At 44.4% G+C, this 142,282-nt stretch overlaps 8 protein-coding genes, 1 non-coding gene and 1 pseudogene across 10 annotated transcripts; 1 reads left to right on the top strand and 9 right to left on the bottom strand.

The window, feature by feature from the left end:
- Window positions 1-300: 300 nt before the first annotated feature.
- LOC119909394 (NLR family CARD domain-containing protein 3-like) lies at window positions 301-3,945 on the bottom strand. Its single transcript, XM_038727596.1, has 4 exons — window positions 3,818-3,945; window positions 3,100-3,178; window positions 2,691-2,919; window positions 301-2,141 (listed from the first exon to the last, which is right to left on the bottom strand). The coding sequence occupies exons 1-4, from the start codon at window positions 3,865-3,867 to the stop codon at window positions 334-336; spliced, it is 2,166 nt and encodes a 721-aa protein (XP_038583524.1). The 5' UTR covers window positions 3,868-3,945; the 3' UTR covers window positions 301-333.
- Window positions 3,946-27,016: 23,071 nt separating this feature from the next.
- LOC119908581 lies at window positions 27,017-33,814 on the bottom strand. Its single transcript, XM_038726366.1, has 9 exons — window positions 33,702-33,814; window positions 33,493-33,656; window positions 33,188-33,300; window positions 32,616-32,762; window positions 32,363-32,468; window positions 30,943-31,047; window positions 30,056-30,221; window positions 28,000-28,046; window positions 27,017-27,799 (listed from the first exon to the last, which is right to left on the bottom strand). Exons 1-9 carry the CDS (start codon window positions 33,812-33,814, stop codon window positions 27,249-27,251), a joined length of 1,512 nt encoding a protein of 503 aa, XP_038582294.1. The 3' UTR covers window positions 27,017-27,248.
- Window positions 33,815-39,060: 5,246 nt separating this feature from the next.
- Window positions 39,061-44,605, bottom strand: lgals8a (galectin 8a). Of its 2 annotated transcripts, none has more exons than XM_038727642.1 (9): window positions 44,481-44,605; window positions 43,707-43,795; window positions 43,313-43,523; window positions 42,495-42,614; window positions 42,330-42,380; window positions 41,887-41,913; window positions 40,920-41,008; window positions 40,666-40,831; window positions 39,061-40,063 (listed from the first exon to the last, which is right to left on the bottom strand). In XM_038727642.1, the coding sequence occupies exons 1-9, from the start codon at window positions 44,517-44,519 to the stop codon at window positions 39,914-39,916; spliced, it is 942 nt and encodes a 313-aa protein (XP_038583570.1). In that variant the 5' UTR covers window positions 44,520-44,605; the 3' UTR covers window positions 39,061-39,913. The 2 variants fall into 2 exon arrangements, with proteins under 2 accessions (XP_038583570.1, XP_038583571.1); XM_038727643.1 differs by having other exon boundaries at window positions 41,887-41,910.
- Window positions 44,606-46,320: 1,715 nt separating this feature from the next.
- LOC119909413 (ribonucleoside-diphosphate reductase subunit M2) lies at window positions 46,321-50,245 on the bottom strand. The gene is made up of 10 exons (XM_038727637.1): window positions 50,041-50,245; window positions 49,783-49,851; window positions 48,875-49,018; window positions 48,677-48,793; window positions 48,244-48,377; window positions 48,009-48,103; window positions 47,775-47,908; window positions 47,588-47,692; window positions 47,396-47,509; window positions 46,321-46,861 (listed from the first exon to the last, which is right to left on the bottom strand). Exons 1-10 carry the CDS (start codon window positions 50,128-50,130, stop codon window positions 46,709-46,711), a joined length of 1,155 nt encoding a protein of 384 aa, XP_038583565.1. The 5' UTR covers window positions 50,131-50,245; the 3' UTR covers window positions 46,321-46,708.
- Window positions 47,036-47,174, bottom strand: LOC119909617. The gene has a single exon (XR_005445504.1). It is a non-coding gene; the product is annotated as a small nucleolar RNA SNORD94 (small nucleolar RNA).
- Window positions 50,246-55,668: 5,423 nt separating the features above from the next.
- Window positions 55,669-71,244, bottom strand: LOC119909454 (palmitoyltransferase ZDHHC14-like). Its single transcript, XM_038727720.1, is given in 10 exon segments — window positions 55,669-56,128; window positions 57,419-57,527; window positions 60,540-60,649; window positions 60,860-60,962; window positions 62,667-62,715; window positions 65,208-65,345; window positions 65,707-65,850; window positions 67,618-67,778; window positions 70,174-70,313; window positions 70,315-71,244. Coding segments are annotated over 10 exon segments (1,530 nt in total). The 5' UTR covers window positions 70,450-71,244; the 3' UTR covers window positions 55,669-55,687.
- A 1,121-nt stretch (window positions 71,245-72,365) lies between these two features.
- Window positions 72,366-75,536, top strand: tmem242 (transmembrane protein 242). The gene is made up of 4 exons (XM_038727714.1): window positions 72,366-72,489; window positions 73,265-73,365; window positions 74,457-74,594; window positions 74,760-75,536. The coding sequence occupies exons 1-4, from the start codon at window positions 72,405-72,407 to the stop codon at window positions 74,871-74,873; spliced, it is 438 nt and encodes a 145-aa protein (XP_038583642.1). The 5' UTR covers window positions 72,366-72,404; the 3' UTR covers window positions 74,874-75,536.
- Window positions 75,537-77,086: 1,550 nt separating this feature from the next.
- On the bottom strand, window positions 77,087-104,658 carry LOC119909364 (AT-rich interactive domain-containing protein 1B-like). The gene is given in 22 exon segments (XM_038727551.1): window positions 77,087-78,817; window positions 79,810-79,940; window positions 80,032-80,779; window positions 80,977-81,058; window positions 81,170-81,286; window positions 81,363-81,507; window positions 81,874-82,052; window positions 83,406-83,541; window positions 84,758-84,977; window positions 85,120-85,329; window positions 86,704-86,829; window positions 88,581-88,690; window positions 88,772-88,908; window positions 90,214-90,553; window positions 90,643-90,706; window positions 90,708-90,796; window positions 91,034-91,111; window positions 91,200-91,446; window positions 95,452-95,565; window positions 96,550-96,720; window positions 100,996-101,187; window positions 103,842-104,658. Coding segments are annotated over 22 exon segments (6,048 nt in total). The 5' UTR covers window positions 104,523-104,658.
- A 5,980-nt stretch (window positions 104,659-110,638) lies between these two features.
- LOC119908580 lies at window positions 110,639-112,459 on the bottom strand (annotated as a pseudogene).
- An 8,084-nt stretch (window positions 112,460-120,543) lies between these two features.
- LOC119909420 (interferon-induced protein 44-like) lies at window positions 120,544-127,977 on the bottom strand. The gene is made up of 8 exons (XM_038727648.1): window positions 127,838-127,977; window positions 127,528-127,575; window positions 127,380-127,413; window positions 126,986-127,181; window positions 124,032-124,178; window positions 123,737-123,908; window positions 123,445-123,545; window positions 120,544-122,853 (listed from the first exon to the last, which is right to left on the bottom strand). The coding sequence occupies exons 2-8, from the start codon at window positions 127,571-127,573 to the stop codon at window positions 122,674-122,676; spliced, it is 876 nt and encodes a 291-aa protein (XP_038583576.1). The 5' UTR covers window positions 127,574-127,575; window positions 127,838-127,977; the 3' UTR covers window positions 120,544-122,673.
- Window positions 127,978-142,282: the final 14,305 nt, after the last annotated feature.

Genomic DNA, 142,282 nt, shown 5'->3' with positions numbered 1-142,282 from the left:
ACCATTTTCACTAACATGAACCTAAAACCAGATGAGGAGGATTTAAAAGAAACAGCTTTAGACTGACCTGAGAGTTTCCAGTCTACAGTATGGACTCTCGAGTCCAGCAGACAGCAGCTTCACTCCTGAATCCTGCAGGATGTTGTTACTCAGGTCCAGCTCTCTCAGACTAGAAGACTTTGAGCTGAGAACTGAGGACAGAGCTTCACAGCTTCTCTCTGAGAGGTTACAGCCACTCAAACTGAAAAGGGATTAGCAATGGACACAAACTAAATAAATTTTTGGTCAAATAAAAAATTAAGCATTTTTGAAATTGCACATACATTTATCCACCTACAGAGCTTTGTTGGAGGCTTTGACCACTGGCAGCAGCCTCAGAAGAGCCTCCTCTGAAGCAGAGTATTTCTTCAGGTCAAATACGTTCAGATCTTTCTCTGATGACAGTAAGATGAAGACCAGAGCTGACCACTGAGCAGGAGAGAGTTTATCTGTGGAGAGACTTCCTGATCTCAGGTACCATCGAATCTCATTCACAATAGAACGGTCCTTCAGTTCATTCAGACAGTGGAAAAGATTGATGCTTCTCTCTGGAGACAGATTCTCACTGATCTTCTTCTTGATGTACTTGACTGTTTCCCGATTGGTCTTTGAGCTACTTCCTGTCTGTGTCAGCAGACCTCGTAGGACAGTCTGATTGGTCTGCAGTGAAAGACCCAGGAGGAAGCGGAGGAACAAGTCAAGTTGTCCATTTGGACTCTGTAAAGCCTTGTCAACAGCACTCTGGTAGAGATGTGTTAGTTTAGGTTTGTCTCTGAAGACTTTAGAACGACGGGAGGTTGATTTTTCTTCTGCCAGCAGATTGACACCAGAGTTGATGAAGGTCAGATGGACATGAAGAGCAGCCAGAAACTCCTGAACGCTCAGATGGACGAAGCAGAACACCTTGTCCTGGTACAGCCCTCTCTCCTCTTTAAAGATCTGTGTGAACACTCCTGAGTACACTGAGGCTGCTCTGATATCGATGCCACACTCTGTCAGGTCAGATTCATAGAAGATCAGGTTTCCTTTCTGCAGCTGCTCAAAGGCCAGTTTTCCCAGAGACTCAATCATCTTCCTGCTCTCTGGACTCCAGTGTGGATCTGTCTCAGCTCCTCCATCATACTTGATGTTCTTCAGTTTGGACTGAACCACCAGGAAGTGGATGTACATCTCAGTCAGGGTCTTGGGCAGCTCTCCTCCCTCTCTGGTCTTCAACACCTCCTCCAGAACTGTAGCAGTGATCCAGCAGAAGACTGGGATGTGGCACATGATGTGGAGGCTTTGTGATGTCTTGATGTGGGAGATGATTCTGCTGGCCTGCTCCTCATCTCTGAATCTCTTCATAAAGTACTCCTCTTTCTGTGGGTCAGTGAACCCTCTGACCTCTGTCACCATGTCAACACACTCAGGAGGGATCTGATTGGCTGCTGCAGGTCGTGTAGTTATCCAGAGGCGAGCAGAGGGAAGCAGGTTCCCCCTGATGAGGTTTGTCAGCAGCACATCCACTGAGGTGGACTCTGTAACATCAGTCAGGACCTCATTGTTGTGGAAGTCCAGAGGAAGTCGACACTCATCCTGACCGTCAAAGATGAACACAACCTGGAACTCTTCAAAGCTGCAGATTCCTGCTTCTTTGGTTTCAGGAAAGAAGTGATGAACAAGTTCCACCAAGCTGTACTTTTTCTCTTTCAGCACATTCAGCTCTCTGAAAGTGAATGGAAATGTGAACTGTATGTCCTGGTTGGCTTTGTCTTCAGCCCAGTCCAGAGTGAACTTCTGTGTTAAGACTGTTTTCCCAATGCCAGCCACTCCCTTTGTCATCACTGTTCTGATTGGTTCATCTCTTCCAGGTGAGGCTTTAAAGATGTCTTCTTGTCTGATGGTTGTTTCTGGTCTGTCTGGTTTCCTGGATGTTGTTTCAATCTGTCTGACCTCATGTTCATCATTGACCTCTGCAGTCCCTCCCTCTGTGATGTAGAGCTCTGTGTAGATCTGGTTCAGAAGGGTTGGGTTTCCTGCTTTAGCAATCCCCTCAAACACACACTGGAACTTCTTCTTCAGGTTACACTTGAGTTTACGTCGGCACACTGGAGCAGCAGTTCCTGAATGAAGAAACAAGAAATGTGAGTAATAAGTGGATGCTGCAGTAAATCTCCATCCATCCATCGTCAGCCGCTTCTCCTGCAGGGGGGCTGGAGCCAATCCCAGTTTACATCAGGCGAAAGGGTACACCCTGAACAGGTCGCCAGTCCATAGCAGGGCCACACATAGAGAAACAACCACTCACAGTCGCACCTAAGGACAATTCTTTAGGGACACCAATTAATCTAGCCTGCATGTCTTTGGACGGTGGGAGGAAGCCGGAGCAACCGGAGAGAACCCACGCAGATACGGGGAGAACATGCAAACTCCGCTACAGTAAATCTGATAAATGTAAACTTTAAGACATCAAGATGGTATTTATTTTCCTCCTCCATGAAATCTCTTCAGCTCATCAGCTGTGAACAGTTTCTGAGTTTCAGCCCAGAAGAATTCATAGATCTGATCCAAATGTGTGCATCATATTAACAGCAGAGTTTGAAATGGAAACTTCTCCCATGTTGCCTCTATTTCCTCTTTCCATCATGTTAAATCTGTTCAAATCCTCTTACTGCTCTGCAGACGCTCAGCCAGCTCCTCCTGCTTCATTCTCCTCAGGAAGTGCAGTGTGATCTTCAGAAATGCCTCTCTGCTGCTCCTCCTCTGCTCCTCCTCCTCACCGTCCAACACCTCCTCATCCTCCCTCTGAATCTCTAAGCATTCTGGGTAATCTGGACTCAGAACTCTCTGGAACTTCTTCACCTCGTTCTTCACAAACATGACAATGTTTTCCTGGAGCAGCTGGAACAGAAGAAAATGTAAAGTTGAACTGGTAGAAGTCAACATCAGATCATCTGTGACAGACAGAAAGCCTGCTGGTCTGCAGAGTGCAGCATGGAGACTGGATCAGAATGCTGCTTCACTATTTACTTTGTGGCTCCTGTAATTAGCAGTAGTAGCTGAGCTTGTACATTTACACACCATAAATATGGAGTCCAGGTCTGTTTGATGCTGCTGTGCAGACTGACCACTGGGAACCTCTGAGCTCTGCTGATCAACTCTGTGAAGAGCAGAAGCAGAACAGACTACTTAACTGCCTGATAAAGACATAATACCCATTGGATGACAGGAAATCCCTCCATTAAAATGTTTACCTAGGATAAGCTGATGGGTGTCATATGATCTGAATACAACAGGTTAATACATATACCCATCTCTCTTTTTAATCTGAACCCTGAACAATGTGTTCTGTTTGATGACGTGATCACATTGAGTGTATTTACCGAATCCTGTAGTAAGAAACTTAATCACAGCCCTCATAAAAGATGCAGGTTGGGCTGCTAACCCTTCCTGCGTGTTCTAATATAATGAGGAAACTCGTGTTTAAATGAGGAATAAAAATTATGACTTTATTCCCAGATTTTATTTTGTGATCTGAGATTTGTGAATGTGGATCCTGATTTAAAAAACTGCATGAAGGAGCTAATTTATCACTCCACTTTCAATGTTTACATGCTTACACATTCTCAAACCTGCATCCAGCTGTTTGTGGATTTTAACCGTGGTTTTGATATTTTGACTAAGATCTGCAAAATGTGAGACCAATTTGAAAAAAGGTGAAGAGTTAAGAACATGAAGTGATCACAACAAAGACACCAAACCTCATCTCAGGACAGACACAAACATTTGACATGCTGACCTTTGATCAGCAGAGTGGTGTCCACCTTTGAAGTCAACAGATCTGCCCATAGACCAGTCACTCTTGATGGACACACAGCTGGGTCCAGGTCCATGTCCAGGTCCATGTCCAGGTCCAGGTCCAGGTCCAGGAGAGTCTGGTCCCTGCTGCTGCTCTGGGCTTCAACACAACACACACAGAGCTTTGAGAGTGAATAATGATGGTGGAGTGATTTGAGTCCTGGACAGTTAGAGATCCTCATCTCACCTCTGAGCTTTGGTCTGGCTGTCATGTTCCCCACACAGAGTGCTTTTAGAGGGAGGGACTCCCTCCTCTCTGTCCTCACACTGATTCATAGCAGAGCCCACACCTTCACACAAACACAACAACATGCTGAGAGAGCTGCACTCATTCATTACAACAAGCTTTACATCTCAGGACACTTTAGTTCTCCTTCCTCTCAGTAACATGACACAAATATTCAGGCCCTAAACAGGATCTGAAAACCCTAAAATTAGTTGTATGGACCCTGTATGAATTGACCAAAAAGGATATGCACCTCGCCTGGAAAAGGGACACCAGGGCACCCTCCTGGAGCCACACCTGGGAGGAATGGTAATGGTAAAGGAAAGGTAATGGCATCTGGTAACGAGCACCCCAAAATGCGTTACACAGCCCCCAGATTCTGGTTCACTTGTTACCAGGGTAGGTTGCCATGGTAACTGATGCTGAACGGCTGCTGAGGAGGTTATGTTCCAGATAATCAGCTCTCTGGAAAATGACATCACCATCAGCAGGAGATCCCACAGACTGTTTTATAGGCTGCTTTATGTTTGTTGTGGTGATGCTGAGAAACCTATTGTAAAGCAATATCGTCCTACAGAGACTGACTGAAGGAGGCTGCTGAAGCTTTGTGGCCTACTAATTGTAGGTTTTTCAGATATGACAGTAAGACTACTCACCGCTTTGAAATGTGTTTTATTTGCTCCCAAGTCCATTTCGTACGTTACAATTTTTTTATGTGAGGCTGAATATTATGAGCATATAGTTTGGTCGGCCTATTGAAGTTTAGTGTTGAAGTTTAATATGAATGTGTTTCTTTTAGTTTAGTAACTATCTTGTATTATAGAGACTGGTCATGTAGTGCCCCACCTTTGGGGAAGTTTTCAGTAGTCTAAATGTTGAGATTCAGTCTTTGGACCACTACTTCAGCACATTTTATTAGCCTACTTTTTATGGCATGAATGGATTTTTATTTTTTTTATGAAGTTAATATGAACAATGTTTGGACCATTTTTGTGTGTTATATAAATTGATCTGATGTCTGAAGTGACGAGACATTCTTAAAAGTGAGTTGACCGCTTATTGAGTGCCTGAGGCTTTTAATGTGGAAACGCCGACACACAGTCAAGCTGAAAGAATGCTGTTTTCATACAGCTCATAAGAACAAATCAAATTAACGCATTATTATAGACTATAGCCTTCGTTTGTAAAATATGATGCTCTGCTGACAGTGGAGTAGTTCATGCCTGCGATCGGTAATTTCCAGTTTCTTTTATGTGACCTTGCTCACGGCTGGATTGGGAAACCCTGGGTTGATTTACCGAGTTGATAACCAGCTTCGTGGAAGCCTACGGCTTATCCCGACTGTTAAAAGAGTTAGTTAAGCCAGATAACTAAAATATATCGTGGGTATGTTGAACTCGCTACGTGGTAGCCAACAGGCCCCCGGTGTTGCGGCAAGTCCGACTGCAGGGCGGGTTAGGGTGGTAGGCTATCTTTACTCACACATTGCTCGTAAATCATTTCTGCAGTTCGTTGTTTCTATTTTAAAAAGTAAATGACTAAACTGGTCCAACTGTCGGTGTTTATTTTTAGGTGGCTTATGAAATTGGTAATATTGAATGCAGCTCTTTTAACGTGAGTAAACACAACCCGCAAATATTGGGCTTTAATCTGGTTTCCTACCGCGGGATGGACCCAAAATAAACACTTTGCTGTGGTTTAATTGTTATAAACGGATCAAAATGATGCCGAAATAACTACATAATGATGCTGATTTGTTTAACATATGAATTCATGCTTTGTCAGGTCTGTCAGCAAGATGACAAGAAAACTACTTTTAAAATGCTTCTTTTCTAAATGGAGTTCAGATCGATCAGGGCTGCGTTATTCTAGATTGTTTCATTGCCAAGTACAACAAAAGCCGGACTCAAGTAACGGTAACAGACAGATATTTTGTGAACTTACCAGAAAGTTCAGCTTCCTCTATTTCTTTTCTGCAAGCAGTCTCCTGTTTCTGTGGCTCTCTGCAGCAGACAGCTTGAGAAGCGCGAGCCAAGTTAAATACACTTTTTGATACCCAAGATCAAAATTACAAAGTTCATTTCATAAAAGTGGTTTAAAACAGGAAGAGAATATACATGCCTCGAATGTCCTCAAAAAGTCTAAAAATACATTTCTGATTCGTCTTTGGAGACGTGTCACGTACCATTTAGTCGCATTTTGCTTTGCTGTTTGTGACGGAAAACGCTGAAAACTGAAAGAGGGGGAGTTGATCTTCGTGTGAAAGTCTAACGTTTTCTCTAATAAATGGTCCAAACACACATATTCCTCTTTGGAGTCTTTGTCATTTAGCCCTTCAAAATGGTAAAATAGGGAAAGAAATGGATGAATGGATTTTCTTTTTTTGTCTCATGGTCATCGTTTTGTCCTTTTATGTAAATGGTCTAAGGGATATGTATAAACCAGATAAAAACGACGCTGAAGTTAGCTTCCGATTGGGCAGTTAAGGGGAAAGTTAAGGGTAAGTTAAGTGAAGGTAATTTACGTTGCTGTGCCACCGAATCTCCGTTTTTTGCACCTCTTACTGCTGTGAAAGCATTTTAGGCAAAGCCTTAACGCTGTCTGAAACACTTCTGAAAAACTTTATTTTATTTGTGAAAATGAAAAAATGGGTAATTTCACTGTTTTTTTCGCATGAAGACCACATTAGACCAGGTCCAGATCCAAAACCACTATACCTAGAGCTCTCAAATCTGGACTAGATTACTCCAGAGAGACTAAAGTTTCAGTCAAATATAGTTTCAGACTTGTGAAACCTTTATTCAATTTGTGAAAATACTTTAAAGGGCAATATCACTGCCGTTGTCACATGTAGACCACATTAGACCAGGTCCAGATCCAAAACCACTATAACTAGAGCTCTCAAGTCTGGACTAGATTGTCCCAGAGAGACTAAAATTTCAATCAAAACATAGATTCAGATTTGTGAAACTTTTTATTCAATTTGTGAAAATGCTTTAAAGAACGATTTATCTGCTTTTTTCACATGTAGACCACATTAAATCAGGTCCAGATCCGAAACCACTATACCTAGAGTTCTATTTCATATAGGCTTCACCCTCTAAGGCTATCGCTATTGGGTTTTCCCCTTGCAAGCACCACTGAGAATTTTAGTCTACGCCCACCCACAGTGTGGGCCTCTCCTACATCCGCACCTTATACACACAACGGTGAGAGCCAGCCTTCGGGTCAGCCGACCAGGGAGACCCCGTGTGTGTCATGAGTTGTAGTTTTTGCCATTTGTTTCTGGTGTCCTTCTGTTTTCCTGTTCTTCTTGTTTCCTTGTCCTTAGTGTTTATGTCTTGTCTGGTGTTCTAGCTCGTAGTCCTGTGTTGTTTTGATATTGGTTTGGTAGTCTACTTGTTATATTGTTTCTTAGTCACTGCCTTGCTCTTGTTCCTGCGTTTTAGTTCTTTGTCCTTGTTCCCAGTCCTGTACCTTAGTTCATGTTAAGTGTTCACTCTGGTCTGTTTTGTGTTCAGTAACCTGTGTTCCATCTGTTCCCCCAGTTGTCACTCTGCCTGCATGTCAGTCTCTCTATTCTAATGTGGAGCAACGTGTGCCCACGTTGCTCCACATTAGCTGCGGCTAATGACATCTAGCAACCAGTTTCCTTGCTGCTGGCTGACCCTCGTCGGTCAGAGCGGACCACTGGTAAGCTATGGGTCAAAAAAAAAGCTGTGTGAAATCTTGTTGCTCCTTTTGTGGAAGTTGTTGAATAAATGCTGTCTGTGTCTGTCTCAGTCGAACCAGCCACACCAAGCACACATTTCCCACACTGTGTGAGCCAGCTGCCGTTAGGCAAGTGGCTAATGTGCAGCTTGAAGCTCAAAGCAACAAGCAGTACACTCTGTTCATGATCAGAGGTCCCTTCACACACCCCTCCCCACAGAAACTGTATCAGCCCACGACAGCGGACATTCGCTTCGTGTGAACAGAACATATATACACCCGGTACAGATATTTTTCTGACGAAGAAATCTGACATTATACACGTTCCATGGGCAGGGTCTGGCTGCGAGCTCGTGCATAATCACGGCATCAATGGCACGGTCCTTCTGTGCGTCCAGGGGTTCCCTCCTGCATGGCGCCGTGTGTTGGCGCTCGTGACCCTCCCTTCCCCCGCCAGGTGCTAAGCTCTCCTGTTCGGTGGAACACGGAGATTGCTCCCTGCCAGGCGCCCCCACGGCTGACATCCCCGCCCTTTGAGGGGGCCCTTCCCCCATGGGTCGTGGTTGGGCACCCCCCAAACCATGACAGCGGCAAGGGCAGCAGAATGGCTTCCCATCAGGACCACCAGGGCACCTTATCAGCAGGTCCGACCGCTTTCAGAGACGGTACTTGGAGTGGCTCGCTTCCTGCTTGATGCACAGATGGATGGACAGCCTGATCCGCTGGGATCACAGGCTGCAGTTCGCCCCTGCGTCTGTACAGCTGCGGGGCCCCCTACCCAGTTTCCCAACTTACGCATGGGTAAAGTTAAAGTATTTTCACAAAAAGAATAAAGGTTTCACAAATCTGAAACTATGTTTGATTGAAACTTTAGCCTCTGTGGGACAATCTAGTCCAGATTTGAGAGCACCATGTATAGTGGTTTTGGATTTGGCCCTGGTCCAATGTGGTCTTCATGCGAAAAAAGCAGTGAAATTACCTATTTTTTCATTTTCACAAATAAAATAAAGTTTTTTCAAAACTAAAAAAGTGTTTCAGACAGCGTTAAGGCTTTGCCTAAAATGCATAACAGCTTTCACAGCAGTAAGAGGTGCAAAAAACATAGATTCGGTGGCACAGCAACGTAAGTTAACTTTCACTTAAATTCCGTTTCCCCTTAACTGCCGAATCGGAAGCTAACTTCAGCGTCGTCAGATAAAATAGGTAGGGTGAATTCAGGTATATGGGGACATCAGGTAATTTGGGACAGCATAAGAAAAAAAGTATTTTTCTTCTCCCCTGAAAAGTTCAAGTCAAAGTTATTGGTGCTAAGACCTTGCTGTGAATGCACATACCTAAAGTCACATGACATAGTTTATGCCTCATCACAAGGGGGTGTGGGGTCTGCATCAAACAGGAAGTTGATCCCAAAAAACAAGAGTTAACAGAAATTACATAGGCTTCAGCTTGATTTTGATATGAGGGTAAAACATTTTATGACAAATATAATGTACATTTAAATTATATACAAAACATGTATGGTGTCATATTGTACCAAAATACAAAATATTGTTTGGAAATTATGTTTACATTTTTAAAATTAGGACATTTTCTGGCTGTCCCAAATTACTACAAACGTGTTGTAATAATTTGGGACAGCATGTTTCAGGTATATTTGGACAGTGTTAAAAGGCTATTAAATTTAAATGTATCACTAGTGTGGATTCATAAAACCAGATATACAGAGGAACCTCATGTATGTCAACACAGAGATGTAACCTACAGGCAACTTTTAAGTAAAGTAAAATGCTATTGCTAATGATGCTAATCCCCCACATTGTCTCTAGAAGGCTCTTGGTCAAATTATTCTATTCCAGCAATCTTCTGACAATGGTAAACAATAAAGCAAATGTTTACTATGTGTAATGTGGCAGTGCTGTAACATATAATTATGTCTAATCAAGAAGCAATGCTGATGCATGCAGGTGTTTTGCTGCTCACTTTGTTTAATCTGTGGATTTATTATTATGATGAATTTAAGGTCTGTTGCAGAATAGAATGGCACCAAGAAACAGACAAAAAAATAAAATAAACATGTTTGACATGTTGGAGTCTTTAATGATTTTAACATTTTAATCAATAGTCTAGCCTGTTGACATTTGCTGATGTAATAATGAATTAAGCTATCACAACAAATGATAGGGTAATACATGATATCAGGTAACTTTAGACATATATTTATTTTATTTATGTTCAAGAAATAAGTTTAAAATACTTTTTGAAATATGTCAGTTGGGTTAATGGCTAGGTTATCCGCTAATAAAACTGTGGCCCACATTACCAAACATGTTCCTGAAAATGATTTTTGTGTCAACTACAACAAAGTATGGAGTTTGATTATGTGGGTACGAGATTCACATTGGAGGAGAAAAGGAGGGTTATTTTGGAATTGAAGCTGTTATGTACAATGAAGTGCATAGCTCCAGGGGATTTTAACACAACATTAAGTAGGTTAGATGTAGGGAAATATGTAGTGTTTAGATCATCAAGGAAAATGTCAGTAGAAATGATAGAGGAAGGGAAGTTAGTTGATATATGGAGGTATTATAATTCAGATAAAAGAGAGTATTCAAGAAGGGCGGTAAGGGAGGGAGAACTGAAGCAATCTAGAATAGACTTTTTATTGGTAAAAGATGACATTATTAGATATATAGATAATACTAGGTATCATTTTAATACTATTAGAGATCATGCAGCACTATTATTTAAGATAGAGAGAGGAGGAGAGAGGGGAGGAGGTCAGTGGATAATGAATGTTAGTATTATGGAAGATAAACAATATAATAAGCTGATACGGTAGTTATTAATAGATAGACTTGATTATATAAATAGCATTGTAGAAGATAGTATAGATTGGTGGGAAGGAATTAAAAAGGAGATTAAGATGTTGAGTATAAGATTAGCGAGGAAAAGGAACAGGGAAAGGAGGGAAAAAGAAAGGCAATAAGTAGTTAGAAGAGTGTGCTGGCGCCCACCCAACAGACTACGTTCCTAGGGGTAGTATGGGATTCAACAAAGATGCGGGCACAATTGTCTCCGGCACGTGTCGACACCATATTGGCTGCCGTGAAAGGGGTGAAGTTAGGCCACGCCATCACTATAAAACACTTTCAACGAGTGTTGGGTCTCCTGGCGGCTGCGGCGACTGCTGCACATGAGACCCCTGCAGTGGTGGCTAAGGACCAAGGGTTTTTCCCCGAGGGGAAATCCTTTCCGTCTGATTTGGGTTACGCGCAAGTGTCTTCGTTCTCTATCAGTTTGGAAGGAAACTTGGTTCCTGTCCCAGGGGCCCGTGCTGGGAGGGTCTTGTCGCTGGCTGGTCATTTCGACAGACGCCTCCCTCACGGGCTGGGGCGCGGTCATGGGCGGCCGCTTTGCAAGGGGATCCTGGTAGATGCATCAGTCCAAGTGGCATATCAACTGTCTCGAGATGGTGTTCCAGGCTCTAAGGAGTTTCCTGCCCGATCTCCAAGGCCACCACGTCCCGGTTCGTTCCGACAACACAGCGGTAGTGGCCTATCTGAATCACCAGGGTGGTCTGCGCTCCCGCCCTCTGTACAGACTGGCACGTCAGATCCTCCTGTGGTCCCAGCAGAGGTTACTATCGCTCAGGGCGCTGTATCTCCCGGGGACGCAGAATCAGGGAGCAGACCTGCTGTCATGGCAGGGGCTGAGGCCCGGGGAATGGAGACTTCACCCCGAAGTGGTGGAGCTCTTGTGCGGAGAGTTCGGCCCCATAGACGTGGATCTGTTTGCGTCTCAAGAGACTACGCACTGCCCGCTATGGTTTTCTCTCGTTCCTCCAGCCCCGTTGGGTCTGGACGCCATGGTACATTCGTGGCCGAGGCTACGTCTGTACGCTTTTCCCCCAGTCGCTCTGCTCCCGGGGGTTCTGGAGCGGGTCCGCCAGGAGATTGTCGGCCTACTGCTCGTAGCCCCGTTCTGGCCAACCCGGGTGTGGTTCTCGGATATCATGTGGCTCCTGGATGGCCCGCCGTGGCAGGTCCCTCTGAGGGGAGACCTGCTGTCCCAGGCGCAGGGCCGGGTTCTTCACCCTTGCCCTGCCGTATGGCGACTGTGGGTCTGGCCCCTGAGGGGGCACAGTACCTAGAGGCGGGTCTAACAGCCGGAGCAGTCGAGACCCTCCTCAGCTCCAGGGCCCCGTCCACACGGAGGATGTACGGCCTGAAGTGGAGTGTTTTCTCCACTTGGTGTAGGGAGCAGTTGGTGGACCCTGTTACCTGCCCAGTGGTTCAGGTACTTGAGTTCCTCCAGGCCCGGTTCTCTGCTGGTCTTTCCCCTTCCACCCTCAAGGTGTACGTGGCAGCTATTTCATCTTTCCACGCCCCTCTGAGGGAGGGGTCTTTGGGGAAACTTCCCTTGGTTGTACGTTTCCTCCGTGGTGCCCGGAGGATGAGACCTGCGACTCGGTCCAAGGTTCCCACTTAGGATCTGGCGGTGGTTCTTGGGGTGTTGGCTGAGGCCCCCTTCGAACCCCTGGAGTCAGCTGAGGCTAAGCACTTGACCCTCAAGATGGCCTTTCTCCTTGCTATCACCTCTCTGAGGAGGGTGGGGGATCTCCAAGCGCTTTCCGTTTCCCCGCAAAGCCTGGAGTTTGCCCCGGGGAATATTAGGGCTATCCTGCACTCTCGTCCAGGATACATCCCTAAAGTGCCTTCTTGTGCGGCAGGGTCCACCAGTGCTGCAGGCATTTCATCCTCCACCTCATGTGACGGCGGAGGACGGGAGACTTCATCTGCTCTGCCCTGTCAGAGCACTGAGTATTTACACACTGAGGTCCTCCCGTTGGAGGAAGGCTGACCAGCTGCTAGTGTGTTTTGGGTCCCCCAGGGCTGGGCTCCCTGCATCCAAACATACTATTAGCAACTGGATTGTTCAGACTATTTCCCTGGCCTATCAGGTGGCTGTGAGGGCTCATTCTACCAGAGGCAAGGCGGCCTCTCGAGCCCTCCTTTCCAGGGCCTCTTTGCAGGATGTTTGTGTAGCGGCTGGCTGGGCCACTCCGCACACATTCATTCGGTTTTACAGTCTTGACCTTCCTTCAGCACCTGGCACTCGTGCGCTCTCCTCTTAGTCATGCCACTTTATTGCACACTGGGGCAGGCGGGGTTTTCGGCACGGTTTAGTGGGTATCTCGTTCCCATAGTGTCGTAACGGACGCAGTTCGAGTTCCCTCGAAGGGGAACGTCTAGGGTTACGTATGTAACCCTGGTTCCCTGAGAAGGGGAACAAGACACCGCGTCGGCCCGCCGCACCTCTCTCCCCGTCTGAAGCGCCTGCTTCATAGTTTAAGCTAATGATGAGTGTGTACAGGTGTGCTTTATACTCCTCCGGTTATTCCGTCACACCTTACCGTTCTAGCAACAAACCAATAGGATTGGAGTGATTTCATTCACGTTCAGACCTAGAGGCGTTCCCATAGTGTCGTAACCGACGCAGTGTCTCATTCCCCTTCTCAGGGAACCAGGGTTACATACGTAACCCGAGACGTTTGACTCATAGCAACTGTGGGTCTATAGGTTTGAGTCGTTCATTTGTCACGTGACTTCTCTACTACTGTGGAGCAGGAATGAACGACTTGTTCACTGCTCACATGTGTCCTCCTCAATCTGCAGGCTGAGTGACTGCCAGCGCCAGAGAATGAGAGGCAGGTCGGCTGTCAGGTAACAGTCACTGGACTGACATTATATAGCTATTTTGTTAATTATGTGCCATTTTAGAAAGCATAACGTTATTACAGCACAGTGATGTTGTGCTAGGTTATAGTTTTAACACAGCCGTGCCGTAACTTTAGTCTTGCTAGTGTTTAACATTACAGCTAACAGCTGATGAGTTGTTCTGGGTCCGCTCCACTTCAGAGCCCTGACAGGGTTCTACTTGGAGGCCGAATTACCTCAGAGGTCGTCTCCTTTCCAAAACAAACAGACCCAGTTATTAATACACTAAAACACAGCCACGTAGCAACGTTAGCGTTAGCCTCTAAACAGCTAACAGCTGATCCGGTCCACCAGAGAACGTAACATAACTTTTCCTTTTTATTTACCAACAGTTCAATAACAAATATTCAGACTGACTTAATTTAAAACTTCATTAACAGCAATGTTTACATTAAACAAAAAAATGTGTTTTGGATGCATTACCAATGAAAAGATGTAGATTTGCACATCGGCTATGTTGCTGATATAATTACTTAATTTATGGCTACACTAATTATTGATTCATCTGCTCAGAATTTTCTCAAATTATTTGGTAAAAAAGTCAAGTTAAGTTACAGTCTTGTTAAGCCTTGCTCTGTTAATTAGTTTTTTACCTAATAACATTAGCTAACTTGCTATCTATCACAACTGTATTTAATACTTGGGATACTAGAATGAACACTAGTATCAACACCAGGGGAAATAGAGAAGAAGACAAGACAGCGTAGGCTACAAGGTTATTATCATTAATGAAGACGAATGAAATAACGAAAAATAGATGCCGAAAAACATTTTCGTTAACTGCAATAAAAATAAAAACGAGGCTTTACAAAAAAAATGACAAAAACTTAAGCTGTAGGTTTGCAAAACTAATGATTATAAACTAAAATGAAAGCGTAAAAGTCCTTTTGTTTGGTCTGGCTGGACCGGCAGTTCAGCGGTGCGTGTGGTGATTAGGCACCTGTTGGTGAGCCGCAGATGTGTTATGCTTTTGTCCTCTGAATGAAGAGCTGGCACGCTGCGTGTGGCTATCCTGCCACGATAGCTTTATCCGTCAAGAGAAGACAGGTCAGGGCGGCGTCTGGCCGCAGCGTAGCAGGTGGCGACTGCTGTTACGAGGAGAGCCCCATGTAACATTAGGGGTAACATTAGGGAGACCAATGTATTTGACATGTATCTGTATAGACATTAATATAAAAAATAGGCAACATGGGAAATCACTTCTCTTCTGAGGTGCATTTTATTTCCAAAAAGACACATCTCCTCATTAGCTTAAAAGGACTAGTTTGCATCACTAATTTATTTTCCTCCGCTCGCGCTCACCATCACTTTCTGCCGCTCGGACAGTCAAACACTCACTACGCACCACCCGATTCCTTACAGGAGTTACGCTGCTCTTATAACACTATTGCCCCTTCTCATTTCTAAAATTTCTGTCTCCTCGACTACTCGATCCTGTGACCTGGAAATGGATCTCAGCGCGTCTTCTTGAAGGACATCTCAATTCCTAAAACAAGACTGCTATTAATACAAAGGGGCCGTAACACTGTTGCTCTCAAACACTGTCCACTTGATCAGCTGAGTCAGTTTTTTTTGGTGACGGAAGAGATAAAACTGGTCGAAATATAGAAGGTTTCCAAGTCATTTCATGGATTCTTCTATGGTTAGTATCTTTGAAATACAAAAGTTCATTTTGCACATACACTGCTACTCTGTTAGAGGAGGACGAGGAGAGAGGGAGCATTGTTTTTCTGTTATTGTGACAGACAGAGTAACGACCACCAGAGCACTCCAGACTCTAGGACTGATCAACTCCTCCGTTCCACTCGACCTCGCAGTAACAGCGACCCGTCAGATAATTTCTACACAGCAGCTGACACCAGCAGTCAAATCTCTCTGGATGATCAGGATATGGCTGCTCCCCCTTCACATATCTCACCTTTGTTGTCAGACAGTTTGAGGTTTCTGTTTACTGTGTTTGTGTCCAGTGTGAGTTCACAGAAATCTGATGGAGAGAACGAGACACAACACAGCAGCAGTTTATCACATCTGAAGGTTTATTCTTTGTGTGTTGATGTTGTCCATTTCTATAAAGTTTAAAGATGATGCATTTAGTCAGTAATGTTTGAATGAATAAATACCACAACTATCAACTTTATATTAAAAGAAAATTCCATTCAGTCTAGCTTTATTGGCATAAATGTAAAACAATTAATTTTATACAGTTCATTAATCACTATAAAAAATAATAATGATAAATATATATAAAAATAAAGTAAATAATGTGTGTGTTAAAAAATTAAATGTTAAAAATTTAAATAAAATAAATCAATAAAACAGTAAATGTGTGAGTGAGTGTGTGTATATTAATAGACAAAAAAAAGTCAGAATCAAATGTGAAATTAAAAAACAAATTAAGGAACAATTACTAAATTAAAGCTGCAAGCAGCGTTGGGCGGGCCCTCGCAGGTGTAGGGCGCAGGGTGTGATGAGGTCGCAACGTATATATTCTGCTGCTCTGCCGATGCCAATCTGAATTGTCACAGGCTTCAAACACAGAGGACTTAAACATCACTTCCTTTGTCACCTATGTTGAGCTACAGAGCACCCGGTATCTATACGTTAGGTCTCACCATGTCAAGTGTGGAACACATTGAGAAGATTAATTTAAATCGCACAATGACAGTCAGACAGAGTTTACTTCCTGTTTCCAGAAGGTGGCGCTATAACTGAATATTGGCACGTAGATGTGTTCAGGGCTGGAACATTATCAAGCATGTAAAAACATGGCTTCATCAATGTGTTAAGGGTTTTCTGGGACAGATTTGAAGATATGGCCAACCTCAAATGAGTAGTGCAGTCGATATTGACTACCAGTACATACAGCCTGCTAGCCTCGAAAACCCAGCTGTATTCTAACATTAACTTAACTCTCCTTATATAACAAGCAGCAATGATCAGGATCCAAGCAGGTTGTGAAAAATGGACGTTTTCAGAGAAGAAGAGCAGATGCAGGGACAGATGAAAGAATTTGGACTTGAAGCCTTTTTTGTAGGGAGGTCGCGATCAAGTCATTTAATACTGAGTATCTCCTGATCAGATACTTGTATTTTCCTAGTATAGTTGAACAGTGCACACTTCAAGTACATTAAATTAAGATTCTGTCTCCTTTTAAAAGTATCCTCCAGTCTGAGTGAACAACACAAAGAAATTTAAGAGCACAGTGAAAAATGTTGATGTTACTCAGAGTTTATTAACGAACACTTTATTATAATCATATTTATGCTGCCTGCTGCTTCTCCTTCTGTAAATCCAGTGGAGGAAATAGAAATATTGTCAAAGCTTTATAAACTGATTTTTTTTCAATTGACACATTGACGACAGCTTCTAAAACTCTGATCACTCTCATGTTTTTGTCTAACGAGCTGCTCAAGCGGCCACAGATCGAACAGGCCTTCCTCAGTGTTGCGGCAAGTCCGACGTGGTAGTCAGCTAATCTCGCACATTTCTCCGGTTCGCCCCTATCTTTTTTAAGGGGTAGACGACTAAGTTGGTCGCACTGTGGGTGTTTATTTTTTAGGTGGCTTATGAAATTGGTAGTATTGAATGCAGCTCTTTTAACGTGAGTAAACACAACCCGCAAATGTTGGGCTTTAATCTGGTTTCCTACAGCGGTATGGACCCAAAATAAACATGTTGCTGTGGTTATGTTATATTATAATAAACGGATCTAAATGATGCCGAAATAACTACATAATGATGCTGATTTGTTTAACATATGAATTCATGCTTTGTCAGGTCTGTCAGCAAGATGACAAGAAAACTACTTTTAAAATGATTGTTTTCTAAATGGAGTTTGGATCGATCAGGACTGGGTTATTCTAGATTATTTCATTTTACAATGATAGCTGGACTCAAGTAACGTTAACAGACACATATTTTGTGAACTTACCAGGAAGTTCAGCTTCCTCTTTCTTTTCTCCAAGCAGTCTCCTGTTGAAGTCTCCTGCTGAACTGTTGGGCTTCTGTAAATAGCATCATAGATTATGGTCTAGACCTGCTCTTTTATGAAAAGCGCTGTTAGATAACTGTTGTTGTGATTTGGCGCTATATAAATAAAATTGAATTGAATTGAATTGTTTCTGTGGCTCTCTGCAGCAGACAGCTTGGGAAGCGCGGGCCAAGTTAAAATCACTTTTTAATCCCCGAGATTAAATTTAAAAAATTCATTTCATAAAAGACATTAAATCTGAGCTCATTCTGCCGGTGTATTGGTTTAACTCGTGACTTTCATCCGAATGTGTCTGTAGTTTAAAAGAGAAGAGAAAGCTGTCCTCGCAAATGTCCGTTTTCTACAGTCTAATTTATCGTCCCCCAAAACCGCCTGGAGGATTTTTATCAGAACTTCCTGAATTTTTATCTACTCTGGTTTTAAATTATGACAGAATTGTTCTTTGTGGCGATTTTAATATTCATGTTGATGACCGTACCAATGTTAATGCAACTGACTTTTTAAATATGGCCACTTCTTTTAACTTCAAACAACATGTCAAAGGGCAAACCCATAACCGTGGTCATACACTGGACTTGGTTTTTACCCTGGGTGTCAGCATTTCCTCTGTGGAATTAGTGGACATGACCATATCTGACCACAGATGTATTGTTTTTAGCTGCGATTCGCCTGTTACTCATACCACCTCACCAAGCTCTGTATGTTCTTGCATCTTTAATGAACAAAGTGTTTCAAAGTTTTGCGCATTCTTTTAGAGCCAAAGCCAACACCTGTCTGATTCCAACACCAACAATCTGGTCGATCACTTCAATCATATCTGCTTGTCGTCACTAAATATTACTGCTCCTCTAAAGGTTAGGCCTACGTCTAAAGCTAGTAAGCAACCCTGGATAAATGACAGCATTCGCAGCCTAAAAAGGGAATGCAGGAAAGCAGAGCGCAGATGGAAAGAATCCAGTCTCCAAGTCCATTACCTCAGTCTGAAGGATTTATTAATTAACTACAATAACATGGTTAAGGATGCGAGAACACACTATTTTTCTGAACTCATTACTACACATAAACACAACCCCAGGTTTCTGTTTAAGACTGTGGATCAGCTGGTAAACCCAACCCCTCCTTGTGCCTCAGCTGGAAGTAATGATGACTGTGAATTATTTTTATCTTATTTTACCAATAAGGTGGTGTCAATCAGAGCCTCTATTACCCCCGCGGCCTCTTACTCAGAGGTTCCTCACCAGCAACAAGAGAGTTTTAACCAGTTTTATCCCATCGACTTGTCTGAGCTTTTAAAAACAGTATCACAAATGAGAGTGTCCTCCAGCCCACTTGATGTAATACCTACAAAGTTTTTACTGAAAGTAATAGATTCTGTTGGGCCCCATTCGATCTCTGTTTTCAACAGCTCCCTATCTACTGGTTGTGTCCCTGATTATTTCAAAACGGCTTGCGTGAACCCACTTTGAAAGAAACCTGGTTAAGATCCTTCCCTCTCACATAATTTTAGACCAATTTCAAAACTGCCTTTTATTGCAAAGATTCTAGAAAGTATTGTGTCCAAACAGCTGCTCACTGTACTGGAAAATAACAAATTATTTGAAAAGTTTCAGTCTGGTTTCAGGAAGTACCACAGCACTGAGACTGCCCTGCTTAAAGTCACCAATGACCTTTTAATGTCTGCTGATGAAGGCATGTGCTCAGTCCTTGTACTCCTGGACCTTAGCGCTGCTTTTGACACCATTGATCACAACATCATGTTAGACAGACTGAGGCACTGGGTGGGGATCTCTGGTACTGCCCTAGAATGGTTTTTATCCTACCTGTCAAATAGGAAGTTTTGCGTGTCTGTAAACAACTATGTCTCATCGTTCTGTCCAGTTAAATATGGTGTGCCTCAGGGGTCGGTCTTAGGACCCATTTTGTTTTCCTTGTATCTGCTTCCCCTTGGACATATTATCCATAAACATGGTATTTCCTTTCATATTTATGCTGATGACACTCAAATATACTTGCCCGTCAGATCCACAGACCCTGGAATGCTGAGTTCACTTAACAACTGCCTTTGTGAAGTTAAAAAATGGATGTCAAATAATTTCCTCCAGCTGATCTCAGACAAAACAGAAATCCTGGTCATTGGGTCTCAGCAGATGGCAAATCAAATACTGCCATCTGCTGGTTCCCTAGTAAATCACATTAAGCCTGTGGCAAAGAACCTTGGTGTTTGGTTTGATAGTAATTAAAATTTCGAGCAGCACACCACAAAGCTTGTTCAATCATGTTTTTATCAACTTAGAAATATAGCAAAAATTCGATCTATGTTAACTTTTAAACACAGAGACCATTTTACACGCCTTCATCTCATCACGCCTGGATTATTTCAACAGCCTTTTCACCTGTTTAACCCAAAAATCTATTGATCGACTCCAGACTGTCCAGAACTCAGCTGCCAGGCTTTTAACCAGAACAAAGAAATATGACTACATTACTCCTATTTTAGCTTCATTACACTGGCTCCCAGTATGTTTTAGAATTGACTTTAAAATTCTATTGATCACTTTTAAAGCTCTTCGTGGCCTCTCTCCTTGTTATATTTCTGACCTTTTAGTCCCATACGCACCAGCACGTACCTTGAGATCCTCGGGCAGAGGTCTGTTGTCTGTTCCAGAGTCTCGACTGAAAACTAAAGGGGACAGAGCGTTTGCTGTCAGGGCCCCGAGGCTCTGGAACAGCCTGCCCGAGGAAATCAGGTCGGCTGAGTCAGTGAACTCTTTTAAGTCCCTTCTTAAAACATACTTTTATAGGAGAGCCTTTCCCAATCTTATTTGACTTTATTTTATCCCTTTTATTTTATTTTACTAATTTTATATTTATCTTAAACGTGTATTTTAGTCTTTTCAATGTTTTCATACTTTTATCTTGTATTGTGTTTGTATTATTGCCTCTTGGGTATTATTGTCTTTACACTTGTTAAAGCACTTTGTAACTTGTTTTTGAAAAGTGCTCTACAAATAAAGATTATTATTATTATTATTACACTTCATTTAAAAAGTCAAAATATTTCTGATTCCTCTTTGGAGTCGTGTGTGAGGAAACGTGTCAAGTACCATTTAGTCGCACTTTGAACTGTGCTGTTTGTTAAGGAAAACGCTGAAAACGGGAAGAAGGCGGGTTGATCTTCTTGTGAATGTCTAAATTCTCTATTAAATGTTTTAAATAGGTTACACATAGCTATTCGTCTTTGGAGCCTTTGTCAGTGTCACCTAGAGAAACTAGCCCCTCGAAACGTTAAAATAGGCCTATTTTTATAAAAATGTTTATATTGTTTCTTTCTTTGGCATGTTTTCTTTAATGGGTTTTCTTTTTTGTCTCATGGTCACTGTTTTGTCCTTAAATGTGAATGGGTTAACTAAACTAGCTAAAATATTAACACAAAAAAATCTGATGTATTCAACAAACTAACTGGGACAATGGTGTTAAAAAGTAGATGGAAGGGGGATATAGATGGGGTGGTAAATGCCAGAGGTGTAGCGATATTAATTAAAAGTAATATAGTAGGGCCTAGAAAATATAAGGACAACAGTTAGTATTATGGTTTAGAAAAGGGGAGGAAGATGAGGAAAGTATGAAGGATGTATTAGGGAATATAGATGAGAAGATAGGGGATTAGATTAGATTAGATTAGATTAGGGGATAGGGAAATGTGTGATGGTGATATAACAGAGAGGGAGATACAGGAGGTGATAGGGGGGCTGCAAGGAGGGAAGACTCCAGGAAATGACTGGTTAGGAGGGGGTTTAACAAAGTATAAGGATTTATTAGGGCTAATATTATTAAAATGATATAGATGCATAGATAGACGTAATAGATTACCAAAAACTATGGTATTGGGGGTGATAACGTTGATTGAATAATGGGAGTAAGTTAGACTTTATAGACCAATTACTGTATTAAATAATGATTTTAAGATTTTGACCAATGTCTTAGCAACTAGAGTTAGGAATGTAACAGAGGGGATAATGGGGCCATCACAGAGCTGCAGTATGCCGGGAGGGATATAGCTAATAGTATTAGTACCATAAGAGATATGGTCAATTATATGAAGAATGATTAAAAGTGAGGGAGAGTGTTGAGTCTTGATTTAAGTAAGGTGTTTGATAGAGTAGAGCACAGGTTTTTGTTTGAGGTGTTTAAGAGTTCTGGTTTTGGGGAGTGGATAGTTAGGTGGATCAGGTGTATATGTGGGGATGGAAGGAGTTGTGTGAAAGTAAATGGGATTGTAACAGATTTAAGGAGAGATAGGTCAGTGAGGCCGGGGCGCCCACTGAGTCCACTATTATATAGTTTATCAGTAGAATCATTGGCAAGTATGATTAAGCATGATATAGGGGTGAAGAATTAGTGGATATTATAAACCAACCTATATTCAACATAATGATAGTGTATTATATCATAAGTTATTACATGTTGCAAAATTAAAACAAGTTTACCTGGAAGGTGGAGTGTAATAATAGAAAGGAATATTGTCAACAACAATATATAGGCTAGGCTAATCTTTTTATTTAGCCTAAATATAGGCTATGACTTTTTTTTTTATAGCAATAGCAACATTTTAGAAAAAAATATTAAGAACTATTAGCGATTACAAAACATTTAGGTTTAATCTGCAAGTATCTTCATTCCAACAGTTGAACACTATTATGAATCCTTTGGTCACAATCAATTTCAAGGTCTTGAGAATTACTGTGGCTGTGCTTGAGAATGACACAGATTCGAATCCCATGAGTTCTCTATTTATCTTTGTTATAATGGCAACGAAAGCTCTCAGGGATTTATTCATTACAGTACTTTAATGAATTTTATGCTGTCCCTTTTTATATTTATGTTTGTAATTAAGACTAGAAATCACCCATCATTGACCTAGAAATGTACACATGAAGGTAATATTAAAAGTCTTGTCTTTACATTCTCCGTTTTGTCCTTTAACCTTTGTACTGGGTGACCAATATTAAATTAAGTTATTGTGAACAGATGGGTAATCTGTGAGAAAAACACCTGCTGTTTGTAGATGGTCTACACTAAGTTACTTAGTAAGCTATTGAATCAATGCAACTGGAACCCACTGGAACGTACTTTAAAACTATGGTGTCCTGCAAGGTACAAACTGCACGAACTGCTGGACATACTGAGGAATAGACAGCGCATTAGGGACACCTAGGGGCTTATACAGGCAGCTGCCTTACATCCACTCCTCCTTTGATTGATGGCGACCCAGCCATCAGATCAAATTAAATGCTAATGCTAAATACTACAATGCTAATACTAAAACCACCCAACACCCATAAGTACAGGACAAACAAAAAGAAAACCCAGAAGAGAGTGTTCAAATGAATGAATGAACATGTTGTTTTAACGGCATACATGTAACTGTGACTGAGTGTATGCAGCAATAATGTGTTGCAAGCACTGCTGCTCTTCTCGCTTTCACCCTCTGTCGTAACTTCCATCCCCTCTCCAGCTTCTTCTGTTCGCTCTCTGACCTCTTGACCTGTGACTCATAGGACAGCTTCTTTGAGGCATGACAATTTCTTGGAGGATTTCTCCCAGGAAGAATGAGACCTTGAGATGCACCAGCACCGCTGATAGTTCCATCTGCCTCCACATCACTCATTTGCCTTGCCTCCGTGTCCACATCCATTTCGTCTGCACCATCCTGTCCATTTGATGTCTCCAGTCGTCTTCTCTCCACCTTATCCTCCATATCACCCACTACTAAGTCCTTGGCTGCATCCACCTCCGTGCCAGCATCTCCTGCATCTGAATCCTGCTCGACCACCCGTCTTGCTTTATCCACCTGGTCAACTGAAAGAAACATGCACTGTGTGAACAGGTTACAGTGGACCACCCTCTCTGCTTCACCATCCTCCTGTCGCAGAACATATACAGGCACACCATGTTGCTTTTTCACCACAATATATGGTCGAGGCTCCCATCTGTCTCCAAGCTTCTGCCATCCCTCCACATGACACACTTTGACCAGGACTCTGTCCCCTGGACTGAAGGCTTGATCCCAAATTTAATTTTCGGCTTTATTTTTTTTTTAGGTGATTAAGTAAAACAGCTGGCACCCGCTACTTTAAGACTAGCAATTACCCTAAGTGACTAGCAGGACTAGTAGCTCCTTAGAAGGACATCAACCTGATTACAGATGTTTGTGTTTTGCCACCTGCCCTGCTCTGCTTGACTCCTTCCACCTCACCAGCATCATCAGCACCTGACCAGCATCCGACCAGCAGCTGACCACCACATCATCAGCACCTGACCAGCACCCGACCAGCAGTTGACCTACACCTGATGAACCACACTGGTTGTTCTTCATTGTGTCCAGATGTTCCCTATCTGAGCGAACAATCTGGTCGAGTGGGGGGGTGCAGTGTACAAACAGTGTGGATTTGTGCATTTTATATCAAATAATTTGGAGACTCAAAATTCCTTCTCTCTCTCTCTCTGAGAGAAGGAGGAGGGGGTTTGGGATATTAACCCTCAACAGACAGCTGAAGTGACCCAAAGGAGGTGGGTTGAAAGGTTGCTTTCCCTAAATGCTGTTTCTGGGCAGTTCGATCATAAAAACTTGCCACCTCTGATGCCGCAGCCAGAAAACGCGGTGCCTGACTGTTAAAATGACAAAGAAACACTCACCAGAGATTAACTTTCTCCTGAACAGCGGAACTCTTCATAAGAGAGGGCAGGAAACCCTAAATTGCCCCCCCACACGTAACCATGGCAACTGACCTTCCTCTTTGTTGAATTACCTCAAATCAAAGGATATTCGCCTTTCACAGCCAGATGTAAATTTGTGAGGAACTCCAGGATACCAGGAGACACTTCCCTGAACTCTTTGTGTAAACAAAGTACTGTCTCCTCAAAACTCAAAGCGTTACCTTGTTTGATTAAATAATATTTTAGTTACTTGATTAGGTCTCTCCACTCCATTTGAGTAGTTATGTTACCATGTTGGTGTTATTTGTTTTTGAAAAGAATCTACTTTACTGTAAATGTAAATGCTCCGTATTTGTATAGCCTTTCTAGTCTTTTCGACCACTCAAAACACTATATCTGCATTCACCAGTCATGCTCAAACCGAAACTAACATTCACACACGCGGAACAGCCGCCAGGGGCAATTCGGGGGTTCAGTATCTTGCCCAAGGACACTTCGACACAAAACTGGGGGGACCTTCCGATTAACGGCCAACCCGCTCTACGTCCTGAGCCACGGACCTCATCAATCGCCCAGAAATGCTAAAAGCTTTGGGTGTGGAGGCGCTGTCTTAGATGAAACGTCTCCTTAACATTGCGTGGAAGTCGGGTACAGTGCCCAAGGAGTGGCAGAGTGGGGTGGTGGTTCCCCTGTTCAAAAAGGGGGACTAAAGAGTGTGTGCCAATTAAAGGGGTATCACACTTCTCAGCCTCCCCTGTAAAGTCTACTCCAAGGTGTTGGAATGGAGGGTTCGGCCGATAGTCGAACCTCGGATCGAAGAGGAACAATGCGGTTTTCATCCTGGTAGTGGAACAACGGACTAGCTCTTTACTCTCATAAGGATCCTGGAGTGGGCTTGGGAGTATGCCCATCCCGTCTACATGTGCTTTGTCGATCTGGAGAAGACATATGACCGGGTCTCCCAGGAGATACTGTGGGAGGTGCTGCGGGAGTATGGGGTGAGGGAGGCCCTTCTCAGCGCTATCCAATCCCTGTACAGTGAAGTGCCAACACCAGGTAGGGAATGAGTCCTTACCCCAAGTGAAGGAGTTCAAGTACCTCAGGGTCTTGTTCACGAGTAAGGGGAGATTGGAGCAGGAGATTGGCCGGAGAATTGGAGCAGCGAGGGCGGTATTGCACTTGCTTTACCGCACTGTTGTGATGAAAAGAGATCAGCCATAAGGCAAAACTCTCCATCTACCGGTCAGTTTTCATTCCTACCCTCACCTATGGTCATGAAGGCTGGGTTACGATCGAAAGAACGAGATCACGGGTACAAGCGGCCGAAATGGGTTTCCTGAGGCAGTTGGCTGGTGTCTCCCTTAGAGATAGGGTGAGAAGCTCGATCATCCACGAGGAGCTCAGAGTAGAGCCACTGCTCCTTTGCATTGAAAGGAGCCAGTTGAGGTGGTTTGGGCATCTGGTAAGGATGCCTCCTGGACGCCTCCCTAGGGAGGTGTTCCAGGCACGTCCAGCTGGGAGGAGGCTTTGGGGAAGACCCAGGACTAGGTGGAGAGATTATATCTCCACACTGGCCTGGGAACACCTCGGGATCCCCCAGTCAGAGCTGGTTAATGTGGCTTGGGAAAGAGAAGTTTGGGGTACCCTCCTAGAGCCGCTGCCCCTGCGACCCGACCCCGGATAAGCAGATGAAGATGGAAGGATGGACCTGCGTCACTTAATGATGGTTTGTACCATGTAAGTTACCGACTTAGTTACCTCCAAAGATCGAATTAGGGTTTTGGGAAACAGTTGCGTAGCTACGGTTAGCAACGATGCTATTAGGAAACAAACCCCTGGTTGATAGAAGGTTTGCGAAATAATTTCATGGCACCTTGAAAAAGCATGGCTAGTATTTTTGAAATACAAAAATACAGTAGTTTATTTTGATCCACTTAACATGTGTATTTGGTATATTTTCCCCCACTGCTACTGATAAACCAAACCTGATCCAGCATTAACTCAGATACACGAAGCCTTCATAAAGTGCATTAGGATAAACAAGCATAGAGTAGTTTTTTATGTTTTAAAGTGATGAAAGAAAAAGACCAAACTGCATAAATTCTAATTAATAACTGAATAAAATCAGCCCACATTAACATATTAGTGTCTGATGTGATCCCTGTTTGTCATACCAGCTAGATCACCACTGGAAAGGTCCTGGGTGATATAAAATGATATGTAGAAAAGAGTGGGAACCCTGTCATTTATCTGTTCTGGGGATTTTCATTCACTAAAACTTGTATTTAATTAATGTTTTCAGTGAGACGAGCAGCTTCTTAGGTCAGATGTCTTTAGGATAATGTTGGAATGAAAACTCAAGAGCCGTTAGAGGCCAAACTACATTCATGTTCAACAATTATTTAGACTGACTTTCAAAGATTATTTACAATCCTCATTAACAGCAATTTTTACATTAAACAAAAGACTGATCTGTTGTTTGAAGTTACAAGTAAAGCTAAGCCTTGCTCTGTTAGTTAGCTGTTACCTAATAACATTAGCAAACTTGCTATCTATAACAACTGTAAGTTTTAAACACTGTATTTAATACTGTAAAATATATAAATAAATAATAGTGTGTCTTATATATGGTTAAATTGTGCAAAAACAGTGTTTGTGGGGATCAAAGAAAAGAAATTATACATGAACAGAATAAATCTAGACTATTTGTTGAGTTTGTCTTCAAACCTTTATTGAAGTGAACAAGAAGCTCTGCAGCCATCAGCAGCTACTAGATGCTGCTCCAAGTCCACACAGTTTGTACACGAGTTCAGCCCTGAGGAGATCATTTCACCATTTCTAAGAAAACACATTTCTGACCTTAAAAGGCACAAACAGTAAGCCATTTGTTAACCAAAGTGAAGCCTTGTCCACCACCATTTAAACCACAGGACTGGAAGTTGTCCCCCTCCTACAGGGAACACAGAAACACTGAGGAACCAGACCAGATCAGAAACCCAAACCCAGGATAAAGAGGTTCAGTGAATGTGGTGTTGAAGATGTGGAGGTGGATCAGTGTGTCAGAGGAGACTCTGTAGAAGGACAGAGTGCCAGCAGGACAGTCCACATACACTGCTACTCTGTTAGAGGAGGAGGAGGAGGAGGACGACGACGAGAGATGGAGGTCTGTTCTTATGTTATTGTGCCAGACAGAGTAACGACCATCAGACCAGTTGAGACTCCAGGACTGATTATTCATTCCAAACACACAGTCTTTACTGTATCCTCTCCTTCTGATTCCTCTGTAACTCACTGATATAGAAACACTTCCTCTCCACTCGACCTCCCAGTAACAGCGACCAGTCAGACCATTTCTACACAGCAGCTGTTCCCAGCAGTCAAATCTTTCTGGATGATCGGGATATGGCTGCTTCTCTCTCACATGTCTCACCTTCCTGTTGTTGTCAGACAGTTTGAGGTTTCTGTGTGCTGCGTTTGTGTCCAGTGTGAGTTCACAGAAATCTGATGGAGAGAACGAGACACAACACAGCAGCAGTTTATCATCAGACACATCTGAAGGTTTATTCTTTGTTTGTGTGCTGATGATGTTCATTTCTATAAAGTTTAATGATGATGCCTTTAGTCAGTAATGTTTGAATGAATAAATACCACAACTATCAACTTTGTATTGTCATCATGAGTCAGATTGAATCCACACTTACACTTCCTCAGACCAGGTTTTAACCTCTGCTCTCCACCATGGTCCACCCTGGAGGAAGAAACACAGTCAGAGTGATTTTCTATCCAACATGAGTCCTAACTGCTGTTCAACATGAAGCAGTGTTCCTCAGTTTGTCAGTGTGACAGAAAAACAGGCTGAAACTCATCTGTGTCAACTGTCTCCAGGATTATTTCACTGTCTGAGAGAAAAAGACTTGAAGAAGAAGACAGTGTGTATGTGTGCGATTGTGAGAGATCTAAATCAGACAGAAACTCCCCTTCTTAATGGGAGAAATGCCTAAATGTTAAATCACTGCAGCAAAATGTATGTCCTCATGCCACAAACTGAGAACAACCAGTTTCCACTGGTACAGTTTGCACTGGTTGCTCTCCTTTCTTCTGAACACATTTTCATCTCTTGTCCCTCCTTCATTTCACCTGCTTTCACATTTAATGTCTTCTGAGTCCCTGGATCACAAATGTGCAGTTAATCAACCTGCTGTCCCTTGCTGTGATGCCCATCTTCCTCTTCCCTAGTTGACTAATCTGTGTGACAAAATAGTCCCTCAAACATAGTCAGATCAGCTAACATTAGCAAGTGAGTAGTGATGGGTGGATGAAGCATTATGAAGCTTCGGGGCTTCAAACTCAAACATTCTTCACAGACAAAATTCAAACAATTAGACAATCAGTGCCTCCATGTCAGTAACACGATATGTCTTGTCCCTGTGTCCAAATGTTTGTAACTGCATGGCCTCAGATCTACTACAAATTGTCAGCATGCCTCTCCTCTCAGGTTTTCCCCCCACAGGCCCTGAAAACTGCAGTCATTAAGCCACTCTCAAAAAAGAACAATTCACTAATGAGCAATTATAGGCCCATATCAAATCTCCCATTTTTAAGTAAAATCATTGATAACAGCTCAACAACAGCTTGGTGCTTTCTTGGCACTAAATAACTGTTTTGATGCCTTCCAGTCAGGTTTTCGGGTTTTACCACACCATAGCACTGAGACAGCGCTTGTTATGGTCTTCAATGACATCCATTTAAACACTGACAGTGGCAGAATTTCAGTCTTAGTGTTATTGGATCTCAGTGCTGCATTCAACACGGTCGTAACATATTACTAGACAGACTTGAAAACTGGGTTGAACTTTCTGGCACAGTACTAAACTGGTTTGAATCCTACTTAAAGGACAAGTACTACTTTGTGTCTATAGGTAATCACACATCTAAGCTGACAAAAATGACATGTGGAGTTCCCCAACATTTACATGCTTCCACTGGCTCAGATTATGAAAAACAAAATATGTTACCGTAATTACGCAGATGACACACAGATTTACATAACCATTTCACCAGGGGACTATGATCCCATACAAGTGCTGAGTAACTGTATGGAGCAGGTCAACGATTAGATGTGCCAGAATTGTCTTCAATTAAACAAAGATAAAACTGAAGTTATTGTTTTTGGAGCCAGGGAGGAACGATTGAAAGTCAGTGCTCAGCTTCAATCTGTAATGTTAAGAACCACAAATCAAGCCAGAAATCTTGGTGTAGTCATGGACTCAGACCTGAATCTGAGGAGCCACATTAAGACAATTACAAAGTCAGCCTACTATTACCTGAAGAATATATCAAGGATTAAAGGTCTCAGCAAGACCTGGAAAAACTCGACTACTGTGACGGTGTCTTTACAGGGCTCCCTAAGAAATCCATCAGTAAGATGCAACTGATTCAGAACGCAGCTGCTCGAGTCCTCACTAAGACCAAAAAAGTGGATCAAATCACTCCAGTTCTGAGGTCTTTACATTTGCATACTTCCTGTATGTCAAATAATTTATTTCAAAATCCTGCTGTTAGATTATAAATCACTAAATGGTTTAGGGCCAAAATACATTTCTGATCTTCTGTTTCGTTATGAACCATCCAGACCTCTCAGGTCGTCTGGGGCAGGTCTTGAGACTCAGACACGGCATTACATTTGTTTGGCAATTACATTGACATTAAATGACAGAAAATAGATACAGAATGTGATCTCATGTTGTCTGTCCAAACCTGAGAGTGTCCAGTCTCCAGTGTGGGTCCTCCAATCCAGCAGACAGCAGCTTCACCCCTGAGTCTCCTGGATGATTGTAACTCAGGTCCAGCTCTCTCAGATGGGAGGGGTTGGAGCTCAGAGCTGAGGCCAGAGAAGCACAGCCTTCCTCTGTGATCAGACAGCCTGGAATCAGGAAATCATACACTATTGTGTTTTAGAAAATCATGTCAGCAGGAAAATCCTACAGACCATTTTCACATACATGAACCTAAAACCAGCTGAGGAGGATTTAAAAGAAACAGCTTAATACTAACCTGAGAGTTTCCAGTGTACACTGGACTCTCGAGTCCAGCAGTCAGCAGCTTCACTCCTGAATCCTGCAGGTTGTTGATACTCAAGTCCAGCTCTCTCAGACTAGAGGACTGGGAGCTGAGAACTGAGGACAGAGCTTTACAGCTTCTCTCTGAGAGGTTACAGCCACTCAACATGAAAAAGGATAAGCATTTTTTAGCATATGAGCCCTGAACACTTCATCCATGCACTTAACTTCAGAGTATTAACAGTTAAACCAGAAACCTGAGCCAAGTGGATCCAAGTTCAGACATGCCCTGCATGTTTCATTGATGTGAGCTCAGACTACAGACTGCTGCTGATTCTACTTGAGAAACATGAACAATATTACAGGGAAATCTTTCTGAAATCATTGTTCTTTAACTCTGAGATCTGCTGTAGAATTTCTCTCAGAGATATTTAGAAACAGCCAATCAGCATTTCTACTGTCCAGTTAAACAGTGATCCAGCACAATGTGATCAAAGTGATCCTGATTATCAGACATTTACATATTCTCTGGTCGGATTCTCACCTGCTGAACTCACTTCAGGTCGACTTACAGACACTTTGCACCTTCATGTGTGGAGGAAACACTGGGAGAGAAGAAGCTGCTCATTTCTTCCTCGTCAGTCCTGGTGTCTGTGCGCATCTGATCTGAGGACGCCGTCACATCCACGCCTACAAAAAAAAAAAAAAAAAAAAATATCAGAGGGACATCAAAACTGGTCTAACCTGTGGCAGAAACCCAGTCAGTATCAGAGGAATCACACATCAGGTGATGTAGTTCTGCTACCTGTCCACTAGATGCTGCTAACTAACCATCTGGTGAACTAAAGATCAGCTCAGCACTGAAAGATGTCATGATGCAGTAGTGTGGATCACGTTGGTACGCTACGATATTTTGGACATGTTGGTTTGTAATGAGGCAGAATGAAGCTTGAGATCCCCGGGCAGGGCCCTTCACTCAGTCCTGGTTCCTAACAAAGGGGGACCAGAACCTCAGGCTGCCACAGATGGTGTCTGCTTTTAAAGCTTTTCTTCAAACAGACTTTGGCTTCCAAACATTTTTCTTTAAAGGCCATTTTACTTGTTTGCCCCTGTAAAGACTTTACCTTTGTTTTAAAAGGTGTTAAACAGATAAAGTCTGTAATTATTGTCACTTCTAATAGTGCTACTACTACAAATACTGCTTCTGTAAGACAAGTACAATATCTACTGCTGGGACTGAAAACTGCTGAGAGGTCAGGGTCCGGCTGTATGTGCTTCTGTGAGGACAGTATTTGTGAAGACACTTTCTATGAAAAGAACATTTGCGTAGGCTCTAGCCTCTAGGGAAAAGCAGTCAAACATAAAGGACACATTAAGTGCATTTTCAGCTTCATACTTTTATTTGGGGTTTGTACTAAATATTGTTTACATACTTCAATGTTCAAAAAACATGTAATGTTTCTAATACTGTCCTTTGTTTCAGCACTTCCTTTCACCCTCTGTCTAAACACTCAGTATTAGCTCCTGTCTCTTTAAGGTCCCCCTCCCTAAAAGTCCACTTTCTGCTGATTGGTCAACTTCTGGAAGCCTGCAGGGGGGCAGTAACTAGCTGCAATTTATACTTCTACCTTGAATCGAAGGCGTAGCCTCTGTGTAGCCCCTATCAGCTGGGTAGCCTCATAATGCCTCTGAGCTGACAGGGAAGTTCCGTGCTTTGAAGTAAATTTTACTAGGCCAAGACCAGCGGCTGTAACAAAGTGGATCAATATATTTGACTGTAATTATAAATATACTGTCAGTATATTACAGTACCCCCTCCCCGACGAGAGCCTCCCGGCGATCCTCCAGGCCTCTTGGGGTGAGAGCGATGAAAAGCCCGTAAGAGGGCTGCATCCAAAACCTGTCGTCAGGGAACCCAGCTCCTCTCCTCAGGGCCATAGCCCTCCCAGTCGATGAGATACTGTATGCTGCGCCCTCGTAGGCGGGAGTCCAGAACCCGACGTACCAAGGTGGCCATCAATGAGTCGGGCGGGTGGAGGGGCCGGGAGAGGAGGGAGCAGGGGGCTGATGAGGACAGGCTTGAGCAGGGACACGTGGAACATAGGGTGAACCTTAAGTGTGGGGGGCAGACGAAGCCGAACGGTCACTGGGGTGATAATTCTCTCCACCACCAAGGGCCCAATGTATTTCTGAGACAGCTTCTTGGAGTAAGTCCTCAACGGAAGGTCCCGGGTGGAGAGCTACACCTTATCCCCTACGGCGTAGGAGGGTGCAGGGGTACGACAACGGTTGGCGTGATACTCATACCGAGCAGACGTCCTCAGGAGGGTGGCTCGAGCTCTGTGCCAGGTGCGGTGGCATCTGCTGATGTAAGCTTGGACAGAGGGGACAGCCAACTCTCTCCCCTGAGAGGGAAACAGTGGAGGTTGAAAACCATAAACACATTGAAAGGGTGACAGACCTGTGGCGGACGTAGGGAGAGTGTTGTGTGCGTATTCCACCCATGGCAACTGGGAAGCCCAGGAAGTGGGGTTGGAGGACACCAAGCAACGCAGAGTCTCCAGCTTCTGGTTGGCTCGCTATGCCTGGCCGTTAGCTTGGGGATGGAACTCCGAGGTGAGGCTGACTGTGGCCCCGATGGCACGGCAGAACACCCTCCAGACTGCTGATGTGAATTGTGGACCCCGGTCTGAGACAATGTCCAATGGTAGACCATGGACTGTGAACACCACCGAGACCAGGAGTTCAGCGGTTTCCTTAGCTGTGGGTAGAGGCAGATAACGTGCAAATTTGCTAAAGCGTTCCACTACAGTGAGTACCACAGTCATACCTTTCGAGGGGGGCAGCCCAGACACGAAATCCAGTGATAGGTGGGACCACGGATGACGAGGTATGGGTAGAGGCTGCAGGTATCCTGGAGGAGGCCGGTTGGAGCCTTTTTTTCTATGCACAGACGGGACAGGCAGAAACAAAGGCATGGACATCGGCCCTCATATCTGGCCACCAAAAACGTCTGCGTAGGAAGGCCAGAGAGCGGGTCACCCCCGGATGGCATGAGAGTTTGGAGGAGTGACCCCACTGTAGCACAGACGAACGAACAGAGAGGCACAAACAAGCGGCCCGGGGGGCCGTTACCTGGGTCTGGCTGATGCTGAAGGGCCGTTCTCACCTCCTTCTCAATCTCCCATAGGGCCGCCCCAATGATACAAGTCTTGGTATTATGGTGTCTGGGTCTGGCGTAGTCCCCTCTGACGAACATCCGAGATAGAGCGTCAGGTTTAGCAGTCCTGGATCCGGGCCTGTAGGTAAGGGCAAAATTGAACAGACCAAAGAAAAGCGCCCACCTGGCCTGACGGGGGTTCAGGCGCTTCGCCGAGCGGATGTATTCCAGGTTCTTATGGTCGGTCCAGACCACAAACGGTTGCTCGGTGCCCTCGAGCCAATCCTCGAGGGCCATCTTAACGGCCAATAATTCCCAGTTCCCGACATCATAATTCTGTTCAGAGGGACACAACAAGGGTGAAGCTTATCCTCCTCGAGTGACCTTTGGGACAGGACGGCTCCCACCCCTATGTCTGAAGCATCCACCTCCACCACAAACTGTTGGGACGGGTCAGGACTGGTGAGGATGGGGGCTGACGTAAACCTCTTGGGTTCTAAAAAAAGCTCCTTCAGCCTCAGAGGTCCAGTGGAATGGCCTAGCTGGAGAGGTAAGTGCAGTTAATGGTGCAGCAGTGCGGACGTAATTTCTTATGAAATGTCTGTAAAAGTTGGCAAACCCCCAAGAATCTCTGTAGCTGTTTCCTAGAGTCTGGTCGGGGCCAGTCTAAAACTGCTCTCACCTTCGCTGGATCCATCCTCACCTGTCCCTTAGCGATGATGTGGCCGAGGAATGTTACAGTGGAGGCGTGGAACTCGCACTTCTCTGCTTAAACGAAAAGGCAGTTTTCCAGGAGACGATAGAGGACTTGTCGGACATGCTGGATGTGTTCTGGGAGAAGATTAAGATATCGTCAAGGTAGACAAAAACAAATCTGCCCAGCATATCTCTAAGCATGTCATTAATCAAACACTGAAATACTGCAGGTGCGTTAGTCAGGCCAAAAGGCATCACCAAGTATTCAAAGTGTCCCAGGGGGGTATTGAAGGCCGTCTTCCACTCGTCCCCCTCCCGGATGCGAACCAAATGATAGGCATTGCTGAGATCTAGCTTAGGGAAAAAAAAAAAAACAGAGGCTCCCTGGAGGGATTCAAATGCAGAGTTCATGAGAGGTAATGGATACTTCATATCATTCAACCCCCTGAAGTCGATGCACGGGCGGAGGGTCCCATCCTTCTTGCCCACAAAGAAGAATCCGGCTCCTAGGGGTGAAGATGAAGGACGGATGATACCTGCTGCCAGTGAGTTGTTTATGTACTCCTCCATAGCCGCCCGCTCCAGTTTGGAGATGTTGTATAGACGACTGTGGGAACGTAGCTCCAGGTAGCAAGTTTATGGCGCAGTCATAAGGTCGATGAGGTGGAAGACATAGCGCCTCCTGTTTACTGAACACCTCCGATATCTCGTGGTATTCCGCGGGGATGGATGACAGGTCGGACTGGTTCAGGTCTCTGTGGGTTCACAGGGGAAGGCAGAGCAGACCGCAAGCAACTAGCAAGACAGGTAGGACTCCAGTTACGGATCTTAGTGGCTGCCCAGTCAATGTGAGGATTGTTTTTAGTAAGCCAAGAGTGCCCCAAAACCAACGGAATGAATGGCGAGTCTATCACAAAAAAGAAGATTGTTTCAAAGTGATTACCTGACAACTGGAGCTGAACCGGGCAGGTGCAGGTCGTCACTCGAGCAAGCAGACTCCCGTCAAGTGTGCTAGCCTCCAGCAGCTCTTTTAGCTGCTCTGTGGTTAATCCCAGCTGCTTCACCAACGTGGTGTCCAGAAAACTCTCGTCTGCTCCTGAGTCGATGAGCGCAAGGAGCTCCAGGGTCCCCCAGCTGATAGTGGCGTGTAGCTGAGTTTGAGGACGGGAAGACTGAGGCTTGGTCGCCCTCTGGTTTAACAGTCAGTTAGGGCAGGAGGCGATGTAGTGACCAGGTAGACTACAGTAGAGACAGGCGTTTTCTTTCCCGGCAGCGATTATCTATCCGAATTGACAGGGTAGAGATTATCCAAACATTCAGGTTCAGGGTGGGACACTAGTTCATCTTTCAAGTGTTCATTTAGCCCATTGGTGAATACCGACAGAAGAGACGCCTCATTCCATCCGCTCTCAATGGCCAGGGTCCTGAACTCAACGGCGTACTCAGCCACGCTCCGGAGTCCCTGGCAGAGGGTGAGCAGTCTCATGGAGGCGTCGTTACCTCGAACCGGGTGGTCATATACCTTAGTCATCTCCGTGGTAAAGGCGGCATAAGAGGTGGTTATCCGGTCCTGCCTCCTCCAGTGAACCGAGGCCCATTCCAACGCTGCTCCGCGCAGCAATCCGATGAGGTAGGCAATTTGACCTTTCTGAGGCATAGGTGAGGGGTTGGAGAGCGAAGATAAGACCACATTGCATGAGGAAAGTTTGGCATTGGCCTAAGTTGCCATCATACCTCTGTGGTGGGGATACCCACGGTTTCCTGGCGGAGCTTGCGGCTGCTGATGCGGCAGGTGCGGGTGGAGGACCTTGCAGGGAGTCCTGGAGGTTTCCCATGCGGATTGACAGATCTTGTAGTCCTCCCATGATTTCCTGAAGGGCAGTGCTGTGTTGGTCCAAGATCGCTCCCTGAGTGGAGACTGCATGGTGGACCGGCTCTAGGTCTGCTGAGTCCATTCTGGCCAGATCGTTCTGTCAGGACCGGGGGCCAGAAACTCAAACGCAGACTAGAGAATTGCATAGAAGTGGTTTATTGAGCACAAGGTGACCTGGGAGAGGTTGGGGCGAGGTGGTCGTTCTGAGGGCCTGCGGTTCTGGTCCCCAAGCTTAGATGATTCCGGGGCACAGGAGGGAATCCACGTGATGCATGTGCAGGTTTCCTGAGGTCGAGACAGAGAGAGCAGTTAAACACTGGTACAAAGGTTCAGACAAGATACTGAAACTAAGACTGGCTAAAACTGGCTGGCGTTTTCGTACGGTTAGGTACAACGATCCGGCGGTGATTGGAAGGTTGGCAGATCTCTTAAAGGCGTGTTGATTGCAGGCAGAGGCCCTGGTGTGCTGATTGCGGATGTGCTTCAGGTGGGAAAGCCTGGAGCTCAGATCACCACGCCCACCAGCAGCCTCAGGGCAACAGGCAGGCCAGGGTCACGACCGGGGGTTCGTGACATATACAGTCTACAGCCTGAGTAGTCGTCTGGTTTATTAGAAGAAGTGAAGTGAAATTTGGACAAATTGAGGACGACACATATTATATAGCTTGAGGCAACAGAGCGTGAATCTTTGTCGGTTAAGCGAAAACATGAGTTGTGTAAAGGTGAATGGAGTTTCAACGATAGGCTTCAGATAGGGAGTCTGATGCAGGGATGTCCCCTGTCAGCATTAATCTATGCTTTATCAGTGCAGCCTCTAGCTTTGCTGATTAAGAGGGATCAGCGGGTGGAAGGGATAACGCTGCCATATGGGGTGTGTGTCATAAATCAATCTGCGGACAACACAACAATCATGGTTTAGGGAGGAGACGGCATTAAAAGGGTATTGGAACTGGTGGAGAAAGATGAGAGAGCTTCAGGTGCAAAGTTGAATAAAGACAAATCTGAGATAATGTATAGGTAGGGTGGAGAGAGTAGACATAGGTTTAAGGGTGGAGGAAAGGCATATGAGAGTGCTGGGAGTACATTTGGGGGTGGAAAGTAAGGAGGCAACAGATGTGACTTGGACAGGGGTGATTAATAAAATAAGAACTGTATGCAGAAGGTGGAGGGCAAGGAAGTTAAAGTTCAAAGAGAAAGTAATTGTCAACAGTTGGTTGCTGTCAGTATGTGTTTATGTGATGAATGTAATTGAAATGCCAGAGTGGGTAATAACTGATTTGAACAAAATTGTGTGATTTTATATGGGAGGGGAAGGGAGATGAAACTGCACAGAAAACATTGGTGTGCAAAAGTTTCAAGGGAGGGCTAAATCTAATGGATCTAGAAATAAAAAAGGGAGCGCAGAGAATAAAGACGAAAGATAAAGATAAAAAAATATTTGGTGGGAAGATCGGGTGGAAGGAGTACCTGGGGGAAGAAAAAAAAAAAAAATATATATATATATATATGGAAGATGTGGGAGGTATAGGGGAGTATGGCTGGTACATGGGTTTCAAACAGTCAATGACAGTATTTATAGGGAGGGGTTAGAGGCGTGGAGGTTTCTACTGAAGGTGGAGTACGAATGTGACGTAATTCTTGTGAATGTTGGTGAATTTACCATTGTTTTTAAATGAAAAAAAGTAAACACAGTGGGAAAACACTATATGAACCTAAATTTATGGAAGGAGTAATAAAGCAAATTAAGGACATCATGTGTGAGGTTTTCCCTGGGTTTCTCAGAGGGAACTGCATCTATGCCACGGTGTGTGACGTGGAGGGGATGGAGAACGGAGAGAAAGTAAATAAAATATACAAGAGGATCAAAGCAAGTATAACTTTAGAGTGGGCCACTACCATTGAAAGTGTATGCGTGGTCAAAAGAGGGGAAAGCATGCCTGAGTGGTATGTGGTGGAGAATAGGAAGACATGAGTTTGAACAAAGTCTATAGATGGTTGTGATAAAGGAGAAGGCAGCAGAGAAAATGTGCAGCAGTGTTTGTGGATCGGATGTGAAGAAAACATGGTAATAACAAAGAGTGTGAGACCAATTATTTCCTGATCAAACACAACACAATTTGCACAAATATGGCGCTGAATAAAATTACTAATAAGGTTAACGTGGATATTGAATTGATCTGCAGGTATAGAGGGGTCAAAGTGCAAAGCTTTTTCGTGAGTTTGGAAGTTAATTTATGAGGAGAATGGAATGAATAATTTTTGAACTGTGGGTATAAGGAAACTGTAAATGTTCATAGAATTCTGGTCTTGTTTGAACAATGTAAATCTGAGAATTAAAATCAAATAAAACATTTTTTTAAATAGAACACGTCCTATCTTGGAAGGTAAGCAGGGCGGGGCCTGGTTAGTACTTGGATGGGAGACTACCTGGGAACACCAGGTGCTGGAAGCTTTTTCTCTTCTCTTTACAAACAGCAGCTGCTGCTGCTTCTTCAGTGGAGACAGAGCTTTGAAAAGCTGATTTTCTTTTATGCAGAAATCCAGATAAAGGGTTCACATAGTTTTTCTTGCAACAAGTTCATTCATACATATATTCACTACAATACTTATACTTTAATCTGTGCTTACATTCATACATCTCATAGTTCACGTATGCTAAAAGTAGCAAGTTAATTTTAAGTTTTCTTCAATTGTGTTGCATAATAAATTATTTTAAAATTGTGCAAACATCTAACTGCGGGTTACTTTAAAAGGAACCTTCATCATATTGATAATGTGAACATTTGATCGATTTGATCTGCCAGATTTAATCTTGAACACTGTCCACGTAATCAGCTGAGTCAGTGTTACGGTAAAGAGATCAAACTTGTCAAAAATTCAGGAGTTTATTTTTGATCCACTGCTACTGACAAACCAAACCTGTTCCAGCACTAAGTTAGACACACAGCGGGGGATCAACAGAAGACGAAGTTCATCTGATTCACGTGGTTTGTTTATTATTATTTATATTTGACTTGGTTACATCCTTAAACTCACATGATGCATTCTGACAATTAAAGCCTTCATAAAGTGCATTAAGAGAAACAACAAGCATAGATCAGTTTATACTCAGTGACTTGGTTCAGACTCTGAAGACATTTTCTGTTTTAATAAAAGACACCACTTAATTTCACATCTGATTTCTAGCTTTAAGGTTTGAGGTGATAAAGCTTGAACATTTAAAGACACGTTCATGATCAAAATCCGTCACGACAACAACCTGCAGAAATATAAAACACCAGTTTGTTCATTATTCAGCTCTGTTACTGTCTGACGCTGCTGTTAGTGATTATAAAAGGAGGTGATTATTTAACTTTAAAGGTGGAGTCAGCGATTCAAATCCAACACACGTCAGATTCAGTGAGTATCTCCTCACATCCCGCTAGCTGCCTGTTCTGCGAGCTCTGAAAATAAATCAGGTGTTTGTACTCAGCTCTGCCTCTGATAATAGAGTTACAAAGACAACACTATTCCAGCCATGATTCGATTCGTGTGTCAGTAATGTTAAATAACTCTCCCACTTTCTAGTTCACCGAGACATGCTGTTGTTGTGATGTTAGCTGTAGCAGCAGGAGAGCTGCTGGTGTCGCTGTCTGGAGCTGCTGTGCTGCTCTGGGGCCGTCTCGTCCTCTCTGCATGTTAGCTTCCTGTTAGCTTCGCAGCAGCTGTAACGACAGTATGCTAACCCGTTCGCACTGTATCATGATGTTGGATTTCTCCAGAATCGCTTACCCCGCCTTTGACAAGTTAGTACATGTTATAATCTGTGAAAAGACGCCCAGCGACAGTCAGAGGATCTTGACGTCCAGCAGCGTGACGTCACCCAGCACCTCCAGCTGGTTGATGCGGCTCAGGTCCTGGACTCGGTGCTTGTAGTCCAGCTGGTGGAGCCCGTTGACGGCGACTTTGAACTGCTGAGAGTCACACAGGATGATCATCTGCAGGGGAAACACAGCGACTGTTTATTTATAAAGCACTTATCAAACCCAGAGATCACAAAGTGCTTTACAATAAACACGACACCTTCCACTGCGGTGCTTCTTATAAAGATAAATCATCGTAATCATCTATCACCCATGACATTCACATTATGTAAGACACTTCAGTAAATTAAATTAATTTCAGGAGGTTTAAAAACATCAATGTCTCATCACACTGGCCGATTTAAAACTTCTGACAGCAGCAGAGCTGTCAGCCTCATATGATAAAATATATGAAACTACAGAGCAGCTTAACCTCAGCAAAATATAAACAGCTAAATATAAATGTACAAATATTTCACTGTTGTATAAATGCTCCAACAAGGATCATATGCAATGACAATGAAACGGGGCCCGAAATGGCGCCCTGGGGCACTCCAAAGTTTACAGGGGATGGCGGGATATACTAAATATATTCCAGTTACGCTTCCATCAGAACAAAATGATCGCGGCATCATCACGAGGAAGGCTGAAGGGTTTTCTTTAGATTTTAAGTCACGTGAAACCAGAAAGCAAACATTTAAAACGTGCTCAATGAGCGTCTGGCGTTGGCCGGGTACCTCGAAGTACTTTCCCGCAGTGAAGGGGAAGGAGGCCAGGGTTTTCTCCTCGGGGCCCCAGCACTCGGACAGGAAGGAGTTTCTGACGAAGACCTTTTTCTTCAGACGAGGGTTCAGATGAAGAGCGATGTCAGTGCTGCCGGACACTCGCAGGTTTACACCAAAACTGAACCAGAACCAGAAAATTATGTAAACAGATCAGGTTTACCACCTTCAGGCTGAAGGAGCTAAAGTTAGACAGGTGTGTTGTTTACCTCTGTGCGTTCTGATTGGTTTCTCCTTTAATTCTGATGCTTTTTCCGACTCTCAGCCCTTTAACCAGCTCACCTCTGAAGGGAACGCTCTGTAGAAAACAAGCTTTCATCAGGCAGAAGATCAGGGACACTCAGAACCAGGTCTCAGATCAGCTGAGAGACCAAACAAGGAAGAAAGCTGATCTGAAAACACGAGCAACTACATTCTGCCCTGATTCACTATCAGTACTTCTGATTTTGTCACTACATTCTGATTGATTCCATTTTCTTGCCAATATTTGGGACTACGTCACAGGTGTGCAAATATAAATTCAATTCATTTACTCACTTTGTCCGACCTTTTTAGTTGCTATACATGTCAGAGGTCGTACACCTCTGGAGCAACGAGGGGTTAAGTGTCTTACTCAGGGACACCACGGTGGACGTGTCACAGTGGGGAGCTGAACCCGGATCTCCCACACCAAAGGCTTGTGTGTTAACCACTGCTCTATCGCCACCCAATATTTAACATTCAATCGTTTAAAAGAAGCAGAGAAGAAAACATAAATATAATAAAAAACAACCACAGTTACCAGCTAGCGGTCACTAATATTTTCCGTCAGAGAATAATGCAATTTACATTATTTCGAAATTTGAATTAATGTCACCAACCTGTGCTACACTGTGACTTGGGGGGGGGGGGGTGTTTATAACACTGCCCCAACTTAATGTTAAACTAACTGACAATTCTCTCGTTTTTCATGACTGGAAAATGGGTCTACTGTTTTCCAGGTGTTCCAAGAGGCGTGGGAACCCTGAGAGATATCCTGGCCTACACATCATATTTTACAGACTTAAGAAAACATCTTTGTTTGGTACAGCTCCTTGCAAAAATCACAACATAATTAATTTTAATGTGTTTTTCCAAAGAAAATGAGAATAATTACGTAAACAACAACATCGACCATCATGCATCAGTAAAACTCACCAAGTCGCCTGAAGAGGAGATTATCTGCTGGAAGATAAACAAAAAAAGAAGAAGAAGAAAAGTAAAAAAAAAAATGTTTATCTATAATTAGTTTGTCAGTAAAAACACATAATGTTTAATTTTAATTGTGGTGTACCACAGGGCTCCAACTTTAGGTCCTCTGTTGTTTTCTGTCAACACACCTCCCCTTGTGGACATTATTTATATGCTGATGACACTCAACTGTATTTAAACATGGTAACAATTAAACTTTGAAAATATTAAAACAAATTCTTATCTAAGATCAGAACAGAACCTGATGGGACTTCTGTTCAACAACCAAAACATTTCTTGATATATGAAACATATTAAATGAAGGACACATTTAGTGTTTTTCTCTGATGTCATTGACACCTCAAAAGGTAAACATTAATTGAAAAACAGTTCAGACAGTTTGTTCTTACATTCATCTCTGAGTTCTGGCTGGTCAGACTGGCTGCAGGAGAATCTGAACTCTGAAAACAACAACAACAAAACATCTCGTCATCTTCATCACAAGTTTTATCACATGAAGGGACAAAACCACAAATTTTTTTTTCTATCACAGAGGTTTTAACAGAGTGACTCACAGAGCTCGGGAGGATGCCTATAGCTTCAACGTTGACCTTTCCAGATATGTACAGAGTGTCGACCCGGTCCAGGTCCACTCTGTGTTTATACTCCAACACATGACCTCCGTTCACCGCCACCTGGAACAGGGGAAGAACATGTACTCAGATCCTTAATTTAAGTAAAAGCAGCAGTACAACAGTGTAAAAATACCACATTACACGTTAGAGTCCTTACTTCAATAAAAGTAATTATTAGCTTCATGCAGTTAAAGTATCAGCAGTAAAAGAACAACAGTATTATCAGGTTCATGTAGTTAAAACAGCACTAGTAAGCAACAAGGAACAGGGAAATATAAAAAAGACATTTATATACAGTTAGTTTAGTCCAGTCCTTCTCAACCTAGGGGTTGGATGTGAAATGATTAATGGGGGAAGTAAAAACACAGTTTTATTCTTATTTTGGACTTGCATAAAATACTGATAATATTGACTGTTATTGGCCAAATCTGAGATGTCTGATCACACATTTATTTATTTATTTTTATACAAACCAGGGCTGTTTCTCAACACTGATTTGCCAAGTTCGGACTTCTGTACTTCTTTGTGATTAAATGTGATCATGGTGTGAAGTCATTTTACTACATAAAGTTTGATGATTGTGAAAACAGGTTTGGGAAAGGTTTGTTTACGTCAGTCATTTCATATTTTCTATCATGATCAGTGGATGAACTTATTAAATCTGTCAAACTCCTCCATGTTGAATTTTAATTTAGATCACTACTGACTGGTGATATCGGTCGTGTTGTCACAGCCTCCTGCAGCTGCTCGTCTCTCACCTTAAACTTGTCCTTCAGGACGAGGACGATGATCTCGAACGTGGCCCCGGCAGCGAAGGGCATCTCGTACAGGATCTCCTCTCGGCCCCAGCGCTCCCCCTGCAATGAGTTGCAGACGATACACGGAGACTTCTGGAACCTCGGGTTGAAGTGAAACGCCACGTCGGCCCTCGGCTTCATGCTGCTGCCGCACGTGAAATCTATCTGGAACCTGCAAGACAGCACGGAGGGAAAACAGGGCGGGTGCGTTAACCTGGCTCTGTCTAAACAAAAGAAAACTCCACATGTTTCAGGTCTTTTTAAAATAAAATCTAGAGATGTCACCATCAGCTTGTAAACACAGGTGTAAAACCAGGTTGATCCTCCTTCATGACTTTGTGTTGTGAGTCCTCACCTGTCAGCGTTGGACGGCACTGAGCCCTGAAAGAGAACCATCTCACCGGGCAGCAACCCGCCCAGGATCGTCCCAGCAAAGGGAACCATCTGTGTGTGGGGGGGGGGGTCAGAAATATTCAGGAGATTAAACAGCTGGAAACATCTGGGGAGAGTTTGGTGACAGGGCTGTACATTTTTTCCAATCAATAAACTGAACAAATAATCTGCAGATTAATTGATGATGAAAATAATCGTTTGTTGCGGTCTAATCTGTAATCGACGCCAAACGTCTTTAAATTTACTAATGTTTTAATATTTCCTCGTGTATTTTCAAACGCTAATCAGCAAAAGTGACTCAATCTAAATAATAAATACAACTATAAGGGCCCGCTCTTTAATTCGGCCCCTATGAAACACACCCAACAAGGCTCAAGTGCAAATAAAACATGATTAAGAGTCCGCATAAAATATTCTTTAACGTTACTGAGCGGAATTAATTTAGGAAATAAAACTTTCAGGAGCAGATTTTTACTGAAATAAAGTTATTTGGAGTATGACATATATGCCGAATTCACGAGAAATACTAACTTGACCTAAATTAATATTTAAAGACATGTTATAGAGGAAAACGTCACATTAGACATATTTTATTCATCACTTTAAAACTAGGCGCTTAGCTAGGACGCTAGCTCGCCTCCTGAGCGACACCTTACGTCATACGATGAATTATAACGAAAATAAAAATGATTTTTAAAACGATAACACAGAAGAACAAACGCAGACAACATGGTACCGGGTTCCGAAAGGTCTGTCTCGGGTTTGAAATCGACATCCTGGATCAGAACACCTGCGGACCGAACTTAGCTTCTGCTTTACTTCCTGCTTAGACAGCGAGGACGCTGCGTACAAGGATGAGACACATAACGTCAGTACGCTCAGGACGTTTTAATGCAGAGTGTGGTGCGGCGTGATGACGTGGCTGTCCTCTCCTTGCAGATTGCAGTGGTTTGGTGGGAGAGGCTGATTCAACGTCTCATGATTCCAATAATGAAACTTATTGAGAGAAAAACAGCTGATCAACACTGAGGATCAATACAAATATAAATATAGTTCAACACTGACCGTTAAGATTAAGTACTCAGATGCTTTACTGCAGTAAAGTAAAAGTAAGCAAGTATAATCAGGAAAATGTACTTAAAGTACTAAAAGTTAAAGTACTCTCTGTCCTGAGACTGTTGTACCATCATATATTAGATTATTATGACTTCAGCGTTAAAGTAAAGCAGGATGTTGCTGCTGTAGTTGTTGAACTGATCAAACCGCAGCTGCTGATTGTTTTCTACATTAATTGATTTTTGAAATTCTGAAAATAGAGAGATGGCGTCTCTGTGGCCCAAAGTGACGTTTGGTCCAACAGAACAAAGCTCAACGTTATTCTGATTAAATTAAAAACAGTTTACGATTCACTCCTTTTAAGTGTTTTAACATCTTAAACCATCACAGTTGTTGGCAGTTAAATTAAATGTCAGTCTAATAATCCTGTCAGCTGTTGGAGTTTAATTTATAACATTTTATAAACTCTTCATGCGTTTGTGTGAAAATGTGACTTTGTAAAGTAACTGGAGCGGTCAGATGAATTTAGTGGAGTAAATATCTCCCTGTGAGATGGAGCAGAAGTAGAAAAACTCAAGTAAAGTAAAAGTACCTCTAAACTGCACTTGTCCCTGGTTAGTTTCCATCATGCTTCAAACGTTCCACATTCATCCAGAGATCATTTAAATTCAACACAAAACAGAAAAGTTACGACTTTAAACCACAGTTCTGTTTGGAAAATGTTTTTTAACCTATGAGGAACCTCCGTCTGATCCTAAAGAATAAGTGTTTTTAACTCATCCTCCCACAGCGAGTTGTGAATCATTAAATGATTACAGTGAGATTCGCCTGCGGTTACTTTCCCACGTCTCCACATCAGCTCATTAATATTTAGTTTCAGTTGAACACGACTCCCTGCCTCTGGTGTTTCTGCCAGTACAGACAGGTTCTGGCTTTTGTTTTCCACCCCAGATAAAATCTTAAATTTGATGGCGTCGACCTCTTCGGGCCGCCAAATACGATAAAGTGGTTTATAAAAACGGTCAGACAGAGTCTCAAACCTTAAAATATCTCTTACCACCACACGGGACGAGAGATTTGTAGAAATCAAAGTTATTAATCTGTTTTCAAAACAGATTTCTTCTGTTAAATATTCTGTTTCCAGCTTCATGTTTTTCAACTGTTGGTCAAACTAAATGTTGATTTGAAGACGTCACAAAAAGAAACTAGTTGATTATAAAACTTAGTCTTTGACCCCTCAAAAAAAAAAAAAAAACCCCAAACAAACCATCACTGATCTGACTTTGTCATTTTGATGCTTCTTTTCACTACAGAGACAAGTTAATCTCAGACCCCTCGTTCCTGGTATGCGTTAACATGAAGCTACAGCTGGTTAGCGTAGCTTAGCATAGAGACTGGGAACAGGGGGAAACCGCTAGCCTGGCTCCGCCCACAGGTAACAGACGCCACCTCCTGTTAGTAAAGAGAATAAAACCCAAACTGCAGAATTTAAACTTTAAAGTGTAGCGACAAACAGAATCTTTTATAAGGAGCACATCAGACTTTATTACAAACCAAACTGTACAGATTACACAGAAAATAACCTAAAACCACCAGCTGATATAAAAACCTACTAATATAGTAAATTTATATAAAAAAGAAAACTTTATAAAGTTAATAACATAAAACGAAGGGTTCTGGTCCAAACGTCACCGGGTCATCTGTTGCCTGCTGGGTTCAAGTTCCATATTTCCCCTCAGCAGATATTCAGATAATAAGACGGGTCTGTGGCGCCGCCGCCTTTACTGTCGCTGCTCTGATTGGCTGAAAAGCTCAGATATATTTCAGCCAGCATCAAGTTCATGTGTCTCTGCATCAGAGCGGCGTCGGAGTGTGGAGTGTGTGAGACCGGGTCAGTCCACCCGGTCCTCAGAAGTCTGCGTCCAGCCTGAAGGTGTTGTCCGTGGCGCCGGACATCACGCCCATCCTCTGGTACTCGCCCACGCGCTTCTCAAAGAAGTTGGTCTTTCCCTCCAGAGAGATGTTCTCCATGAAGTCGAAGGGGTTCTCCACCCGGTAGAGCTGCAGAGACACGGTCAGATTTTAAACCCTCTGAGATTAAAATAACCTGAACAGCAGGAGACGTCTGAAGATCCTGACCCGGGTCTAAACCTGTCATGGCGTTAAGGGGGGGGGGGGGGGGTCACATGTGTAACGTTTAAACTCCTGTAACAAACTGACGGACTACATCTGAGGTCTGTTCAGTCGGGCGTCTGTCTCGTGCTGCTGCTCGTCTGTCGGTGAACCACTCGTCCTCCAATCAGAGCGTCTGCAGCAGCACTCAGCCCCCATGATTGGCTGAGGTCCGTACCCCTGCGCTTCTCATCATTACAGACCTCCTGCTCCTCTACAGGGGAACAGCGCCGCCTCGTCGAGCCGGCAGTCTTTTTCAGAAACGCTCATAATTCTGTTTCTCATAAACGCACCACAGATCTCAAATGAAACTTCGATGCGGAAGAATAAACGTCCATAATAAAAATACTTTAAGGCCACCAAAAGTGCTAAAATTACTGGGGGACCTGGTGCGCAGGTGGTCCTACTGGGTCCTGGTCTTACCTTTGAGAAGCCGAGCTCCAGCATCAGCCTGTCAGCTACAAACTCGATGTACTGCTTCATCAGCTCACAGTTCATCCCGATCAGCTTCACCGGCAGAGCCTCGGTCAGGAACTCCTGAACACAACACAAACCGTTAAGACCAGCAGAGACCAGACCAGGTTCAGGAGCTCCACATCGGCACGTCTGACCCACCTGCTCGATCTCCACGGCGTTCCTGATGATGCTGCTGACGGTCTCTGACGACGGCTTGTTCACCAGGTGTTTGAACATCAGACAGGCGAAGTCACAGTGCAGACCCTGAACGCAACACAGAGCGTTACTACAGAGAGATGAGACCCTGAACACAACACAGAGACGAGACCCTGAACGCACCACCCACCTCGTCTCTGCTGATGAGCTCGTTGGAGAAGGTCAGGCCGGGCATCAGGCCTCTCTTCTTCAGCCAGAAGATGGCGGCAAAGGAACCAGAGAAGAAGATTCCCTCCACGGCGGCGAAGGCCACCACGCGCTCTCCTGGAGGAACCAGAGTCACGATCAATACCAGAAGATGAATATCAACGTGCGATCAGAGTGTAATGTGAACGCCACGCGGCGTCTCGGGCAGCGGGCTTACCGTAGTTGGCGTTCTTGTTGCCGATCCAGTTGATCGCCCAGTCGGCCTTCTTCTTCACGCACGGCAGAGTCTCGATGGCGTTGAACAGGTATTCTCTGTGGGTCATTGAACGCAGCGTGAGACAGGACAAAGCAGGGCGCGGTGTATCGTTAAATATTAAGTTCTTACTCCTCCTGAGACTTTGACAGATTGTTGCCAGGGTTTCACATCCTGACACCAGACGGCGGCCTCTCACCTCTCTGTGGGCTCCTTGATGTAGGTATTGATCAGGAGGCTGTACATCTCTGAGTGGATGTTCTCCATGGCGATCTGGAAACCGTAGAAACACCTGGCCTCCGTCACCTGCACTTCCTGTGTGAAGCGCTCCACCTGGTGGTCACACGGAGAACCAATGAGACAACAGACCAAAGAAATAAACCATAGATCATCTTCAGATCTGACATGATGGAAACTGAAGTCATTAAACTTCATGTGATCAATCGAGGAACTGATTATTAAAAGCAACCAGCTTCAAATCATTTAACACCTAAACATTTAAAGATCTGCACTTTGATGAAGCGTCAGAAGTTAATCATCTAAAATCAGTACGTCTACTGCGATTATTCCACCAGCTGACGATGATGTCATCATTAAACTAAATAGGTAATCAATATGTGGGCGGGGCTCACCAGGTTCTCGTTGACGATGCCGTCGCTGGCGGCGAAGAACGCCAACACGTGCGAGATGAAGTAGCGCTCCTCGTCCTTCAGAGACTCCCAGTGCTGCATGTCCTTGGACAGATCCACCTGAACACACACACGTGACATCATCAACACCTGCACCCAATCAGGTGATCATCTGAAGCTCTGGCTCGCGGCTTCTCGTACCTCCTCTGCGGTCCAGAAAGAGGCCTCGGCCTTCTTGTACATCTGCCAGATGTCGTGGTACTGGATGGGGAAGATGACGAAGCGGCGAGGGTTCTCCTTCAGCAGAGGCTCCTCCTCCTCGCCACTGCTCTTCATGGCTTTGGGCTGAAAAAACAAACAAAAAAAAAACACAAGAGTGTCACCCACAAACCGTCTGAGGAGCTCAAACTCACGAGAAACACTTCAAACCGTCAGTCAGCTCCTGTTTAAAGATCAAACCTCACCTGCAGCTCATCAATTTAAGTGATCAATACTTCATACAGGCAACTTTAAGCTGCAATAATTAATTAGTTGGCAACTGTTAAATAAATCTGATAAATCAGTTCAAGTCATATCAGCCTGTTAAACCTGAAGGTTTGTTTCTTTACTCCTGAGAAGATAAACTGAACATATTTGAACAAGATGTTTGAATCTTCGAGCTCTGAGACATTTTATTAACCAAACTACTAATCAATGAATTGAGAAAACAGATTAATGGGCAATTAAAAAATGTGATTAGTTTCAGCCTATTAAAAAAAAAATTATATATCAGATGAATACATTTCCTGCAGCTTGTGTTTAAAGATAAAAGCCGATCTGTTTCCCGTTAATCAGCTAATAATCCTGATCACTTCCTGTTTATAAAAGGTTACAAAGCTGTAAATTTGGCTGCAGATCATTAAAAACACAATATTGTGTCTGTAATTCATCAATATTTAGTCAATAAGCAGAAACAGGAGTCCGTCAGATGACTCCTGATGAACAGCTGATCGTCCGTGTTGGCGCCAGAACCGGCACTTTAGGCGCCACGCGAGCACAATGCAAACTGATCGATACCTTTAACGTGACCTGCTGATCACGTGTCCCGTTAAAATGATCGGGTCACTCACCGCAGGGTCGGCGAAGATCTTCCGCGCGGTTTTAGACGCCAGGATCCGGGTCGTGTTCAGACTCGGCGGCTGGAAGATAAAACACCAGGATCAATACGGCTGATTGGATCAAACCGGCAGCTGAAATACTGATTAAACACGAGGCGAGCAGGAAAGAAAAGCTGCCGGGGAGGATTAAACACCGAGTTTTAACTTTAAAAACACTACAGAGAGTTAAAATGGGGTTTTTATTTGAAATAAACTTTAGTTTCTTCTCACCGTGTTTTCTTTGTCCAGCGATATCTTGCTGATCTGGCTGCTGACTGTGTTCTCGTTGTGGACAGACAGGGGAGCGCGAGCAGAAAGCATTTTCAGTTTCCTTTAGTTCAGACTGACAGAAAGATAAATATAAAAAGATAAGTTAAATGTTTAAAAAGAGACAAAGACTCTAGACCAGCAGCGACACGGACGAGGAGCGGAGAGACAGTGAAGCGGCTTCTGCTGTGCGCTCCAGCCCTTTTTATATGGAATCTTCCCGCTAGAACGCCGCCGGCCAATAGGAACGCGGCTCGCGACGGCTCTTTAAACTCACGGGGCGACGGAGCCAATCAGGCGCAGAGCGGCGTTCACGTGCCTCCTGAAAAGCTGCGGGAAATTCAAACGTCTTTGTTTGAGCAGAGTTACAAAACAGCCCGAAACCGCCGTTACAAAACCATTAAATATAAAGTGTTTACGCAACATTTCACGAGTTTAACGCGAAACACACGTTTGTTTCACATTAAAAAAAAGATAAACTGTGGTATTAAAACAGCCTTAAAACGTTAAACGTGATGTTACGAATCGCTAAAAGTTAATTAGCTTCCGTAATGTGATTATTAGCCGGTTAACGCGCGGTAACTTGTTTAATTTACATTTAAATGGCTCCAGAGTTTCAACACTGTTAAATAAACACAAGTGCAACTTAAGTAATAATTCAGTTTTACACATCCTGTTATTATTTCCACTCAAACTGGACTGAATGTGTTTGTAAACCGAGTGAAGTGCAAACATCTTTGTGTCTCTCTTCAGTCTTACTTTAGTATTTTAACGTGTCTGACATTAATCTGCTTTTGTTTTACTTTATATTCTGTGTACAGTGTGTTTATAAAAGTGTCTTTATAAACGTGTGATTGTGTTTTTTGTGGCATTTGTTTGTTTCCCGCCGCCGCGCTTTTCCTTGTTTACATGAATATAAAGGCGTTGTCAACCACATTTAGCGCCAAAAATATACTTTTACACATCGCGTTTTATTAAAACTTTACACTTAGATCCGTGTTGAGCATCGCCGGGTGGGAAAACTTTAACTAACTTTGGTGGTTTTAGCCCAAAAAAGGGGCAAAGGGTGGAACAACAGGGGAACAATAACCCGCCACTGCGACACAACAAACACCGACTTAAAGACGGAACTATCGCGTGTTTCTGCTCCTGGTTAACGGAACGCGTCGCTCCTCACGTTTATTCAGCTTTCAGGCTTTGAACCAAAATGTTTAAGCTTCATTTTCCCTCTGAAATCAGACGTTTTTATAAAAATATTTCCCTCCGAAGGCGAAGCTCACGTAACAGCTGTTTCCGGTTTGCCGGGTTGGGCCCGCTCGAGCGCTCTGATTGGCTGCTCGAGAGGTCAACGACAGAGCCCGTAAATCTACGTCACAGCGGGAGACGCCACCCAGCGGCCGGGATGACCTCATTCTTTTTCATTGTATTTAGTTTTAATCTCTTTATATGTTTAATTATTTATCTCTGCGTGTGTTTATTTATTTATACTTGTGTTATTTTTTGTCTTTTATAATTATAATGGTCAAACAATAATAAACCTAATCTTAATGTTTTACATATAATTTATTCATTTTGCCTTTATAAATAAATGATAAACTTACATAAGAAAAAATAAATAATTGAATAAATGAATGTAAACATACAGAAATATTTTTTTCATTACCAAAATCAAATTTATTTTTTATTTATTTATATATTTCATTATTCATTGCTGCATTTATTTTTTTAGTTATACATGTGTCATTTTTTTGTCCTTAAGTATCAGACAAAGAAACTAACTGGCATTTTAAGGATTTTTCCTTTAATGTATATATGAAGGAAACAAAACTGACTAAATAAATAAATTTAGAACTAGTTTTGTCATTTATTATTTATAAGAGACAAACAATAAGAAAAAACATTCAAATAAAGAGAAAGTGAAGTCTGATAACCTAGTGAAAGATTTTTCCTTTAAGCTTATTCATAGTTTTTACCCAGAAAAGATGTTTTTCAAAACATCACACGGGACATTTTGTTGTAGTTGTCCTGAAACACACGTGACATCTGGGGGAGTTTTGGCCACATTCAACCTGATTTATTCTTTTAACTACAAACAAAAAGACTCTTTCTTTTTTAAAAGTGTGTTTTATTGAAATCCACAGTTGGTAATGTAAACAGCGGGAGGAGAAATTCTTGGCACAAAACCACAATCTGTGCATAATGTTTCTGTCATTGAACTGAATGAAAAATGGCACACAGAGACTGGAAGTTATCAATCATCCAATCGGCAGGTCAAATCTGATTGGATGATAAATGTCTGTTACTAAGATACATCGTCACCAGAGTAAAGACAACATGAGTCAACATCAGAGTTCATATCTGCGGCCTTCAGCTGCACCACGACGCTGCAGATTTATTTAACAAAGTTCACCTGCACGGAGTCAAAAACCTGCATGTCAGAAATGATTCCAGTTAATCTGAGCGTCATGCATCTCTGCCGGGTGGACACAGATCTCACATTGAATACGTCAAATAAAAAATAAGGCATTACTTGTTTTTAAATAAGTCTCACATCGCTGACAGCGTTTCTGCAGGTTCAATAAAATTTAAGACTTTTTAATATCACACAGGATGCAAGTCACGGCTGTTCTGAAAGTTTCGACGTTGTGGTGAAAAACATTCTGTTCAGAAGCAACAGTCTTCAGAGCGAGTGAAGCAACACGTTGGTGGTTTAGATTAAATGTTAATAAACATGTCGCGCTTCACGTCACTGCAGACGTGCAGTTTGAAGCAGCATCCGTTCAAAACATAGTCGGACTTGCCACCAGCAAGATTGCCCAGCAACATTACTCAAAAAGTTTCCCCGTGTATCATCAGCTTCACACTCTGATAGACTTTCGATCAATAGCGTCCTCCGGTTTGGACTCCCAGCCATGGATGTGTTACTAGACCTAAAGGTGATTTAATCGTGCAGCTTATCAAGACTTTCAAAATGTTTTCGGTTTTTGGATCAAATTCTGACAGTGAAACGAGTCTCCGGGGTCAAAATGATCCCCTGTTTTACAGCCTCTTCTTCTCACAGTGTTAAGTCTGTGGGATAATTTATTTTATGGGGTAAGTGTGCATCATGTGACCAGGAAGCTGTAATTACACCGTCTGGCCGCTGTGTCAGATTGGCTTCAAAGCAGAGACACTTCCTGGAGGGTTGGCTCACGGCAAACAGGTTTCTAGCTTCCCTGGTTTCCTTCTGGGGTTCGTGGCCCACTGAATGTGAACGGTTGTGTTTCTCAGCTCGAGGAACCTCCGTGGATCAAAACCTCATAATAGACAGAGTCATTGTTGAGCCTGTTTGCAGTTCAAAATGTCCTGTCAGCAGCTTCACTTTCTTTTACACGTGCATCTAAAAAAATCTGAACATGCTGAGCAGCAGAATCAGACTGAGAGGGTAAAGTTTCAGGTCGACCTTTCTGCATTATAAACTCTTTATTCTAAATTTCTAAAACATTTTGAGATCCTGGAGTTTTGATTTCCACGAGCCGTAATCATCAAGATTAAAACAAAAAAACTTACGTGTAATGGATCTAAAATACACGAATGTTTCAGTTTTTGACTTTAATTATGGAAGAAAATAAACTTTTCCACGATATTCAAATTTTTTTTAGGTGCATCTGTTTAATGGGGGACAAGCTTTTTGGGCTGCAAAGTTTGAGGCAAGCCGCCGTGTCCAGGTCTTATTATCCATCCGTCCACTCAGAGGTCAGCTCTGTCGGGACGGACAGGAAGCAGAACTGACTGCGAAAACTTTACTTGAAGTGAAAGTTTGGGAATCGTCTGGCTGAACGCTGCTCACGAACCGATGAACTCTGCAGGTGTTTTTGTTTGTGTCCCCAGAATCAAATGAAAAACCTGAAGATTCCCGCCGGGTCAGTCTGAAAAACAGTCGATTCTCTTTGTTTCACGTAAACAATCAGAAACTTCACAAGTTGCTTCAATCAAACGAGAGAAAAAAAAAAAAAAGGTCCACTGGACTTTGGTCCCGGTCCGCCTGTGGCTGAAGGTTGACATCCGTTTGGCAGCAGAGTAGCTTATTCTGGGTAAAGTGTTTATTGTTTTTAGCTGGAAACAGACTTCATGAGGAGCAGGAGGAGGAGGAGCAGGAGGAGGATCCTGCAGAGTCAAAACAGACGGTTAAAAAACAGATTATCCAAAGTTTTTGCGTCTGAAAACAAGAATTAAAATCAAACCCCTGATTCTGTGAGAGCGTGAACTTAAGGGTCTTCGTTGTTTGTCTCTCAGTTATATTTCTGTTTCATCTGTGAGTCCACTGATTCACGTTTTATTTACAGTGACTGTTTCATGTTCCTGCTGGATTTGTGTGGATAAACAGTGTAACTGTATTTTGTATAACTGGTTCTATAAGATATATAATAAAAAAACATTTGAGTGAAATATTACTAAAGATTTGTACATTTTCAAAGTGACGTTTTCTTTGTATTTGGGATCCTGGCAGCTTTATGCTTTATACAAAATTGACTAAATGAGCTGAGTTTATGCTGAATAAAAGTTTAAAAGCTGCTAAAGAAAGAGAAAAGTGAACGCGTAGAAAATCAAACCAAACTGAATGTTTGTCATAAAGAGAGAAGTCGCCTGAGTTTGGAGGTTCTGCTTCTTTACCTGCTCCTGTTTCTACTTTCCTCGTCTACATGTCAGAGTAAATATCTTTTTTACAACAACATATTCGCCCTGTGTGACTGGTAGTAAAAAGGAGGGAATCGCCCATTTGATGCACCTTAAAGGAGACCTACTAAACTGCTTTTCCAGACCTATATTGTAGTTCTGTGGCTCCTGTACGGCAGCTTTGCATGATTCAAAGTTCAAAAAAATATTTTATTTTCTTATACTGACTCTTCACTTAGGCCTTCAATTCAGCCTCTGTCAGAAACAAGCTGTAGATGCTCCTGTCTCTTTAAGGCCCCCCCTCTCAAAGCCCACTGTCTTCTGATTGGCCAAGACCTGAAGCATGTTACCAGGCTGTTGTTGTTGCTGGGCAGAACAGGCAGACTGAGCGTTGCTGGGCCGTTTCTACGGGAGCCCATATTTGGAACAGCGGCTCCGTCTGGCTCCGTATTACATAGAACGGAGCCGTTGGTAGAATAAGTAGTTTAAAACAGAGTGAACAGGAGGAAATCTGAGGTTTTTGCTCACAGGGATTTCTTTTAAATACTTTAACCTCATTATTTGCAGCTTTGGCCGTGTTTAACATGAACATCTGACATTATAATATTGTAGAAAAGTCATAAAATGTGGAAAAGCAAGTGGCATGTGGAAACAACTCGACTGTTTTGAGATTTCAGAGCGAGAAAAACAAAGGGCGTCACCGGGAGTGTTGAGCTGAAGCGTCTACGGCACAGATCCCAAAACGTTTTGTCATTTCTACACCAAAATATGTGAAAAATCGAATAAATATAATCACAGACTTTATCCTTTGAGTTTGTTTCTGTTTTTTATTAACAGACTTTTACACACGTTTAAATGTTTCTTCAGATTTCTGCTGTTTTTTACTCACATATTTAAAAAGCTGATAAAATCAGATGAACAGAAACTCACCTCGTGAAGTCTGAAGCGGCTCGGCTCAGACGGAGCTGAGTTTAACGAGCCCTCTGACGGAGTCCTCGTGCAGGGCGTCCTGACTGGATGGGTCGTACAGGGCGGAGGGGGCGGGGACAGGCGGGTGGGGGTGTAAGTTCAGGTGGGCGGGGCAGGGCAGGGCGCCCTGCGGCGTAGTACACGGCGTCTCCTCCGGGCTGACGAAGTGGTGGTGGTGGTGGTGATGGTGGTGATGGTGGAGGTGATGGTGGCAGCGGGAGTCGGCGGCGGCGTCCCTCAGGGTGAGGACGTCTCCCCCGCAGGACGGCAGGGAGGGCTGGGAGGGGGCCAGGTAGGCGCAGGGGCGCCCCAGCGTGGCGGTCTTCCCTGGCAGAGGCGCCAGCACCACGGGGTCGCTGTGGATCAGAGGGGTGGTGGCGGCCTGGAGGACAAACTTGGTGCTCTGGATGCACTGATCCTGATCACACTGAGGACAAGAAAAGGACGCCGTGTTAGCTAGTTTAAAGCCGGGTCACACGGCTAGCTGTGTGGCTGGAGAGCTAACCGCTAACATGCTAGCAGTATCAGTCACAACATGTGTCTGAGCTGCTTTCTGTTTACTTCCTCCGACATTCTCAGGATTGTTCATCTTTATAGCAGCAACAGCAACAGGATGCTAAGTTAAATCTGAAACAAGCAGGAACCTCCAGGTCTGAAAGAGCCTTAAACCTGCGTCCTCTCTAGCAGCCAGCAGGGGGCGACTCCAGCGGCTGCAGAAAGAAGTGTGATTGTATAGAAGTCTCTGAGAAAATGTTTCTACTTGTCAGCTGATTTATTCCCTCAGTAAACACAGTTTCAAGTCTTCTTCAACACAGCATGATGTTCACTTAGTAAACTATGGTCCCATTTAGAGGAACAGAGACCAGGAAGCAGGGGAGGCTTTAGGGCGGGGCTACAAGGTGACTGACAAGTTGCTACCATGGCAACCTGTCAATCAGGATAGAGGTGACTCGTATCCGCTGCTCTGTGAACATTTAACGGGCGCTGCGATAAAATCTTATCAGGAGTCGGCTGTTAAATTTTTTATGCCTGTTTGTCACTAGCTAAAATTAGCATCCCAGCTAATATCACAGCTAACGTCAATTACAGATGCACCTTGCTAACCAAGCTAGCTAGCTAAACAGTCTCGTCCAAATATGGTCACGTCTGCCTCCAAAAAAACAAGATGGCGACGGACAAATTTCCGTCGACGGTGACACTCAGCTAATACGACAACTTTCTGTGTCTTGTTGACCTTGATGTGAAAGATTGATCTGTGAAATGTCGCTGTTCTAAATGGTGGCGTGAACGAGTCCATCAGCTGCCTTCATGTGAATATACTCAGGAGGACGCAACACAGTGACATCACTATCGTCTGGCACCGTTATGGTTACCCCTCCGCTCTGTCTTTCAAAGTTAGAAAACCTCACTGACATTTTTAACAAAACTAACTAAACATCCTGCCTGACTCAACACTGCACGTCCAAAAGTATGTGGACGCTCGCTATACTGTGTATTATAAGGTATAAGCGAGGACAGACAGACGTTTGTTCCTGCAGTACATATTCATGTATTTACAGTTTGTTTATGATTATTTATGGTTCACAGCCGGCAGCCTGAGCCGACCGCGCCCTGCAGAGGAACACAGATCACACAGACTACACGTCGATGTGATGTGGCAGCTCCTCTTCAGTCGGGCCGGAGGGATTTATGGAAGTTTTATGTGATCTCCACCCACCATGCGACTGTGGAGCTGGGTGGAGGCGTAGCCGGCGCCGCTGGTCCCGTTGGACTGGGAGACGGTCTGTGGCGTGTCAGACTGGATCAGCCCTCTCCTGTCAATCAAACTGGGACACAGAGATAAAGCAGTCAGAGACTAAACTCAAGCTTTATACGATGCAGCAAAGACGAGTAACTTAAACACTCTCGCTGACGTTACTTAGTTCTGTGTTTAAAGGATGAGGATTTTCTTTTCCAGAAGAACCAGGACCGTCTGAAACATGTTATTAACATCCTGGGCTTAAACTTGGTTCAGTCACTGAACTCGCCCGGGCTTTCTTCAGGACAGAACTTTAATTCCTTCCACACAAAACTCAAGCTTGTTTCTGTAAAATTACCTGAACGTTTAAACTGTGGAGATCAAACGATGTGAAGCATCTCCATGTTGATCAAAGTTTAAACATTTATATTTGTGTGTGCGATCCAAGCAGCTTAGAAGGAGCTCAAGAGGCGACCCGGCGGGCTTTAAGAGGTTTTATAGATCCAGACCAGGCCAGTAAGAGAGACAGGCGTCTGATTGGCTCGAGGCTTTTAGTGGAACTTTTATGGTAGCTGCAGTCGGGATTTATAATGGAAAATAAAACACATGTAGAATTTAGGTTCGCCTCGAAATGAATGCTTTCTCAATGCCTTTTCTTCAGAACCGTGAAGGAGTCCAATCAGTACAACGGCGTATTAGAGCCACTGTAGCTAAAAAACTAAAATAATTTCAGAGCCGGGGGAAATTTACAAGAAAGGAACTTGGAAAATTCCTCGGTTTGTGGTGAAACTCACATAAACAACAGACGTTGTATTATTGGTTATTTAATTGTAAACTCGAGTGTATTTTCTTTATATATATATGGGTTGTTTGATAGTTGTGTTAGATAAAGAGAGATCTTTATTTTTAACCTTTAAACAGCTCAGTAAAGCATCAGCGCGTTATCCAATCAGCTCGTGAACAAGCCTCACAGTGGCCGTGTTGCTGCTCTGTGTGTGCAGGTGGATCTCACCACCTGTCGTCTCCGTCAGCAGCTAACGCCAACACACTCACAGTAACCAGCTGCTGGCGCTCTAACCAGCACACTGCGTAACGACTCTGTGTCCAGATGTTCAGTCCTGAAAAAAAGCTCCCTCTGCTGGCTCTTATTTTGAAAATCCTGCAGCTCACTCTCTGTCCTCCATCATCACTGCAGGGCGTCAGGCTGTCAGCCTCCATCCATCCATCAATAATGATAGAAGCTTTTTGTTCTGGTCACAGCTGGCTGAAAGAATCTGTGACCTCAGGAGCACACAGGGTGGACAAAATAATGTGAACACAGGGCTGGACGCTGTAGGTAAATATGACAACATTAATAATGGGAGTATTATTAGAGCTGTGGACGAGTGGAGGCTGTTAAAGCAGCACATTAATATTCTGCTGTCCAAATACTTTAAAATGAAGGAAATAAAAAACTAATCCTGCAAATCTAATTTTATTCTGTTTAACTTTGATCACATTAAGGGCTGATGAGAGCAGCAGGAGGCAGAGGAGGAGCAGGAGGAGGAGGAAGAGGAGCAGGAGGAGCAGGAGGAGGAAGAGAAGGAGGCAGACGTTCTTCGCTGTGTAGAAACTGCAGCGATCGATTCTCTGAATTTGTGTTTTGATTAATTTTGCAGTTCGGCTTATCAGCAGAGGGAGAACAGCGATGTCGGAGGAGAAGTGGAGCAGGAGGAGCAGGAGGATGAAGAGGAGGAGGAGGAAGAGGAGGAGGAGCAGAAGGAGGACGATGAGGAAGTGGAGCAGGAGCAGGAGGAGCAAGAGGAGGAAGAAGAGGAGGAAGAGGAGGAGGAGGAAAAGGAGCAAGAGCAGGAGGAAGAGAAGGAGGAGGATGAGGAGCAGAAGGAGGAGGATGAGGAAGTGGAGCAGGAGGAGCAAGAGGAGGAGGAGGAAGAGCAGGAGGAAGAGGAGCAGGAGGAAGAAGAGGAGGAGGAAGAGCAGGAGGAGGAAGAGCAGGAGGAAGAGGAGCAGGAGGAAGAGAAGGAGGAGGATGAGGAGCAGAAGGAGGAGGATGAGGAAGTGGAGCAGGAGGAGCAAGAGGAGGAGGAGGAAGAGCAGGAGGAAGAGGAGCAGGAGGAAGAAGAGGAGGAGGAAGAGCAGGAGGAGGAAGAGCAGGAGGAGGAAGAGCAGGAGGAAGAGGAGCAGGAGGAAGAAGAGGAGGAGGAAGAGCAGGAGGAAGAGGAGCAGGAGGAAGAAGAGGAGGAGGAAGAGGAGGAGGAGGAAGAGGAGCCGAAGGAGGAGGATGAGGAAGAGGAGCAGGAGGAAGAGGAGCAGGAGGAAGAGGAGGAGGAAGAGGAGCAGGAGGAAGAAGAGGAGGAGGAAGAGGAGCAGAAGGAGGAGGATGAGGAAGAGGAGCAGGAGGAAGAGGAGGAAGAGGAGGAGGAGGAAGAGGAGCAGCAATAAAGGGGGCACCGTCTTACTACCTAGCTAGCTAGCATGGCCTGTTCACATTACACCGTCACATCCTTTGGCGTCTGGTACCGACGCACATTTACCTTTAGCGTACTAGTCCAAAGTTAAAAGTACAGTAGAAATAACAGGAGGTTCTGCCGTAGATTCAACACAGAAACATAAATCAGGCTTAAGGAGGTGATTTGGTGGAAGAGTGGATCAGAAACCAGACTTTGACCCAGGACACCGGTTTCGTGTTTGAAACAAAGAGTCAACCTTGATTGTTTTAGTGAAGTCACGTGGTTACTTTAACCCAAACATCGATCTTTTCCTAACCCTAACTGCAACGTTAACCACTAGTTTTATTTTGAAAGTCTAAGCAGACATATTTATCCTTGCTAACTTGACCACGGAGCCCTACACGTGACACCAAAGGTTACCCACAAAGCAAACCCAAGGGGTGTTGACCAAAGCGTCCATATGTGAGGAGTTGGGAAGAGACGGGTTCACATCCATGGAGAATGTGAATGTAGAGGTTTTAAGAGTACTTAGAGAAGCAGCAACTGATAATTCAACACGTCTCTTCGATGGACCTGAAGAACGTTAAGAACCTCAGACCCTGAACATCAGACAGTCGGATGTTTCGGCGATGGTTCAGGACCTTACTGACCTGGGAGGAAGAGGTCCACACAGGGCAGCGCAGCAGTTGGTCAGGATGTTTCCGTAGCTGTAGGGGTTGAAGTTATCCTTCCCTCGCTTGGTGGACCAGGACCCTTTAATCTGGACCGGGACCAGATCAACAGAAACGAGCAGAGGAGTGTTGGTTCAGCTCAACAGAGCCGATACAAATCAAGACCAGATGAAACCTGTCATAGTTACACTTTATTTTTCTAGTGTAGGGTATAACAGAAACTGTCCAGGTCCCCCAGGAGCCCCCTCGGGGACGTCCTGGTGGTCCTCAGGCCACAGGTTTTGAGGCTTTGTACTCACGTCCTCGTTGGTGGTCTGGTTGGAGCTGATCAGGTAGGTGTGGAACCCAGAGAGACCGACGATCGACCAGACAGAGAAGAAACACACCACCACCTCCAGGACGGTGAACAGAGTCAAGGACAAACTCAGACCCAGGTCATCGTCACTTTACACCAGCGCTTTGATGCACTTTTGTTCTTAATTTGGACCGAGATCCGTGGATGTGCTGCAGATCTGACCTGTTAAACAACACTGTGTTACACTTTAAATATGTGCTAATATCGCTTGACGTTATGTTCCACGAATCTGTCTACGTAAATAATTCAAGACCTCAATTTTACGAATTTGAAAGCAGTTTATTAATCTGTCCACGACACCTACCGTCGAACGTTGCCACCTCCTTGTTGTTTCCAAAAAAGGTTCAAATCAAGAGCATCTGGACTGGTGGCCCCGATCTAACCCTTCAGTTCTGAACTGAAGAAGCATCTTGGAAGAAGGACGAAACATCTTCAGGTCTCTGAAACCAAGTCCAGCTGCCCTTGATTTGAACCTTCCTTGGATAACTCTGACCTGAGAACCTTCACAGACAAACTCCTTGTGTCAGTTTGTTCAAGAGAATTTCAGACATTTTAATATATTTTATTATGTGCACACTGAATTTATCTCACTCCAGCAGTGAAACTCGAATCCTTAGAGTTCTAAGAGCGTCAAATACCGACGCTTCACGCACATGGCCCCCTTTAGCGCCATTGTTCAACGCTAAAAGTTACTATAAATACCAGAAAGGTCAGAGTAGGGACGTGGTTTGGGTGGACGGGTGGTACAAAAACTGGCCTGTCACCCAGGAGACAGGCGTTTGTTTCCCGTGTGAAACAAAAAGACAACATTGATTCCTTTCAGTTCTGTTTCCTAATTTACATAACTTAAAGTAAAGACTTACTTAGAGTTAAGAGTTACTTAACTAATGTATTTTAAGCAACGTTGTTATTCTAACCCAAACCACAAACTTTTCCTAAACCTGACCAAACTGCGACGTTTTAGAACGTTAGCCACTAACTTTATAACAGGACATTATAATTGCTAACTTGACCACGGAGCCGTACATGTGCAAAAACTAAAGGGTAGCTACGGCGTTAAAAAGCAACGTCAAACAGTCCATATGTGACGCCCTGCGACGAGAACAGGTTGCACACTTGCGGGATCATTTCTGCTTTTGAACAAGAAGGTGATGTTTCTGGAGGCTTCAGTTCTCAGTGACGTTCTCAAACCCACAACACCAGAATGCACTAAACTATTAATTTTGAATGATGCTTCGTCTCCAGATTCCACAACCTGGAGGAGAAACAGAACTCTTGGGACTTGAGTCTATTATACATTTGTTTTTTAACTTTAATCTGCACATACAAATCTTTTACTTTAATGTGGGTATCACGACATACACCAGGAGCTCTGACGGACATTTAGAGAACGGGGACTGCAGTCGACAGCTCGTAGCTAAAGTGGACCTCGGGGCCCCAGACCGGGGCAGTATGTGACCTTGGCAATGCATTATGGGACGTATTGACCCATGTTTGGTGACTGTGTCATTGATTTATCAGAAACAAACACGTGATATCAACCTACAGAGAGAGCGTATGAGGGGTGATTAGTGCCTCCTGATTTTCTGTGTGAGCACGTACGGCCCGGTGTTGAGAACGTTACAGACAAACAGCATGACAAGATAAAACCAGAAACAACAGGCTCATGTAAACATGAGTCTGGAATATTTACATGAGTGGATTTAGCTGATGAAAGCACTAAAGGAAGCTTTAAACAGTCAAAAGGATATCTGGCCGGGCTGTCTTTGAGCGCGCTCAGGAATCCTGTCCGGTTTGATCCTGCAGAGACGAGAGAGAGAGAGTGTTCAGGTTATTCAGTTTTAATGTGTTAGAACAAAAACACAAAACATCTCTGAGGCTGAGAGAAACTGGAGAACCCAAAAACTTAAAGATGACGTCAGACCTTGACTTTACTGAGCTTTATGCAGTGTTGGACATGTTACTCAGGGACAGGAATAAGTTACTTTTTACTAATTACTCCTTTAAAAAGCAATAATATTACTTCAGTTATTACTGGGTATTAAAAGTAATTCATTGCGTTAATGTATTTCTTTCACTACCACCTCGCCTCTTCCTTAAAAGTGCCTGTTCAGCAGCTTGTTTTAGAAATGAATCCACTTTACTGGAACAATAATTAACCTGAGGAGTAAAACAACCAGCTGAACTGAAACACTGCAGCGTCTCAGACCAGAGGATGCTGTACAGGACAGACTCCGCATATATAGGATCTAACTAAATAAAAAACAAAGCAAGTCTCTCCCGACTTTTATTCATAACAGCAAGTATGTTTTTACTAAACAGATAACGTCACTGGTTGAAATAAACATTAAAGCAAGTCTCTCTGAACTCCTGTTTTTCTGCACATTTATTTATCTGAGCAGAGTTCAGTGGGGTCTTAAACAGCCTCTTTAACAGCCAGCAGGGGGCGACTTCACTGGTTGTATAGAAGTCTCTGAGAAAATGTTTCTACTTGTCAGCTGATTTATTCCCTCAGTAAACACTTTCCTGATGAGTTTATGGTCTCAGTCGCTAGTTTCAAGTCTTCTTCAACACAGCATGATGGTCATTTAGTAAATTATGGTCCCATTAAGGGATTTAAAATCCGCCTCCTTCCCACACAGAAACACAGTCCAAACGGAGCTTGAACCTGATTTTGTTACCCTACAGGAAAAAAACGTTGTCCTGATGGATCCTCTGAGGATCATAAACACGCCCACAGTAAATTTAAAGGTAGAACTTCCCCACAGCAGCAGCAGGAGCTCGTCAGCTCATCCCTGAGCTCTAAATTCAGACCTCTCAGATCAAAGTCTCGACGCTCTGCTGGATCTTTTTATAGCTCTGCTGCTAAAAAAAGACAACAAGCGGCGCAGTGTTGAGACGAAGACACGGGTTCCTCTCAGACGGTCTGCTGGTCCTCTGAAGCTGCTTCCTGTTCTGGCAGCACAACCAGGACCAATGACGCGTGACGGGGAAGAATCAGTAGGCAATCAGGAAATCAGTGATCGTGTTTTAAATTTTCTATACAGTTTGTTTCTGGGGAAATAATCCTTCGACACTCAGTGAACTGTAGGAAAAGGTTTGATTATGGTGTTTAAAGTCGGTTTGATCTGCAGGCCGATCGATGCGCCTCTGACAGCCTGTCAATCACAGGGCAGTGGGCGGGGCCGAGAGGGATCGATATCTCGTCCATTACACAGATGAGAAGCTGCTGCAGATCAGACCTGCTTATTAGGACCGTTTCTGTCCTTGTCTCTGAAATTATTGTGTTTCAACCCATTTCTTATTTTCCCCTCCTGAAAAGTCTGAATTTGCATTTTTGTAACGCTTCATAAATAAATAAAGTTTGTTTTTGTCAAAAGGCAACATTTTTTATAGACTGCGTGCACACTGCAGGAGATCAATGAGGAGGAGGAGGAGGAGGAGAGGATAGAGGAGCAGGAAGAGGAGGCAAAGAAGGAGAAGGATGAGGGGAAAAGAAAGAAAAAAAGGAGGAGGAGAGAGAGCAAGAGAAGGAGGATGACGAAAAGGAGGCAAAGAAGGAGGAGGAGGAAAAGAAGGAAAAGAATGAGGGGAAAAGAAGGAAAAAAAGGATGAGAAGGAGGAGAAGGATGAGGGGAAAAGAAGGAAAAGAAGGAGGAGGAGGAAAAGAAGGAGGAGAAGGAGGAGAAGGATGAGGGGAAAAGAAGGAAAAGAAGGAGGAGAAGGAGGAGAAGGATGAGGGGAAAAGAAGGAGGAGAGAGAGGAGGAGGGGGAGGAGAAGGTAGAAAATAAGGAGGAGGAGAGAGAGCAGGAGGGGGAGGAAGAGGAGAAGGTAGAAAAGAAGGAGGAGGAGAGAGAGCAGGAGAAGTAGGATGACGAGAAGGAGGCAAAGAAGGAGGAGGAGGAAAAGAAGCAGGAGAAGGATGAAAAGGATGAGGGGGAAAGAAGGAAAAAAAGGAGGATAAGGATGAGGGGAAAGAAGGAGGAGAAGGAGGAGAGGGAGGAGGAAAAGAAGGAAAAGGAGGAGGAGAAGGGGAAGGAGAGGGAGGTGGAAAAGAAGTAGGAGAAGGGGAAAAGAAGGAGGAGGAGAAAATAGAGGAGAGGGAGGAGGAAAAGAAGGAGGAGAAGGGGAAAAGAAGGAGGAGGAGAAAGTAGAGGAGAGGGAGGAGGAAAAGAAGTAGGAGGAGGGGAAAAGAAGGAGGAGGAGAGAATAGAGGAGGGGAGGAGGAAAAGAAGGAAAAGAGGGAGGAGAAGGAGAAGGAGAGGGAGGAGCAGGAGGAGGAGTTACTCACTGAGGATGACGTGTGTAATGACGAAGGCGAAGATGAAGATGGTGAGGAGGGACAGCGAGAGGATGAAGAGGTAGAAGAAGCGGTAGTTCCTCCGTCCAACGCAGTTCCCGACCCACGGACAGTGATGGTCGAAGCGCTCTAAGGAGGAGGCAGCGGTTACTACATCAGTACTCACAAGTACTCACAAGTACTCACAAGTAGCATCAGCACGAGTACTTAAACTATATAAAGTACTCATAAGTAGCATCAACATGAGTACTTAAACTATATAAAGTACTCACAAGTAGCATCAGCACGATATAAAGTACTCATAAGTAGCATCAACATGAGTACTTAAACTATATAAAGTACTTGTTCAAATGTTCTAGCCTGTTGAGGTCAGAGAACTTTTAAATAGTTCAACATTATTCGGTCAAACGTAGAGCAGTAACATTTAGGGTGGAGTGGAGTAGAAGTAGAAAGTACACAAGTACAGTACTTGAGTAAATGTAGTACTCACCAACGCAGTTGTCACACAGGCTGCAGTGAGACGCTCGCGGCGGCCTGAAGATCTTGCAGGTGAAGCAGTACTTCAGTTTGACCGTCTGCCCATTGATCAGGACCTCTCTAGTGCGCGGCGGCGGCCTGGAGCAGCCCAGCGAGTCTGGAAACACAAACATCACGCCACAAGTAATCAACAACACACTATCCAACCAATCACATTGCTCCTCTGAAATACTTTGATGCACTATATCATATATTATATTATATTAACACTTTTCAAGGTTTTATTACATGATATACTACATTATATTTCTATATTAATACAAACACTGAGAATCAGTACTTTTTCATATTATTTATATTATTCTGGTGTTTGCTGTTGACATCACACCACTGTGTCACTCTTCTTTTTATTTTATTTACCTGTAATTAATGATTATCTGGACTTATTAATGAGTTTGTGCTGCTGCAGAATTTCCCCACTGAAGATTAATAAAGGTTTATCTCGTCTCATCTTCACTTTGTGGAAATTTAGTTTTGTTTGTCAGACAGGAAGTGAGGATGTTGTTTCAAGTTTCAAGAATACATTCCTGATCACCATCAACAAACAAAAAAAACAACTGTAGACTATTTCCATCCTTCCTGCTCACACACATCCAGCTTCTCCCATATTTGGTCGTTCTCTGCGGTGATTGACAGCTCAGTCGCTCCAGCTCAGATTCTGTATCCACCGAGAAAATATATAAATAAATAAACCAAACAAATAATAAGAGGTTTCCACAAATAGATCAGAGAGCTTTGACAGTGACGTTCAGTTTCTGTGGAAACGACTGATTCGCTTAGACGCATTACTGACAGAGCGGAGGTCTGAATCTGAAGAGATGACATGTGACTGAACACACATCTAAACGCACACTCTGACTGGAGGAGGTGGTGAGAGACTTCCTTTCATGACTCAGAGTCATTGCTAAACAGATTATTCTGCAGCTTATTTACAGTTTCTTACATCTGATAAGAACAAAAACCTCCACAGATGTGGAAACTAAGAGTGAGGAGATTAAAAGTCTGATGATAAAATCAAATGAACTCTTATAAAAGTAACTGATTATATTTAACACTAACAGAAAAGTAAAGCTGAGAAAGTCCAAGTTTGACTACTTTTGAAATATCAAAATGACTCAAAAAACTAGTGTGAAGCTATTAAAACTTCCTAACTTTATATAAAGTAGGTAGGTAAAACTAGCTAACTACTTTACATACAGTTAGCTAGTTTTAACGACTTTATACACAGTTAGCTAGTTTTAACGACTTTATACACAGTTAGCTAGTTTTAACGACTTTACATACAGTTAGCTAGTTTTAACGACTTTATACACAGTTAGCTAGTTTTAACGACTTTACATACAGTTAGCTTGTTTTAACGACTTTATATACAGTTAGCTAGTTTTAACGACTTTATATACAGTTAGCTTGTTTTAACGACTTTATATACAGTTGGCTAATTTTAACGACTTTATATACAGTTAGCTTGTTTTAACTACTTTATATACAGTTGGCTTGTTTTAACTACTTTATATACAGTTGGCTAGTTTTAACTACTTTATTACTACTTTATATGATGCTGTGAGGTTTTACTAAAGTTATTTCTCTTAGCCTCAAGCTGGATTTACACTGTACCTACAGGAACTATGTGAATAAGCCCTAAGGTTAAATAGCTGTAAATTTAGGTACAGGATCTACAGATAACACGTGAAATCAACAAGAACTGTGATTGGTCAGTTTAGGCTGCTTGTGTTTTCTCCTAGTGGAGTTTCCTGAGAGTCAAGACGGTCTGTTTTCAAAAAAGGAGATAAAACCCACATAAGATGGAGAACATTTCTAATTTTAAAGCAGAGTCCAGAGTTGTTGTGTGTATTTCGGCGCTTACCTATTGACCTCTCCAGGTCGGCTGCCTCGTCCGGTGTGGCTCGGGGCAGGACACCGGGGTCGGTAAAACTTGCCCTGAACAGCATCCCCATCACAAAGATGAAGAGGACGCCGCCAACTGCCGGGATGGCCGGTGTCAGGTTGGACGCCAGGAAGGGACAGCTGAGGACACAAGGACAGAGACAAATAAAAAGAAACTATCAGCCAATCACAGTTCTCTGGTGTTTTCAGGACACAACATAACCATAAACAACAGGATGTCACCTCCGAGGCTTCAGACATTTTGTTGTCGTTCAAAGATCAACATTTTAACAGAAGAGTCTTTGTTTTTTTAAACAAATGTCCCAGTGATTTATTCAAAAGTTAAAAATATTATGTATTTTAGTTTTAGTTAAGTTTTTGGTTGTTGTTTGCATAATTACGATTTAATTTTTTTCGGCACAATTTAGACTAATGGAAATGTAAATGTTAAAGAAAAGAGGATCAAGGATCGAGCCTTAGGGAACTCCTCTGCAACTGTCTTTTGTTGCTGATTAAAACAAAATAGTTCCTGTCCTGGACAGCTGGGTTAGCAACTAATCCTTTAAATCTAAGCTCCTAAGTGTTACGAAGACTTTGTCATTGATTAAACGTCACTGTTAAAGTTTTACTCTCATGATAACACCGAGACTTCTGACTTGGTTTTTAAAGATCACTCTCAGCATTTCTTCTTTTAGGCAATTTACAATTTTTTAATTGTTTATTTTTGTATCAGTATTACAGGGAAGTTGTGAGAAGGTACATTTGGTTGTCGTCTGCATAATTATGATTTTATTGTTTGGCACAATTCAAGGATTTAGTCTTGGGGAACTCCTCACATCACGTTGGTCCATTCGAAGGCTGATTGTTAAAGTTTAACTCTGAGTCCATGATTACACCATGACTTCTGACTTGGTTCATAAAGACAGTCGAGATGAGCGCTGATTCAGTGTTCATTCTTTTAAGCCTAAGACAATGATTTTGTTTTTTAATAAAAACATTTTTTCAGAGATCTGGGGGACTGTAGTTTCATCCCGTTCTTCGTATGGCATCACATTGCTTGGTTAAGACCCTTTAGCGTTGTTTTTGCATGTGTAGGCTACTTGGTTAGGTTTAGGAAAACTTCATGGTTTGAGTTAAAATAACTGAGTTACCCAAAAACAATCACTGTTGACTTTTTGTTTCACATGGGATGCAAAGACTGGTCTCCTGGGTGAAAGTTCAGTTTCAGACCTGCTTGTCCGCCCCAACCACCTTCTTTTCTGTTATTTATAATAGGCCTACTTTTAACATTGAACAACGACGTTAAAGGCAGCCATGTGCCTTGGTACCAGACGCCAAAGGACGTGAGAAAGCGCAGCTATTTGACTCCCTTGGAATGAAAACGGGCTGGTAGATTCCTCCCAGGGTACATTTTGTTGTTGTCTGCATAATAATGCATAAAAAATGTTTGTGCAACCTAAAAAATTGGTGATGTTGTAGTGGATAAGACACATGCATTTGGTGTAGGAGATGGGGGTTCGATTCCCACTGCGACACATTCACCAGAGAGCAAGAGGGTTAGAGGCATGCGGCCTCTGACATACAGTATGTAGTTATTGTAAGTTGCTTTAGAAAAAATCATCAGTTAAGTAAAATGTTGTGTAATTTTTCATTCAAATTTGATCCACTAGTGAATTCACATTATTTTTCCACAAAACTATTTTTCTCTGCTCTTCAGCTGAGGTCAAAGGTCAGCTTCCTGTTTCTTTCACTAAAACTGGTGGAGGGATTTTATATCAAGAACCCAAAACAGAAAGCATGTGTGGTCCTGTTAGCAGTGGACAAAGTATTCAGATCCTTTACTTAAGTACCTCACTGTAAAATACTATGTTACAAGTAAAGGTACTGCTGAAACTGTTACTTAACAAAAAGTATGTAAATATAATCAGGAAAATGTACTAACAGTATTAGAAGTAAAAGTACTCACTGTCCTGTGACTGTTATACTGTTTTATATTAGATTATTATTCCTCATGCATTAATGTAAAGCAGGATTTTACTGCGGTTGAACAATTTTGTATCAGACTGCAATAAATGACTTGTGTCATTGTGTATTAATCTTCTAATCACCATTAATCAATAGTAAAAATTCTGAAAATAGTGAGATTCCCTCACAATGTTTGTTCTGTCAGTTTAAAATGATTAAAAATACATTAAAATAATCAAAAGGAAAAGCAGCAAACCTTCACATGAAATGTTTTTACATGAAAAATGATTTAAACGAAAGTAAACATTTGTTTCCAATTAAATTTCTGTCAATCAAAGAATGTAGCCGCAGTTTAATTTATAACTAAACATCATATTTTATAAACTCTTCACGTGTTTTGTGTGTAAAAATCTGACTCTGTAAAGTATCTGAAGCTGTCAGATAAATGTAGAGAAGTAAAAATATCTCCTCTGAGACGGAAAAAGTACAAATACCTCTCATTTGTACCAAACCACAGTACTTGTACCGCTGGGTCCTGTTTGTTCTGTACTTGACAACCAGACAGACTCACTCGAAGGTGAAGAAGAGGCCGCAGGTGAGCAGGATGAGGACCAGGGTCAGGTAGAAGACTCCGGTCTGTCTCGCCATCATGATCCTTCCGCCGCAGTAGAACCGGTTCCGTCCGGGGAACACCTGCCACTTCCTGCGGGGGGGTCCGGCTCCTGTGGCCCGGGCAGCACGGCTCTGGTCCCCCGGCGGGGGCCGGACACGAGCCGCTGCTGCTGCGGGTGCAGATCTGGTTGTACTGGCCCGGCTGGTCCGGAGCCGCGTGCTGGATCTGAGACATGTGTCCGCTCACAGGTGAGCAGGTACAGGTGACAGGATATATCAGAGGTGTGCGCGTGCAGCTGGTGCGTCCAGGTTCCGTCAGCCCCCCAGACGGATCCTCAGGTCCGGGTTTTCTGTCTGGAGCCAATACAAAAGGAAATCCGACATTTTAAATCCCGAACCCGGTTTTATTTTGTGATGTCTCGTAAACAAACACCAACTCGTGGTGAGACGCACGCGCGCGGGGTCCAAAATAAAATAAAAACCCCCCCTCAACACCCCCGCCTCGTGCCCATGCAGCGTCCCTCTCACAGAATGCAGCGTTTAAACCAACAGACAATGGGTCCGGGTCTGGACAGGACGTGGAGCGGGGACGCGTCCGACCGGGGTCCGGGTCTGGAGACAGCAGCGGGTCCGGAGGATCAGAGGGTCTGTGTCGGCGAGGAGGAGGAGGAGGAGGAGGAGGAGGACGTGAAGAGCATCCTGATCCTCCGCAGAGATGCTGGAGCTCCGAGTCCGAACTGCACAGATCCTCTCCACCGACACGACGAACCACTCCGCAGAGAAAACACGAAACCTAAAATACCAACAGAGACTGGAAACAGAGGGAGCTCACTAATAAATGTGATGAATGAAAACTGAAGCCAGAGCTGCTTACACACATTAACATACAGTGACAAAATATACAACCAAGCTGCACGGCCAACGCCATCAATACTACAACCTGAGAGGAACCTGCAGTCACTACTCTGGGCTGAAAAAACCCTAAAGTCAATATTGTTTGTCAGGTTCAGAAACATCCTTTAATCAGAGGTGGATGAAGTACTCTGATACTTTACTTAAGGTAAAGTACTACTAATACCTCACTATAAAAATATTGTTACAAGTACTGCACAGAAAATGTTACTTATATGTACTTAAATTATTAAAAGTACTCACTGTCCTGTGACGTGAAGCTGTCAGATAAATGTAGTGGAGTAAAAAATACAATATCTCCCTCTGAGATATAGTGGAGTAGAAGTAGAAAGTGGCATGAAAAGAAAATAGTCAAGTAAAGTACAAATACCTCTAATTTGTACTTAAATACAGTACTTTTAATATGTATTTTTACTCACAGGTAAAATTGTCTTAAAATGTCCTAGAATTGTGTTATTTGCAGTAAAGTTAAGAATATTATCAATAAAGGAAACAACAGTTACACAGGTTTACATTTCATTTCTATTATATGACCAAAGCAAAAGAACCCTTTTTATTTTACAAAATGTACACAAACACTACATTTACATATATTTAACTTAATACACAGAACATTTGTAGGTTATTTGTGACTCTGTCTCTCAGCTCGTCTGTCTTTAGTAGTGTTTCCCCATGTATTTCTACACACAGTATGTCTGTAAGCGATGTATAAAACACTTGTTTAGCAGAATGAAATACACAACACGTTTTGACTTCACAGTAATGCAGCTGATTTCACATTATTAATTATAACCACATGTAAAGTATTGTCTTAATTTTGAGGTACATTTCTTGGACTTAACTTGTAAATTTCGTTTTTTTACTCCACTAAATGTATTTTAGCTTTAGTCATTAGTTACTGATTACAGTAACAGATTTTACAGATGAAACACGTGATCGATAATCTAATCTAGCTGTGAACTCGAGCTGTTTTAAGAATTGGGAGTGAGACCTCTTCTTTTCCTCCTTCGGAGTTAAAAATAATAATAGACGATCTTTGCTTCAGGATTCTTTCCCGCGTCTCCGATTTAAAAACAGATACTTAACATCGTAAAATGAAACGCACGCAGAATTTCCTACATAAAATAACAAACAGTCCTCAAATAATCTAATTTGCGTTAATCATTGTTTTCTGCTCTTATAAAGTATTATTTCATAAAAATAAAAAAAAGCTGCGTTCTTGCGTTCCTAGCTCGCTTGTTTCTACCCGGTCGGGTTACGCAGAGGGACCGAGGCAACATGACGGCGGTGGATGAAAACACGGTTCAGACTGCGGGAGAAGGAGCAGAAAATGACGAAGAGGCCAAACTACAGCTGTTAAAAGGCGAGTTAGCTGGTAGCTTGTAGTTTATATTAGCCGGTAGCTCGTTGTTTATGTTAGCAGTTAGCATGGTTAGCTGTCTGTTGAGCGTTTTTCTGTCTGAGGTCACAGCAATGTCGACCTGTCTGCTGCTCCTCACACCAGACTCCACTCAGAAATCAGACAGTTTTATGTTTCTTTAGTTATTAGAAACCCTGAAGGTGACTGCTGCTAAATCTGTAGTTTCCTCACGCACATGTACGTTCTTATCCAAGTTGTGACGCCAAACTCCATTCAAAACTTCTACAGTTTAAGGTTTCAAGAGTTCTGCATGAGCTGTAAACTATGATCAACGATTGTTCCTGAAACATGAAGTTATTTTGTTCAATTCGGCTAAATAAAATCGATCTCTGTTTTGCTTTCTACTTACTCAAGTCTTCTGCAAAGCGTCTTAACCTGTCAGAGGCTGTAATGGGGTTTGGCCTGCAGGGTGTCTGCGTTACAACATTAAGGGTTGTTTAGTTTCCTCCTGCACATGTGATGTTTTTCCAGTCACGCAGAGACCGAGACACCAGACTCCATTCAGAATCAGCACGGTTTAATGTTTCCGTGCTTACAGAGAATCTTCAATGAGCCCTAAAATATAACATGTCACTTTGTAAAAGGAGTCTTTAAATAGCTAAAATGTAAATGGGGTTTGGTCTGGGGGGGGGGGGGCAGCGGGGTTTAAGTAGGTTGAAGGTAATAAAAGCAGTTGTGTGTGTGATTGCAGAACTGAAATCTGACTTCCTGTGTGCAGGTGCAGCCTTTCTGACCACGGTGGCGTCTGCAGGGATGATGGCAGGATTTGGCTCCACGCTGGCGCTGGCCAAGAAGAAGAGCCCGGAGTGGTTCAGTAAGGTACACGCGGGGCAAAACACAGTTTCAACACGGGGCGGCACCATATCAGAAATGTCGCAGTCGATACCAGTGAAAGTCCACGATTCTCCACCGATTGGACCTTTTCAGACTCCTCCTACAGTAACAGGAGCAATAATCTGGGAGCACAGATACAAACTGAAAGGCAACATAAAGTACATCAAGATTTAAAATAATCAGAGAAAAACCTGCTCTGCATGTAAACTGATGTTTTGTCCGTGTTCTCAGGCGACGGTAAAGAATCTGTCGTCTTCTGCTCACTTATTGAAACATTAGGAAGTTTAATCTGCAACATTTACTGACACGACTTCACTTGTTTTCATTAAAACAGCAGAACGTATCACTGAGGGTGAAACTGGGTGAACACTCAAGAGAGTTTGTCACAGTCAGCCATGTTTCTTTATTCAGGCTCCTCCCCTGGAACGCCTTGAGGTCGAGCGTCAGATATTTCGACGTTTGGGGCTTCAGCCGCTCGTTGGCGTGCGATTCCCTGAAGTTAAACTTCAGCGGCTCGTCTGGTTTCCCTGCTGACAGACGGCGGGACACGTTCCTCCTGAGGTCGACCTGAAAACACGCCGCAGGAGAAGCTTCCCATCAAAACGCCAGCCGGCCTCGAACTCGTCCCGTTGGCCGCGTGCTGATTGGCCGCCCGCGGGATCTCATTAAACGTGACGCACATGGACGCTAAAGTTAGCGCGGAGGCACAACGGCGCACTTGTTCCCGGACTCTATTTCCAGCACAGACTCGTCTTTGTTGTCTACGCTGAAGCCCCCGAGGCCCCTCGGGGCCCCTGGGAAAATGTGACATTAGATTAAAGCGGCGCGTCGTGGCGGCGAGGAGACGCTTTGTCACATTTTAACCTTTACTGGGACACGGCGAACGTGGTCACTTTAGAGGTCACAGGGGTTCTGACCTTTGACCTCTGACACGTGGCTCCGCCTGCTGCTTCATCCCGACGACCACGATTACATTTCAGATGTTGGGTTTCTTTTTCCTGTCGTCATGATGTCATCTCCTAAACGCCGACTCCAGCTCTGACCTTTAACGGTTTCCCCGTCTTCTTCCTCTGCAGGGCGTGGCGGCGACGACCGCGGCCCCGGAGAGCGGCGCCTCTCTGGCCCTCAGAGCTCTGGGTTGGGGCTCCCTGTACGCCTGCTGCGGCGTCGGCCTGCTCAGCTTCACCGTGTGGAAAGTCCTCGGCGTTCACAGCGTACGTACGTCTGGGGTCACATGACCAGGTCCGGGTCAGAGGACCTAAACCTGCCGTCCCGGATCACCTGAGCTCAGATCATGTGTTAAATTTACCTGCAGATTTTAGATCACTTATTGGTCGTTTAGCCGTTTCCTCGCTGACCTCCTTCTTCTTCTTCTTCAGTTACCAGAGTTCAGACGGAAGATGCAGTCCTTCTTCCCGTCCATCCCAAAGACCCCAGAACCCGCAGCTGGATCTGAACCCGTGGACTGGGACGCCGTCTTCAAGTCAAAGTGAGCTGCTGCCGGAGGACCAATCAAACGAGACGACAGAGAGACACTGAAAACACTGCGGAGAGACTCTGAGAAACCTCCGCTGGCGTGTTTCTGAAGAGCGGCCGAGACCGGAGAGTCTGGGTCCTAGTCCTGGTCCTAGTCGTGGTCCCAGGTCTGGGTCCTGGTCCCAGGTCCCTCCTGGTTGTAAATATTTGTGGGTTTTTAAAAGAAGCAGAACTGAAAACATGTTGAATTCTGTCTGATGTGAATCGTGATGAACTGAAGTCCAGACCTGGTCTGTAAAGGTCAGAGGTCACGGTGACGCGTTGGCTTGATGTAGGACGTCATGGCGTCTAAAATAAAGTGTTTCAGCCGTTCTGTGTCTCAGCTGGAGGAACAAGTTCAGTCTGAACACACGAGCCCTTTAGTGGAGCTTTCCGCCACATCACATGATCTTCCTCAGCAGACAGACGGCGTCCTGGTTGGTGCTTGAATTTCCTGTTTATTTTGGAAGCACTTAAAGTAAAAAGGCAACAACCAGGACGCCGTCTGTCTGCTGAGGAAGACCATGTGATGTGGCGGAAAGCTCCAGGTAGAGACTCGACGAACATCTGAGCGTCACTTCGACGCAGAAACTGTTTGTTGTGACGACTTTATGAAGTTATTAAAAGATTATTAAACCAAGTTTCAGCCGTCTGCTCTGTGATGAACTCATGAAACATCAGTAGAAATCGTGTACAAATACTACAAGTACAAGTCCTGCATTCAGAGTTTTACTTGTGTAAAAGTATTTAAAGGATCAAAAGTAAAAACTGTGTGTGCAGAATAAAACAATGTTACTGTATAAACAGCTGTTTGATCTAAATCTGTAAAACATTTATTGGTAGATTATATTTTGTTTTAATCTGAAGTAATCAGATAAATACTGTTCAGTACAAACTACAGTACTTCCCTCTGACGAGCGGTGCAGTAAGTACACAGTAAACATACTCTGTGAAAGTTTCAGAAATACTCCTGCTTCTCTGTGAGGCGTTCAGAGTTCAGCGCTAATATTAAAAACACGGCACTTTTTACTTTTCATACATGTGTACTTTTAAAAGCGGGTACTGAAATTTAAACTGAAGACTTTTACTGGAGTAACGCTGAGCGAGCGGATCTGTACTTTTACTCAAGCACAGATCTTAATATTTTGACTTTCCTCTCGTGAAAATGAGTTTATTTTTAAATAGTAGGACTAAAATAAGATCTTTACTCAGAATCACAGCTTAATGACATTAAATCTAAACTTTTATCCTCAAAATATGACGACTTCTGTTGAAAAGACGCTCAGAGTGAAACTACATGTGAGAACCTTCTTGTTCCTGGACGTCCAGGATCTGCGCTCAGAACCGGCCCAGGATCTGCTCTCAGAACCGGCCCAGGATCTGCGCTCAGAACCGGCCCAGGATCTGCTCTCAGAACCGGCCCAGGATCTGCGCTCAGAACCGGCCCAGGATCTGCTCTCAGAACAGTTCATTCTGTCACACATCTGTCAATCAAAACAGGAGGCGTTGTGGATGTAGAGACTTTCTTTTTTCCTCTTTACATTTGTTATAACTGTGTTTGAGTCGACATGGTGAGTCCCACCCGCCCCGCCCAGACCTCCTGTACATACAGTCCGTCAAATCAAACGCACCCTCCCAGATCAGACCCCCACATAAAATCCCGAAACTGAAGATTTCCCTTAAATTACAGAAACAAGAGTTCACCTGCCGGGAGGAGGCGGAGCTGCGGTGAGAGGTGGTTATTTACAGGATGGAGGACGTCTGCACGTACAAAGTTATTAAAAAACACAAAGTGGCGTTCGATACTGTCGAGGTCGGCAAAATACTGATGGTCAAAGGATTCACATTAAAAACAAACCTATTGCACCAAAACAAAGTTTCCTGTCGCAGCACAGAGTCACCGTTTAAATAAATCTGACGACCACAGAGAGCCGGACACGGGCGCTCGCCGCCGCCGCCGCCGCACTTTGGTTCAAACCAAACAACAAACTGACCAAAGAATAAAAAAGTATTAAATATTTTTGTATTAAAATTACTTAAAAATCCCAAATAAAGGTTCTGCTGATGGAGCGAGGAGCTTTATAGATTCTATATATTCTTTAGTTTGTAAAAACCTTTCTGTTCTTTAAATAAAAATATAACCGCAGCCAGTTCCCCGTCACACTGAGCGCGCTCCGTGGCGGCGTTCCTGTCACGAGCGGCCGAGTTTAAACAGTACGTCGCACATGACGGCCGCCACCGAGGAGCTGAGGGCGGCCGACAGCGAGATGTCCAGCAGCCGGCTCTCGTACAGGACGAACTCCGTCCGGTTGTCCTCCACCCTCGCCATGGCCAGCAGCGCCTTGGCGGCGCGGCACATCATGTTGACGCTGGGCGGCTCCGGCGGCGCGGCGGCGTGCAGCACGCTGTGCGAGCTGAGCTGGTACTGAGCCATGGCCACGCTGTCCTCCAGGAAGCCGATCAGAGTTCCCACGCTGCCCTTCAGCAGGGCGATGGCGCGCGCCGCCGTGGGGTCGCCCTGCGCCAGGTTGGACAGGACGGCCACCGCCATCTCCCGACACACCTGGCTCTTCCTCTCGCCCACCAGGCGCACCAGCGTGGCGTAGAGCTTCTGCTGGCGGCTGAAGGGCGGCGTGGCGAGCAGCAGGTCCACGTTGCAGTCCTGGATGCTCAGCTTGCACAGACACTCCAGCACCAGGCGCTGCGGCGACAGCGAGGAGGCGGCGCCGCAGAACGGGTCCTGGGCCTCGGCGGACGGGCACACCATCCAGTGCAGCAGCCCGTCCAGGAGCGGCAGGCAGATGTTCTCAGGGTACAGCGACAGGTCCAGCTGGCCCGCCACGTTGGCGAGCGTCACCAGCGTGTTCTCCCGGAGCGCCGCCAGGCAGTCCCACCACCACTCGTCCCGGCTGCAGGCCAGACCCTGCTCCTCCTCCCGCTGGTAGCTGGCCGGCGTCCGTTTCCTGCGGGGGTGGTGGTGGTGCAGCAGAACCAGCCGGCCCAGGATCAGCACCAGGCCCGGGTGCCGCGACATGTCGGCGTCGTTTCCGGGTACGAAGGAGAGGCCGCGCACGATGTTGGAGACGCAGAGGCAGCGCCGGGCCAGAGAGTCCTGCCAGGCCTCGGCGGTGGACAGCGGCGCCTCGTCCCAGCAGCGCGGCTCGTCCTCCAGCTGGCTGATGGGACTCTGAGCCGGCGACTTCTGACCTCTGACCTCAGACGGCGAGCCTGCAGAGAGAAACGCTCAGAGATCAGACATCAGAATCGATTTATCACGTGATTAAACTGCAGCTGTGGGCTCCTGGTGCTCCTCACCTGTTTCAGGCTGCGTCTCCTCGCCGGGCGCCACGCCTCCCTCCTCCTTCTGCGTCTCAGCTCCTCCCGCTCTCTCCTGACTCTTCCCCGCCGGTTTGGAGGGGGTGGAGTCTCCCGTCAGGATGTGGGCGGTGGTGTCTCCGCCTCCGGCCCTCCAGTGCAGGAGGCCGCTGATGAAGCCGTTGGGTCGGCCGAGCTCGGCCCAGCGCTCCTCCACCTCCTCCCACTCCTCCCCCTTCTCCACCCTGATTGGCAGCTTGTCGTACTTGCTGGCCTGCTTGGGGCGGGGCTCTGCCTGCTCCTCGCGCTCCTCCTTCACCACCACCTCCTCTTTGACGACAGGTTCGCCCTCTTTGGCGTCGACGGCCGGTGCAGCTGTGAGCAGCGGCGGCGTCCTCTGCTCCTCGGGTGATTGGCCGTTGGACTCGGAGGAGGAGGCGGCGGCTGGCGGCTCCTTCAGCACCTTCTCCATCTCTGGAGGGTCGAGCAGGGGCCCCAGCAGGGTCCTCTGGCCCTCGGCCCCCACCTCGTACTCCTCCAGGATACCGAAGATCTGGATGAGGCAGCGGCGGTAATACTCCACGATGAGCTCCAGGAAACCAGGGAGCTGCAGGAGGAGAGGAGGAGGTCAGGAGGAGGAGAGGAGAGGAGGGAGAAGAGGAGGGAGAAGAGGAGGAGGAGATGAGGAGGAGGTCATGAGGAGGAGAGGAGGGAGGAGGTCAGGAGGAGAGGAGGGAGGAGGTCAGGAGGAGAGGAGGGAGGAGGTCAGGAGGAGGAGATGAGGAGAGGAGGGAGGAGAGGAGGAGGTCAGGAGGAGGAGATGAGGAGGAGGTCAGGAGGAGAGGAGGAGAGGAGGAGAGGAGGGAGGAGAGGAGGAGGTCAGGAGGAGGAGATGAGGAGGAGGTCAGGAGGAGGTCAGGAGGAGAGGAGGGAGGAGAGGAGGAGGTCAGGAGGAGGAGATGAGGAGGAGGTCATGAGGAGAGGAGGGAGGAGGTCAGGAGGAGGAGAGAAGGAGAGGAGGGAGGAGAGTAGGAGGTCAGGAGGAGAGGGAGAGGAGGAGGAGAGAAGGAGGAGGAGAGAAGGAGAGAAGGAGGAGGTCAGGAGGAGGAGAGAAGGAGGTCAGAAGGAGAGGGAGAGGAGGAGGAAGTCAGAAGGAGGAGAGGAGGAGAGGAGGGAGAAGAGTAGGAGGTCATGAGGAGGAGATGAGGAGGAGGTCATGAGGAGGAGAGAAGGAGGTCAGGAGGAGAGGGAGAGGAGGAGGTCAGGAGGAGAGGAGGGAGGAGAGTAGGAGGTCAGGAGGAGAGGGAGGAGGAGATGAGGAGGTCAGGAGGAGGTCAGGAGGAGAGGAGGAGGAGGTCAGGAGGAGGAGAGGGAGAAGGTCAGGAGGAGGAGAGGAGGAGGTCAGGAGGAGGAGAGGGAGAAGGTCAGGAGGAGGAGAGGGAGAAGAGGAGGAGGAGGAGATGAGGAGGAGGAGGAGATGAGGAGGAGATGAGAAGAGGAGGTCAGGAGGAGAGGAGGAAGGAGAGGGAGAAGGTCAGGAGGAGGAGATAAGAAGAGGAGGAGGAGATAAGAAGAGGAGGAGGAGGAGGAGCGTCTGACCTGTGTGAGGCTGAAGGAGCCCACGGTGCCGTCGTCGTACAGCAGGATGTTGATGGTGTCCAGGGCCCAGCTGCTCTCTGCTAATAGGCCGGACTTCAGTGACATCATCACCCGCCACGCCTCCGGTGTTCCTGATAGGACGAATTCAACCACAGAGCGGCTCAGACCTGTTCCTGAACTCTACACGTGTGTGCGTGTGAGTGTGCGTGTGCGCAGCCTCACCCGTGTCCTTGGCGGTGAGCCGGCGTCGGGGCTTCAGTTTGGGGGGCGTGGCCTCCACAGAGCTGGGAGGGAAGCTGACCTCTCTGTTGATGAGCTGGAGGCCCTGAGTGGGCGGGGGGCCGTGGGGGAGCTTCTTCATGGAGGGCAGGTAGGGGGCGCTGTTGGGGGACAGCGAGCCCCCCAGGGGCCGGGGGAAGGAGGAGGGGCTGTGAGAGCGGGTCACGTGGTTGGTGGGCGTGGTCTGGAAGGGGGAGGGGGGCTGTCTGGAGGACAGGGGGGGCATGGAGGGAGAGGAGGAGGACGGAGAGGAGTGGGGGGGGTACGGTGGCTGGCGTTGGCCTGGATGACTGGGGGCCCACTGGCTGTCCTGGGGGGCCCTGCCCTCCTGGTCATCTCCTCGCCCCATGCCAGGATAGGGGGGCCCCTGGCCCTGCCGGCTGTACGTGTAGCCCATGTCTGTCCTGGGGTGCCACATGTTGGCCTGCGGCCCCTCCCCAGGGCCCCCTGACACCGCCGCCGGTCCTGAGCCTATCATGCTGTGCTGCAGGGGCCCCTGCCGATCCCGAGCATACGGATACGGGAACTGGCCCTGGACAGGCCGCCGCTCAGGGCCCATGTAGCCTCCGCCTCCTCCACCGAAGGGGCCGAACATGTCAGGCTGCTGAGGGCCAAACTGCTGAGCGGCGAAGGGTTCGCCCTCGTGGCGCTTCGCCGGAGGATACAGACCCTCCATTGGACGCTTGTATCCCTGAGGACAGAGAGAAGAGACAGCTGATTGGCTTCTACAGAGCGACAACCAATCACAGAGCTCCCTGACTCGTTTCTACCCAGTAACAAGTCACACTAAGCTCTGATTGGACGGGACACTGGAACACTGATTCATAAATATTTAAATGTCATCGTGGTGCCGTGACCTCTGACCTCTGCGCCGTGTGTCCTGCTCACCTGCTGCTGAGGGTACAGGGGCTGATGGGAAGTGTAGGCCACGCTGTGAGGATACTGCTGCCCGTACCCGTCGTGTCCGTGCCTGAACAGAGGCGGTAAAACTGATGAGACCACCAATCACAGAGCAGCATCTAAAACACGATAATCTAAACTACAAACTGAAGAACGCTTCTCCTCTCAGCCGTCCTCTCACCTCTGGGGGGGGTATCTGTTGGCGGGGTACATGCCGGCGTCGTTTCCAGATGGACCCATGCTGTTCTGACCTCCAGGCGGCGCCATGCCTGCCTCCGGCGCCATCACGTGGTCCGGCCTGACAGAAACATGCAGCGGGTTAGAGAAGGGAACGTGTTCTGGTTCCTGTTCTGCACTCCTGACCAGCATCTCACCTCCGCTCGTAGCCGGGGCCGTAGGGGTACTGGGGTCTGGGGCCCATGCCCGTCAGGGGCCCAGACGGCGGCCCGCGGGGGTACATGTCCTGCATGGCACCGCTGGGCATCTGACCGGGACCAAAGGCCTCGCCGGGCCCCGGACCTGAAGGGGAACAGGTGAAGACACGTGTTGTCTACTTTGAACTGAAGATAATCTAAAACCTGACAGGGGGATTCTGGGAAACGGCGGCTGGTGATGTAACGTGTGTGCAATGTGGCTGAAACGCCATCAGCATGGCAGATGATAAACGGCAGTCTGACCAGCAGGGGGCAGCAGAGTATAAAACGTGTGCCGTGGTGTTTGTTAGAGACCCGTGGCCCTCTGACGTGCTGCAGGGCCTCGTGACGGGTCAGAACATCGAGACCTCGCGCTAAAAACATCTCAGACTTCCTGTCCGAAGGAAACGACTGCTGGAGCAGAAATAAAGAGCTAATGGCTGCTGCAGGTCAAAGATCATCACATCATCACCTTTCCTCGACCCTCCGTACGGGTCTTTGTTGGCGTCGTACTGCATCCTCAGTGAGGGGTCTGTCGGCCCTCCTCCCTGCTGGTAGGGGGGGCAGCCGGGCCCCGGGCCTCGCTTGCTGTGGAAGGCCGGATCGCTGCCTTCAGAGAACGGGTCCTGGACGCTCACTCCTGCCAAGTTCCTGAGAGATGAACCACAGTAAATGAAACTACTTCACATTCACACAGACCGACCCTGATTCAGCCAAACTCCAGTCAGAAAACAAGCATTTTAACCGTTGTTTGCTTGTCATCTTGCTGACAGACCTGACAAAGCATCAATTCACATTTTTAACACATCAGCATCATGATGTAAATATTTCGGGATCAGTTTGATCCGTTTATTGTAACTAAATCACAGCTAAATGTTTATTTTACTGCTGCATCACAATATCTCACAATAACATCGTAGACGCACCGCTGCGTGGTCATGAAAGCTCATAGATGGACATTATTTCAGAATTTAGCATTAAAGCAACTTGATTAGAGAATAATCAGAATGACTGTTTAGAGGAGTGGTTCTCAAAGTTGGATCCGGGGACCCTGAGCAAAAACGGTGAATAATTGTAATTGGGAAACTGTTAGAACATAAAGGAAACCGTCTACTGACAAACACTTTGCCGCCGCAAAACCCACAGAGAGAATGTCAGAAACGCATGGAGGACGAGACACTGAGGCTGCTGCATCCTGGTCAGCTGCAGGACAGAATCAAGGTCAGCTGGTTTAAACATGCAGGGTCAGAGGAAACACTGATGTAGTGTATCAGGAACAGCTTCCTGTCCTGTCTGCATGACACAGAACTCTGGTGTGTGGTTTAAGAACTTAGTTTAGGAATTAAAAAGTCTAGTGTTTAAAATTTTAGAAAGCTTTTTCAAAAGTATCAATTATTATTATTTAACTATAATTCTAGTTTAAAAAAAAAATCCTGATAGAAAAAAGGATCCTGGAGGGATCTATCAGGCTAGTCTGGTCATGTGTTTGAGACACTTTCTTTAATAAAACATCTAAAAGCCAAAATCAGATCCCGAATCTAATCCAATAGGGGTCTGTGGTCCCTGTTTGTCTGTTACATGGCACTCAGCTCTGTGCACAGTACAAACCATCAGCAGGAAACACAGGTTATGAACCGGCATCTGTTTAAAACCATAAAATCCAGGCTCTCACCAGATCGCTACGTGCTAAAAGCTAATTATGCGCTCCCTTTTATGCTAAAAGTTAATTATGCGCTCCCAAGTGAAAGTGAGGTTCATATCCTGAACATTCTTCGAGCACTCTCACCTCAATCTGAATCGATTTGTCTCTGTATTCATTTTAGAAGAGGTGTTCCACAAGGCTCGATCACGGGGCCTCTACTATTACATTTATATACGCTATTTTTAGGGGCCATCTTTGCTTCTGTTGACTCTCTGAACGTGTGACACCAGAGCTGAACGGAGATCCAGCAGGGATCGATAAATCTTTTGGTCTCCACGGTGATCTGTGAGCCCCTCCCCTACCTGTTTCCGGGCTGGGGACCCATCTGGCTGTGCGGGGTGGAGGCCGGGGTCGGGGGCTTCAGGTCTCCGGGGGCCTCGGCCAGGGAGCTGCTGCTGGACTGAGGGGTGTTGGGGCCCTGCAGGGAGCCCGAGTTGGCTGCAGAGATACAGACCAGACAGAAAACCTGCTGAGAACAAGATTAACGTGTCATCATGTGGCGCCACACCGTCATTCAGACACCAGAGAGGACCGGAACCCACTGAGGAGAACCTCTGCACCAGACCGGTTGTTTTAGTGCCTGTGGGGTCCAACAACATCCTGAAGACCAGCAGAGGGCAGCAACCAGGCTCAAATAAGACCAACACATAACCAGAAGGAATGGAAAGGCTCTCTATGCATGAAGTTATTTAGATGAAATCACACGCTATTCACTTCCTGCGGATGCAGAGACGAGTTTGTTTGCTCTGAGCTTTGTGGTTTTTATGTGGTCTAACGAACTCAAGACGTTGGAGCATCAGGGATGGATTTTCCTGAACAGGAAACGGTTTAATTATTTACCAAAAAATAATATTTTCTATGTTACGGTGAGACGTCAAAAGGTCACATGTTGACCCAATATGTAGTCGCTGTGTTTTGACTTTGTATCAACACATTTAATCGTCTCTGACAGGGGAGAGAGAGAGAGAGAGCGAGCGAGGCATCGTGGGAAATTAGGTCAGATTGAGGTCACTGGTGTTTACATTCACGCTCCCCTCCCCCGCCAGACAGCTCGCTGCTTCTGTTACATAACCAGATGAGTTTGGGGATCTGGAGCGTTTCTGGCTTCGTCTTTCTGTTGCTGTGATGCTTCTTTGGCGTCGGTGATGTCACCGTTTACATCTATCCTGAATCGATTATTGCAATTCTTCGCTAGCTTGTTCAGCATGCGGCTGCTGCTGACTGGTACCAGGAAGAGGGGCCACATCTCCCCGATACTGGCCTCCCTCCACTGGTTACCTGTCAAACATTGAAAGGGACAGTTACTTGTTTATAATCTCCTCTGTATGTGTTTCAGATCTCCTTACATTCCACTCTTCCAGGTCCCTTCAATCATCAAACCAGGTCCATTGACCCGTCCACAGTCTCGAGACGTTTCTGGTTGTGGCCCCGAGAGCGCTGAACTTACTTCCCATTATTATCATCAGGTCGCCCCCCCAGACTTTTCTATTACTTGTTTTTTATTGCTTTTTTTTAGCTGTGCTTGGTGAACACAGTGAGTCACACTAGTGAAAACACTGACTGACTGTATGACCTGCACACAGAGGGAAGGCCGTTCAGCTTACAGCTTGTTAAGTGCTCGTGGTGGTCTCAAAGAGAACAGCTGAGTCCTCACCTGGGGACGGTGGCTGGATCTTGGCCTGGAGTGACAGAGGTTTCTTGGTGTCTCCGGCGGGCCCCAGGGCCTCAGGTGGGGGCTCCTCTCCTCGCTCCACCTTGCACTCGTAGGCGAACAGGTACTGGATGTACTGCTTCTTCAGAGAGCTGGCCGAGCTGCTGGACGTCCCCACGTTGAGCTGGGACGACAGCTCCCTCCACTTCTTATTCTTGTTCACCTGAGGAGGACAGCGATCAGCATTTGGACGACTAAGAAATGAATCAGTACTGAAAATAATCTGATAATATTTGATGGCTAAAATGAACAATAATCAACTAAAAGCTGAAACTAAAACTATAGATTCATCAAAGCCGGCTCACCATGGCCAGGCCCCCGATCTCTCTCACAGCCAGGTACAGTCTGCACAGGTCCAGAGGTTTCTTCCCCACGGCCGGAAGGGTTGGGACCGGCGTCCCCCTCTCCTCCATGAACGACAGGAACCGGTCCACCCAGGGCCTCCTCTCCGGCTCCGAGCCCATCTCGTAGAGCTGGGCGACGTCCTCGTTGGTCGTGGTGGCCATGCCGGACTTCTGGAGAGACATCAGCTGTCAGGTTTACAGAGCAGAGGAGGAGCACGACTCCTTCACCTCCTCACAGCCAACACGGACCAAACGACAGTTCAGCAACCGCAGCGCAAGGGGAACCTCTGAACCTCTGCAGCTCGGCCCAGCAGACTGATGCACCGGCAAAATCCACCAGAATCTACTTTACAGGGTCTGACGGTCATCTACAGTCACCGTATTTGTTCGACACGAACAGAAATGCAGAGGTGTTTGTCTCAAAACTATCAGAGATAAATAAATAATAATAATTAAAATCTTTATCACTGTAAAGTACAACACTGATGCAGCGTTACCCGGTCAGTTGAGCATCTGACTTTACAAAGCTTCATCTACATGTTCAAACTGCATTAGCTTAAAGCGCCGTTTAATTCAACGTAACGCGGCATCTTCATGGGAAACGGGGAAGAAAAACAAAGACGCTGGTCTCGCTAGCAGCTCCTCTACGTACACAACAAACTCCTCTCCCTCGTTTCCGCCGGCGTCTTCCTGCAACGACTGGCCTGGCACCAGATTCTAAGTCTGACCCTGTCGACATCAACATGTGTGAAAACAAAGGTTTACATGAAGCCAGAGGAAAACCTAAATCTAAACATGCTTCATGTTTTTAAAGGTCTGCGTCTGAAAACAAGTCAAACTGCAGGATTTTATGTTTTATGTTTTTTACGAGTCGATACATATCGTCACAGTGCTGCCCAGCCTTTGTCCTTTAGTCAAACGCACGTGCTGTCCATCCAAACACTCAACTGAAAGCCGACGGATTCAGACTTTAGTTACTCGCAGAGCAGGAAAAAGATTTTATCTGTATGTTTAAAAGTCTGGCTCGGGTGTCGTCACGACAGCGAGGAGCACCAAGTGGTCTCCATCATCATGGACGACCCCTCAGAGGTTAAACTGAACGGTCAGTCAGGACGGAAGAAGCCTCTTGGATGAGAGACGAAACGTCTTCGAGTATCTTCAACTGTGGATAACTGTGACCTCGGTGACTGAGAAGCTTCACAGACCTCTGCTAAAGCAGAAACGCCGTCAGTACGCCGTCTCCTCAGCGCTCGCTGCCGTCTAACTGAAGGGCGCTTAATTCAACCACTTTCTGATTTTTTTTAAATGAGAAGGTCTCGCAGGAAACAAATCAACAAGAAGCAGGTAATAAATAAATTGTCCAATGAAAACCTCGTAAAACCTGTGGTGGAAACAGGTGAGACAGAATCTGGAGTTACGAGGTTTTCACACAAACCAGCAGCAGAAGCGGGGCTCTACGGTGGGCCGAACGTGGTCAGAGTCTGAAGCCCCCCAACACACAAACACATGCACAGAGACGTGTGCTCGGCTCAGCTTTGCACTTACGGGGCTGGTCGACGTCTTGGGCCAGGCGGGGCTGCTAACGCTATCGCAGGAGGACAGACTAGCTGAGCGGGGGGACATGGGGGAGTGCGTGGGGGGCTTGGACACGCACTGAGCGCTGTAGCCGTCCTGTGATACAAAACACACACACACACACACATACAACAGAGCCGCGTGGTGCGGCGGCGTCAGGACGGCCAGCTGGAAAATTCAGAAAATGAAAATGAGAGCGTTTCGTTGTGTCGGAGAGCAGAAGCTCAGGAGTGACGTTCAGCAGCTGTGACAGCAAGGTTAATGAGGCTTGTTACTTCACACAGAGAGCAGATTAACAACAGGTCATTAACCCTCCCTGCTGGTTAATCGCCCTCCGAAACACTGAGCAACACATCACTTCCATTAGCAAGAACATGAATGACCACGAGCAGAAGAAGAAGAACAACACGAAGCTTTTCACTGAAACGAGATTGATTTAGCAAAAAGACACGTACTGGATTAGAATCGCTGACTCCACCTTTGACATCAGGAGGAGCTGCTAATGAGGACAACTGAAGATTAAATGAGATCTTCTGTCAGGTCCCCTGCCGCCGCCTTACCGCTACTCTGAGTTACTCTAGTTATCTGGGAAACAGTGGGACTGTTGTGCTTCTGGACTTTGAAGTTCCCACCCTGTTGTCTCACATCCGCGCTGAAGTCTCTCTGACAGCTGACGCCAAAGACAGAAAACACACGCCTAACCAACGGAGCGTCGAGCCGCTTCAGCTCAAAGCAGAGAGTTAAGAAATTAGCAGCAACGCAGCCTCTGTGGAGCCGCAAGCTGCACACGCCGAGCAGCCGGTGCTCATCAAGCGAGCCTCGAGTCAAAGACGAGTCGTCTCGCGTAACCCCGACCGCCACACCTGCATCCTACACAGGGCTGATCAAGGCCGACTCTATTGGATAATGAGGAGAGGAGCGTGAAACAGAAAATAAGTCTCTCCAGCTGCTGAGAGGGAGCGAAACCAGAGCGGAAAACAAGATGAGAGAAGCTAAACTCTGGCTCACGTTGGCGGGGACTGGTTATTTTGGGTTTGCTGTAACCAGAAATAATGACAGGTGGAAGAAACACCACGCTGCTGGAAACAGACTGATCAGAACGAGGAGAGCCGGCTGGGAAGATACGAAGCGGCACCGGGGAATCGTTTCCTTTGTGAAGCGTCTCCTGGTTGGAACAAACAGACGTCACGTCAGTCTGAAATACAGATTCCTCCGACAAGCTAAACACAAAGTCTGATTTTTAGAAACTTTGTTGTTTACGCCCTCGCCGAGATCTCTGCCAGAGTCTAAGTTGATTTATTAAATAATACATACATTGAAAGCTATATTACGCTTTCAGACAGGACTCGTCTCCAGGGCTTTTCTGTTTTTATTGATCAGTTAATGAAATGACCACGTACTAACTTCCACGTAGTGAACCGGGAGCCTTGGGGACCCTGAGGCCCCGGGGTCCCAGCCTTTTATTAGTTTTAGTGCATCCTTCCATTTCGATCTTGTCCATTTTAACTGAATCACTTTTTAACTTTATGTAATTTGAAACTTCTTGATTTAATTTGCCTCTGTTTGGAAAAGTTCTTGTAAAGAACTTTGTAACTCTGCTGCATAACAAAGTTTATCATGACCGTTTCACCTTTTCATCTTCAGCGTCGCATCATCTGATCTGTGGCCATCTGAAAACAAGCACTGTTATGTAATTTGATCACCGCTTGTGGTGGCGAGGAGTCTGGAGGAAAGACCTGAGCTTAATGTTAATGTTCCTGCGCTCGGCTCAGCGCACCTGCATCTGTCAGCGTGCAAGGAGAGCAGAAACAGCCGCTGTGATTGGTTAACAAAGCCAGAGGACACACCTTGGGTTTGGGTGGTTCGGAGGCGGGGCCGACGCCGTCTTTGCTGAGCTCAACCCTCTGCTTGGCGTCTAGATGGGGACCCATCCCCTCTGCCTGCAGCATCATGGGGCCTGAAAGACAAGAACCAGGTCAACGGCAACAGATCCTGACCCCAACAGCAGCGGGGCCTCCATTCTGATCTGCGGTCGTACCTGAGGACGGGGCGCCGTAGGGCGGTCCCTGCGGCGTCATCCTCCCAGAGTTGCTGCCTGGTTGCTGGCTGTAGGGACCTCCGGGGCCTCCAGGGCCCATTCCTGCCATTGGCGCCATGCCCAGGTAGCTTCCCTGCCTGGACAGCACAGAAGAAAAAGGGGGTTTACGAGCTGTGAGGAAACTGGCGAGGCATGCAGGAGGTTAGGGCGAGGACGGACGTGAGGAAGAAAGCGTCCAGGAGCCGAGCAGTTAGTGGAGCCGAAGACAGAAACAAAGAGCTGAAGCATTTTTTATGAGCTGGTGGAAGCAGCGGCAGGTCCGGTCAGCCAGCTGCTGCTTCATTTCACGATTCAGTAGATGTGCAACCCAAAATGCACGTCTGAAAGCTCCAGCTGCAAAATTATTCTAAGAATGAACTTTTACGCCACTTATGACAACAAAGTCCTTTTAGTGCTTGAACTGAAAGACACCCGGGCCTCCAAGTCTACCGAGGAAGATCCTGCCAAACGATCAAAAGCTGAACAGACACCAAGTAGCAGGAACAGGGTTAAGGTTAAGTGTCTCGCTCGGGACACATTGGTGGATGTGCCGTAGCGGGAATCGAACCTGGGTCTCCCACACCAAAAACAATCCATTAGTTTTGAATATTTTCAGGCTTCAACCAGCGCTGCTGAGGCAGCGAGAGAGGGCCGGGAAGGAGAGCTGATGAGCAGAGGAGGAGGAGGAGGAGGACAGCAGCCAACATGCAGCAGGTAAACCTCTCTCTGTACTTTATTTGACTGACACAATGTGAAGCAGTTTTATATGCTGTATTTATATATATTTACATACTTCAAATATTGTAGTGGAGGACCTTCTATACGTTATTATTTAATCTTAATTTGTTATTTTAAAGAAAGCGTGGGCGTGTCCTCTGTTTCTGTCAGGCTCTGGTGCCAAACCTACCCATAATGCTCAGCAGGGCTCTGCACGGTGGGCTGGGGCTGAGCATAGGGTCCCTGCTGGGAGTGGTGAGGAGGGTGAGGAGGGTGAGGAGGGTGAGAGGGGTGAAGGGTAGGAGAGAGGGCAGGTGGACCCCCGGGCCAGGACTGGTTGTGGAAGGCCGGGGAACGAGCGAAGGGAGGCCTGGAGGGGTGGAGGGAGAAGCAACAACAACTCTGACTTGGTCCGAACTGTCGACTCTCTGCAGCTTCAAGCAGTAAAAATATCAGAACCCACGTTCAAAAACATCAAATGCAAAAACTAAACTCTGGGTTCTGATCAGTGGATCCATTTCAGAGCAGAGTCCAGGTAGAGGAAACACCTGAAACTCCACGTTTAAATACTGGATCTCACCTTCTTCTGTTGGAAAAGATCAGTGAACAAAACACAGAAACTCTCCTGGAAATCCTGGAAGGGGTTTTGATTTTCCAGACTTGACCCTGGCTCTGTCCAGACTCACCTGCCCTGGGCGGCTGAGGTCGAGGAGGAGGACGACGGCCCGGCGTTGGGGCCGACCTCAAGCAGTTTGCGGCTCGCGTTGGGCCCCGGAGGCCCCATGCCCTGCCCGGCGGGCTGTGGCATGCCGGGGGAGGTGGGGGCCATGGAGCTTCCTCCGGCGGGGTAAGGCCGGCTCCCGGGGCCAGGTCCCGGGCCGCGACCTGCCGGGGTGGACGGGCCCTGACCGTGCATGGGACTGCTGGCGTTCAACCCCAAGCTGTTGGCTAAGCCGGGACCCGGTCCAGGGCCGCAGTAGTTGGCACTGGGGGCCCCGCCATAGTGCGGGGGCCGAGGGTAGTTACCTGGAGAGGGGGAGGAGGGAACTTTTACAAAAACTGTTTCACTTCTGTAACTTTCCAAAGTGTTTTTCCTTCCAGGACACGGTGCGTACCTGGGGGCCCGTACTGGCCATATGAGCCGCCCTGCTGGTAGGAGCCGTGGTGCATGGGTCCCCCCCGAGGCTGGGTGAGGGGACATGGGTGGTGCTGACTGCTGAGGGCCAAACTGAGGCCCCTGGGCGCTACGCTGCATGGAGGGAGGGAAACCTGAAGACAAAGAGAGGAGATGCTGTTAGCTTAGCTTAGCACAAAGACTGGAAGCAGGTGGAAACTGCTAGCCTGGCTCCGGTCCAGGCATCCACTGGATGGACTGCCGTGACATCATGGCCCCCCAGAGTCCTACTGACTCCGGGGATCCTCTGACTGTCCTCTGGCGCCACCACGAGGTCCACACGTGTGGCTTTCAGAGACAAATGAAGAGTGAAGCACAACGCTCAGTCGTACCTCGGTCCTGAGTCACGGCAGAGGGATGAGGACCGCCGTCTGAACCAGGACCAGAGACCTGAGGGGTCATCTGAGAGCCTGACGGGGAGACACAGAGGGCGTTGGCTCCAACTGTGTACAGCTGCTTTAAACGGCTGTAAGACAGGAAGTGACGTCACCGTCCTACCTGGTCCGCTGGGGGCGGGGGACAGAGGTCCGGATCGCGATTGGCTGCTGGACCCGGCGGGGGACGGTGAAGGGGAGGGGGAGGGCCCGGTGCGAGCTGGCGGGGGGAGTCGCGGTGAGACGTGGGGGGAGAAAGGAGAACGGGTCGGGGTCCCCTGGTCGCCCTGAGCGCTGCCGGAGCCCGAAACCCCTGAACTCACCGCCGCCTCGGTGCCGGTGGGAAGGTCATCGATGGAGCCGGACAAATCCTGAAACACAGAGGAGGCGCAGGTCATTACAGGAGGGAGGAGGAGGAGAGGAGGGGAGGGGAGGAGGAGGAAGGTGGAGAGGAGGGAGAGGAGGGGGGGGGGGGGGGGGGGGGGGGGGGGGGGAGGAGGGGGGGAGGGGAGGAGGAGGAAGGTGGAGAGGAGGAGGAAGGTGGAGCCGGACAAATCCTGAAACATAGAGGAGGCGCAGGTCATTACAGGAGGGGAGGGAAGGAGAGGAAGAGGAGAGGAGGAGGAAGGTGGAGAATAGGGGGAGGAGGGGAGGGGAGGGGAGGGGGGGAGGAGGGGAGGAGAGGAGGAGGAAGGTGGAGCCGGACAAATCCTGAAACATAGAGGAGGCGCAGGTCATTACAGGAGGGGAGGGGAGGAGAGGAGAGGAGAGGAATAGGAGAGGAGGAGAGAAGGAGGAGGAGGAGAGGAGGAAGGAGGGAGGAGGAGGAGGAGAGGAAGGGGAGGAGGAGGAGGAGGAGAGGAGGGGGAGGGGGAGGAGAGGAGGAGGAAGGTGGAGCCGGACAAATCCTGAAACACAGAGGAGGCGCAGGTCATTACAGGAGGGGAGGGAAGGAGAGGGAGAGGAGGAGAGGAAGAGGAGGAGGAGAGGAGGGGGAGGAGGAGGAGGAGGGAGGGGAGGAGGAGGAGAGGAGGGGGAGGAGATGAGGAGGAAGGTGGAGCCGGACAAATCCTGAAACACAGAGGAGGCGCAGGTCATTACAGGAGGGGAGGGAAGGAGAGGAGCACTGCACTAAAATCTCCCATCTGCCCCATGGTCTCATTCCAGCCAATCACAGCGTAGCAACCCATCCTCCCTCCCTCCGCCCCTTGCCAACAGCTCAGCCAATCAGGAGCTGCCTCTCTCTCTCCTCGTGTGTTCTAATTATAAAGAGAGAGAGAGAGAGAGAGTCTGCAGCCTCGCTCGACCTTCCTCTCCTCCTCTTCCTTCACCTCCTGATGTCTCTCTCTGCTCCTCCTCAACTCCCTCACCTCCTCTTTTCTCCCCTCGCCTCCTCAGTTTCCTTTTATTTCCTCATGTTCAATCACCTCCTCCCTTACCGCTGCCTCTTTTCCTTCACCTCCATCCCCTCCTTCACTCTTTCTCCCCCTTTCTTCTCCTATTTGTCTCCTCCTCTCCTGCATTGTCGTTTTAATTCAGTCTCCCTTCTCCCCTCCTCCTCCTCCACCACCTCCTCCTCCTCCGCCGTTGAGCCACGTGTTTCAGACACAAACCTAAAGTCAAACAGACTCGACACGTTTTTATTGAACTCCTCCGAACGTTCGACCGACCAGCGAGATGCTGGCAAACTGCGCTCCCTTTTTAATTCCCACCTGTCTGTTGTTCGGGAGTCGTGTGACAAAATAAAGCAGCTCCTAATTTATTTAAATGACTTACCGGAGACGCGTCTAAATAAGCTTCGTTTCACCCCCACAAAGTCCCTGCCTGCCTTGCAGTGCATTTCTGATTGGTCGCTTTAAGTCGAGCACCGTTGACTCTGACATTTGCAAACTAATAAACCACATCAACAGCCAGATATCACACGAGTCTCCCCGACGTCGGCCTGAGATGGTTTAAATTCAGAGCTGGTCCTGCTGCGTGTTTACAGCAAACAGCAGGAGTTACGTTAAAACTGAGTCCGGAGTTATGAGGAGGTTTTTTACAAGGAGCCGGGGTCGGCCTCCTCTTCTCCAAAACAAACGGCTGATTGCGACAATAAAGCTCGTTAGAATCGGCTGCCTTGATGGCTTTATCCACTTTGTTGTCTCTTCATTACACTCAGACTACACTAAGGTCAAGCATCCTGCTGTTATTATGGTTTATTATCAAACCTGATGCTCCTGCTGCTCGTGGACGTTACTAAATAATGATGCTTTTTACGGCGTGAATCAAACGTCAGCTGTTGCTCTGCCTGATCTGCTGCTGGGTAAAGGCGTTTGGGAAAGTTATTAACCTGTTATTTAAACTTCAATAAATGTCGATTAAAGATGTATTTCATTTCTAAACTGGCTTCGAGTCTTGATTAGATTTTTAAAAACCTTGAAAAAGGAGAAAGAGTCGGCAGAAATGACGGAGCAGAGAACGTGAACTTATTGCAGAGGCTGTGAGGCCTTCAAGAGCAGCTGAGCTCTTTGTTTTTTATAGTGTCTTCCCCTCCGCCTGTCGCCATGGCAACTGCATCAGCACCACCGACTTCAAAAAGGATAGAGAGAGAGAGAAAGAGGAGGGGGTGGGGGGTAAGACACTGAAGAGAAGGAGGCAGGAGGAGGAGGAGGCAGGAGGAGGCAGGATGGAGGAGGAGGAGGCGGTGGCTCCAGGATGGAGAGATGAAACAGAGCAGTGAGCAGACTGATGCAGAGAGAGGAGCGTTCACAGTCAGAGCAGCTTTAAAACGGTTTGCAGACTCCTGCTGAGGGTTTACTTGCCCCACAGGCCGGACACAGACTCACCGGGCCACTTCTCTTTTTATATAAACCATTCAGGGCAGTTTATCAGAGACTCTTACAGTGAACGCAACACGCCGTCACTAAATATATAAAAACACATTCAAGTATCTGAGTCCTGTGCGTCTCGCAGCCTGATGAGGAAATAATGATTAGCAGCCTAGTTTTAACCTGCAAATCAGGAAATGAATGCTGTTTTGTTACTTACGACGGCTTCTTGTCAATATTTGTCAGACCAAATGATAATGAAACAAATTATAAATCCATAATTTAGGAAGGACTATCGTGCAGCCTGGCAGCCTCCTCTCAGGGTTCAGTGAGCCCATAGTTCATGCAGAGCTGAACACGTTCAGTTCAGCCAGCGTTCACGAGGACAGGTGATTATTTCAGGTGCGTCTCTCTCTGTGAGGCAGGAAGCATCAGGCGCCGACAGCGTGACGCCTGATTATCAACAACAACGACCACGCAGAGCAATCAGAGGCCGCAGGGAGGCCTGACACAACACGCCGCTCCTCGCTTCATATAATCAGGACAGGAAGTCTGAACTCACAGCTGCTTCGCCCAACCTTCACCTTCAGTGAGCAAACAGTGAACAAACTGTCCTGTGAGGGATTTCAAAATAAAAGCTCTCTCTCGTCTGTCGCTGAAAGTCGCTCTGAACAGGACGTCAGTTATGCCAATATTTTTATCTTTAAATGGATGCTGCATAAAATAATAGGATAAGTGTTCATGCCCCAAAGCCAAACCGGAGAACAGGACGGTAAAATGACGAGGCTGGCAGAGAGTACCGTAACTGCACTGGTGCTCGGTGACTGAACGTTGACGGACCAGGTTTCTCCTGTAAATATGCTCAGCTACTAAAGCTGGACCATTTCTTTCAACTCACAGATGTCAAAAATCAGTTACCGGGGCGACAGAGACGTGTCCTCTGTACCGGGCGCATTAGCGCAGCTGAATAAATGACCGCAGCTACTGAGGTTTCAAGCGATCATTAATATCAATATGGAACTAATGATTTTTACTCGTGGGTTTTAGCCACCGCGTCAGCGCCTCCGCCTGCCGGACCCGAGGTCGCCTGATCAAGTCAGGACTAAAGTCCTTACAGGCGAGTCATGGCACATCTCTGAGCAGCTATTTCAGTCCAGGCTCCGGTCTGAATGAACGGAGAGAGACACTTTCACAGCTCACCAAGACATAAAAACTACAATCTGCAGTAAAATCTGACAATCGCTGAAACATTTGACGACTTTGCCCCAAAATAAGGTTTAAAAAGCGTTTTTCCCGCCCGGCTCTACTTCGACTACGCTCGTGACCCTTACGTCAGTGGAACCACACCATTGGCTGAAATACGTTTCCTGCTCTGGCTGTTAAAGGCAGACGATTGGCTTTCTGTAAAACGTCTCTGGTACAACTCAGGGAGAACGGTTACCCACGGTAACACTCGTCCGGCCGCTGTAGCTGGATCAGCAAGGCGCCGTCACGCTGCCTGTCGCCGACGTCAACCAAACGCCTCCAACACGAGCGACAACTCCTCTGAGCTGCGCTCTGACTCACCGGCAGGCTGGACGGCCGCTCCTGTTGGCTCAGACCCATCTCCTCGTGGTTCGGCTTCCCAGGAGTCATGGCGGCAGACTGGCCCCGCCCCCCGTACGCCTCCTGCGGCACCTCCTGCATCAAGACAGACAAAGAAACAAAGTTCGCTGACATCTACGGACTTCTGAGGACACCTGAGGTTTAAAGACAGGATGAGTGATGACTGGAAAACGGCCGATCAGCTGGTGAGTAACGTGATGAAGGCCGTCAGGGATGTTCCTGTTGCTATGGACCTGTTGCTATGGACCTGACAGGCTCGCACTGAGCCGCCCTGCTAAAGCTTTTCTGTGCGCTGAATAAACTCTGGAAGCTTCGGAGGTGTCGGACAGGAAACAGCAGAGAGGTCAGCCTCTCCTCAGACCTTTCAGCAGGGACGCGATTACCTCTGCACACAACACCTCCATCGCACCGCCGGCGGGTTTCTGTCACATCAGCAGAATCTTAACACCCACTTCCTGTGTGCGTTGCATGTCAGAACATAAGGGGGTTTATTCAGGCCGCTCTGCAGGCTGATGAAGGAGATAAGAAGCAGCTGACGGCCGGGACTTCCCCTTCACTGCAGAAAACAAGCCGACGCCGTAAAACAGCCTGAAACTCTGATCGCTGATCTGATAAACTGAACTACATACTGATGAAATCTGATCCAGGAGGTCTTTGTGTTTCAAGGTTTATTACACACCAAAAACACTTTTCAGGATCGTACAACTCTACGACTGGTCGAATATTATAATAGCCTACATTGTTTAGTACAGCCAGTAAAACCGATCCCTTCAACCCTCTTCTATCTTCCACCTCCCTCTCTTTGTCCTGCTCTTGGGTCTGCTGGCCTCACCGTAACAAAGTTACCTACTCCTACTTACCTACGCCTACTCAGCGCACAGTTCGCCTTTTCGTTTATCAGCACAACTTAACGACGAGACTCGTCTAAAATCAGAGCTGTGGTGTCTATATCTTCTGGTAGCTGTTATTAGGCTTTTATTGTGAAAGATCAGCAGGAAGTGTTTGATTTACAGGAGAGCGGGTGGGAATGAAGAACAGTGTTCGTGGCTTCGGTCGTACCTGCTGTGGCAGTGGGCGGGGCTGCATGTAGGACGGCTGGCTCGGGGCGGCGGGCTGCTGCTGTGGAGGGCTGAAGTACGGCGGCTGACCCGGCTGACCGTAGCCTCCCACGCTCTGCTGCTGCTGCTGCTGCTGCTGCTGCTGCTGCTGCTGAGCGTACTGAGAGCCCATCTGACGACACAGAGAAACACAAAGCATCAGTCTCCACCTCCTGTTTCCATCCGCTCCTGTTGGTTCTGGAGAAAAAGCCAGGGCTCATCAGGACCCTGCACCGCCGAGCCCCAGAGAGAAGGAGCTCCTGAGGCTCGTGGATCAACAAACACCACATCCCCGTGTTCATTAAACCCAAGAACACGCTAAGACAGATACAGGTCCACAACCAAAGACCGCACACCCAAACACAAGAAAAGCAATCAGCAAGGAAGATTTAGACCCGTTTACTGGGAAACTAAACAACCTCTGCACAAACACATGGCTCAACACAGAAGGACCAACTCCTCAAGAAACAGCAGTTTACCTGCATCTGAAGGGTGAAGGACACTCGTTTGAGGACAACACCGTCCATATTGTGGACAGGGAGGATGGATGGAGGAGGGAAAGAAGTAATTTACCTCACAGAGGAGATCCCATCTCTCAACAGGGGAGGAAGGCTAAGACACCTCATATTCCCCCCTCACTTTATATAGCGCTTTAAAACTCAAAACGCTTCAGAGTGGAGTGGGATGGACCCACCTGGGTGATGCACGGCAGCCATTTTGAGCAACGCTCACCACACATCAGCTTGAGACGGAGAGGGAGGGAAACATTGAGCCAATTAAATCTGCCAATGCTGTCCTTTCATGTCTTCCTAGGACAGTGAAGAAACCCGCTCCACTAAGTACCCCTGCTGGTACCGCCACGGCTCACAGAAAGCAAAAGTCGCTCAGCTAGTCTTTGTAGTGGCGCCGCACTGGTAGAACGAGCTCCCGGCCAATGTCAGGACTCTGCGTAGCCTCCCTCCTTCACTCCCAACTGCCTCGCCGCCCCCCAAAAATGTTTGTACATCATGGCTCGTACAAATATAGCACTTAGCACTGTGTAGCATCTTAGCCTAGCAACTGAGATTGAAACATGTTCTATTGACATCTTTACTGTGCCGACAGTAAAGACAGACAAATGTACTTACTGTAAGTCAATTTGGACAAAAGCATCTGCTAAACGCCCTGAATTTAAATGTAACGTAAACAAACAAGCGCTCATATTTCGCCTCGTGTGACGCCAGCGACGGTCAGACCACAACAACAGAAGAGTCCAGATGCCCTTTGATTTTAACTTTGAGTAGTGTAATTCAAATGTACGCTAATCTGATTGTTATTCTGATTGTTGTATGAAGGTTCTCTCCTCAACAGCTTAGAAACAGACTCACTTTGGCTTGAACAAGTTAAATTTCTGCCCGTTTCACTGCAGCCTTTACGTTTAGCCATCATGACGTAGATGTAAACCTGCCACAGCGTTTATGGAACAAGCTGAATGTCTGAAAAGGATCTTACAGCAACAAGTTTCACTCATCTCTACTGTAGGAACGGCCAGAAAAGCAGTTCTTTAAACTGCTGCTGACCTGCTGAAGCTAACTGCTCAAGTTAAACCTCAGCACACCGACATTTACAGATAAAATCAGGGCTGCAGTGTTTTCTAACACTCCTTCCTCTCACATCGTTCTCCCCCCTGGAAGCTCATCCTCTCCTCAGGAAGAAAACGCAACAAGACGCAACCTCGGTGCAACCTGCGAGCGGCCCCGAGCGGCCCCCGGAGGACATGCGGGATTGGCTGCCTTGCTCAAGAGCACCTGTGATGATGTAATCAGGTGTCAGCCGTGATGTCTGCAGTGAGAAGCAGAACTAAGGCCCCAAAGCAGAGCCGACACGACCGGTTCACAACGGAAAATGAATCCACAGCTCTGTCCTTTATGAATATGAAACCAGCAGCGTACGTCTCTGAACTGACTTGGACTCTTGTGATACGTATTTTCACAACAAGCCTCTGCTTCCTGTATCAACTGTCAGCTGCTTATAAATTTCTTTCTGTTTTAAAGTAATTAACTCAGGCCGCGACTAACGACTGTCATTGTGTCGATTAATCTGTTGATTATTTTCCTGAATGATCGATTAGTTGTTTGGTCTCCTGAAGCCCGAGGTGACGTCTTCAAACGTCAGCTACCCACAGATTTACCAATTATTCCCGTTTGAGAAGCTGGACTGGATAATTACTCAAACCGATTAATGGATTATCAATAAGTGATTAATGTCGCAGCTCTAAATGTTCTAACGCAGTCAGAAAGTCAAACGGGATCAATCTCAGCAGCACGGAGAGGGAAGCCGGCGGGTCCACATCCAGAGTTAATAAAGGACGGGCCCCAGGGCCCCATTCAAGTCATTACCTTTCCTCCCTCTGCCTCTTCACCTGACACCACTTCCCTCAGGCTGAACAGAAACAAGCAAGTGATGTAATGACGCCGTCATTTCTCAGGGATGATGGTGGGGGGGTAATGTACGAGCTGAGAGAACCAGCGTCTGACTGAACCACCTGAAACCTCCTGCTGCTGCTTCTCTCAAGCATTTAAACCCGAGTGCTTACAACAACTAAAACTCCTGCGAGAGCACGCCGCCGTGCGATCGACCAATCAGCATGCAGTTTTCACCTCGCAACAGGACAGTGTTAGGATTAGCACGAGTTACAAGATTTGCATTGTGTTTTTATTTATGTTTTATTCCATGTTATTTTTCTGTTGTTATTTAACTCTCTGGTGTTTTTTGCCTCATCGCCTCCTGAAATGTTTTGACCCTGGTTCGACCACGTGAAGCACTTTGTTTTGTGATGATCCGGCTCCTGGTAGAAACCTCCTGAACGGCCAACACCGAAGGAATCCTGCACTAAAAACAAACTGAGCAAACGCTCCAAATAAAGTACCAGGTACCAGATTTGCTCAGTGAAAAACAACCTTTCACCACGATGACGTCGTCACTTTTCTTTCTGTGTCTGCAGCCTTCAGTGAGCAGAGAGATTGAAGAATGCCTCCTGCTGACGTCACCGACCAATACTGGCTCTTATATATTTGCTTGGAACATATTGATCATATAGATGAAGAGCAGAGAGATGGATTGGGCTGCAGCTGAGGTCTGGAAAGTTTATTTTCTCCAGCAGAGTGAAATCAAACTCTCAGCCTCTCTAAAGTCTTTGTGGTCTGATTCCAGCTGCAGCAGCCAAGCGATCGGGAAAAGTCGCTTCATGTTCTTGTATGTGACGTATCAGAGGCAGCATCAGCCGTCAGTAAACCCAAACCAGCCGTCTGGAGTCTAAAAATAGCCTCGGCCCAGTCTGCACCAGGAATAGCCCTGACTCGGCCCGGCGAGCTCTGCAGCCGCCGTGAGGTCTGTTCCCCTCAGATGAATCAGCTGCAGCTCAAACACGCAAACTACCTCATACGACAAGATCCAGACGCTGCGAGTGAAGAGGCTGCAGCACGACCACTAACCAGGGAGCCTTAAACCTGCGTCCTCTCCAGCAGCCAGCAGGAGGCGACTCCACTGGATTGTGTAGAAGTCTATGAGAAAATGTTTCTACTTGTCAGCTGATTTATTCCCTCAGTAAACACTTTCCTGATGAGTTTATGGTCTCAGTCGCTAGTTTCAAGTCTTCTTCAACACAGCGTGATGTTCATTTAGTAAATTATGGTCCCATTTAGAGGAACAGAGACCAGGAAGCAGGGGAGGCTTTAGGGCGGGGCTACAAGCTGATTGACAGGTTGACTTCCGCCGGCCCAGCTGGCTAACTTCTGGTTTCGCCCTCCTCTAACTTTAATGGGGGTAAAATGATCAATCATGCAGCTCTTCTCGTTGTTTTTCAAACTAAATGGATCAAATTCTGACACTGAAACCTCAGAAAAATGTACCCACCAGTGTACAGCCGCTTCTTTCACAACGTAAGTCTGTGGGAAAATGTTCTTCCACAGAGAAGTATAAATTGGCCTTAAGAGCTTTGACCTTTTCAGAGTGCGTTGAAGGTTAACTGGAACATTTTTGGCCCTCAAAGCGTCTTGTTCGGAGTTCGGTTGGACTAAAAGACTCGGCTAATAACCTTTTCTGGTTAATAAATTTAGTTTTAAGTCTGTTTTTATACTAGCCAACATCAGCATCACGGTTAACGTGAATTACAGATGCACCTAGATAACCAAGCTATCTAGCTCCACCTTCTTGTCCAAATATGGTCACGTGTGGCTTCAAGAAACCAAGATGGCAACAGCCAAAACGCCAAGGCTTCAAAACAGTAATGATACGTCCACCGTCTCTTCCCGCAACCCTAAAAACATCAGGAGATAAAAACACAAGTCTAGGAGGAGGTGTGAGTTCAGACGTCTTCCTTTCATCGTCTGAAGTGAAGCCGTTACAGCTGTTAAAGAGCGCCTCCTACCTGTTGCTGCGGGTACTGCATCCCGCCCATCCCCATCTGGCCTCTGCTGGGCATCCCCATCGGGTATCTGTGGGGCCCGGGGGAGGCGTACGGCTGGCCGGAGTACGCCTCCCCGGGCTGCTGGGAGTACGGGTGGGAGCTCATGCTGTAGAGCTGAGAGCGCTTCATCGCCGTCGGGTCCAGCGGCGGCACCTGGAGGAGAGACACGGTTGGTTGATGAGACTTTTTAGCTTCAGCTCCCTTACGGCAGGTTTACTGTGACCTTTTTATCCAAAGATTCAAAAGCTGAGTGATGAACTTTCAACCTTTAAACCAACACGGAGGAGAAAACTGCGCAGCGTTTGATCTGCAGCTGAAGCTGGAGGGATGCAGTCGAAAGCTTCAGCGCAGCTGAACAGACTTGTGTTTAGGGAGTCCCGTGAAGGACATAATAGATCTGTAACGAGTCGGGAAAACAAACAACAAGTGGGACTAAAGCCCTCATGTCAGAGCAGATTCAGCAGGAGCAGCACTCAGACGAAATGTGAGCCATCCAAAAGCCCGGGAGGCCACTTTAACGTGAGCAGTCACGCCTGGGTACGCTTTAATATTCACACACACTGAATCTGACACACTGACATAATAACAGGTGACTCAGTGAGAACAGATGTTTCACTGCTGCTCAGACGGCTAAATATAGAAAGAGGTTCTGGATTTTACACCTGAAAGGAAAAAAAGATCTTTTCTGTGCACGACAGGTTTCCATCAGTCAGCTGACGGAAACACAAAACAAGTTCACAGGGCCGGGTGAGGTGAGAGAGGACGATCAATAATCCAGATGTAAACAAAGGGCGGAGCTCCAGGATGAGCAATCAACAGATTTAAAGGCAGACTCCTGTGATATTTCCTCAGGTTTCACTAAACAACTTTTATTGCAAACAGGATTAGTCGATATTATGATGCTGATCGCAGATAAAGCTCGACTTTCAACACCGAGGTTTGCATCAATGTGAGAAATGATTTATGGTGTATCAGGTGAGTCAGAAACAGACGTGAAGTCTCTTCTGGTCTCAACTTTAAACTGTAAACCCAGAGTTTGTGATGTGAAACGGAGAAAAGAAGAAAATCCACACAGTTCAGAAGCCGGAACCTGAGAAGATTTGCTGTTCTTGTAAAAATATAATTAACTGATGGGATCAAAATACTGGCTGATAATCTGTAGATCAACTTATTAGGGATCTCCATCAGAGGCCGGGGGGATATTCATCCCGCCACTGATCCCATATGTTAAATATAAATGAGACTCTGACACGATGCGATTTCACGCATGCAAAAGAATCCGATGCAAGATGGTACAGAGGGTTTGATTTTATTTCTTTGGTTCTTCTGAAACAAACAGCAAATGTTTATTTTTCCTTCACATCTTTGTTTCTTTAGTTCTGCAACTCAGTGAGAATCTCATTCATGCAGCAGGAGCAGCCGGGTCTGGACCTCGCCTTTGTTTCCTGCTCCCTGTATCCAGGTTCGCTTTGATAACCCCTCACACATTTACCTGTTGTCAGGAAGTGCTGCTAGCTGTACCGCCGGGGCCAGCTGGAGCTGATTCAAATCATGACGATGAACCGAACAAACTCGTTTTCCTACGTCTGGAGGACAGGATCTGCGGTCTCTACAGGACTTCATTACATGTCAAAGATTTGCAGCTTCTGCGATTTGCACATTGCGATATCGATATTCAGTTTTCCCCCCTAGCTGTCAGGGATTTATCTTTCAGAGGAGAAATCAGCAGATTAATCGATATTTCCAAGCAGCCTTATTAATGCAAGTGGTGGTAAAAGCTTCCTACTTTCTCCCAGTGAACTCCGACACTGAGAAGCCTCCACAGTGTCCCTGACATGGAGCAGGACTGACTGACTAATGGATTAATAATCAGCAGATCCATAATCGATAATTAGTGCTAGTTGCAGCCTATTTAATGCAAGTGTTGCAAAAAAAAGCCTCCTCTGACATGGAGCAGGACTGAGCGGGGACAGGAGAGGGGCCCCGGGGCAGAGTCCCCCGGCAGGCCCGGGGCTGCAGCGGGGTGGGGGGGGGGCAGCCTGAGGAGCTCTGGTGTTGTTGTGCCGGTGGTATAATGACCACATGGCTAATCTGCATGTGTGAAGGTCAGGGCTCTTGTGTGGACACGGGGCCATAACGGGCTCCCTGCCAACTAAGCTGAATCCGGATCACCAGCTGACAGGAGCCGGGGTGCAGCTCCTCCTCCACATGGTGGTCCGGTTAGCCCGGCAGGGAGGGCCGCAACAGAACTGAACCGGCATCAACACCTCGACTCACTTCAGAAGACACAATTAGCATAAAGTGGAGCGATTAGTCGGAGTGAGAGTTTGAGCTGTCAAACAAACAGCCCTCAGGCCCTTAAACCTCACTGTCCCCCAACTTTAATCCACAACAACATCACAGTTTAATGTAGTTTATTTCACAGCCGCCTCTCAGCTACACACATCCTCTTCAGGCCTGTGCGGGTTACAGCAGCTAATAATGCTAATGCTAGCTTAGCCTAGCAATGCTAAAAACGGAGTCACCTTGGACACGGAACTAAAAACACAGACTTTACTAACCGCTGTTAACTCAAACTTCTCTTATTTGTTGTTGCACGTGTGACTGGTTAGTTAAAGAATCATCTTTATTTAAGTATTTATCACAAATAAGCACGTAAAAGTGTGTCGAGCTGTTTAAATTAAACGTCGATCTGCGGTGTAACTGACGTTAGCATAGCGGCTAGCTGGCTAGCAGGTTAGCTTCAGTTAGTTTATTACACCAGAACAACAACAACAACAACAACGCGCCGGGCTGTAATAACTCACCGGGGCTCTGCCGCCGCCCTGCCCGTTGTTCCCCGGGCTCATGGCCGGGTGGTTTCTCTGTCCGGCCCAGCCGTACTGCAGCTCTTTAGCCAGCCCCAGGCTCGGCTGCTGCTGTGCGGGAGGAGGATTATTATAATCTGCATATCCACTTCCATAACCGCGCATCATGGTGCTCGGAGAGGTCAATAACTGATTCAGAGTCGGCGTGGCTCCGGACGGGTGCAGCTGCTGGTGCTGGCCCGGTCCGGGGAACCGCTGGAACCCGCCGTTGTTGCCGCCGCCGCCGCCTGCAGCAGCTCCTGCCGGGGCGCTGGTAGCGGCCATCGCCGCTTTGCTGTGGTTAGCAGCGGCCGAGCTGCCCGGGCCCAGCAGGTTGTTCCCCGGCCGCGAGGGGCTCATCATGCCGCCGTACCCGCTGTTCCCGTAGCCGGGCCGATAGTTCGGGTAGTGGTTATACGGGCTGTTGTTGTTGTACCCTTCGTGGGAGTTCTGAACCTGATCCATAGCGTTGAGTACCGAGTGCGCCGCTCTTATTACCCGAGTCCCTGGTCTTTGTTGTCCGCCATGTTGATCGAAGCAAGGCCCTCCTCTTCCATTCCCATAATAATGATTAAACTCGGTCCCGCTCGGAGGAGGGTTGTTGTTGGAGGTGTTGGTGGCTGAACCCAGGCTGGCATCCATCCGCTCCTCCTCCTCTTCCTCCTCCTCCTCCTCTTCCTCCTCGCTGTTGTTCAGCTGGTGCTGCTGATGGCGCTCCTCCGCTCGGCTCTTCCCCACCAGGAGGATGTTCTCCTTCCCTCCATGCTGCTGTCTGGCCCCGCTGCTCTCCCCCCGCGGCTCCCCCTGGCCCTGCTGGATGATGATGTTGTTGTTGTTGTTGTTGTTGTTGTTGTTGTTGTTGTTGTGGGTTTGCCGCTGGTGGTGATGTTGCTTCTGGATAAACTGGCTGAACGGCGGAGGTGTGCGGTGGGATGATGATGATGATGATGATGATGATGATGATGATGATGATGATGATGATGATGGTGGTGGTGGAGGAGGAAGAGGAGGAGGAGGAGGTCCAGTATCACCAGCAGCTCCGCCGCTGCCGCCGAGGGTTTTCACTTTATGCCCGCCGACCATCCCTGTCTCCATGTCGGTCCCACTAGAAGCGGACCCCGGCCTGGCTCTCCTGGCTTCACCTCCTCCAGCGGCGCGGGTTCTGGTCCCGGGAGCCGGGCTTGGATCCGCTTCAAGATCTACATTATTCATGTTGATGGTGCAGCAGCAGAACCACCAGCTGGGACTCTCTCGGTAACATTAAAAAGACGTCTTCCTACCGGCGGATGCCGGTTGCGCTGCCGTGGTCAGGTGCGCACGGCCCGGCCAGAGTCTCCTGGTCACCCGGCGGACTGTGAGCAGACACCGCGGAGCGCAGAGGAGGACAAGAAAACATAACAGTCGAACTTAATGTTTCAGAGAATGTCCCCCCCACCCCCCTTATGTAGTCTTCAGGTAGGACAGGTGCGCCTGTCATGGGCCAGTTAATCCCCATTCAGCAACGCAATGAGCCATGTAGACCCCACACAGTGCTTATCCTACCATACAATACCCATAAGGTTTATAATGGGCTGCTGCTAAAGGTGATTGTTCCATGAAGTTATTAAATTACTATTTGACTCACAGCAACATCTGAGGCTGAACCCAGTGCATTGTGGGGCATTTTTCGTATTGTCAACAATGAATTGATGGTCAAAATATTTAATTCTCTGGAACATTAAGTTCTACTTTTTATTTTCTGTTTACTAATTATTGACTGATTGTTTCAGCTCTGTCATGTCAACAAGGAACAAAGTAGCAAACAGCAGCAACAAGATGATAATATGTTTTCATCTTCACATAAAAGAGTCAAAGTGCATCTTGACTGTATTTGTGCTTGATCCGGGATCTTGATGGGGCGGGTCTCTGTACATATGTGGGCAGTCTCTGATTTCCCTTTCTTGGACAACTTGAGTCCCGTTGGGTCTAAACAGGACCTTTAGGAGCAGCCTTAAGTCCAAGCTGGACCAACCTGGCTCCTATCCCGGCTCTCTTTCCTCTCCTCTGGTCCCACTTTGGTTCCTGGTCCAGTTGATCTGGCTGGTGGATCGTCTATGGTCCGCTGCTCGTAGCTCATCTTACATGCAAACATGTTATTACCTGGAAAGGTGTTCACAAACGTTCAACTGATTATCATACAACACTTTTAAACTTTATTAAAATTAGCATATTTTACCCATTAAGTACACATTAGCATGGATCCATCGGACTCGTCCTTATAACACGATTTACCCTGCGAGGAGTTCGACCAAAGAGTGAGTTTAGCTCCTCAGGTTGTGTAGTTTGAAGGACTTTCAGAAGTATCCAGTGTAAAAAGGCGACAATTAGAGAAAAACATAATTTTGTGAACCGGACGACCCCTCAGATTTATCCTGGGACCCTTCTGGAGGTCTTGACCCTCATGTAGAGAACCACAGTGGAAACAAAGAATCACCAAAGCACAAACATAAAAACTGTCAATTTAAACTCAAGAGAAAATCTGTTTGCTGATGGTAAAAAACACACACTGCTGGCTCTTGAAGTCTTGAAGCTTTTTCCACAGTCTGAGAGGAGACAAAGCTACTCCGACACGAGCTGGTCGGCAACACGTACGGCTGAACCCGAGCTGTTTACTTGCAAATGAGCAGAATACCACCTCTTTAAATAAAAACATTAAATGTTGACTTTTTGTTTCACACAGCGGAATCGGATCTTTTCCAGTTTGGATTTGGGCCACTTTTATACAGATCCAGATACAATCAGTTTATTTCTGTTCACCACTTTATGATTGCTTTTATATCACTGTACATTGTCGTAGCAGAAGGGAGTCACAAACCCAATTTCACTTTACAGCCTGTTGCAATGTGACAAATAAACCTGCACTTGTACCCTAAACCCACCTAATCCTAACCTTAACCAACGGCAGCAACAAGTGCTGTCCAATCAGAGGAGAAATGTAGTGAAACTCTGTCACTCTGTCAAAACAATAACGTGTACATGGAGGCTGCTTACACACGTCTCTTTTTTTCAAAACTCCACACACAATTCTCAAACAAAATGCAAAATGCCTCATATCTCCTTCAAAATGAAACTTTCAAAATGCCATAAACGCTTCCCAGAATGAAGCAGATGGCTACACTTTTTTCAATACAGTAAGTTCGTTGATATACCATTTCCACACTGTGTCAAAATCTAAAGCTCATTTGTCTTTCACAGGCTTGTGTGTACATTTCCATACAATGTAGAGTGAAACTGATCTGCTAAGATGCTGAAAAGTAAACTGTAAACACCAAATGCAAACTCAAGTTGGGCTCATACTCAAGCGTCTCTCATGGGCAACCTGTGGTCACATGATCAGTTAGTGTGGCCCTGATCTCAGCAGCGATGGATCTCCTCCTTCTCTTCTTTGCCCTCTCCCACCTCCTCCACTTGCTCTCTGTCCATTGTTGACATCCATTGTTCAAAACAGGTAATTTGACCTTTGACCTATGTGTAGGCCTGTAGTAAAGCAGTGATTGGTTACAGATCAGTTAAGCAGTTAGTGTTTGCACATGTGAGGAGGGGCTGTGAGACGCGGTGAATGGTTTTGGCATTTTAGTGTTTGGTTGTGTTTTGAAAAGGAAAACAAGTCACTTCCTGTTAGATTTTTGTGTCTTAGGTAGATAATTGTGTGTAGTGTTTTGAAAAAAGTGTTTTATGCAACTGAAAACGGAGTGAAAGGCTGAGAAACAGTTCGTGGTTTTGGAAATTTCAGATGAGGTTTGTTTCAAAACTCTTGTGACATTGTAAAGATTTTGTGCGTAAGCAGTTGTAAAAAACTATAACATGCAGCGTGCTGTGTATAAAATGTGAACAGTCAACCAAACAAATCAGAATTTAAGGTGTGCAGTGTGAACGCAGCCTGAAGGTGTTTTCTGCGTTAAAACCTTGCGGATGGAAACACACTTACTGATGTTCTGAATAAAATAACTGCTTTCAAACATGAGCAGCTTTCAAATGAGCCTTTTAAAGACTGTGGCTCTGACCTGAATAATGATCAGATCGATCAGATAAAACTCTCTGCAGTCACGATACCTGAACACATTAAAGCTGAACTTCACAAATGAAAAGGAAAGCGTTGCTGTGTGTTTGCATGTGTGCGTGTGTGTTTGCATGCGTATGTGTGTGTGTGTGCGTGCGTGTGCAGGGACCTCCCACAGCAGCACTGGAAACAGCCCAGTCGATTGGAGCAGGGAAACTGGGTCAGAAAGCAGCAGCAGCTCTCAGAAACACGACGCAGACGCCAAACACAGAATCAGGGTCAGACTGATGTACGAGAGCTGCAGATCCTCAGCGCACGTCTGCTCCTCCAGCCTCCTCCCAGATAATGAGTGTGTTTACATGCACGAGTGTCCTGGTGGTGATCAGGGTTTTGGAGGATCCCAGTTAATGTGCTGTCCATGTAAACATCTTGTCTCGTTTTTCTGGAGTACAGGCTGATGCTGTGGCACGTGAACACCTGATCCAGGATTCTGATATATGCTGAAGAGTTAAGACACACATGAGAAGAAACCTGTTTACAAGTTTCCCATGAAGACGTCACAAATAATCTAAACCAGGTCTTGGTCTGTCCTTACAGTCTGGTGTAACACCTGTACTGCTGTCAATCAAACACTGGCAGGGACACGCCCTCCAATCGGCTGAGGGGAGGAAGATTTCTGATGTTTCCCCAAAAAGACATTTTCTCCCCTTTAATTAAAGAAAAACTATTAACAATAGATTAAAAAAAATCACATTTACATTATTATTAACTAAGAGTCATGAGTAAATGTGATTTCAGTTGGACTTTAAGCATCAATTTATATGTTTTAGCCCATTTCACTTTAATCAATGGGTTTAAATCTGCTTTGGTTTCCTCATAGGTAGAAATCTGTGTTCAGGAAGAAGATTCAACCAACAGAAAATAACAGCATGCTGCCCTCTGCTGGAGCTCCTGAGGATCCAAACATGGACCTGCAGTCTAAACCGGTTCACTGTCTGTAAGTCTGCTGCAGAATCGTCTCACAGTTTGCTAAAGTTTGAATTATTTGCTCATAAACTAATCTTTTATTTCAGAGCTGGAGAACATGTGATCCACGTTTAGCTACGACAGCGTGAAGAAATTAGATTCATAAATTTTTGTGAAAAGCTTTAAAATTGCATCAAGTTTTAAGGATGTCAAAGGAAATGCTGAAGTCAGACACACACTCGCTGACCAAAAAAAATTTTTTACTGTCGAATCAAAAGTCACTGAAGGTAAAAGTGGCTGTTATATTACATGTTTGTTGCCTGAGTAGTGGAACAAACTGCAAATCGTCCAAGCTGGTGTTGAGGTCTGAAGAAGAAAAAGTTCCCCTTCAGTGGCTTCAATCTTATTTGTTTTTTAAATATAAAGTAACTATAAGTAGTGCTATAATTGAACAACTCTGTGGTCCAACAAACCATTCATAATTTACTGCACTGAAAAAAATTAGACATAAATAACTTCTTGATCTATTTTTGCTAAATATATTTTTTTGCTTAAACCCTGATTTGAACTGTGAAAGTAATATTTTCTCCTGTGTTTTTTAATTATTTGTCCAAATAGTTGAAACTAAACATTGAACATAACATTGAGGTGTAATTTATGCACACTGAGTTAATGAGAAACCTCAAAACCCAAAGAGAAATTTTAATTTAACTGGATTTAATGGAAGCAAACATGTTTAGTTTAGTCCTGTATTATTCTGTCTTTACGTTTCAACTTTTCTACCTGGATCCTTTTTGTCCATGTTTTATGTGACTCCAATGATAAAAATAATAATTTTACCTCTTGGTTCAACTGCTGCCTATCGTGTGACTTTGGTATTTTTAACCCTTAAAAACACCAAAGTTACACAATCACACAAAAAAACTAACCGACAGAGGCAGGGGGAAACCAGTGACTCCCATGTTCTGTGAGGTAAAATTACTAATTTGATCAATGGAGTCTGGTGGCTTTGACCAGAGGGATACTGGACCAATGTTTTTAAAAATGTCCCAAATAAGTCACATAGGAACAAAAACATGGGGAAATGTTTTTATTTATTTATTTATTAATTAATAGCACAAAAGACAGATATAAATCTATAAAAATGAAAGGATTATGCAGGAGAGGGGAGAACCCCTAAGGGTCCATAGTAAAACCTCCCCTCTGGATTTTCAGTTGATATTATACAGATTTATTATTAAAAAATAAAGGTTCAGGTGAAAAATACAGGAGTTATAGAAATGGGTTTGTTGTAAGTTTATTGACCCTGTATTTGAAATCATATATGCCTAGTTGCTGAAGGGTCGTCTATTAGCTGTAATGATGTCTTCCAGCCTGTGGGAGGCGCTGTGACCCCGTGATGAGCAGATGGGACCATTTCTGAGGCAGAGGAGGTTGTTTGAGCTTCAGAATAAATAAAAATGAGACATCAACTCTTCGAAGTTAATATTAATAAAGCTTTTAATAATGTCGTCTTTTAGAAGTTAACAAAAACCTGCCTGTCTGTAAAGATGTGAAATTATTCTACATATAATCTAGATATCCCTTAATATAAATTTAGACGCTAAAGGATGTGACAGATCGTTCATATGTTAGTCCCGTCATATGCTGCATTCAAACACTGATAGGTTGATTTTATGGATTATCTGACACAGAAAACAATCCAAAGTATAACAGTGAAAAATAAAATAAAAACAACATCCAACATGGTAGAAGAGAAAGAAAACACAAAGAAGCACAAACCATTCAACATAAAAAACTAAACAACACAATCCTAAAATCCAAAAGCACATCACCACAATTAAAGAAATAAAAAAGAACTCCACATCAAAAAGAAAAAGCAGTAAGAATATCATTTCAAATGACATTATCAATCTGTTACCCTGATCCATAAAAATGTCCTGCTGACCCAACATGAAGCTGAACACCACCAGTAAAAAGGAACTTCTGGCTACATTATTCACTGGCAGCACTTTACATGAAGCACACACCTGGTATTATAGCTGCTGAGTATGCAGGACCACTGTTATCTGAGAACATTGAGGAGCATACCCGTACATCTGTCTCAATATTAAGACACTTTTTGAAGTTGATGCCTTCTCCAAAGTTGATGATGTTTGTCAGCTTGCTCAGGAGCAGCGAGTCAACGTCATTGTTGAGGTTGATTTCTTTGTGGTAGTTCTTCACAGGGAAGATGCAGTTCATGGGAATACCCACGTCTGCACTGAACTGCTCCACAGATCCACGCATTTTACAATGAAGACCGGTACTGTAAAACTGAACGTGTTGACTACCATCTGAGCTTAATTAACAGAAGTTAGCTGGATCCAAACTAAGACCTCTGTTGTAACTTTGCAACTACTTTCTGTCATCAGGTTTAGGATGCTGCGTAAAACAATTCAATAGTAAAGACAACACAACAATCATAGCCTCTCCACGTGGACTTTAATCCAAAGATTTACAAAATTTTTAAATGACACAAAAAAAAAGATGACTGGCGAGATATAAGAACTCTGACTTGGCCAGGTGCCGAGTTTGGGTATCAGAATCAGTATAGGGAGAAATGTGATTCCTCTTTTCAAGTTCAGAATATTACCTATTAAACCTACCTTATTCTTCAGGAACTTGCTCCTGTAGACGTTCTTTAAATCTTGTTTGATTTCAGGACAGGCTTCATCAATTCTGGTGAGGATGGCCACTTGAGGAATTCCTGCCAGGAGAACACAAAACTACTGAATCATGTAACTGACCACAGCTGCTGTTCTCTGTGATGATGGAAACTACAAACAGCTGCAGGAGGAGAGTGTTTGAGAGTCAGAACATTTAAAGCAGAGTACCAATCTGTGTGATCTATTAAAACCCAATAAAGAGAAGAATAATCAGAGATTTGTCCGCTCACCCATGTTGGTGGCTTCCATCCTGATGTTCCGAATCTTCTGCACAGTTACAGCTGTCTTTTGAGACGCTGTGTTGGCATCAACAACACAGACCAGAACGTGCACTTTGTCGTTGGCAGTTGGAGATTTGTTGTAGAATTGATCATCCTCTGACAACGGTGATTCAGGTTTGAACTGGAAAACAAATTGAAATCCAGTTAATCAACAGTTACAATATGTATAAATATATCATTCAAAATAACTGTAACCGTCCTTCACATGTCCCTTCAAAGCCAGTTTGATGTCTTCCTCCTGGACACCTTTGATTGGTTCCAGGCCCATGATGTCACTGAAGACAAAAAGGTAAAAGGACTCTTTTTGGACTTTCTTTTTGTATCTTGTAGTTTGAGTACTGTAAAGCACATACGGAGAAAAGGTCATACCGTCCTGGTGAAACTGTCGTAAGAGATGTTTTCTGCCAAAGCCAGTGTGTACATTCTGCCATGTAACAGGCTTTGAACAGAGTTGATGAAACTGGACTTTCCAGCTCCAACCGACCCATGAAGAAGAATCCCGAGCCGCTGGCCTTCATCATGAGGTGTGTAGTTCTTCACATACTGCAGAGCGCTCTGTTTGTCTCTGCTCAGGGAAGAAAACATTACATTAGAGTATAGACAAAACTAATTTTACAGAGAGTTTTCATTTTCTGTTTGGTGCCCAGGGCCCGTATTTATCAAGCTTCTCAGAATTACTCATAAGAACTCTGCTAAGAACTGACTTGGTAGTAAAAATATTCTTGGCTCAAAGCTGTGCTTAAAAGTTAGTTATCAAGCATCTCAATCCAAATTTGAGTGAAGTGTAGGACTAAATCTTAAATGTCAGTCTTAGTGCTGATTCACGACTCTTTGCTGTGCTGCAAACAGGATTTTCAGATAAGTTCACATTGAATGGTGAAATTCCTAACAGGAGTGTACGTTCAACACACATTTGCTAATTAAGATTTTTTTGAAGAGAATACATTATGGATATTTGCATGAACTGTGTTTGCTTCTGTCGGATTACGAGGTGTGTTGCTGGGAAATTGATGAAACGCGTGACAATGTGTGGCGTTGTAAGTGCCACAATTGTTTCCCCAACTATTCGGCTTATTGATGGTTGTGACGAGCCAAAATCATCAGCATTGCTGTGTTTGTCCTGTGGTAAAGAAACAAAGCATCACCACCACCTTCAGTTTAGCTGAAAACGTTTTGCTGCGTAAAGTCAGCGGTGAGATGACATCCCTCACCAACCAGCTGACAAAGTTTGCACAGTCCGACCCCGTCTAATTAGCTGCGTGTTGTCAAATAATTAGAAACATTCTTCTTCTCCTGAAAATATTTCTTCACAAGCCCCTACTGGCAGCTCCTAACCACTCGAGAGTCCTCTGGAGCGGTCTTAAATAACTGGGAGAGTGAGAGTGATTCTCAGCTTTGAGAAATTTGATAACTTGCTTTTATACTTACGTTTGAAAGTAGGAATACATTTCAGGATATCTCAGCACTTAAGACTAAAATGACACTTTAAGAAGCTTGATAAATACGAGCCCTGATGTCACTCAACAAATTAATCAGGAAGTCAGGCTTTTGTTGACACAGTAAACATTGACAGTGCAAACACACTCACTTCCTGTTTATTGTCCTCCATGATTTGCTGAGAACTGACAAACACAGCTCAAGTTCAGATAAAACTAAATATTATGAAAATACAGTCATCATTAATCTATCATCTGGAAGAAATATGTTTTTTTTTAAACAATCTTACGTGGAGGGTGTTCGGATGCAACTGGTTTGGAGTTTCTCTCATGGCTGGAGAATATTTAAACACATCAAAATTATACATTATCAGAAAACGATGAAGTAGTTTATAGACTTAAAACCCCAGAATTTAAATAAATAAAACTAAATAAAAAACAGGCACATAATCAAAAAAGTATAAAGCTTAAAAATGTGATTCATTTAGTCATGTTGACGTCAGTTCATACAATGATTCTACTTAACTATAAAGCAGATTAACAAGGAGAAATACACATTAACACATTTAGATGAATGTAACAGAAGAGTAGTACCTGTGCTGTTGTTGCGTCCTGGAACAAAGTAAAAGAATTAATATGAGCCTTGGACTAAGTGTAGTAATCTATGTAGACTCAATGTTATTTTTATTTTTCAAGACACACACACCTGAAAAGAAGTTGCCCTTAGTCTCTAGACCTCAACCTACACAGTTTCATTTTCATCAGGGCATTTTCTTTTATTCCCTGTCGTGAGAGATCTAAACACTCACAATCCCACCAACAGTATAGAAGCAGTAAGGTCTTGATATAAGTGCAATATCTTAACTGTAATTACTGAGGCATTAGGGGAGGATTCATTTTCCTTCTAAAGGTACAGTTCATCCCGAAAATCAATAAACACATATTTTCCTCGTACCTGTAGTGCTATTTATTTTTGTTTTAGTGTGAGTTGCCGTGTCATTCATAACAAAAGTTATGCACTTTTCATATAGACCAGGTCTAGAATTATTTACTCTAGTAATATTATTTACAGAGACCTAACAGGGGTGTGTCCAGGGATTGGCCTGGGGTGGCATAGGCCACACCTGAAATCTGATTGGCCACCCCAGGTGCCACCCTATTATCCTAAAGTGTGATGAGCTATCTGCAAGATCAGAGGCGGGAGATTAGTATGATTATTTGATAAGAAAACTGGACAACAGTGCAAGTTCCACATGAGATGTAAAATAATAGTAATGATAGTGGTAATCATACAAATATCGGGTGTCGCGCAGGAACATGGGGGCAGCAGGAAGCCCACAATCACAGATTAATGGGTGGGACAAAAACTTGACTTTTCACCCAGGAGACCGGTGTTCATTGTATTTGGTTAAGTTGTGTCGATTACTTAGCTTTTGCAAGTTACGTTAGTGTAACGTTGTTAGTTTAACCCAAGCCATGATCTTTTCCTGAACCTGACCAAACGTCAACCACGTGTTGTATTTAGAAATCTAACTTGGATGTCGCATATTTATTGTTGGTAATGTGGAAGGAAAAACCCTTAGATTGGGCCCCAGGTGTAATGGGTCCTCACTCTCACACTTTGTATTCTTCAATGTAACTTTTGTATATAAATTGTATTCTTTTCAATAAAACACAGATTCCAGTAAATTTAAATTGAACTCAAGTTTAGAAAATAATTTCAAACATCTGCAAAACACAAATACATGTGTATCCGAGCTGGTCCCGGAGGGAAAACTCATCCAATTCTGTGTTACATTGATTGATATACTGTGTCAGTCTCCTCCTCTTGTTTGTCTTATGGGAAGCCACACCTTCTCCAACGTTCACAGCCACACATAATCAATATTAAACCAATAGTGTAATCTACCCTGTAACACTTCTAAAGAAATAATGATATGACAGTGATCAATAAAGCACCACGCATAAAATGAGTCATCATCAACACTGGCACAAGTTTATGTGCTGAGTCATATGATGACCTTCACGGCCTTCAGAGTTGCAGTCTACTTGCAAAGGCACTTTTCTCACCAGTCCATCCTGCAGATACCCGGCCTGTCTCCTCTGAGTGGACCAGAGACGTTCCAAAGAGCAAAGAGCGTCTCTGTGGAAGCCAAAGAGGTCGGGGTGTTTATCAGGGGAACTACAGCTCGCTGCTTGTTTAGGACACGCTTGTTGTCCCACAAAAGAAACCTTACACTTAAGATACTGTTCCAGCACCACCCACAGATAGTCGACTACAATAACTTCATGAAATGACAATAACAAGCGGTTCTGTATTTGGCTGTGTTTTCTCAGTATTTTATTTAAGGCTGCACCTTTACATCAAGGGGAAATATGATATATATAATTTCGTTGACTTTATTTGACATAACCAGATACACATTTTCATACCCACTCACACAAAAAAATATATGTTAGCATCTTCGGCTCTACAAGAATTTAAAATAAAGTTATCATGGTTTGAACATTTGAATAATTAACATGAGTGTAATACATATGAATATGTAGGTAGCCTATGTTTAAAAAAGCTGCAATCTACTGAATGTCCACTAACTGTTAAAATGACAATACTAACCTTATACAGAGACTAACTTCATCCTGAACCAGCCTATCAGAACCTTTTGGACAGAGGTCAGGAAACTCTACACTGCCCCCCCCCCCACACACACACACAAATACGCTCCCCAGGATGAGCAAAAGTTTTCAGTTGTCTTCATCTACTGATTACCCTGTCATTTGGACTCTGGTTCACTGAACAAATCTATACTATGCTAATGTCTCAGTTTGCTTCCCAGTTCACACCCATTAAACCCTTTCAAAGGTCTCCTCATCAATGTGTGAGGATCTTGAGCTGAGGAACATAGAACCCTGGGAACACAGATACGCTCCAAACAGAATGGGAACAGTTTAACATCAGAGGAGGATTTATAGAAAAACCTAGACCTGTTGTGCTGGAGGGGCGAAAGTGAAAGGAGAAATGTGTGTCGAGGGAAGAATCGTAGCAACTTATGTAAGTTATACAGTCACTGGTAATAAAGTAATATAGTAATTTATAAATCAATTATTGATTCTACTGTAGCGTATTTCTGAACGTCCCAGACTCTTAATGCCACTCTTCAGATTTTCTCTTTAATCAGCCCAGTTCCTCTTTTTCTGGACTGTTACCTCTAGCCACATCTGTGACTTCTACATTCTCTACATGAGTCAATCACTGCAAATTTTAATTAATAGTACTACTAATTTTATTTATTTGACCTTTATTTAAATAGGGGGAAAGACCCATTGAGATAAAATCTCTTTTTTTTAAGGGTACCCTGGACAAGACAGGGATCAGGACAGCAAGTCTGACAGTACATAAAACAACAATAAAAAATACAATCAAAACATTTACCCTTTGCAAATTTATTCATTTAGCTGATGCTTTTATCCAAAGCGACTTACAATTGCTATACATGTCAGAGGTTGCACGCCTCTGGAACAACTAGGGGCTAAGTGTCTTGCTCAGGGTCACAGTGGTGGATTGAACCTGGGTCTCTCACACCAAAGACATGTATCTTATCCATTGTGCATCTCATACACCTTTTACCTACACTCACCTAAAGGATTATTAGTTCAATTTCTCATTAATGCAATTATCTAATCAACTAATCACATAGCAGTTGCTTCAATGCATTTAGGGGTGTGGTCCTGGTCAAGACAATCTCCTGAACTCCAAACTGAATGTCAGAATGGGAAAGAAAGGTGATTTAAGCCATTCTGAGCGTGGCATGGTTGTTGGTGCCAGACGGGCCGGTCTGAGTATTTCACAATCTGCTCAGTTACTGGGATTTTCACGCACAACCATTTCTAGGGTTTACAAAGAATGATGTGAAAAGGGAAAAACATCCAGTATGCGGCAGTCCTGTGGGCGAAAATGCCTCGTTGATGCTAGAGGTCAGAGGAGAACGGGCCGACTGATTCAAGCTGATAGAAGAGCAACTTTGACTGAAATAACCACTCGTTACAACCGAGGTATGCAGCAAAGCATTTGTGAAGCCACAACACGCACGACCTTGAGGCGGATGGGCTACAACAGCAGAAGACCCCACCGGGTACCACTCATCTCCACTACAAATAGGAAAAAGAGGCTACAATTTGCAAGAGCTCACCAAAATTGGACAGTTGAAGACTGGAAAAATGTTGCCTGGTCTGATGAGTCTCGATTTCTGTTGAGACATTCAGATGGTAGAGTCAGAATTTGGCGTAAACAGAATGAGAACATGGATCCATCATGCCTTGTTACCACTGTGCAGGCTGGTGGTGGTGGTGTAATGGTGTGGGGGATGTTTTCTTGGCACGCTTTAGGCCCCTTAGTGCCAATTGGGCATGGTTTAAATGCCACGGCCTACCTGAGCATTGTTTCTGACCATGTCCATCCCTTTATGGCCACCATGTACCCATCCTCTGATGGCTACTTCCAGCAGGATAATGCACCATGTCACGAAGCTCCAATCATTTCAAATTGGTTACTTGAACATGACAATGAGTTCACTGTACTAAAATGGCCCCCACGGTCACCAGATCTCAACCCAATAGAGCATCTTTGGGATGTGGTGGAACGGGAGCTTCGTGCCCTGGATGTGCATCCCACAAATCTCCATCAACTGCAAGATGCTATCCATCAATATGGGCCAACATTTCTAAAGAATGCTTTCAGCACCTTGTTGAATCAATGCCACGTAGAATTAAGGCAGTTCTGAAGGCGAAAGGGGGTCAAACACAGTATTAGTGTGGTGTTCCTAATAATCCTTTAGGTGAGTGTATATACAAATGCAACAGACGCAACTCACTATCAAACCAGTACATTAAAACTTCAATCAGCAGTTAAAATACATCCATGTAATACCTGCTTATTCAAAAACCGTTACATTCATCATTAAGAAATAGCACGAGGCTATTAATGTAAAGCAATGTTTGGTAATTATACAATGATAGCGTTGATTTACAATATTTGTACAGCACACTGACACGTGTATGTAGTTACATTACTATTTATTAAAAAGGAGGACATCTATTTTTGACAATAACAGCTACAAGCATCTACCTTGTGGACATTTTTTGGCTAAGCTTACATTAGAAAGTGTGTTCCTCTGGAAAACACAACGTTTTAAAATTCAGATCAGATTTACCTTTCTAACATTCCTTTTAGTAATCCCATGGTACCAGGGTCAATTTATTTTAATAACTAATGTAATCTTTATGACTTCAGATAGAACAGACAGGTGACTATCAATTATTGTCATGAATTAATTTATTAAATCTCCAATAAACTCATAAATCAGCATGTTAAGTGGTTTGTGCCTGTGTACTGTCTTACAATAGTCTAGGTGTGAGGTGTATAGGCACACCAGTTTGTCAGGACCAGAAAGGTCAAGACTAGGCTGAAAGCAGATGCCATACCACCATCTTTGTGCATTGTCCTCAGACCTGTAAATATTAAAGTATAACATTAAGCTGCTGATCAAAAAAAGCATTACTACTTATTTTGAGGTGGTAAAATATTGTTTTAAATAAATATTACATTAACAGTACCATGTCTTCTACTTGCATCTATTTCAGAGATTGAGGAAAGAAGGAATATAGAGAAAGAAGGGATGCAGACACTGAGAAAAGGGAAAGAAAATAATTTTACATTTTAAGTATGATTTCTTAGAAATGGCCTACTATAATAGGCATTTACAACCATGTGTTGTTTTCTGTCTCATCTTAGTCCTCCACCACGCAGTCTACTGCTCTAATATAATTAATGTTTGCTATGAAGATAGTTTTATAAAAATAAATAAATAACATTTTGAAATCTTTTATTCATACACGCACCACTCGTATATTTTAATAAAATTAAATACCATTCCCCCAGAATACATATTTTAAAATAAATGAATAAATCAATTTCTTTAAAAGCTCTATTGAATATCATGACCTTGTTTTTTGGGGTATTTAAGAGTAATTTGAGATTGTTCAATGAGAACTGCAATGCAGAGAACGTAACCTGAAGCTCCGTGACAGCCTGAGCCAGGGTGGGAGCACATGTGTATATATAACCATGTACGTAAATGGTGAAATTAACGGGAGCCAAGATCGAGCCCTGGGGGACACCTCTGGAGATTTCAAGGGGTTTAGATATGTGATTTTCAACAGACACTGAAAAAAGTAGTTTATAAACCAATTCACGGCCTCTTTACCAAAACCCACGTTAATTAGTCTGGATAGCAATAACAGTAAGTCATGATCAACTGAGTTAAATGACTTGGATAAATCAACAAATAACGCAGCACAGTGCTGTTTTTCATCAACAGAATTAATGATATTGTTATTAATATTAGGATGGGGCTGTATGAGGTACTTATCCAAAGTCAGTGTAATTATAAGGTTGTCTGTGTAACCATGTTTGACGGAAGTGATTTACCGCAGCAGTGGTGAAAAAGGGACGCCAACCGTTTCACTATGACTTGAGAAATTGAGAAAAAAATGTTTAGTAAAATGTTAACTTTATAAAGCTTTTCTCAGGCTGCTGTCTGTAAGCTGTAATGATGTCTTTCAGCCTGTGAGAGGCGCTGTGACCATGTGATGAGCAGAGATGCACATTTCTGAGGGTTTTTGAGTTTCAGAGATTAAATTAATCAAAATGACAGTTAAAAAGTAAAAAGTAAATTAAAGTTATGAGAGCAGTTCACTGCTAAGACTTCACTTTGTTCTGTTAAAATTCAAAGCAAACAACTTAAAATCCTGTTAAATAAGAAAAAACTGGCTTTTAAACAGGGCAGTGTCACTGAACTAAACTCTATACAAAAAGAGATGAAACGGGAAATAAAAAGGTGTAAAAGGAGTTATAAAGATAAAGTAGAAAGACAACAAAGTAATAATAGTTTGGGCTGAGCATGGGACAGAGTCAAGAATATTGTTGGACTTAATGACAAAAAAAGGAAACAGACATTTTTAGAAGGTTTTACAGCAGACTCTGCACTGGCACAGGAGTTTATTCTAGGTTCGATGTCCACAATTATAGTAAAGAAACGGGTGCATTAAGGGACAGTCTAATTAACTCTGGTCTTCTTACTCCTTGTTTTTCTGAACGCAATGTTGTGAACACTTTCAAACATTGCAAGTCTTGTAGAAGCCCTTGCCCCGACAACATTAGCAGCCGCATACTGACCCATTGTGCCGATCAATTAGGCTTCATTTTTTATTATATTTTTAATCTGTCTTTGTGCCAACATAGTCCCAAACTTATGGAAACAATCTACAATTATTCCCATCGCAAAAAGCAACCACCCAAAAATTCTGAATGACTACAGACCTGTAACTTCATTAGTTATGAAGTCCTTTGAAAAACTGAAAAAGAAAGAACTGCTGGTAGGATTGAACGCCTCCTCGACCCCCTGCAGTTTGCGTACAGAGCCAACAGGGGGGTGCAGGACGCTACCATAACTCTGCTCAACCTCATATACAAGCATTTAGAGGGTAACAAAAACCATGTCAGACTGCTGTTTGTGGATTTCTCATCTGCCTTTAACACCATCCAGCCCCATTTATTGGTACAGAAGCTCATAGAAAAAAACTTTGGGTTGGACTACAACCTGGTGGGATGGATTTAGAACTTTCTCACTAATAGGACACAGAGAGTGAGAGTAAATGGACATCTTTCTGGAATATCAGTGACATCAACCAGCTCCCCTCAAGGCTGTGTTCTCTCTCCTCTTTTATACATTATGTACACCAACGACTGCCGCAGTGAACTGACCAATAACTATATTGTAAAGTTTGCAGATGACACAGTCATTGTAAGTTTAATGGACTCCACTGAAACATCTCACGGCCCTGTACTACACTATTTTTTAAACTGGTGCAAAGAAGCCTTTTTAGACTTAAATGTTACGAAGACAAAAGACATGATTTCCAACTCCTGAAAAGATGATTATAGATGGAAAAGAGGTTGAAATTGTTGAGTCGTATAAGTATCTGGGAATCATCAGTGATAACAAGTTGACCTTTGAACTAAACACAGATATGCTGAGTAAGAAAAGTCAGCAACGTCTTTTCTGTCTGAGAAAGCTAACTAAGTTTCAAGTGGACAGATCCCTGACGACATTGTTTTATAAATCTTTTATTCAGTCCGTCTTTACTTACTATCTTAAATCTACTTTACTATCATGTATTTGCTGGTATGCTTCTCTTAGTTTAAAACAGAAAAACACATTAGCAATGGTAAATAAAGTTAGCAGCAAAATCATTGGGAGCTAACTGAACTGTAAAATAGACATGTGCTTAAAAAGGCAGAATCCATCATGTCTGATAGTTCTCACACCCTGCATGCAGAATTTAAGTTGCTGCCTTCTGGTTCCCGCTTCAGTCAACCACAGGCCAAAACAAAGCGATATAAATTCTCCTTCTTTCCCTATGCTATCTCTCTGCTTAACTCTGTAAAGAATAGGTAACGCACATAAGGCTCACTTGAACTTAAACTTTTAATGTTGTGGTATTCATTTACCCATTGGTCTGACCCTGTATTTTTAATCGATGTCGTCGTCTTTGTTGTTATGTACTGGGTGTCAACTTCTTTGCTGCTGCAGCAAAATTAATCGCCCCTTGGGGACAAATAAAGGTCTTGAAATTGAACTGGTGTTAAATTCTTAAGAAATAATAACCAAAGATGTTTGTTTTGTTTTTTAAAACCTTAATTGCTGCTAATTTAGTCATAAATATTTCATGTTGGGGTGAAATACTATAACCATTTGAAGCCACGTTTTCAGGGTTTTTAAACTAAAACAAATATTAAAAAAAAAAAAATCAGGAATTCATATACAAGATTGTTATAAAACCTGATTGTTTATAATGAAATACAGCCTTTTTATGCTGCATTCAAACAATGATTGATTGATTTTATAGATTAGACACAGTGTTTTCTAAAGGAAAACAGTGAAAACATTTGTTTTCAACATGGCCCCACGAAGTTAGAAAACAAAGAAAACACAAAGAAGCATGAGACTAAAATCAAAAAGCACATCACCACAATTAAAGAAATAAAAAAAAACTCCACATCAAAAAACAAAAACAGCTTAAGTAACAATGCCATTTCAAATGACATTATCAATCTGTTACCCTGATCCATAAAAATGTCCTGCTGACCCAACATGAAGCTGAACACAACCAGTAAAAAGGAACTTCTGGCTACATTATTCACTGGCAGCACTTTACATGAAGCACACACCTGGTATTATAGCTGCTGAGTATGCAGGACCACTGTTATCTGAGAACATTGAGGAGCATACCCGTACATCTGTCTCAACATTCAGACTGACTCTTTTTGAAGTTGATGCAGTCTTCTCCGAAGTTGATGATGTTTGTCAGCGTGCTCAGGAGCAGCGAGTCAACGTCATTGTTGAGGTCGATTTCTTCATGGTAGTTCTTCACAGGGAAGATGCAGTTCATGGGAAAACCCACATCTGCACTGAACTGCTCCATCTACAGTTTAAAAAGATCAACAGCTCAGTTAACATCTCAGAGTTTTAAAGGCTTTTTGTGCTCACTGCACCAATCTGGACTGGACAACTGATAACAACTTTATTAAGTGGATCAGGTGTTGGCCAAACGTAACCGATCCATGCATTTTGCAAGTGTCGTTTAAATTGTATATTTCCCAGTGGAGAATTGAACAAATAAAATTACAATAATAACAAACTGTTGTTTTGGGCTAATTTATTAAAAATGAGAAAAGAACAGAGTTCAGCTGGCTCAGATGTGTACCACGAGGAAAGAACTGCATAAACTTTTTAAGACAGTGGCACAAATGTTTTGTCTACAGAGGAGCCTTTCTCAGCCTTGAAACTTTGGGAAGGGAACAAGAAGAAAACAATTCAACAGCATATTGGACAGTATAATAACAAAGAAGGTTGAGTATTAAGCATGCATAAGTAATAATAGTAATTTAAGCATAACAGAATCGGTATAAGGAGAGAAAAAGTCGGACAGTGCGCAAATATTGAAAACGTTTTGACTCAAACTTCAAATGTGATTCCACCTCTGTGAATTCATAATATTACCTATTAAACCTACCTTATTCTTCAGAGACTTGCTCTTGTAGACGTTCTGTAAATCTTGTTTGATTTCAGGACAGACTTCATCAATTTTGGTGAGGATGGCCACTTGAGGAATTCCTGCCAGGAGAACACAAAACTACTGAATCATGTAACTGACCACAGCTGCTGTTCTCTGTGATGATGGAAACTACAAACAGCTGCAGGAGGGGAGTCTTCCATACTTTCAAACATTTTGAGTGGAGTACCAATCAGTGTGTTTCATTAAATATCCAATAAAGAGAAGAATAAACAGAGATTCCTGCTCTCACCCAGGTTGCTGGCTTCCAGCCTGATGTTCCGAATCTTCTCTATAGTTAAATATGTCATTCCAGACACTATGTTGGCATTAATGACACAGACCAGAACGTGCACTTTGTCATTGGCAGTGGGATATTTGTTGTAGAATTGATCTCCCTCTGACAACGGTGATTCAGGTTTGAACTGGAAATTGTTTTAAAATCAAGTTAATTGACAGTTACAGTATGTATAAATAAATAATATCATTCAAATTAATCATATGAGCTCAGTTGTGAGAAAAGTCTGCAAAGTTTGTAGCAACTTTACCCTGTAACCGTCCTTCACATGTCCCTTCAAAGCCAGTTTGATGTCTTCCACTTGGACACCATTGGTTGTTTGCAGGCCCATGATGTCACTGAAGACAAAAGGGTAAAAGGACTCTGGACTTTCTTTTTGGATCTTGTAGGTTGTGTACTGTAAAAAAAAACATATGGAGAAAAGCACACAGCATACAGTAAACAGTATAAGACCCCTTTTTTCCAGTTTGGTTCGAATGCCTTTATTGTCCACAAATGTGGAAAATTGACTTTGGGGTTTAAAAACCCCATCTTTAAAAATCATAATACAAAACAATAAATAACACAACATACACAGTACACACCATACCAGAAAGTTATCCAGTGTAGAGTGAGTCCAGTGTTGCCATACCATGTACATATATCAAAAGTTAGAATGCGATAAACACTCGTTAGTTCTTGTTGTGTGGAACAAGTGGCAGCTCTAGTTTTATGTTCACAATAACACAGCACATTACAAACAGAACAGAAAATGTGAAGTTGTTAAAAGTGAAATATATACTGACAGTTAACTTAGTCATTTAACAGTTTTGACCTTGCTATATAATATAATCTAGCTATATATATTGCATATACACACATTTAATACATTCTAAAATCACACATCTTCTATCAAAACAGTCAAAGCTGGTTTCTCTTTCTTTTTTACTGAGACGTTGAAGCAGTTGTAGTTGCCTAAACTTGATCATACCCTAACCACAAGGGCAGCAAAAACAGGAAGTCAGTTGAGCTATGAAGCTTCCGCAGTGTCAGTGCTTCCTGCTGATTGTGGGTTCTAACAGTTCATTTGCAGTAGCTGTGTCACTGCTGCAAATTTTCAGAAACTTACCTTCTTGAGTAATAGGTTCTTGTCTTACAACATAATGCTATGATCTCCTTTCTATAGTTTTTCAAAAACAAACATTTCCATAAAAGTTTATATATTTTCCAAAATGCGTAGAAATCTGTGATTTGTTAATTCATTTGAACCTTTATTTAACTGAAAAAGTAGGCCTACAAAGAACATATTTTCAATAATTTACTGACCAGTGTAATTGTATTTTGTGAATATAAACAAAGTTAGAATTTCACACCTGCAACACACTCAGCAAAAGTTGGGACAGAGTTGAAATAAGATCGAAAAGTGCAAGTAACATCTGTTTGGTAGACTGCACAAAAACCAGGCTAACTGGTAGCAGGTTATGTCATGACATAAAAGTAGCATCCGCCAAAGGTTCAGCCTTTGCAAGAAGGGGGTTAGGTGTTGTGGTTCATTTTGTGCCAAAATTCATGATAAAATTGTTAGTGATGTCAAATGGAAAATTTATTTATAGGCTCAGGACCACAATCATATGGTATGGAGCACAAATAACAAATAACAACAAACAGACAGATCCAGCATACAGCTGGATTAGCACAAAACAGCAAATATTGCATAAACAGAGGAAGAACATTCTTCAAAGAGACGCCCAGTTTCCCAATAAATTTTGGCTAATCTGATTGTAGCAACAAAATTAATTTATGCATATAAGGGGAACCTTACATAGGACTGCAAATACCTTGCTCTGAAATTGATTATGCTTTCATTCTTACATTCAAACAAAATATCATACTCATCTGCCAGACAGTTGTCATTACACAGGCTACATCCTCTGGTTTATTTGGCTGCTTTAACTAAGGTTGTTGTGGCTACAAGAGGTACAACTTACCCTAAAGATCCCTTGCCTGCCTGGGTTGTTCAAGAATGATCGCCAAATTGGGATTCTATGTTTTAGCTATCTTAGGGGTAGGGTTAGGCGCTGTCAAACTTTTCCAATTTGATCAAATCTGCTGTGGTTAAACCCTCTTTGAGCAAATGGTCTCAAACTAGCCAATATATTACAGTATTTGTGTTCTATTAATCTTTTTGAGCCACTGCAGTCTGCTAAACATTCTATTGAAAAAGCACTCACAAAGGTGATAAATATCCTCTTGTTGTTAGACCTTAGCGCTGCTTTTGATACAATTGTATTCATTTGTACAGGGTCAAAAAATTTCTGACCGGGTGCTTAAGTGGCTGAGATCCTGCCTTTCAGAAAGAGCTCAATGTGTGTTTTATAATAAAACATTTTGTCATTCTTCACAATTCAAAGCACGGGGTTCCTAACGGTTCCGGTACGGTGTAAAGGTACCATTGATTCTGAGGCATATATTGGAATTTTAGAGAGACATATGTTGCCGTCAACATTTCTTCCAGGTACACCCATGCTTATTTTAGCAGGACAATGTCAGGCCTCATTCAGCATGGGCTACAACAGTGTGGCTTCATAGACACAGAGTGTGTGTGCGCCTGACTGGCCTGCTGCTAGTCCAGATATATCTCCTACTGAACATGTATGGAGCATCATTAAGAGGAGAATCATAGAACAGTGACCACAGAATGTTGAGCAGCTGAAGTTTTGTATCAGGCAAGAATGGACAAAAATTCCAATTGCTAAACTGTCACAATTAGTTTCTTCACTTCCCAAACCATTAGAAAGTGTTATTGAAAGGAAATGTGATGTAACCCAATGGTAAACATGCATCTGTCTAAATGTTGTTTATATTTACAAAATACAATTAAGCTGGTCAGTAAAATTATTGAAAAACTGTTCTTTGTATATTTGTCAGTTAAATAAATTTTCACATGAATTAACAAATCACAGATATTGCATTTGGCATTGCATTTTGGAAAATATCCCAACTGCTGATGTTCTCAATGTACCTTGACTTTTGTTATAACACTTTATTTACTTTTATTCCCAGTGCAAAGGCAGAAACCTCTAGAAGGCAATTTGTATTTGCTGGTTGAAAATGATATAATAATAATGAAGTAATGAAGTTATAATAATACACCATATAATTGCTAAGTTTTTATTAGGGAATAATGAATTTGTGATATTGTCTTTATCAACACGTCATTCATACCTTCCTGGTGAAACTGTCGTGAGAGATGTTATCTGCCAAAGCCAGTGTGTACATTCTGCCATGTAACAGGCTTTGAAAAGAGTTGATGAAACTGGACTTTCCAGCTCCAGCTGGGCCATGAAGAAGAATCCTGAGCTGCTGGCCTCCATCATGAGGTTTGTAGTTCTTCACATACTGTAGATTGCTCTGTTTGTCTCTGCTCAAGGAAGGAAACATTACATCAGAGTATAGACAAAACTCACACATATGTCACACATTAACAGAAAAATTAATCAGGAGTACATCAAACAAGGAAAAAGGGAAAAACAAACAATCAATCACAAGGAAATTTCTGCGGTTTCTGCTGTGAAAGATTTCAATTTCAAGCTAACATTGATGGTGTGGACACACTCACCCCCAGTTTATTTTCCTCCATGGTTCGTTGAGAACTGACAAATACACAACACATGTTCAGATAAGACAAAATATTATGAAAAAACACAGTTCTTCTTGCATCAATATGTAATAATCCAAAAATAAGAATTTTTTTTTGACAATCTTACGTGGAGGAGTTTTGGATGCATTTGATTTGGAGGATTTATGTCCCATGGCTGGAGGATAAAATAGTTAAATACATCAAAATTAGATATTATCAGAATTTATTCAAAACTAAAAAAACAAAAACACCTGGAACACAATGAAAAAAATCTTAAAATATGATTCATTTTGTCATGTTGACGTCAGTTCATACAATGGTCCTATTTTTATTCTTCAATAATCACGATGCTGGTATTAAAACAGACAGATATAAAGCACTGTCACAATCACAGGAAACACACACATTTGAGGATGAATGTAACAGAAGCATAGTACCTGTGTTGTTGGGTCCTGGAACAAAGTGAAAGACTGAATATGAGCCTTGGACTAAGGGAGAAGTCTATGTAGACATCAGGTTTGTAGTTTTCATTATGAAGACGCGCATATCTACAGAGAAGCTCCCCTTAGTCTCTTCCGGCCCTTAAACCACACGTTTTCAGTTTCAGTTTCACAGTGCAAGACATTTTCTTTTGAAGCAATACAGTTTTGAGATGAATGTAGCACTCTGACAACACATGCAGAATTTGTTTTCATTGTCTTGCTGAAATAAGCAAAACATCTTGTCTACTTGGCAGCATACGTTGCTCCAAAACCTATATTGTTCAGCACCCATGCCATGTGCACTAATGCACTCCGATACCATCACAGATGCTGGTTTTTACACTGTTCACTTATTAAAAGACAGATGGTCCTTCTCCTCTTTAGCCCGGAGGACACAGCGTCCATGATTTCCAAACATAAATAAAAATTTTGACTCCTATAAATGAGCTCAGGTCCACAGCAGGCTGCAAAAGTTTCTGGATCTGGTTTATAAACAGTTTCCTCTTTGCATGGTTTCAAATTGCATTTGTTGGTGGGTCGATGATTCACAGACAATAGTTTTTGTAACCTTGGTTCTCTAAGTGGAGAGACTGTCTCTCCACTGTTACATATTCCATATGCAGGGGGATGATCCCCTAAGGTCAGGTACGTGGAAACCTCTTTACTAGGGAACCAGCAGATGGCAGTATTTGTTTTGCCATCAGCTGGGACCCGATGACCAGAATTTCTGTTTTGTCTGAGTTCAGCTGGAGGAAATTATTTGACATCCATTTTTTAAGGCAGTTGTTAAGTGAACTGAGCATTCCAGGGTCTGTGGATCTGACAGGCAAGTACATTTGTGTGTCATCAGCATAAATATGAAAAGAAATGCCATGTTTATGGATAATATGTCCAAGGGGAAGCGCTAAGGTCCAGGAGTACCAGGACTGAGCACATGCCTTCATCAGCAGACATTAAAAGGTCATTGGTGACTTTAAGCAGGGCAGTCTCAGTGCTGTGGTACTTCCTGAAACCAGACTGAAACTTTTCAAATATTTTGTTATTTTCCAGCACAGTGAGCAGCTGTTTGGACACAATTCTTTCTAGAATCTTTGCAATAAAAGGCAGTTTTGAAATTGGTCTAAAATTATGTGGGAGGGAGGGATCTAAACCAGGTTTCTTTAAAAGTGGGTTCACGCAAGCTGTTTTAAAATAATCAGGGACACAACCAGTAGATAGGGAGCTGTTGAAAACAGAGATCAAATGGGGCCCAACAGAATCCATTACTTTCAGTAAAAACTTTTACATCAAGTGGGCTGGAGGACACTCTCATTTGTGATACTGTTTTTAAAGCTCAGACAAGTCGATGGGATAAAACTGGTTAAAACTCTGTTGTTGCTGGTGAGGAACCTCTGAGTAAGAGGCCACGGGGGTAATAGAGGCTCTGATTGACACCACCTTATTGGTAAAATAAGATAAAAACAATTCACAGTCATCATTACTTCCAGCTGAGGCACAAGGAGGGGTTGGGTTTACCAGCTGATCCACAGTCTTAAACAGAAACCTGGGATTGTGTTTATGTGATGTGGGCTTTGTAGATCATTGGCAGACTTTCTGGGGAAGACCAGATCTGGTCTGATCCGGAGAGACGGCATCCATCCCACTTGGAAAGGAGCAGCTCTCATTTCTAGAAATCTGGCCAAGTTTATTAGTGGACCAAATCCATGACAACCCAGAGTTGAGACCAGGAGGCAGAATCGCAGTCTAACACACTTCTCTGCCCTTCTTTTTCAGCAGTTACCCACCCAAAACCCTACGCAGAGTCGCAGTCTAACACACTTCTCTGCTCCTCCATTTCAGGAGTTACTTAGTGAAAATCCTATAGTGACGGTGTCTGTCCCCCGACCATCGAAATTATTTAAACAGGTAAACAGAAGAGGAACTGTGCATAAAAACCTCATAAAAATTAAAACCACAAGAGCAATAGTGCAAACGAATAGGAGAGTTAAATGTGGACTCTTAAACATCAGATCTCTCTCTTCTAAAGGTGTACTAGTAAATGAACTAATATCAGATTATGATATTGATTTATTTGGTCTTACTGAAACCTGGCTGGGTGATGGAGAATATGTTAGCCTAAATGAATCCACCCCTCCCAGTCATATTAATACTCACATTCCTCGAGGCACAGGCCGAGGAGGTGGAGTTGCAGCTATCTTCGACTCTAGCCTACTAATCAGCTCTAAACCTAAACTAAACTATAACTCATTTGAAAGCCTCGCTCTTAGTCTTTCATACGTTTCCAAGTTGGAAATCACTGCAACCAATTCTTTTTGTTATAGTGTACCGAGCACCTGGCCCGTTCTCTGAATTCTTATCTGAATTTGCAGAGTTTTTGTCAACTTTAGTCCTTAAAACGGACAAAGTTATTATTGTAGGGGATTTTAATATTCATGTGGACGTTGAGAATGACAGCTTTAGTACTGCGTTTATCTCTCTGTTAGATTCCATTGGCTTCTCTCAGAGTGTTCATGAACCGACTCACTGTTTTAACCACACCCTCGACCTTGTTTTGGTGTATGGTATTGAAATTGAACATTTAGTGGTGTTCCCACAGAATCCCTCTTTATCCGACCACTGTTTGATAACTTTTGAGTTTGTATTGCTGAACTACTCGCCATTGGGCAAAAATTTCTATACAAGATGTCTGTCTGAATTTAAGGATGCGATTCCATCAGCTCTAAATACATTATCTAGTCACAAAGTAACGGAGGACTCCTATGCTAATTTCAGTCCCTCCCAAATCGATCATCTTGTTGATAGTGCTGCAGGCTCGCTGCGAATGACACTCGACTCTGTAGCCCCTCTAAAAAAGAAAATACTAAAACAAAGACGGTTAGCTCCATGGTATAATACTGAAACTCGCAAATTAAAGCAAATATCGCGGAAACTTGAGAGGAATTGGCGTTCCACCAAAGTGGAAAATTCTCGTTTAATTTGGCAAGATAGTCTTAAAACTTATAGGAAGGCCCTCCGTAATGCCAGAGCAGCGTACTACTCGTCATTAATAGAGGAAAATAGGAACAACCCCAGGTTTCTTTTCAGCACTGTAGCCAGGCTGACAGAGAGTCACAGCTCTATTGAGCCAAGTATTCCCATAGCTCTCAGTAGTTACGACTTCATGAGCTTCTTTAATGATAAAATTCTAGCTATTAGAAACAAAATTCACCAAGACCTGCCCTCAACTGGCACCGACTTATCTCTTAACTCAGGAACCTTAGAAACAGCTGTAGAACCAGATACATGTTTAGACTGTTTTGCTTCCCTCAATCTTTACCAACTAACTTCAATAATTTCTTCATCTAAACCATCAACCTGCCTCTTAGACCCCATCCCGACTAGGCTGCTTAAAGATGTTTGCACCTCTATACTAGATATGATCAATCTATCTTCATCAACAGGCTATGTACCACAGTAATTTAAAGTAACTGTAATTAAACCTTTTCTGAAAAAGCCCAAAGTTGATCCGGATGTTTTAGCCAATTATAGACCTATATCTAACCTTCCATTTCTCTCTAAGGTTCTGGAGAAAGCAGTTGCTAAACAGCTGTGTGACTTTCTACAGAGCAATAGTTTATTTGAGGATTTTCTCAAATAAACTATGTGTGGATATTGTGTAGGCTGCCTCCCTCTCTCTCTCTCTCTCTCTCTCGCTCTCTCTCTCCCTCTGTCTCCTTCACCCCAACCGGTCGAGGCAGATGGCCGCCCACCCTGAGCCATGGTTCTGCTCGAGGTTTCTGCCTCTTAAAAGGAAGTTTTTCCTTGCCTCTGTCTCCTAGTGCTTGCTCTTGGTGGGAACTGTTGGGCTTCTGTAAATAGCATCATAGAGTACGGTCTAGACCTGCTCTTTTATGAAAAGCGTTGTGAGATAACTGTTGTTGTGATTTGGCGCTATATAAATAAAATTGAATTGAATTGAATTATCAGTACAGTACTGTAATAATCATGACAGGAGCCCGCCAAGTTTCATGAAGGTCAAGTTTTACATGAGCTATCAAATGAATTTAGGATGCTTTCTTCCCTAATGAACACAAACATTGTGCATGCCTTTCTGGTGTAGACTTCTTCAGACAGGGCACACATTCTGTGTCTTCTAAGACACAGTTAACAGAGTTGATGAAACTGGAATTTCCACCGCCAGCCGGCCCATAAAGAAGAATCCTGAGCTGCTGGCCTTCAACATGAGGCTTAAAGTTCTTCACATACTGCAGAGCGCCCTGTTTGTCTCTGCAGAAGGAAACATTACATTATGGACTGCAGTTTGATCTTACGGTTTCTATTTTGTCTATAATGCTCAGATGTCAGAGACATCTGGGAAGTCCATCTTCCCAAAAGAGACAATAAGGAAACAAGTCCATCACAAGTTCTTTTGTAATGTGAAAGATGAAAAAAGCTCATATTGAAGGTGCAGACACACTCACCCCCAGCTTATTTCCCTCCATGGGTTGGCTGAGAACTGACAAATACAGGATACATGTTCACACAAGACGGAAGATTACAAAGGAAGGCTTTACTATCATAATGCAACAATGTGTACTTTAATTTTATAGAAAAGATAATAACACACGTTTACAAATAATCTCACATGAAGCATTTTGGGTTCCACCATATATGAAGTGTCCTGCTCCCATGGCTGGAGAGTAAATCAGCATAAAATATATAAATAATAATCTTAGCTTTATATTACTTACTAATATTACATTTGCTAAAAACAGCATGTGTAACAAGTTAAAATTAAGATACCTAATTAAAAATCTAAATACATTTAAACTAGCCTAACCCATCTTAAAAAGCTATCAACTGAAACAAAGTTACGGTTTAGCTAAAATATAATAAACAGAACACACTTAATTATTAAAAACACACTTAATTTCATCATGTGATGTGACTGTATTTAAGTTATTTAATTCTGCAGTAAACACCACAGAAAACCTAAAATTAGTAAGTCACAACAAGCACAATGTTGGATGCATGTCATATTAGAAACATACCTGTGTTGTTGCGTTGGAGCACAGTGAACGGCAAAAGGTGAACCTTTGGACTAATGTCTGTAATAAATTAATACAGTCATTAACATTATCAGTTAACCTCCCACTTCTGTCTTGAAAGTTCCCGTTCTCAGTCATTTCAGACCACACATCACCATTTTTTTTTCTTAGGCCCGTTTCCTTACTCTGGAAATGTATAAGTCCTGAATGGAGGGCAGGTTGGCACCGATGATCTTTTCTTCAGTCCTGACTGTCCGTTGTAGTCTGCTCCTGTCCTTTTTGGTGGCAGATCCAAACCAGACAGTGATGGATGTGCAGAGGACATACTGGATAATGGTTGTGTAGAACTGGATCAGCAGCTCTTTAGGCAGGTTGAGCTTCATGAGCTGGCGCAGGAAGAACATCCTCTACTGGGCCTTCTTGATGATAGTGTCAGTGTTGGGCTCCCACTTCAGGTCCTGGGAAATAGTGGATCCCAGAAACCTGAAGGATTCCACAGCAGACACAGGGCTGTTGAGTATGGTGATGGGGGGCAGAGTGGAGGGCTCCTCCTGAAGTGTGTGTGTGTAGTCCGGGTGCTGGATGTGATGTTCCCTAGCCTCACCTGCTGACTCCTGTCAGTCAGGAAGTCTGTGATCCACTGAGAGGTGGAGGCTGGCACAGTGAGCTGGGTAGTTTGGTGCTGAGGATGTCCGGGATGCTGATGTTGAACGCCGAGCTGAAGTCCACAAACAGGATCCTAGCATATGTCCCTGGAGAGTCGAGGTGTTGCAGGATGTGATGCAGTCCCAAGTTGACAGCATCATCCACTGACCTGTTAGTCCTGTAGGCAAACTGGAGGGGGTCCAGAAGGTGCCTGTAAAGTCCTTCAGGTGGGCCAACACCAGTCTTTCAAAGGACTTCATGACTACAGATGTCAGGGCGACAGGTCTGTAGTCATTCAGTCCAGAGATGGAGGGTTTTTTTGGGACTGGGATGACGTTCACACAGCTCCAGTGATCTGTGTGATGGGGGCCAGCTGGTTTGCACAGATTTTCAGGCAGGATGGTGACACAACATCTGGGCCAGGAGCCTTCCTGATCTTTTGCCTTTTTGTCCACAGGCCTCTCCACACTGACGCAGTGTCGCTGGCTGTGAAGCTGTTATTTAGATTTTCAGTATAGCTCCTCTTTGCTGCTTTGACCTCTTTAGTCATTGTGTTCCTGGCCTGGTTGTACAGGACTCGTGAACCAGGTTTTTGGTTGTTATACATGCGGAAGATTTTAGTCAGGCACACACATGTCCTCACAAAAACTGATGTAGGATGTCACAGTGTCGGTTAGTTTGTCCAGGTCAGTCCAGTTCGTGCAGTCAAAGCAGGCCTGTAACTCCAGTTTTGACTCGTTGGTCCATCTTTTCACAGTCTTTACAACAGGTTTAGCAGATTTCAATTTCTGCCTGTATGTCGGGATAAGATGAACCAGACAGTGATCAGAGAGTCCCAGAGCTGCACGGGGAACAGAGCAATAGAGTGATGAGTTCCATTATGCAATCTGCGCAGATGAGATTAAATCCCAGTAGTTAAAGTGCGCTGTCTAGGATGTGCTGAGTAAGCCAAGTCCAATATTTAAGAGCTTTTCTCTGGTATATGTTACTAGAGAGGGACGGCAGAAAACAGAGTTTATAAACAAAAGCACAAAAAGCACTATGGAGCGTAATCCAGAGGCGGCCGTCTGCGTCGCCATCTTGGTTGAGAGTATATGATTGTGCCTGACTATTAAGGGCTTTGTAGGCATGCAGAACGATTCTTGTAAATTCACGTACCGCAACATTCGGGGAGCCTGATAAGGAACTGCAGTAATCCAGCGTACAAGCTTAGAGAGTATACAAGAAGTGGATGTAGCCATTGTGACATCGCCCGTTGGCTTGTTGACTACCGTTTTCAAGCCTCAATTTAGGCATTTGGCCGTCGCCATCTCATTTTTTTTTTTTTGACAAAAAGGATCATATTCGGATGAGAAGGTGGAGCTAGCTTGCTTGGTTATCAAGGTTTATCTGTAAATCACATAAACTGTGATATAAATTGGGATGCTAGTTTTGGCTTGGAAAATTGCAGGTCAATACGTCCTTAAGGCCTCAAAGTTGCGAACTGATTGGTTTCATCTGGCTTGATCGATAGATAATTGAGTATCATCTGCATAACAATGACAGTTTATTGAGGTTCAGTATGTAAGTTTCAGTGGCATCTAGAGGTGAGGGTTTTCAATCAAAACCAGTTCCTCACACTGAAAACTGCTTTTTAAAACATTGATCACTCATCACAGAAAACACTACCAGGATTGGTGCATTGCGGCTTGTGGCATGTGGGAACCAGGGATGGATACACAATCAGTTCCCAGCACCCACACAAGTGTACTGCTCTCAAGAGGAGATGCTAAAAGAAGCACATCTTGGCACACTGGCATCCTGGTTCTGGATAAATCTACATCAATCCACAACCTGGATGAGGAGCTAGGATACATGAGTGCATTAGCATAATATTATAATAATATTATATAACTTATAAACATTAACACGTGTCTCGTCTAGGTCAATGTGGTTAAACCAAACAAACGCTCACGCTGCTGCAGCATGTTCACCTGCATGGACGTGTCACTTTGTTCCGGTTAGATGCTGGTGTTGTTCTGACTCTTCAGTAACACCAATAATACTCTATCTGCCCATGACCTGTAGCTACAGGCTGTCGTTGGGGGGCCTGTACCACGAAGCGAGTTCAACCTACCCAGGACATGTTTTCATTATCTGGCTTAACTAACCCTAACAATCGCGATAAGTACCACAAAGCTGGTTATGAACTCAGTAAGTCAACCCAGGGTTTCCCGATCCACATAAAAGAGGCGGTGTTAGCAGCAGATGACCAATCACAGACATGAACAAGTCCACTGTCAGCAGAGCGTCATATTTGAGATTGAGAAATGAGATTAATTTATTTAACACACTCAAAAGTGTTCCAAACATTGTTCTACATTAACTTCATAAAGCAATGAAATGAAAAGTCCATTCATGCCATAAAATGTTCTCAAATAGTGGTTGAAAGACTGAATCTCAACATTTAGGCTAATGAAAACTCACTGAACATGAGTACAGTCTCTGTAGTAGGCCTAAGAAAGCTATACTAACCTAAAATAGATAGCTTATGTTCAAGTTAAAATTTAGTATTTAAATATCCCTACCAAACTGTCCATAATATTCAGCCTCACATAAGAAAAGTAAAACCTATTTATTTTAACGGCTGCGTCAGGGTGTGTGAAACAAACTGGGAGCAAATAAAAAATATTCAAAACATTTCAAAGCAGTAAGTAGGCTTATCCTGCTGTAAAAACTTGTAGGCAACAATAGCCTAAGGCTTTTTATCAGTCTCTGTAGGATGATATCACTATAGTCTAGTGTTGTTCAAAGAACGTTTTGTTCATTTGACCTAATCTTGTATGTATGTATGTATGAATTTGGCTGTGGCTCCATGGGGCTTTATAGAACCATGATAGAGAAAGATCAAGAGGTGAATTTGTGCATTCACAGCCTTCTGTGTTTGAGAACTGCGCTGTTTTTTTAAATCACCCACTAGAGGGCTGCAGCGCCGCAATAACCAGCCTAGTTCAAATGAACGAAATGACATAAAAAAAGATTAGTTCATTTTAATGAACGAGATTTGGTGACTCGAGTCTTTCAAAAGAGTGACTTTTCCCATCACTACTATAGTCAAGAGTTTCTCCACATCGCCGCAGCAAACATAAAGCAGTGGGATTTCCTACAGATGGTGATGTCATTTTCCAAGAGAGCTGATTGGTCAGTCGGCGGCGTTTTCACAGAGTTGATCTCTTATCTGGAACAGCTGTTCAGCATAAGTTACCATGGAGATCTACCGCGGTAAGAAGTTAACCACCTTCGTGGTACTGAATACCCAGGATTAACCCTAAGGTTACCTGGATAAGCTCAAATCCTGCTTCATGGTACAGGCCTTTGTACTGCTGTCAATCAATAACATACAGGGACACGCTCCTACTACCAGCTGACAGGGAGGAACATTTCTGATATTTCCCCCAAAAGACATTTCTTCTTCCTTTTAATAATAAAAACGACTAACAATACATAAAAAACATGCTGACATTATTATCATCTACAAAGATGTGTGACTTCAATCAATTTAGATGTTGTAGCCGGTTTCACCTTAATCAATGGGTTTAAATCAGCTGGTTCTAGTCCCTCATAGGCAAAAATCTTTATTCAGGCTTTTGAATTAAATCCTGACCTGATCCTGCCCCCTGCTGGAGCTCCTGATGATCCAAAAATTTACCTGCAGTCAAAACCAGTTCACCGTCTGTAAGTAAGTCTGCTGCAGAAACATCACACGGTTTGCTAAAATGTATTTTTATTATTTGCTTCACCTTCATCACCAGATATCAGGTGATGAGTTTGACACGATGATGCCAGATAATGTTAAATTAATTTCATTAAGAATCTATCAGTCAATTATGAGATTTGAACTTTTTCCCCCTTAAAGCCGAATGTGTTGAGTTTTTCATATGGACCTTCAGAGCTGGAGAACATGTCAACGACATTTTAGTTACAAAGATGTGATGAAGATGAAGATGTTATGAAGATGTGAGATTTATGGATTTTATGAAAAGAGAACAAGAACACTTCACACACTGATCTGTGACACCCCAGCTGGTTTAAACATATACGTGTTATTATGTAATTAACATTTCTTAAAGACTGTGTCAAGTAAAGTAATGTTAATATAATGAACTCCCTTTGGTTGCCTTTTAGTTTTTCATAGAGCTTAAGTTAGCTTAAAAGAGTAAACAAATTCAATATTTTAAAACCTTGAACTGTACGCGATGAAGCAATGAAATCTTACATGAACACATTCCATTCTGTAAAAGGTTTAAACCGTTTTAGTTATTTCACAACTTCTTTTCTTTTTTTTCTCTGATTTGAAGTTACAAATAGATGTTACATATTTCAGGTCAGATGTCATTTAAGTGGTGCTAATCTGCAGAGTTTCAGGAGCGGGACCACACATCAACCACGTCATCGCCAGCATTTCCATAAATACCCACACGTCCTAACTCCTCTTTTATGCTCTCGTTCCTGATCACACCCACACACTCCTAACGAACCAGATTAACTCAGGTTTTGAGTGTTAAACTCTTAATAAATAATGCCCATTCTTTAATACTAATAATAAATCATGAAATCGGATGTTGGAAAACCCATTTCTTTAATAAACAAATTGTTATTGTTTTTTCTTATTATCATGTCAGTTGAGAGCTACATAACAAATGTCACTAAAGTTAACAGTTGAGTACAAAGATTGCTGAGATCGAGCTGCTTATTCAGATCCTACTTGTTCTCCTACTTTTCTCATGCTCTCCAACAACAACCACATGAATTGTCAAATACATTAACGTTACATTAAGTAGAATAAATTCCGACAGGATCAGAATTGAATATTGTAAATATAAATAAATGTTGTTTTTAGAGCAGCAACTGTAAAGTCACTACATACTTTATATTTACTATATACACTTTATTGCGGCGTATTCCACTAAAACAAAAAGACCAGACCCACCAAAACAACTAAAACGCCACAGCAGGCTGAAACATGAGGATTTACACTGAAGACGCGTCACGCTGAACCATCGTACATATTGAGTCTCTTTATTACGCTATTTCACATACATAGAAAACCAATCACTTACTTTGAGTGACGCATGTTGTAAGTAGTGCAAAAGGTACCTCAGAGACATCAGTGAAAGATGTTGACGACGATGGTAACGGTCAACAGAAAGTTCTTCCCCGTGCTCACCCTGCAGCCATGATCAACCCAAGCTTCCTCACAGGTGAACACACACACATTAATACAGACACCACGCCCCCGGTCACACCCACAGTAACTGATGACGTGACGATGCGCGTGCATGTACACTACAGTGCAAAGAAAAGAGAGGAAACCCAATAAAAACTCAAACAAACCCAGTGTATGGCTCCTACATTCCGGCCCCCAATTATTTTATAGCAATAATTGACCACCACTACAACCCTCTTGTGGGAGACAAACACCAGTTAGAAATGCAAAGTGAAATGTTCCCTTAAAAGGTCCTGTTAATGCCAAAGTTCAAGTCTGCTATATCCAAGGATCTTCACTGCTCCTCTGCTTCCTGCAGAAGGCAGACTTTGGTTATTGGCCTTGTCAAATAGCTGGTTTTAGTTTTAATCCGTACACTTCGCACCAGTCCATTTTTGTCCGGAACAGTATCCACAATTCTTCCTATAATCCAAGCATTACGAGGTGCCATCTCATCCACTAGCACCACAAGATCTCCTGGGACAAAGTTTCTTTTGGCAGTATTCCACTTCTGGCGCTCCTGAAGTCCAGGAAGATATTCCTTCACCCAGCGCTTCCAGAACAAATCCGACATATACTGCACTTGTTTCCAGCGACGACGACTGTAAACATCCTCCTTCTCGAACAATCCTGGTGGCAACGAAGGTTGCAACTTAAGCAGAAGAAGATGGTTAGGAGTCAATGCCTCCAAGTCTTGAGGATCTGTTGATGCCTTTGTTAAAGGGCGGCTATTAACAATAGCTTCAGCCTCACAGAACACTGTCACCAAGCCTTCTTCATCCAGGGTCTGAGTCTTCAAAATAGAGTTTAGCACCTTACGGACTGACCGAATTAGCCTTTCCCAAGCACCTCCATGGTGGGATGCTGTTGGGGGATTAAAAACCCATTTCACATTCTTTTGTAACAGCATGTCATTGATGAGGTTCTGATTCAGATTCTCAATGGCGTTCCTCAATTCACGCTCAGCGCCCACAAAGTTAGTGCCATTATCCAAATGGATTTCCAAAACTTGACCACGTCTCGCCAAAAACTTTCTGAAACCATTAATGAAGGAGTCTGTGTCCAAAGAAGACAGAACTTCAAGATGTATGGCTCGCATCGCTAAGCACGTAAAAATTAGCCCATACCTCTTGACCACAGCTCTTCCACGTTTAACCTCAAATGGTCCAAAACTGTCCAAACCAACTCGACTGAAAGGAGGCTCATCAGGAGTTATTCTGTTGTAAGGAAGGTCAGCCATTTTCTGATGTCCAGGTGAAGCGGACAATCTACAACAGATGACACACTTGGCCAAAACCCTTCTGATGGCGGCGCAAGCACCAGGAATCCAATATTTCTGACGTAGGTGAGAAAGCATGTGGTTTCGTCCACCATGGCCTGTTACTTTGTGTACATGACAGAGAATAAGATTGGAGATGTGTTTATCTTTAGCCAGTATAACTGGATGTTTTGCTTCAACTGGCATAGCTGCTCTACTAAGCCGTCCTCCGACCCTAATGAGATCACCATCCAGGATCGGGTTGAGCTTGTAGAGGTGGCTCGTCCTCCTTACACACTCTCCTTTCTTCAAGTTGGCCAGTTCCTCCGGAAACATTGTTTTTTGACAAAAACAGATAATATTTGACTCCGCTACAACCATATCCTCCATAGACAGAAAATCCTTTGGCACTTGAGCCTTAAAGCCTTTCATCTGGACCTGTAGTTCTTTTTCCACCTGCTCAGCACTTTGTTCCGATTCAGAAAGGGTCCCTCTCAGCAGCTTTCGATGTCGCACCAGAGACAGAAGTAAGGTCTTAAACTTGAGAAGCCAACCAACAGCCCTTTTAAGACGGAACCAGGAGGAAAAGTAATCAATGAGCCTCTCCACTGGACTGACCTGCTCAACCTGAGCTGCATTCACCATCACAGCCTTGACCTCCGGGTCTCCAATCAGAGTGTTTTCCAAGGTCTCAGGATTTTGGGGCCAACTGCTCTCAGGCTCATGAAGGAAGTCAGGACCACGAAGCCATGCACCAGTCTTTAGAAATAACTGAACTTTAACGCCTCTGGAGGCTAGATCTGCAGGGTTGGCTAACGTATTCACGTACCTCCATTGGGATACATTAGATATTTTCAATATTTCAGACACTCTGATTGATACGAAGATTTTAAATCTGGACGTCTCGTTGTTTATATATTTCAAAACAGAAGTGCTGTCTGTCCAAAAGACAGACTCTTGAAGGTCCATTTGCAACTCCTTCCTCCACAACTTGTCCATTCTGCTAGCCATCACCGCGGCAGTCAGCTCCATCCGAGGAATGGTGACAAGTTTTAAAGGAGCTACTCGTGCCTTTCCCATTATGAATACACTGTGAGTTCGCCCGCTATCATCATGGAGCAACAGGTAAGTCACAGTCCCAAACCCTTCCTCACTTGCGTCTGCAAAGTGATGAAGTTGAGCAGAGACAAGAAAACCAAAGTCCACAGGTTTTAAACATCTACTAACTTCCCAACTTTCAAGCTCATGAAGCTCTTCCAACCAAGCCGTCCATTCTCTAATCACTGAAGAGGGCAAAGGTTCGTCCCATCCCAAACGTCTCCTACAGAGGTCTTGAAGGATTTTCTTGGCAGACAAAACAACAGGTGCCAAGAAACCAAGAGGGTCATAGATCGAACTAGTCACAGACAAGATTCCTCTTCTTGTGAGTGGGTGAGTTTTAAGCGTAATTTTAAACTTGAATGAGTCAGATTGGACACACCACTGTACACCCAAAACATACTCTACAGGCAGAGCGTCACTATTTAAATCCAGATCTTTCACCTCCTTGGCGAGCTCATCCTGAGGAATAGTAGCGAGAACAGAGCATCGGTTACTAACCCATTTTGTGAGCTTAAAACCACCTTCCGCACACAAGGCACTAAGCTCTCGACATAAAGAAACTGCTTCCTCTTCAGAGCCAACAGACACCAGACAATCATCAACGTAGAAATGGTGCAAGACCGTGTTAACTGCATTAGAACTGAAGCACTTTTGATTGTCTTCAGCACACTTCCTCAGGGCAAAACAGGCACAACTGGGAGAGGAAGTAGCACCAAACAGGTGTACCGTCATTCTATACTCCACCAGCTCCCGACTGCAATCTCCATCAGGCCACCACAAGAATCTTAACAGATCAGAGTCTTCAGTCGGCACTCTGACCTGATGATACATGGCCTCAATATCTCCCATGAGCACTACAGGTTCTTTACGGAATCGTGTAAGCACTCCCACTAACAAGTTCGTGAGATCTGGTCCCTGAAGAAGCTGTGAGTTCAACGATGTCCCCTGAAACGTAACTCCACAATCAAAGACTACCCGCAGTTTCTTCTTCTTAGAATGATACACCCCATGATGAGGTATATACCATACCCTTCCATCACAACGGGTCAACTGCTCGGTTGGAACTCTCTCTGCATAGCCGTTAACCAACATCTCAGACATGAATGCGATGTAATCGGAACGAA

Source organism: Micropterus salmoides, unplaced genomic scaffold (assembly GCF_014851395.1).
Source record: "Micropterus salmoides isolate LMB-PRFRI ecotype aquatic unplaced genomic scaffold, ASM1485139v1 Ms_hic_scaffold_18, whole genome shotgun sequence".
Lineage (NCBI taxonomy): Eukaryota > Metazoa > Chordata > Actinopteri > Centrarchiformes > Centrarchidae > Micropterus > Micropterus salmoides.
Note: the sequence above shows the minus strand (reverse complement) of the source record. Positions and strands in the feature narration are given on the sequence as shown.

Coding starts and splice junctions, on each gene's coding strand:
- LOC119909394 (XM_038727596.1), bottom strand. CDS start 3,867: ATGGGCAGATCTGTTGACTTCAAAGGTGGACACCACTCTGCTGATCAA. Junction 2,920..3,099: donor ACCTGGACTCCATATTTATG/GTGTGTAAATGT, acceptor CTTCTGTTCCAG/CTGCTCCAGGAAAACATTGT. Junction 2,142..2,690: donor GGCTGAGCGTCTGCAGAGCA/GTAAGAGGATTT, acceptor TTCTTCATTCAG/GAACTGCTGCTCCAGTGTGC.
- LOC119908581 (XM_038726366.1), bottom strand. CDS start 33,814: ATGGCCCTCGAGGATTGGCTCGAGGGCACCGAGCAACCGTTTGTGGTC. Junction 32,469..32,615: donor CCCCTGCACCCTCCTACGCC/GTAGGGGATAAG, acceptor CCCACACTTAAG/GTTCACCCTATGTTCCACGT. Junction 30,222..30,942: donor TGTTTCCTCCACACATGAAG/GTGCAAAGTGTC, acceptor TCCTGATTCCAG/GCTGTCTGATCACAGAGGAA.
- lgals8a (XM_038727642.1), bottom strand. CDS start 44,519: ATGTCGATTTCAAACCCGAGACAGACCTTTCGGAACCCG. Junction 43,796..44,480: donor GACAGACCTTTCGGAACCCG/GTACCATGTTGT, acceptor CCCCACACACAG/ATGGTTCCCTTTGCTGGGAC. Junction 42,381..42,494: donor TAGGCATCCTCCCGAGCTCT/GTGAGTCACTCT, acceptor TGTTGTTTTCAG/AGTTCAGATTCTCCTGCAGC.
- LOC119909413 (XM_038727637.1), bottom strand. CDS start 50,130: ATGCTTTCTGCTCGCGCTCCCCTGTCTGTCCACAACGAGAACACAGTC. Junction 48,794..48,874: donor CTTTCTGGACCGCAGAGGAG/GTACGAGAAGCC, acceptor GTGTGTGTTCAG/GTGGATCTGTCCAAGGACAT. Junction 47,510..47,587: donor ACGCCGTGGAGATCGAGCAG/GTGGGTCAGACG, acceptor TGTTGTGTTCAG/GAGTTCCTGACCGAGGCTCT.
- tmem242 (XM_038727714.1), top strand. CDS start 72,405: ATGACGGCGGTGGATGAAAACACGGTTCAGACTGCGGGAGAAGGAGCA. Junction 72,490..73,264: donor CAAACTACAGCTGTTAAAAG/GCGAGTTAGCTG, acceptor TCCTGTGTGCAG/GTGCAGCCTTTCTGACCACG. Junction 74,595..74,759: donor AAGTCCTCGGCGTTCACAGC/GTACGTACGTCT, acceptor CTTCTTCTTCAG/TTACCAGAGTTCAGACGGAA.
- LOC119909420 (XM_038727648.1), bottom strand. CDS start 127,573: ATGGGACATAAATCCTCCAAATCAAATGCATCCAAAACTCCTCCAC. Junction 123,546..123,736: donor GCTGGAAGCCAGCAACCTGG/GTGAGAGCAGGA, acceptor TTCTCCTGGCAG/GAATTCCTCAAGTGGCCATC. Junction 122,854..123,444: donor GCAAGTCTCTGAAGAATAAG/GTAGGTTTAATA, acceptor TTTAAACTGTAG/ATGGAGCAGTTCAGTGCAGA.